Consider the following 129,432-nt stretch of genomic DNA (forward strand, 5'->3'; position numbering starts at 1 on the left):
GCAATGTCGCTCTCCTGTCAGTGAACCAGGTCTCTGCATTGTCCAGAGGGGTGTCCCTTAAGTCTGGGTGGCTGGAGTAGGTAGCTTCGGTGGTCTCTAGGCAACTATGGTGTACTGCTTCTCCTTGATTCCACTGAGAAAAGAAGCTGGGTTGACAATATTAGTCACCACTATCTCTACATCGTCTTGCTCTACCATGATGGCCTGGTATTTCAGAAACCTCTGTGGTGAGAGCCAGTGGCCACCCTTTACTTCCAGTGCTGCAGACACTGTGTGGGACACTAGCACAGTCATTTTTGTCCCAGGGTAAACTTGCATGCCTCTTGAATATTCAGCATGACTACTGCTACAGCTCTGAGGCAACCTGGCCATCCTTTGGCTGTTGCATCTAGTTGCTTAGAGAAGTAAGCAACTGCCCTTCAGTATGGGCCCAATTCCTGAGCCAATATTCCCTGGGCAATTCCTTGCGTGGAAAAATAGCAAGAATGGTTTACTTACATCTGGAAGTTTCAAAGCTGGAGCCGACACGAGGGCGCTCTCTCTAGCTGGCGAAAGGCCCATGTGGCATCTTTTGTCCACTGGAGATCTCAGTTTCCATTGGCAATAAGAGCATAGAGGGGTCTGGCGAACAGTCCATAATTATAAACCCACAGCTGGCACTACCCTGCCATGCCTAAGAAGGTTCAGAGTTCCTTCCTTGTCTGGGGTTTCGGGGTTTGGCATATGGCTTCCCTGCCTTAAAGTCTGCTGCTCCACACTCACTTCTTACCCCAGGTAAATTACCTTCTGTTTCGCTACTCGTGCCTTTTTCTTTGAGACTCTGTGTCCTTGGAGTCCTAGGAAATTCCAAAGGCTTCGCCTGCTTCCCTCGTCCAAGTGGCTACTAGAAGATCGTCCACGTACTGCAACAGCCTCCTTTCCTCTTGGGGAGCTTCCCAGGACTCTGGGTCTTTGCAAGCTGTTCTCCAATTGGAGTGGGGAATCTTGAAGCCTTCAGGCACATGGACTAGGTGAGCTTGTGTTTGAATGCAAAAATTTTCTGTCTGGCTTCGTGGATAGGGAGGCAAAAGAAGGCATCTCTTAGGCCTAAAACAGTGAACCAGGTTAGCTCAGGTATTAAACAAGTTAGTAAAGTATATGGATTTGCTACCACAGGGTATAAATTCTGTGTTATCATATTGACAGCCCTTAATCCCGTACTATCAGTTATTGGGCTGATTCCTTCCTTATCTTGCTTTTGAGGGTACTACTCAGCTCTCACTAGTTGTGTTCTTTCCTTAAGCTTGATGCTCATGGGGGAGCATCTTTCACTCTCCCTGGTACAGCAGAGGCCCATACCCTTGAAAACACTTGTTTACTTATTCTAATATCTCCTTACTAATGTCTTTCTTAATTTCAGTATCTGTTAATGTTAAGCCTAACATCTTTATATCATTTGCCTCCAGAGTAACCTTTCTCATTTGAGAATGTTTAGCAAATTGAGCGAATCGTACAAAAGCTTTTAGGTACACATAGTACAGATGTTACTTTAAAGGTTTGCACAAGTATCCCTTCTCAGACTGGCCAGTTGTTCATTCCCCACACTACAACATTAACATTCTCCAAAGGTACTAAAGCGTTATTAAAACTGAGTATATGACCCTTGTGTTGACAAAAATTCTTCCCTTTTGGGGAGGTCATCTTTACCCTTCCTCCCTTACCTTGGGAGGAGACTTTAGCAAATCATATGTACTCATTTTGCGAACTGTGATTGCTTTGCATTTCAGCATAATAATCTTTGCGTGATTTCTTATGTTGCTATCTTATGCTGCATGCTGAACAACATGTTTGATTTGCTTTCTCTTTGCCTTGTTTTCCTTTTCAAGGGCCAAGACCAGAGGGCGGTCTGATCTCACAGTCTCTTTGCCATTCTGGGTGATTTCTTAAAACAAAAAGACATTTCAGCATACAAAACCTCTTTCCCATTTATCTTCCTATTTTAAAACAGTACTAACAGCAATGAAGTATTATAAATCTTTTTATTTTCTGAGCTGCTCTTACTGGCAACCTCCTCCCAGTGAGCCCCTCCCAAAAGGGGCTAATTTAGGAACCTGTTTGGTTTGCTCTGGTCAGCTCTCATTATTTATTTCTCCTTGCCCTATCTCGCTTCCACTGAAACCTTTTTACAGACCTTCACAGTAGTTTCTCAATTTTCCTCCTACACACACACAGCTCCAGGTTGCAGGTATCAGATGTGATTCTTACACACAAGCTCTAAGACCTTAGGTTCTGAATCCGCTTGACCAGAAACCTCTAATTTAAATGTGCCCTGACACTTATTAGAACAGCAAAACAGCAATATCAGTGTTTCTCATAAACACCTCACTGCACTAATACCTGCACTTCCAGCTTTTGCCCACAGGCCATTCCCGTGTTCTCTGGGGAGACAGGGCAGCCAGAGCTGTCCCTGTACCCAGGGGACAGCAGGACAGCCACTGTCCCCTCACACAGCATGCTAGGCTCTTGATGCACCAAAGGCTCCCCGAAATTGCCCACAAAGGCAGGCTATTGTTTGTTACAGAGAACTTTAAATCCCTACAGCAGATTGTTTCCAGTCCAGACTTACTGCAGTACCAGCTGAAGTCTCATAAGTCTCATAAGTCTCATTAACTAGTTCATCTCATTCATCTCTTCTATATAAACTCTGTTTTACAAAATATCAGTCTTTTCTAGTTCTCTTCTTGCACAATCTAATTAAGCACTGTGTCTACTTACACTTGTTTTACTGCTTTGCAAAAAGCCAAAACTCTGATATGCTCACAGACACATGCACCCCCCCTTCCTTTATCTCAAATTCACTAGAGCCAAGGCTTGAATTGCTGTAAGGGGGAGAATTCTCAGAATTCCTTTAACTTGCTTTATTGTAGTTAAGCATAAATCACCGTACTATAGTTCTCCTGTGTAAAATGCTGCTCTTGTTGCAACAAAATCTTAAAATCTCTACAAACACTACTATACAGTCTGAGAATCAAATTACCACAATGCAGCGGAAGAAAATCACCACACAAAATCACTGGGAAAGGGCATATTTCTCAAAGTGCTCGCTTTTCTCAACACAACACAGCATACCATAATTCGGCATTTACTCACATCAATTTTTCCTGGACACAATCAGAATAACAGCACACAGTCTAGAGATCAAGTCTAAACATCCAAGGCAAAGGAACTCTCTGAGCCCATACTCACGGTTAAAATGTACCAAATCTACAGAAATCACTACATTTAAACACAATAAATACCATCACTGTCGTTCCTCCACTCGCTTCTCCACGGGGCACTTCTCTCCCTGCCCCCAGAGCCTGCTGCAGCCAGTGTCTCAGGCCTCACTCGGCTGCTTCAAACACGGGTAGTACTCACCTCCCCCCCGCACTGTAGGGCCCTGTAGATCTACTCTCTTTTATATGCCATACACTTAAACACTTGCACGATTAAAAACACAGTGCACTGGCCACACAATGCATTGACCATACAGCGACACAGTGTCTGGACATCACACACACACACAAACAAAACACACACGGGCTCAGCACTTCTGCTCTATCAGAACGATGAACCCATCTCTAATACAGCTGCTCTATCAGCTGAACCCAGACGTCTCTGGGTGGTTTACTCCCTTGCTCTCCTTTCCTTCCCCCAGGGGCCCCTCAGTACATACCCCCTCAGTATCTTCCTCCGCAGGCCAGCAGGTCCTTGTCTGTCCTCGCAGGTGGCAAGTTGAGACGAGCAGAGTCCCACCAGGAAAAAAAATCCCAGGGCGCGCCTTGGAGGTCCGTTTATCCTCCCTGCCCCTGTGGGTACAGAGAACTACTTGCCTGGCTTGCCATAAGGTTTTGCGGAGAAAAGAAGAAACCTCACAACTTTATAAAAGTTGGAAAGCCTGGCATGCTTTTATTACGACGCGCCGGACGCAAGTCCCCCAACAAGGCATGCGTGCCTCCGAAGACCTCGGGTCTTCTTTTATCCCCCTTCCAAATGCATATGCACACAGTTTCACAATAAGTTCATACATATTCATTTCACGTGACATTTAGCACAAGTCCTTCTTTATCAAAGGAATTTCTGAGTCGGGGGCAAATCGACCTTGTGGTCTTTTCTGTTTTTCTTTCTCTGTCTCCTTGCTGTCTCAGCATGCAAGTTTTTCCTTCAGCTTTGGCCTCACAGACTTTTCACCTTTCGTAGACACTTCACCTAATTCAGAATGGATCTTTACTCTGTCTCACCCCTCATCCTGAGGGATGCTCAGGGGGTCTCTAACCCTCTGGCCTCAGGAAATGCCTGTGCAGAGCTGGGGACCAGGGGCTCTGTGTCCCTCTCACCGCTGAGAGTGCTTGGGGCTGGGGGAGCCCTCCGACCTTCTCACACCTGGGGAGGCCAGGGGGGTCTCTGTCCCTCTCAGCCCTCCTGTGACTGCACCCAAACATCATTGGGGTCAGAGGGACAGAGACACCCCAAAGCCCCAGAAGGGCGGAAGCTGGGATTTGGTTTGGGGCTGAGGATTTAGGAAGGGGCTGCAACTGGGGCTTGGGTTGGAGTTGGAGCTGAGATTTGGATTAGAGCTGGGATTGGGGTTTAGGCTAAAAGTAGGATTGGCTTTAAGGCTGGGATTGGGACTGGGTCTGGGGCTAGACAAGTCTGAGACTGGGATGAGATAAAATACAGAACTGTGAGGATGTCTAAATGTGGAATGAGATTGAGACCAGGATCTGGGTCAAGTTTGGGACTGAGCTCACCCAGAGTGAGACAGGGGGGATGTCTCTATAAGATAGTCTGGGGAAAAACCTTGTTTGGGAAAAACAAGGTGTAAATGCCTTCAGTCTAGGATTCCTCTTGCCCAAGTCAATCTCTAGAAGTCACCCGATGTCCCAAAATCAAGAGTGAATAAAAAAAGGCTACCAGGAGTTTCCCATGTCCAGTTTCATCCCTCTCGGGTTCTGGTGGTCCCCCATCTCAGGGCTGCTGGGGATCCCCCCTCCCCAGGGTCCTGCTTTTGGATTTTGGGAGTTTTTGGAGTCCCAGGGTCCCCCTCTCCAGCCTCCCCTCAATCCAGCCACTTGGGGTTCCCCCTTCTTTCCACCACCCTGTCCTGGTTTAGGGCAAATTTGGTTGAAAATCTCCAAAAGGAGTTTCCTCTACAATGCAGATTCAGCAGCCCAACCCTCGGCCAGTTTGGGAAAATTCTCGGAGAATAGTTTAAAAATCCCTTTATTTAACAGGCAAAGCATTCACCAGCAAAAAAATTGAACAATATTAAGCAATACTACCTCCTGCTACTCCAAAAGAGATGAGAAACTCATAAAGTCTCTGTGGTCTGTAGCTCGGCTCACTCAGCCTCTTATCAGTCTCTTATCAGTCTCTTATCAGTCTCTTATCAGCCCATCCAGCACTGGAAATGCCACAGCCCAGGCCCAGCCAGGTGGGCCAAAGGTGCATGCTGTCAGTGCTCTCTGGGTGTTCAGTCAAGAGCAGATTTAAACAGCTCCAAAGAAAAAGAAAACCCACAGTCCAGGGAACTTCTCTGCCTCAGAGACCTAAAAACTAACTAAAAGCAAAGGAGAGCTCTGTCCTGCTGTCTCTCCATTCAGCAGATGGAATGTAGAGGAGTGAGTGCAGTTTCTGAAAACAAACTGCAGCTTCTTCCTCCTCCCCTTCGCTCTCAGAACCAGCCTTAAAGGTGCAGAACTCATTTTTGGGCTAAACAGACCGATGGAGTACGAGCACCATGAAGGCACCCCAGGACACGCCCCTGTCAGGGTCAGGGGGTCCTGTCCCCGCCTCATCTCCAGGCTATTGGGGGTCCCCCAGCTCCAGTATTGCCCCTTCCCCTCTCCCCACCCCAGGCGTCCCCCGTTCCACAGCCCCGGCTCTCACGGGGATCCCCAAATCAATGTCCCGCCCCGTCGGTACCGGGCCATCCCTACATGGACCCCCGGGACCTTCCCGAGGGGTGATCACAGGTCCTCTGCCCCTGAAAAAGCTCCTCTTAGGGAGCCCGGAGATATCCGGGACTCAAGAGATCTGCCAGCTCTGAACACTCTCAAAAAAAAAAATCCTCCCGGAGACCCCTGGCCAGAGTTATTAGGGAATTTAGCAACTTGGGCTGGGCATCTTATAGGACTTTCAGCAGCCTTGTGTTCCTCACCACAGTGTGAATGAACCTTGTCAGTCTCTCTGGTAACATTTGCTCCCTTTCCTCCAGTGATTTTAACAAACTGTTCTGGAAGGACAACAAAACATTTACTTTACACTGGCCACCCACAATGGTCATTTTCTTCATCAGTTCTCCCATGAGTCGCTCAAAGGAAGCTGTGTCCAGGTTTCCCAGAGTTCTTTCAGAAAGAACCACAACCTCCTCAGTGGAGGGAACCATGCTGTTGTCAAAGGCACTTGGGGTCAAAGAACAGTGCCTGAACTCACTGTGCCAAAATATTGTTGCAATATGGTTAAGAAAATGGTAGAGAGATGCCGCTGCCGCAATTAAGATGCTAACGAGACCAAATCCAAAGTAGATTTTATTAAACAGTAAATGTGAGGTAGAGAGAGAGATCAAAAAAAGAGAAAAGGGAGGGAGAGAGAGGGAGTGACAGGGACAGAGACCTCCCCTGGAGCAGGGCAAGTGTGACTTTCTCCCCTGTGTGTGTGTTGCCATCCCATGGTAGGGGTTTTACACCTGAGCCAGTTTGGGTAAGAGGGGTAGTGTTCACCCCCTGAGCAGGGATTACCCCACTGTTCCAGGGTACAATGTAAGATGTAACCAAATGCATGTTTTCAATCACCATCTTCATCAACTGCTATAAACAGGCGAGACAGTGTTCTTTATCTCTTCCATGACTCACCCCTGATAACGCCCTCCAGGGGAGATATCTTCTGTGAATGGGCCATTGATGTCACTGCAGGACTGATAAAATTCCATCATCCCATTGTGAGATGCTCCCCCCAGGGGGAGGATCCAAGCATTCCTATCTGGATATAAGCTGAGCCTTGCAACGCCAGGAGCAGCTTGCCTACTGGATTCCCAGAGGACAAGAGCTCCATTACCACCACTGGACCTTCAAAGGAAGACCCTTCTACAGGATCACTGCTTTGACAAAATCACGTTCATCACTCCAACAGGACTGCACCCACCATTTAATGGGACTGCTACCACCACCTTGACCAACAGGGTGTCAGGTTAAAACCTGACTCTGTCAGTTTAAGGCAGTGTTTCTGTATCATTGCCTTGGTCCTAATTTTCTCATTAAATAGTAATTCTGACTTAGACTTTCCTTCATGTTTGCCGTTAAACCAGTACAAAACTCAATGAGCTCATCCCTTGTTTTCCTCCCAAAACAAAATTTCCCATTCCCAAACCTTCACCTGATGGAGGAGAAAGCTGCGAGGAAGAGGAAGATGCCCTGGGACACCCAGGCAAGTGAGGAGGAAGTCAGTGCTCCTTTCCCCCTCTCTCCTGCTCCAGCTTCCAGCCCAGCACAGCCCCCAGCTGCAGGACAACCCTGGTGCCAATGCCATCCTGCCAGTGATGCACTGGGGGGATCTCCTTCCCCTTCCCTCTGGCATGGAGGCAAATCCCATCCTCTCTTTCTCCTTCCTTCCCCAGGTAAGGAGCTGAGGATGGAGACCAGGGAGGAAAAATCTCCACATCAGAACCTTGTGAAAGAGGCCGTTTTGAGCGACTCTAGTGCAGAGGAATCCAACATGGAGGAAATGCCACAGAGATCCCACAGGAGGAGGGGCTCCAAACCCCGCCCAGGATTCTCTGAGGAAGAAAGAACCACCCAGAGCTAGGAAGGGGGACAGAGCTTTAGGCAGAGCTCAGAGATGGTGGTTCATGAGCAGCTCCGTGATGGGGAGAAGCCCCACAAGTGCTTGCAGTGTGGGAAGAGCTTCAAACAGAGCAAGCACCTGGTCAGCCACCACATGATCCACACCGGGGAATGGGCCTATGAGTGTGGGGAATGTGGGAAGGGCTTCAGCTACAGATCCACCCTTGTGACCCACCAAGGCATCCACACTGGGGAGAGGCCCTATGAGTGTCCCCAGTGTCAGAAGAGGTTTCACACCAGCTCCAGGCTCCTCCAGCACCCACAGATTCACTCGGAGGAGAGGCCCTTCTGCTGTCCTGACTGTGGGAAGGGCTTCAACCACAGCTCCCACCTCATCAGGCACCAGCGCATCCACACTGGGGAGAGGCCCTACCAGTGCGCCACATGTGGGAAGAGGTTTCACACCAGCTCCTATCTCCTCCTGCATGAGCGGATTCACACAGATGAGAGGCCATTTTGCTGTCCCGACTGTGGGAAGAGCTTCAAGCACAACTTCACCCTCATCAGGCACCGGCAAATCCACACTGGGGAGAGGCCCTTCGAGTGTCCCCAGTGTGGGAAGAGCTTCATCCAGAGCTCTCACTTGACAAGACACCAACAGAGCCACCAGTAAGGGAGGCCCTGCAAATGCCCCAGCTGCAGAAACAGCTTCATGCACTGCTCTATCTTCATTACCCATGGGAGAATCCACATTGAGAAGAGCCCTTGTGATCCATTTTCCCTGTGATCCATGCTGGGAAGACACCTGCCCGTTGTCCTGCCCCTGCCCTTGACATGATGTGGGATTGAAGAACATGAGGGTCTGGCCATAGCCCTGTCATTACATTCACTCCAACCTCAGGTTATTGCCAGGGGCAGGAAGGGGACTCTATGTCTCTTTCCCTGAGGAGAGGAGCACCCTTTCCAGGCAGGGGGAAATTGTGGCCAGGGAGACCCTGTAAGTTGTGTTTTAGATTTCCCTGTAAACAGTTTTATTTATCCCTTCTCTTATCAATATTTTTTCTGTTCTGTATGTTTCTTATCTCATTGGTGTTCCCAATAATTTGTTCTTATCCCAGCCCGGGATCTTTGCCTTTTGTGCTTTCCATTGGAGGCAGGAGGGCAGCGAGGGCAGCGCAGTTTTAGCAGGAACAGGAAATTGGGGAATCCGTTCCTGAACCCCGGCCCATGGAAACCGAGCATCCCAGCCGGTCCCAGCCCTGGTGGCCATGGCAACAGCCTTGGGAGCAGGTCCCTGGCTGGGGCTGTGGGAACCTCTTCCCTCTGGTGCCCAGGGACAGGAGTGGAGGGAACGGCTGCAGCTGAGTCGGGGCAGGCTCCGGTTGGATGTCAGGAAAAGGTTTTTGCCCAGAGGCTGCTGGGGCCCTGCCCAGGCTCCCCAGGGAAGGGTCCCAGCTCCAGGGCTCTCTGAGTTTCAGCAGTGTTTGGACAGCGCTGCCAGGCCCAGGCTGGCATTGTTGGGGTGTCCTGTGCAGGGCCAGCAGTTGGACTGGAGGATCCTGATGGGTCCCTCCCAGCTCAGCCAATTCTGTGGTTCTGGGATCCCATGAGCCTGGGGATGGGGCTGCCAATGGTTGCCATGGCAACGGGCTCTGGCTGCAGGCCTGAGCTGGTGTCCATGGCAACCACCCCTGGCATGGGGTCTCCATGGAGCTGCTGAGGGACTGACCATAGCAACAGTGGCCTGGTGATGGTTGCCATGGAAACTGACCATAGCAACAGGGGGCTGGTGATGGTTGCCATGGAAATTGACCATAGCAACAGGGGGCCCCTGATGGTTGCCTGCTAAGGATTAGACTTGTCACAGGCTCTCAGAGGGGTTCCATGGGGAGTTTCCAAGAGTCTCCAGGCTGTTCCAGAGCTGGAATGTCACAGGCAGAGAGAGGGGCTCCATGGAGACCTCCCAGGGCTTTCTGGGATGGTGAAGAGCCCTGTGGTCAGAGGCAGTCACAGTCATTCCATGGTGACATCCCAGGGGACCTTGGGCTGCAAAGGCACCGATCTGGCACAGGCACTCACAGGGGCTCCACGGTGACATCCCAGGAGTCCCCAGGCTGCCAAAGAGCCAGGATGTCCCAGACACTCACAGGGGTTTCTGTTACGGGCAGAGTGGGGCCTTCAGGCAAAGTTCATTAGAGAAGCTCCTGTTGGGTAACAAGGCGCAGAAAGGATCCCCAATAGCCCCCACAGATCCCCAAATGTCACTGTTGAGTCAGAGATGACACAGACTCAGATCAGAAGGCTAAAGGCCAAAAACCACCTGTTTATTCAATCCTCTTATTTTATACCTTGGTTTGCTACAGGTGGACCTCACTGGTCCTTTAATCAACACATTTCACATGATTGGCCAGTTAAGACAACACCCTTCAGTAAACACTTTCATGAAAAGAACCAACTTTTTACAAACATTGTCGGGGCACCAGTTATTGATGTTTATTTTATGTTGAGCCTTTTTGGGGACTCCCTGGATGGGGTAAACCCTCCTGTAGCAATTCTGTGCCAGATAAAAGGAGATGCACAGGACTTTTTTGGTCTTCAGCTTCTTGTTTATTGTCATCTTATCTAAAGTTTTGCATTGCTGTCCACACCAGGCTCAGCACGCTGGAAAGACACCTCAAAATGGCCCTAAAATGCACAGTTTCAAGGTCTTTTAATGTTGTCTCATTCCATTAACTCTTAAAATGTACATTATTTCTACTTATCTGCCAATAACTCATCCCTTGACTATCCACATAAACTCTGCACTGTGCTTTCCTTGACCAATCACCCTGTGCCACCAACACTGCAGAACATGGAGTAGATGAAAAAGAAGACAGGGACTACATCCCAATTCCTCCATCTTGCTTCCTATCTACAATATACTAAAAATCCCAAAACCTAATTTTCTCACCCAAGTGACATACTACACTACTCTCCATTATCTATTTCACACTTTGGTAAATTCTAATTTATATAGAAGTCTATATCAAAGTCCTGGAAGTCCTCTCCATGGAAAAGGTTAAAGACAGTGTTTCTCTGGGGGTCAGGACCCCTCAGAGCAGACAGAGAAATATTCCCTGTGCCCTGAATTGCCACACGTTTAACCTAAAATCCTTTAACCCTTAATATGTGAAGTTATACAAAAATGTTCCAGGTAAGCAGGATTAGAACAGAAGAAATAGAGAACAACTGAAAGACAGCAGATCCATAGAAAGACACACACATAGGCACCAACTGCTGGGATTCCAAGGTTGCTAAGAGGAACCCCAGGAGAAGGCAGGATCCAGACCATAAGCTGGCCTTGTGCTCCAGCTTTTAACCCCCTGGGCCTTCATGGGTCTGCCCCTGGGGTGGGACTGCCAGTTGTTTGTCCAATCAGAGCCAGGATAGGCACCAGCTGCTAGTGTGTGATTGATTGACAGATCAGCCAATCAGAGCTCGGTTAACACTGCCCCTGCTATGTGACTGACAGCTCTGCCAGGCCAGGGCTGGGGGCAGGGCTCTGTTCCACCACAAACCAAGGCCTGACCCGGCCCTGGCCCCACACGGGCATTCCGAGCATCCCAAGGTGTCTCGGGACATTGATCTCATCCAGCCTCTGACAGTGACCACGGTGACATTATGGAACCAAGGGTCCACGGTGACATGGTGGACCTCCGTGTACTGAGGAGTCCATTGTGGCTGAGAGGCAAGATGCCTTCACAGACTATTCAATGGGTGAATGTAGGGATGTTAGCATCTTTGAAATGGGTCTTAATGTCTCTACTAACTTCAAGAAACATTTTAATTACAGAGGCCAGACAGCTTGGTATAGGAACGTGCTTCTTGTTGACGGAGTGACAAAACTATTCTTTGTTTTCTTAAAAAGGAAAAAAAGCTCAGAAGTTTCTCTCCTCAATTATGTGAAAAGACAATTCATAGGAAGCCTCCTGAAACAGAAAAGGGACTGCACAAGCCTGAACTTCTGAACTCTGGGTTAAAATCACTGGTTCAAGAGGGGAATATGGGGTAGGGGGTTCAAAAAGTCTGTATCGTCTGAGTACCTAAGCCAATGGGGAAAGGAAGGGGGCAACATGTGGCTAGGAGCTTTTAAAAAGGAGGCTGATCCCTCTTGAAACTTCGAGGAGAAAACTCCATGGGCATGTGCCCTGGTGGATTCTCTCCCTTTATTCTATTAAAGTTGAAGGACTCCTCTGTCTCCTTTATGGACACTGGCTTTTCACAGTGTGATTTTCCGTACATGACACCATGGAACATCACAGAACCAGGGAGCCATTGTGACACATCAAGGCCCAGAAAAACAGAAAAAGATTGCTGACAGTACAGAATTCATGGAACCAAGGGGCCATTGGAACAATGCACATCCAAGGACACCATGGTGACACTATGGAACCTCATGGAATCAGAGAGACAATTGTGACACTCTGGTACCTCACAGAATCAGGGGGACCATTACGAAATTCAGGACCCCCGTGGAACCAAGGGTCAAGGATGAAGCTGTGGGGCCCGTAGAACCAAGGAGCCATTGGGACACAGTGGGGCCGCAGGGAGCCAAGGAGCCATGGTGACATAGCAAGGCCTCAGGGAAGCATGGGGCTATTGTGACACTACAGAAGAAAGGAGAACAATGTGACACTCCAGGGCCTCATGGAACCAAGGAGACCATTGGGACACTGTGGGGCCCTATGCAACCAAGGGCACAGGGAACAGGTGTGGCTGGTTTGGCCTCCCGGGGGCTGCTGGACAGGTCTGGCTGACCTTGGCATGTCAAGGCTGCTTCTCCTCTGCCCCTGAAGCACTGGGACTCTGGGCTTTCCTTCCTATGGGAGAGAATTGTCCTTCGCCTCCAGGAGCTCATGGCCAAAACTGGGATTCCTCTCCCAAATTTTCTTATATGCAAAGATTGTTCCCAGATGAAATCTGCCAGGAGAGACAGATCTGGATGCCTTGGCCACCCAGGGGCCACCTCTCATCTGCCTTTGAAACACTGGGATCATGTGCTTTTCTTTCTTATGGGAAAAAACCATCCATCTCGACCAGGTGCCCATGGCCAAAATTGAGAATCTGCCTCCAGAATTCCCAACATCCAAGGATAGCTCCCAGACAAAAGCTGCCAGGACTGATGAGTCTGGCTGGCCTTGGCTTTCTGAGGGCTGGCACTCATCTGCCTCTGAAACACTGGGGCTTTGTGCTTTCCTTCCTAATGGAAAGGACTTGTCTTCCTGTCCAGGCACCCACAGCCAAATATGAGATTGCACCTCCAAAATGCCAAATGTCCAAGCATAGCCCCTAAACAAAAGGTGCCAGGACAGACAGGTGTGGCTGTGTTGGCCTAAGGGTGGCCACCTCTCATCTTCTTCAAAAACACTTACACTTGGCATTTTTCTTTTCTATTGGTAAAAACCATCCATCCTGACCCGGTGCCCATGGCCAAACCTGGAATTCTACCTCCAAAACTCTGTACATCCAAGGATTGCTCCCAAATGAAAGCCAGACAGGTCTAGCTGCCCTTGCTGCTTGGGAGCTGTCCCTCACCTGCATCAAAACACTGTGTTTGATGCTTTCCTTCCTCTGGAAAAGAACCATCCTTCTTCTCAAGGAGTCCAAGGTCAAAACTGAGATTTCTCCTCTGAAATTCCATATATCCAAGGATTCCTCTATGACAAAAGCTGCCATGACAATCAGGTCTGGCTGGCTTGGGAGCCAGGACAGGAGCCACCTGTCTCCTCTTCTGGCTTTGAAACACTTGGGCTCCATGCTTTCCTTCCTTTGAAAAAGAACTGTCATTCTTATCTAAAAAGAAATGGCCAAAATTGGGATTCCACCTCCCAAATTCCCTATATCCAAGGGTTGCTTTCATACAAAAGCAACTAGAACAGAAAGGTCTGGCTGACTTAGGCCTCTGATGGCCACCTTTTGTTTGCCCCTCAAATATCAGTGTTCCCTGCTTTCGTTCTTATGTAAAAGAACCGTCCTTCTCCTCCAGGTGTCCATGTCTGAAATTGGGATTCCACCTCCAAAATTCTGTATATCCAAGGGTCGCTCCCAGGTAAATCTGCCAGTACCATCAAGTCTGGCTGGCCTTGGCCTCTGGTGGATGCCCCTGCAACACTGGGGCTGGGTTCTTTCCTTCCCATGGAGATCCCTGGGACACTGTGGGGACCGCATGGAACCAAGGGGATCCTTGTGGCACCACTGGAGCCCATGGAACCAAGTGGATCATTGTGGCGCCACTGGGGCCCATGGATCCAAGGGGATCATTGTGGCACCACTGGAGCCCATGGAACCAAGGGGATCATTGTGGCACCACTGGGGCCCATGGATCCAAGGCGATCATTGTGGCACCACTGGCGCCCATGGAACCAAGGGGCCATGGTGACACAGCGGGGTTTCATGGAACCCAGAGACCATTATGACTCTGTGGGGCCTGATGGAACCATGGAGACCATTGTGACCCTTCAGGGCCTCGTGTCACCAAGGGGGCATTATGACACCTCAGGTCCTTATGGAAGCAAGGGACCACTGGGACACTGTGGGGCCCCATGGAACCGAGGGAACAGGGAGCAGGTCTGGCTGCAAGCACTGAGCCCGGCCGGGGTCACGGAACCATCTGCAGGCCCCGGGTGAGATATGAACTCTTTCAGTGCTTCCATCCTCCCTCGAGTCAGAGAAAAGGACAAAGTGCAGGCACATAGAGGAGCAACATGAAGACGCCGAGGGCAGAGAAGAGGAAGTTGAGTCCCAGATGGGAGGGATGAGGAGATGTCCTGATCTTGGGGCTGAAATCCTCTTGTAACGCTATGGAGAAGGATGTAACTGATACATCAGACTCTCCTTTTCCCTGTATCGCATTGAAAAGTACGAGGAAATGACTTGTTCAGCAAAGGCCTGCATGCTAAAGTAGCAAATGTCAAAGTAGCTGTGATCCCATGAGAAGTTTGAACATGGAAAAAGGGAAGCGTGATGAGATCCTGTGCCTTCACAGGGAGAAGAAAAAGATGTCCTCAGAGATGAGGATGATTTCAGAAATAGATGAGGAGAACCTTTGCTCTTACACAGCTCATCTTTTAACTAATACCCCATAAGTTGACATGGCCCATAAACACAACTGTAAGAGAGCTTTGAAAAACTGGGAGGGATGTCCCAATTGCAGATTTTTCTGGGCAGTTGCTATTCATGGAAATTGAGAGCGACAAGAGAAGTGTCTCTTCTGCACAAGTCTCTGTAGCATGAAAGAGAGACTCCTCTCCTTAAGCGAACTCAAGAAAGACTATTCTAGTTGGGGTAAACTGACTGAAAATTCTAGGTTTGTCTCTTTATATTGTCAGTAAGAAAGAAAAGGTTGTAGGGAGAGGAGAAGTTTTCTGAAAGTTTTGTTCTTATTACTCTTTCTTTTAGTTGCTATTCATGAACTTTTCCTTATACCCTCTTAAAGTTTTGAGCCTGCTTTGCCGTTCTCCTAATCTTATCACGCAGGAGGAAATGAGTAAGTATATTCTAGTGAGTGCACTGGTAATTAGCCAACACAACCCACAACAATAAATGCTGCATGCTCCAAGAAATCTCAAATTGGTGAACCAAAACCACTACAGAAATATTTCTGAGGAACTGCACTAGAGCAGAGGGAAATCAACGCAGAGCCATGGTTTGTCAGGACTTGCTTGATCCTAATAACCCCTATGGTGCATTTGGAGCTGAGCCGTGGAATCTCAGGGCCTGAGAGGAGATTGCACAAACCTTTCCAGGAGTCAAAGTCAGAAGAAAACCCCAAAGTGTCTCAAATCATGGATGCGTCCGACTGAGGTCCATCTGCTACACAGGCTCCTCATGGACTCCTTGGAGGAGAGAAGTGGAGGCCAGAATGGCACAAAAACTTCTCAGAGATTCAGTGTGGAAAGGAAAATCCAGAGTACCTTAAAAATCTTGAGTAACTCAAAGTATTAATGAGCCCCACTATATGTCAATACAAAGCTCTCAAGGGACTTGTTAAAGCAGATAATTGGGGCAATGATTGCACAAACCTCTTTTAGAGTCTGTATCAAAAGGGAAACACCAAGTACCTTAAAATAACTGAAGTACCCTGAAGTATTAATGAGCCCCACTGAGTGTTGTTACTGACAAAGCCTCTCCAGGGAATAATTACTGCAGATAATTGGAGGCCATGATTGCACAAACCTCTCACAGACTCCAAGCCAAACCCAAAGTTCTTTAAAAAACCTGCAGTCCCTGGGAGCATTAAGGAGCCCCCAGGGCCATTCCTGAGCACGGCTCCCCAGGGACTCCTTCCAGCAGATCCTTGAGGCCACTGGGATGTGGGCTGGGGGGGGATGCTGAGGGCAGGACAAGGGGCTGACAGTGCCCAGCCTGGCTGGGGCTGTGCCAGGAGGCCCCAGGGCCTCAGGAAAGGTGTCTCCTCACAGCCCTTATTGGCACAGACCCTACTGTGCCCCAGGGCACCAAGACTTGCCTTCTCTTTGTCCCCACCTGTCAGCACTGCCTCCAGTTCTCTGCTCTGCCTGGGGCCTGGGGACACTTTCTCAGTTGTGTTCCTCAGTGGGACCCATTAAAAGACCATGAAAGTTTGGAGTTGGATTCTGCCTTGGAGTTCTGGAGAGGTTTCTTCAGCTCCCTCTCTGGGACTGATGTTCAGGGCTTGAGCACAAAGCCCCAGAGGCTCATTAAAATCCTTGTGCTGTGTCTGTGCTGCTGAGCTGTGCTGGGCTCCTGGCACAGAGGCAGCTCCTGATAACCAAGAAGAGCTTCAAAAGCACATTTCTCTTGATGAGAAGCTCTTCTGCCAGCCCAGCAGGGCTGGGGCACTGCCTGCAGCCACCCCGGGCACAGCACAGAAGCACAGAGGGCTTCAATCAGTCAGGGCTGGGAAGGTGCTGAGAAGTTTCTGGGGCTGCAGGACAATGCAGCTGCAGCTCCTGGAGCCATCTCCTGATGCTGGAACATCCCAATGCCTACAGACCCTGTGAGTACAATTCTGAGTATTTTTGTTTCAGGGGAGGTGAAATGCTCATCAAACTCTGATATGCTGAGGGGTTCTAATCAGTCATAGAATAATTCCAAGTCAAGGATTTTAACAAAAATGAGAAAATTTCCTAAGACTTTGAAATCAGTTTCCTGCTTTTGGAGAATGGCAGGAAGGGGGGATAAATATTAAAGGTAGGTTATGAATTATTAATTATGAATTTTGACAAGTGTCTGAGGCATCTGAAACTCTTACTTTTGGTGATTGTAGGGTCACAGGAGATCCCTAATGTGCTTTCAGCCTTTCTGTCCATGGACCGCACCAGCATCACCTTTGCTGGAGCCATCAGGCTCAGTCTGAGCTCTCCTTTCTCCAAGCTGCAAACAGAACCTGCCCCCAGGCAGTGCCCTGCAAACAACCAGGGTTCTGTCAGGCCAAGGAGAGGGCACAGAGATTTGGGGTCTGTCAGTGTTGGCAGGGAGAGATCAGGCACAGGAAAACACCTGCAGAAGGAAAATCTCCAGGAAGCAGAGAAGAGATTGGGCAATGAGAGGAAACAAAACCCAGCAATACTGTGGCAGGGAGAGTTTAGAGATGTCCACAGGACCCCCTCCAGTGCAGCCCCTCCCTCTGAACAAGCCCCCTCCCTCCTGTGCCCCCAGCCAAGCCTCTGCCCTCAGGGCCGGGGCTCCAAAGCGTGCAGTCCCTCCTGTGCAGGCAGAGCTGCACCAGAGCTGTGGGGCAGCTCTGCAGCCCCGGGCCCAGTTCCCTCTGCAGAGCACAGGGCTGGGAGCAGCTGCCTGGCACTGGGGGCTCTGGCAGGGGGCACAGCTGGCTCAGGGTGACGCTGTCCCCAGTGCCCGGCTCTGGGCAATGCTGTCAGTGCAGCCAGGAAAGGGCTGCATCTCCCTTCACCCAATGCCAACATAAGGACACTTGGAAGTCTCCCTGAGATTTCAATCCAAGCGGGGAGCTTCCACCCAGGGAGCAAACCTGTCCTAGAGCCTCTCTGTGTTATCTGAAAGCCCCAGGGTGAGGCACAGAAGTTCTAGGTTGAGAAAATGCTGTTGGGTTGGTCAAATGAGCCCTATGTGCCCTTGGGTGCAAATGTGGGGCTGAGACTATAAGAAAGCGATGGACATTTGGTGGACTGTGGGGGATCCATATGCTCTCAGCATTATCAGGATGGTTTTTAAAGGAAACATCAGAGCATTATCATCCTCTGTCTGAGAATGCTGAAAGCCCACAAAACCTGGGAGACAGACCACCTCCCCTCACTCTCCACTCATCACTTTGCCTCAGACATCTCACTCTGTTCTCCATGATGGCAGCAGAAATGCCGAGAGTTTCTGACATCCAAAAATAATCAGCAGAAGAAAGGGAAGAGGAGTATAAAAACTCTAGAATATTTAAACAGACTTTCCCATTCCTGGGGGTGCAGATGCTGACAGGGCCATCTGTGTTAACAGGGTTTCAAAGTGGAACATGAGGACAGGTCCCTGTCCCCCTCCCACATCTGCATAGCAATGTTGAATTATAAAAACACTGTATGTAGTTGCCCTGAACGTTAAGTCTCACTCAGGCACCAACAGCCAAGGCTCCCCCACTTGGAGCTGAAGGAAAATCTGCTAGAAAATCAAAAGGGTGTTAGAGGGTTACAGGAGAAGGATCTGTAGAAAAAGGCTTTGACTTTGCTGGAAGAAGTTCCTCCTAACATGTCACTGACCTTTCTCCATGAACAGCTACCCAGGTACAGCCTCAGCAAATGTCCAACAGCAGCTCCATCAGCCACTTCCTCCTGCTGGCTTTGGCAAACACGCGGCAGCTGCAGCTCCTGCACTTCTGCCTCTTGCTGGACATCTCCCTGGCTGCCCTCCTGGGCAACGGCCTCATCATCTGTGCTGTAGCCTGCAGCCACCACCTGCACACGCCCATGTTCTTCTTCCTGCTCAACCTGGCCCTCACTGACCTGGGCTCCATCTTCACCACTGTCCCCAAAGCCATGCACAATTCCCTCTGGGACACCAGGATCATCTCTCATGCAGGATGTGCAGCACAGCTATTTTTCTTTGTGTTCTTCATTGGATCAGAGCTTTGCCTCCTGACCATCATGTGCTATGACCGCTATGTGTCCATCTGCAAACCCCTGCACTACGTGACCCTCCTGGGCAGCAGAGCTTGTGTCCACATGGCAGCAGCTGCCTGGGCCAGTGGCTTTCTCACTGCTCCCATGCACACAGCCAATACATTTTCCCTGCCCCTGTGCCATGGCAATGCCCTGGGCCAGTTCTTCTGTGAAATCCCACAGATCATCAAGCTCTCCTGCTCCAAATCCCACCTCAGGGAACTTAGGCTTCTTGCAGTTAGTGTCTGTTTAGCACTTGGTTGTTTTGTGTTCATGGTTTTCTCCTATGTGCAGATCTTCAGGGCCGTGCTGAGTATCCCCTCTGAGCAGGGACGGCACAAAGCCTTTTCTACCTGCCTCCCTCATCTGGCCATGGTATCCCTGTTCCTCAGCACTGGCACATTTTCTGACCTGAAGCCCCCCTCCATGTCCTCCCCATCCCTGGATCTGGCCCTGTCAGTTCTGTACTCGGTGGTGCCTCCAGCCCTGAACCCCCTCATCTACAGCCTGAGGAACCAGGAGCTCAAGGCTGCAGTGTGGAGACTGATGACTGGATGATTTCAGGAACATTAAAATATTGCCCGATCCTGACAATTACGTGGAAGAAAAGTAATCTTTGATCTATTTTGTTTCATTGTAGTGTCTTTTTCTGTGTTTTACTTACTATATCTTGTCAATAGAAAATGTTCATTGTTTATGCCCATTCTCATTTTGTTTCTCTCCAACTTCCTGTGGCCAGAGACTGTGTCAATGAGGGGCTGCGCACTTGGTGTCTTTAAAGGAACTAAAGGATCTCCCAGCAAAGTTTTCTGCAGAGATGCCCTTGTGTTGCCTTCTCTGGAGCTGCAGCAGCAATGTCTGTGTGCAGAGCTGGGGGCAGATCAGGGCTGGCCCAGCAGCTGTGCCCAGCAGCTGCAGCACTTGGTGTTGCCAGTGCTGCTGCCATGGCCCTGCCCCGCTGCCCTGGTGGCCCTGGTGTTGCTGTAGGGCCTGAGTGCTCTCAGGGCCGGGCACAGCCCTGGGGGTGGCAGTGCCGGGCTGCAGCAGGGACAGGCCATGGGCACTGCTGGGGCAGTGCTGATGCCTCAGGCCAGGCCCTGGGGGCTCCAGGCTCCTTGCCCAGGCTGTCTCAAGAACACACCCAGGCTGATGCTCAGCACAGAAAACCCCTGTGAGCAGCCCCAGGCTGGCTGTGGGCAGGCAGGGGGCAAACAGCATGGCTGGGGCTCTGCAAGGGCCCTGGGGCAGATGGGAAGGAGCAGCAGAGCAGGGGCTGATCCATCCTCAGTGTGCTGGACAGCCCAGGGCAGCGTCCCAGAGCGTCCTCATGGAGCTGCCAACAACATTCCCCCTCTGCAGCCCTGGCCTCTCCCCCAGCTCACACAAGTGCCCCATCCTTGCAGGCACAGACACAGCAGCACTGGCTCAGCAGCCCCTGTTTGCATTGCACAGATGTCCTTGTTTAGGGCAAATTTGTTAAAGAATCTGCAAAGGAGGGCCCCTCCAGAAAGCAAAACCCACATGGCCCCTCCCCCCAACCAGTTCGGGAAAAAATTCCTCGGAGAGAGGTGGAAAGAACCTGTTTATTTCAGGCACAACACCCCCCAGCACACAAAATGAACAATACCCGATGACACTGATCTGAGAAAGATGACAAAATCAGAAAGTCTCTCTCGGGGATGGTTGCTCTGTTCTCAGTCCCTCCGGCACTGGGGAAGCTGCTGCAGCCGAACGGTGTTCCCGGGTCCCAGTCCGGAGCAGGTTCAAGATGGTCACAGAAACAGGAGAGGAGAAACAGTCCAGGAAGGGATGTGGACTGTTTAGCTACAACTAGCTAATACGCAGAGGCCAAAGCAGAGTAGAAGTGAGAGCAGAAAAGAGAGCAAGCAAAGCAGCAAGCTGAAAGCAAGAAGGGAAAAACAGCCCCTTGTACTGCTCGTCTCTGTGTCCCTGATAAGAGAAACCCAAACAAAACTTTGACCTTTCAGAGTCGGTCTTAAAGGCACAGAACAGGTGAATGGGGATACAAGCATCATAACATCACCCCAGGACATTCCACCCCTTATCCCCATATCATCAACATACTACAACACATCATACATTATTCATACAAAATTTCCATCTGTTTCCCCAAAATTACAAGCAATACCCACCATGCCTTCATCACATCCTCACACTGGACCACTGAATCCAGGCCCTATATTACAGAGCTGCAGAGCCCCTTTTCACTTTAGTCACCTAAAGCTCCATCTATCACTTGCTCAGACCTTCGACACTTACACATTTCCTTCTCCATCTTCCACTTGCCCAGACCTTCAACTCTTACACATTTCCTTCTATCTCATGTCTGTATGGTTTAATGTACAGACAATGGCAGTAACATCCAATGAACAGTGATATTGCATATCATTCTTACCCCACAATCAGATCTCCCTGAACAACAACATCGTGTTGTTCTATCTCTTTGCATTATCCACCACGTGCAACCTGGTGCCTGAGCAAAGACAACCCCATGAATGGGTTTGTCTGTACTCCAGGCAGAATTGATCCACACAGTCTTCCCTAACAAACCTCTGATATGTACCACTGGGACTTTGTCTCCTTCTACTACATTCAGGGACTCAGACTGGGCAGGACCTGCTCGGTTGGTGGAATCTCGGGTGTTGACTAACCAGATGCTAAATGCTACTCCCAATTTTTGAAAGATCCCCCACCCAAAGCTTTCAACTGGGTTTTTAGTAGTCCATTGTACCTCTCCACTTTTCCTGCAGCTGGAGCATGGTAGGGGATATGGTACACCCACTCAATGCCATGTTCCCTAGCCCAGGTGTTGATAAGGTGGTTCTTGAAATGAGTCCCATTGTCTGACTTGATCCTCTCAGGGGTGCCATGTCTCCACAGAACTTGCTTTTCCAGGCCCAGGATGGTGTTCCGGGCTGTAGCATGAGACACAGGGTAGGTTTCCAACCATCCAGTGGTGGCCTCCACCATGGTCAACACGTAGTGCTTGCCCTGGCGTGTCTGGGGCATTGTGATGTAGTCAATCTGCCAGGCCTTGTACTTGGACCACCACCCACCGTACCACAGGGGCTTCACTCCCTTGGCCTGCTTGATGGCAGCACACGTCTCACAGTCATGGATAACCTGAGAAATACTGTCCATGGTTAGATCCACCCCTCGGTCTCGTGCCCACTTATAGGTGGCATCCCTGCCCTGATGGCTTAGGCATCATGGGCCCATTGAGCTAGGAATAACTCTCCCTTATGTTCCCAATCTAGGTCTATTTTGGACACCCCTATCTTTGCAGCCCGACCTACTTGCTCATTGTTTTGGTGCTCCTCATCAGCTCTACTCTTGGGTACATGGGCATCTACATGGCGGACCTTCACAGGCAGTTTCCCTACCCTGGTAGCGATGTCTTTCCACTCTTCAGCAGCCCAAATTGGTTTTCCTCTATGCTGCCAATTAGCCTCTTTCCACCTCTCCAGCCATCCCCACAGAGCATTGGCTACCATCCATGAATCAGTATAAAGGTAGAGCTTTGGCCACTTCTCTCTCTCAGCAATGTCCAGGGCCAGTTGAACAGCTTTGAGTTCAGCAAGTTGGCTTGATCCATCTTCTCCTTCAGTGGCCTTGCCACCTGTCGTGTGGGGCTCCATACGGCTGCTTTCCACTTTCGGTTCATTCCCACAATGCGGCACGAACCATCAGTAAAGAGAGCGTATCGTGGATCTTCTGCTGGCACTTGGTTGTATGGTGGAGCTTCTTCAGACCGTGTCACTTCTTGTTCCCCTTCATCAGAGAGACCAAAGTTTTCACCTTCCGGTCAGTTTGTAATTATTTCCAGAATCCCAGGGCGATTCAGTTTTCCAATACGGGCACGCTGTGTGATAACAGCAATCCATTTTCTCCATGTAGCACTGGTGGCATGGTGCGTATAGGGAACCTTGCCTATGAACATCTACCCCAATACTGGTAGTCGGGGTGCCAGGAGGAGTTGTACTTCAGTGCCTATTACCTCCGAGGCAGCCTGGACTCCTTCATAGGCAGCCAAGATTTCCTTCTCTGTTGGAGTGTAGTTGGCTTCAGACTCTCTGTAGCTACAACTCCAAAATCCTAGTGGTCGGCCTCGAGTCTCCCCAGGCACTTTCTGCCAAAGGCTCCAGGACAAGCCATGGTTCCCGGCTGCAGAGCAGAGCACATTCTTCACCTCTGGTCCTGTCCTGATTGGGCCAAGGGCTACTGCATGAGCAATCTCCTGTTTGATCTGTGCAAAGGCTTGTTGCTACTCAGGGCCCCAGTGGAAAGTGTTCTTCTTAAGGGTGACCAGGTAGAGAGGGCTCACGATCTGACTGTATTCGGGAATATGCATCCTCCAAAAACCTATGGTGCCTAGGAAAGCTTGTGTCTCCTTCTTATTGGTGGGTGGAGACATTGCTGTGATCTTGTTGATGACATCGGTGGGAATCTGACGCCGTCTGTCTTGCCACTTCACTCCCAGAAACTGGATCTCTTGAGCAGGTCCCTTGACTTTGTTCTTCTTGATGGCGAAGCCAGCATTTAGGAGAATCTGGATGATTTTCTCCCCTTTCTCGAACACCTCTGCTGCTGTCTTCCCCCACACAATGATGTCATCAATATATTGCAGGTGTTCTGGAGCCTCACAATTTTCCAGTGCAGCCTGGATCAGTCCATGGCAGATGGTGGGGATGTGCTTCCACCCCTGGGGCAATCGGTTCCAGGTGTACTGCACGCCCCTCCAGGTGAAAGCAAACTGAGGCTTGCATTCTGCTGCCAGAGGAATGGAGAAAAATGCATTGGCAATGTCTATAGTGGTGTACCACCATGCTGCCTCGGACTCCAGCTCGTACTGGAGTTCCAGCATGTCCGGCACAGCAGCGCTCAGGGGTGAGGTCACTTCATTCAATGCACAATAGTCCACTGTCAATCTCCATTCTCCTTCAGGTTTACGCACAGGCCAAATAGGACTGGTGAAGGGTGAGTGGGTCTTGCTGACCACCCCTTGGCTCTCCAGCTCTCGGATCATTTTTTGGATGGGGATCCCAGCAGCTCGATTCGTTCGGTACTGTCGGCGGTGCACTGTTGAGGTGGCAATTGGCACTCATTGTTCTTCCACCTTCAGGAGACCTACTGCAGATGGGATTTCTGACAGTCCAAGCAAGATGTTCAACTGCTTGACACCCTCTGTCTCTACAGCACCTATTCCAAATGCCCATCTGAGTCCTTTTGGGTCTTTGAAGTACCCACTTTGAAGGTAGTCTATGCCCAAAATACATGAGGCCTCTGGGCCAGTCACAATAGAGTGTTTCTTCCACTCATTTCCAGTCAGGCTCACCTCAGCTTCCACCAAAGTAAAATCCTGTGATCCCCCTGTCACACCAGCAATAGAAACAGACTCTGTCCCCACATGTCTCGATGGGATTAATGTGCATTGAGCACCAGTGTCAACCAAAGATTTGTGTTCTTGTGGTTCAGATCTGCCAGGCCAATAAATCCACACAGTCCAAAACCCACGGTTTTCCCCAGCCTCTACCTGGCTAGAGGCAGGGCCCCTCTAAGCCTGGTTATCCTTCTTTCCCTGGGCATATGCCTTGGAGGTTCCTTCAAGGGGATCAAAAATATTGTCATTATCATCATATGTGAGAGTTCGGTTACTGGCCACTGGAGCTGCTTCCCTTTTGGAACTTCCACTCTGAGTCTTCAGTTCACGCACCCGTTGTGCCAGAGCAGCGGTAGGTTTCTATGCCATCTCCCCATGTCTTCTCCACAATCACGCAGGTAGAACCACAGCTCAGCTCGTGGGATGTACCTTCTCTCGCCATCTGGGGAACGTCTGTGTTGGGTACCAGAACCTCTGATCTGTACTGCCGAGATTTGGAGAAAGCTCTCTTTAATCTCCTCCCTCAGTTTCTTGTGACCGTCCTCTATCTTGTCCTCTAATTTTTGCAGACATGTTTCCACCACTGCGATTCTGGCATGTGTTGGGCCATTCACAGTGTCTGCATATGCTCGGAGCTTCTTTGCCATATCCAGCACAGTCTCCTCGCCATCATCCTGCTTCATTATTGCAAAAGCAGAAGCGTATTCTCGTGGCCCAAGTCGTACAAGTTTTCTCCACATCACAGATGTGCATGGTACCAAGTCTGGATTTACAGTGTTTCCATCATCTGAGAAGACAATCTCAGCTACTGCCATTTCCCTCAAGCGTTGAATCCCTTGTTCTATGGTTTTCCACTGGGTTTGCTGCATATAGAGATTGTCTGCACACAGGTATCTTTGTGCTACACTTCTTAGGACACGTTCCCAGAGGCTGTGAGGGTTAGCCCCGCTCATCATTCCTTGGTCTATGGCAGGATCCTGTGACAGGGATCCCAACTGCCTGGCTTCAGTGCCATCCAGAATTGTAGCCTCGCCTGCAGCATCCCAGAGACGGACCAGCCAACTAATTATGGATTCATCAGGTCGTCAGGTGTAATCCTTCCTTTGGCCACGAAGGTCCTTCAGGGAATAAGACTCAATATTTGCATCTGATCTTGCACCTGCCACTTTGACTCCTGATTTTATGCCAGGAAGCATTGAGGTTCCTTCTCCTGTATCACCATCATCATCATCATCCACTGCTCGATCAGTTTTTTCCATGCGTTTCCCACTTCTAGTACTGGTAGCAACAGCCATGGGTTTAGATGCTGGCTTAGGCTCACTATCTGGTCTGGCTGCTGGCTTCGAGCCTGGGCTGTCAGCTACAGCTTGAGTGACTGGGACACGATTTATCTCCCTGCCCCCCTGCCTCTGTCGGCTGCCCGACAGTATCTAACAAAGTGCAATAAGCATAGGCCAGGGCCCAGCTTATTGCAATGAGCCTTTTCTCCTTAGAATCCTCATGGCACTTCTCTTTTAGGTATTTCCCCACCTCTGCTGCGTTCTGAATTTGTTCCCGTGGAAAATCCCAGTCTACAGGATCAGAAAATTCTTTCAGGGTTTGGCCTATATTTTCCCATTCTCCACACCACTCAGAATTTTTCACGCCTGCATCTGCTTCTGGGTCAGGGGTCTCACCAGCTCCTCTGGATATCTCAGCCTTCATTCTAGAGAAGCTGAAGACCATATAGAGGAAGCTTACAGATTAAATACCAGAAAGATGGTCTCTTTAACATTCAGGGGAAACTGAACATTCGCAAAAAGTGACATAACAGATCCAAAGGAGAAGAAGGGAAGTAAAGGCTGGAAAGCCTTATTCTCAGCTCTTCTTCCAACAGACTGAGTCTAATTACTACTAAATTTCTAAAACGTACTACTGGAATGGGGATGCAGGGTAGGATGAAGAAACCATAAACCATACATATCGTAAACAGACTCCAGTATCTTTGTAAAAGCCCTATAAATCATTATCACCAAGGCCAGCACAACAGCTATTCTAATCTGTACACCTCTACTCTAAAAATTACATGCTTTGGACAATAATCTTAGTGACTAGAAAGGTATTGAAACCTCAAAAAGGTCTAGAGCCCAGAGCCACACTAAGGCTTTCACAACCAGAGACATCAGGGGTCCAAGCAGCATGGCTACTAACTGCTTTAACAACAACAAACACACAATTAATAGGGCTTTTTTCCACCTTTTCCAGCCGCGCATTGGGTGCCAATTCATGTATTTGTCCAGGTTCAGAGCAACTTTGGGGAAGAATCCCCCAAAGGAGCTACAGTGGGAAAAGCAGATCCAATCAGCCCCTCCCCCCAACTGGTCCGGGAGGGAAAAAATACCTCCTTGGAGAAAGGTGAAAAAAACCTGTTTATTAAACTATAAATCCAAAACAATATCAAAACAATGAGACCCCTTTCCACTCTAAAAGAGATGACAAACTGAGAAAACCCCGGGTTGAAGCTCAGCTCACTCAGTCTCTGATCACTCCCTCCGGTGCTGGAATTGTCGCAGGCCAGGCCCAGCCCAGTGGGCCACTGGTGCAGCTGCCGGTGCTCTCCTGGGTTTTCAGTCCAGAGCAGTTTCAAGAGGTTCAAAGAAAAAGGAAAAAAAAACAGTCCAGGGAACTTCTTTGCCTCAGCTAGCTAAAAACTAACTAAAAAGCAAAAGAAGACCTTTCTGCCCCGCTGTCTGTCCGCAGACAACACAGTCAGGAGCAGAAATGTGGAGGAGTGAGTGCAGTGTCTGAAAACAAACTGCGCGCTTCTTCTCTCCCCACCCTTCACTCTCTGGAACACTCTTAAAGGTACAAAACTTATTATTATTCAACATAAACAGAATGAGACGATTGGGGATAAAAGCATCACATAGTCAACCCAGGACAGACACAAAGATACAATTGTATGGACTTTGAGATCATTTCTCCATTCCAAATGGCTTTCCCTTCAGTCACAAGAGGCTTCCATCTCTTCCAAAAATTGCCTGCTGAAACTCTTCTGCTCCCTTCCAAATCAGTTCACTACTCCAGCATAAACCCTGAAGCATGGACAGATGACTCTTCAACTAATTATAGTTGAAAAGAAGGGTATTTATTGCACCGCTGGACACATGTGAACTAGTTTCCAAAGACACGTGCAAGGAGTTCTCTATATTTCTACAGAAAAGGTTTTACATTAGGTTTCTAAGGACCCATAATACATAATTATTACCTCCTGCTTCACATTTTTATCAGCTGAATATCCTATACAGCTGCGCAATTGTATCCCTTAACTGGGTTGATGGGATTTTGAAATGAGGGAGTGGTTGTATGGGAGGAAGAAAGCAGTCTTCCTCATGGTGAACTCTTCTCTCATGGCCAGTTGGCAAGACCTTTTGACCTGCTCATTGTCCAAGGCTCTCCTAACTGTTCAATTATTCTTAAGGCAAGGTATTTCTATGGTCTCTGCTTCTTCACAATTGCTTCCTCTATCCCTGTCACTCCTAGCTTTATGTTCCTAATATATTTGGTACTCTTTAACTAAAGGAACGTGATTTCTGCTAGCTGTATTACTAACTTAACTTCTTAACCCATTTTAAAATCTTAACTAAAATATGCAGTCTTCTACTATCCCAATTCTATTCCCAGCTGGCCCCTCGACTCATCCTCACTTTTCAATTATCCTAATTACATTTTCAGCTATCCCCTTGACTCACCTCAGGCACATCCCCGACTGCCTCTCTCCCAGCAGCTCAGAGCTGCATTGCACAGCGCTTGCTGTGGCACCACAGAGCACAAAGCAGGCTGGCCTGGTGGGCCTGAATATTTCTGCCAAACACGCTGCATCTCACACCTTTGCTCTGGCTCAGTGCAGAACTGCAGGATTGCAGGCGCTTCCTCCCAGAGCTGCGTGAGGTGCTGGCTCCTGCAGATGGGCCCTGCCAAGCTGTCCCTGCCTCACACTGGCCTCGCTTCCCTGGCACAAGTGCTGGGCCTGAAGGAGCTGCCCTGTGCTCCAGCCTGCCGAGCAGCCCGGCTCCCTGCCCCGGTGCCCAGAGTGCTGCACACACTGCTGGCCTTTGCCAGGAGTTGCAGGGCAGCCGGCAGAAGAGGAGGAATCCTCAGCCAGCCCAGCGGCCCACGGCTGCCCTTGGCCTTTCTCTGCTCCTGGGCACACTCCAGACGGACATGTCCTCCAGGCCGGGCTGTGCCCAGCACGGCTGCACTTCCCCTCGGCAGCAGCCAGCTGCCACCTGGGCTCTGAGAGCGGAGGATTCGCCCGCTGCCAGCAAGAGGCACCCAGGGCCCGGCTGCTGCCTCTTGCAGCTCCAAGGGCCTCCTTCCAGCCTGCCTCTGCCGGGGCTCAGGCTGCTCCGGCCTCTGCCAGGGCTCTGCTGGGGCTCCAGCCTGGGCAAGGCCGGGCCCGCTCTCACCTCACAGGCACTGACAGCTCTGCACCACAGGAGACCTTCCCGAGCACCCTCTCTGATCTTTCTGCTTTCTCACTTGAGCAAGGCTTTCCTCCAGCCAAAGAGATGATTGCATTTAGGGATCCAAATCCAAGTGGCAGGAGCCCAAATGCTCTCCAGTCACAGCTGAAGGCCTGCATCTGCACAGGGTGTTTGGGCTGCCTCATTCTTCTTTTGGTTTTGCCTTCAAATGCCATTGCCCTTTCTGCCTCAAATAGAAGTACCAAAGCTGGCCAAAAACAGACCAGTGGGCCATATTCCAAAGGCAGTGTGGTCTGGAGAGGATGAATGAAGAACATCCTTCCCCACTTTCACACCATGCCAAAGACACTGTGTCACTTTCCACCTTTAAGAAACAACAGACAATTCAGAAGGAATTTTTGAGCTTATTCACAGAGTGAGAAGGAAGGGAATGTTCAAGGTGAGGTGTGGTTTCAGAAACTTTATTCATTTCCAATCCTACTCTGCAGTCCTATTAGACAATCCTACTCTAACCCTAACCCTAAACCTATCCCGAATCCTAATCCTAATCCTAATCCTAATCCTAATCCTAATCCTAATCCTAATCCTAATCCTAATCCTAATCCTAGTCCTAACCTACAATCCTACTCTAAACTGATTGAGGAATAAATGGTCCTGATGTGATTGTCACGTTCTTGTCTCCCTCCTCTTCTTCACTGAAACAATCAGTGGCACCAGGCTGGACGCAGGCTCAGCAAATGTTACAAATGGATGCTGCCCAAAGGGAAAAAAAACAAATCAACAAAAAACAATGGACCATGACTTTCCAAGCTCAGTGCTTCACAGGATTCCTCTGGCTCCTAGAAGGATACAGGAAGAGGAAAAATGGGACCATCTACACCTCCAACTTTATGTGCAGGAATTTGCCATCACAGGCAAACCTGGTCCAGAATCCCACTCATCCATTTATCCAGGTGTCTTCATCTTGCTGAGATTTTTGCCTTGCCAGTGCTCTAGAAATAGTGCTTTCTTTGTCCTTGGAGTTTCTACTTTTCAGGAAACTCCAAAGCCTCACACTGGTCCCTCTCTTTGAAAGACAGGCACTGTGCTGATTTCCACAGGGAGACAGAGCAGTGTCTACCATTCCATGCCCTGCCCCTCATGTGCTGGATGGCACCTTCCTTCCTAGCAGGGCCAGCCCAGTGGCACTGGGCCCTGCAGTTCCCTCTCTGCCACACAACCTGGCAGTAACCCTGGCACAGTTCCCGTCTGCTTGAGCGTGCCAGGCAGCAGATGGGGCTGGGACAAGTCCCTCCCAGCTGTCCCTGTTTGCATGGCAGAAACCTCTGAGGGTGGGCTGGGGGGTACAAACCAGGGCCCCTCAGAGGCTCACAGTGAGCCCCCCACAGCCCCTCCTGCCCACAGCCAAATCTCTGACCCCTAGGCTGGGACTGGCTTCCTTGGGCTCCTCCACCACCATTTCATGTCTCTGAACCCTGCATTGCTCTACTTCAATTCTTTTGCCTTTAGATAAGACTGAACACCCCACCAAATTACAAAAGAGGGTGACAGAAACAGCCAGAGGACCTCTCTGACTCAGGAAATGCAGAGGGAGCTGGAGTTATTCAGTTTTGTGAAGAACTGGCCCCAGGGAGACTTTAGTGCCACTTTCCAAGACTTGAGTGGCTTTGAAGAAAGTGGGCGACATCTTTTTTAACAGGGCCAGATACAATAGGATGGGGGTGAATATTTTTAAACACAAATAGGATCTAATCAGACCTTGTTTACTCCGAGCATGGTGTGACCCTGGCACAGCTTGCCCCAAGAGCTTGTAGGAGCCCCATCCCTGCAACCATTCCAGCTCTGGTGGCAAAGGGCTCTGAGCAACCTGATCTCTTTAAAGATGCCCCTGCTCATTGCAGGACACTTGCACCAGAGGACCTTTACAGGACCCTGCCAGCCCAGCCCAGTCTAGGATTCCTCACCATTTTCATTTGAAAAGCAGCAAGAGTGGAGGTGAGGAGGAAGGGGGCTCATCTGATGCCTTGGGCTTGAGTGGAGGAGGAGCCCATCCCTCAGAGCCTGTTTCACCTGCAGCCCCTTCACATTTTACCTGCAGGAGCTCCTTGGCAGACCAGCGCCGCGCCTCGTCTCTCTGCAGGCAGCAGCTCAGGAAGTCACGCAGGCAGGATGAAAATAGGTTGGGCTGCTTCAGCTTTTGTCTTCCTCCTGTGGCTATCAGGAGTTGGGGCTGGGGAAAAAGGAGACACCAGGCTCCACCTGCTTCTTTCCCATCTGTCACTGCTTTCCCAGATCCCATTGATTAAGCTCCACTCTGCAGTGGCAGTTTCTGCCCTGGCAGAGACCCAGAGATGACTTTTCTTTACCAACCAAAACCCCAAACCCTGATGCAACCACAGACTCTCCAACATCCCACAGATCTTGCCTTGGCAGCTGATTTCATATACTGACCTAGTTAGTGGGAACTACATCAGCACAATCACATTTCCTTCCCTGAGGATTCATACCAACTTGAGAGGCTTTTTGGAAGAAGGACTTTGCTATACTAACTCTACTCTATCCAAGGGTTAGTATATGAAAAGTATTTCTGCAGTGCTTCTTTGTCCCTTAAGCACAGCTGCCATAAAACAAAATGAATCAAGTTTTTTGCTTTGTTCTTGAAAACAATGGGAATTGGAAGGAAAGAAAGGAAATGCACCAGGTATTCCTCAGGTAAGGAAACAAACATTGGGAATCTCATCTTCAACATAGACACATTAAGATGCATGCACAAATGTACTGGCATGAAAACACCTGCTTGGACATACAGGAGCCACCTGCAGCTCTGTCTCTCAGCAGTCTGAAAATTTCTGCTTTCCTTACATGGAAAAGAAAAACCTTTCATGGTCAAATCAGAAGGAGAGGTTCCATTCCTACGGTCACCCTCTGCTCAATTGGCTACTCAAGTCAATGCATGAATGGTAGGCCCATCCCAGAAAGTGCCAGGAAACAAATGGGAGGTTTTGGCAGGCTCTCCACATCACCAGGCTCTGGCTTGGTGATGTGCAGAATGTGGCTTGGGCTGGGAGAGAAACATGGTCACTGAGTGTTTCAGCAGCACTGCACAAGAAGCAGAAGAGACTCTATGGCCTTTACACCCTCATGCCCAGGTTTCAGGCATGTTTCCCAGTGAGAAGAAACTGCACAGGGAGTTAAGTTCCTCCCTAAAAACCAGTGCCTTAGCAACTTTCTTGTGTTTGGGCTTCTTTTCTTCATTTCTGGAAATGTAACACCAGTTCTGAGAGGCTTGCCTTGTGGTTTGAGGGGCATCTTCGCAGCCAGATAAGTGGGAACAACTTGAAACCCAAAGTAAATGTTGCCTGAGAAGAGCTGGGAAGTGTTTGCCTGTGGTGAGGCTTGAGCTGTCTGGCAATCCCCTTCCATGATGTGCAGAAACATCCAGCTGCTCCCCAGAACTCCGTCCCTCTGGGCACGCAGGCCTCTGGAAACCCCTGATGATTCCAGCCTTTCTCCTGCTCAAGAGCATCTAACCTAAGCTGAGCTCCAGTGTCTTCAGCAAGGCCAAGGATGCTCACTTCCATGCAGCTGACAGTGTCCATGGAGCTCAGCAGGGCTTTCTGATACTCCTCAGGCCAAGGAATTACAGTGTAGATTGGCAAGACATCACCTGCTCCTTATCCAGTGTGGTTCATGTGGAACCAAGCTCTAACATGCTGACAAGTCAGAGGGAGAGAGCTCATTCTGCTTTTGCAAGATGGTATTTAGAAACATAAGACACCGACTTGGAACTATTCAAACCTCAACTTGCAGACTCCATCTCAAACAGACAAAAATAACAATGGCAAGAGGCCTTGGAGTCTCCATAAAAATGCCCACCACTGTCATGATAACTCTGTGCTCTTGGCACTGAAATAGATGGTGACCAAAGAGACTTTGCTATTATCCTCTTTAAGCCAAAGGAGAATTTCAAAGCCAGAAATGGCAATGCACTCCCCTTGTGTACAAATAATTGATGCGGCTTTCTGTCCTTTTCCCACATCACCAGAGGTGACAAAGAGGGTTTTATCCTGACTCTCAGCTGAGCTCAGCCACTGGCCATGGTGGGGAGCTGGAGCCCTCCCTGTCATTATAACACTGCAGGCCAGGGATGGCCCTGCTCCTGTGGTAAAGAAACACAGCACCGGTGTCAACTGCCCACGGTGGATCCCTGCCCAGGCACCTGCCTGCAAGCTCATCAACTTGTTAAAGTACCCAGAAACAGCCAAGGATTTGGCAAACAATTCTAACTGCAGTCGGAGATAAACACATCCTACACTTATCCAGGCCACCCACACACATGACTGAACAATGTACAGATGACTTGAAAGCCTGAAAGTTTCAACGACCACAGGATTTGGAAAAGATGCTACAGAATGGAAGAGAAGAGCTGCGTTTAAAAAATGAAAAAGCAAGCAGAACTGCTTGGGCATTGCTTTGGTAGTAAGTTTTTTTCTCTTTTCCTTTTTTGTTTACTTTTCTTTTTCCTTTTTTCCTATGTTTTCTATGAAATTTAAACTGGAAAGGTCTAACCTCTATTTCTCTAGATATTTATCACATGTCTACCCTGTCCACTGAAAAATTCTTGTCCTTCAGAAACAGAGTTCCAACATTGTTCAAAAAACAAGTGGGAAATGTCAGGCATGGCTGGAGGCCAAAATGACAGGTTTCTGAACTGGTTAGGTTTCTGAACTGCCACTTCCCTTTCTGATACAACCAAAGCTACAGCAGATGCTGATGTGTTGCAGGGGCATTTTTAGAAGGGGACCTTGGTGGAAGTGGTGCCAGCAGATGGCAATGGGATTTTGTCCAATGGCACACAGAACACGGGACAGGTGAGAAAGACAGTGGGATCAGTGAGTATTTGCACCTTACCAAGACAGGAGTTGCATTCCAGGAAGGAACTTCTCGTTCCACCATTTCGATGCCCACGATTCCCAAAGACCATATGTCCACTTTGGGGCCACATGGTTGACCTGTCACCACTTCAGGCGCCAGCCAGCCAGCAGCGCCGGCCATGGAGCTCCGTCTGCCCTGCTCAGGGCTGAGCTGAGCAAGGAGGCCAAAGTCAGCTGTGGAGAAAACAACAAACCATGAAAGCCAGCTCCAATTAGGAAACCAAGCAAAAGAATTCCCCACTCTCAGGCTAAGAATGTGCTGTTGGATCTCCTGGAGGACTGTCCATGCTCGATTTCCTTGGGGCTTTAGCCAAGGGAGTATGGAATTGGCCACTTCCAAAAAATCCCAGGTTTCTTAACGCTTCTCACAGCAGTGGACTTCATTCCCCTGAAGCTTTAGATTGTAGATCCCTCTGTCTAGAAGGGACACACACAGAGCAAGGCCACTCTTGACTGCTTGTGGTTCCTTATACCTCTGTGCACGTTGCAACTGTGCCCTCAGCTCGCAGCAGGGGTCCCTGCACTGCCACCAGCACCATTTTTGGGGAGCTGGCAGTCACTCCAAGCAGCCCCACACCCACATCCCTGGAACGCTGCACCTGACCAAGAATATACTGACCCAGCTTGACAGAACCGTCAGTTCTGAGAAGGATGTTGCTGCTCTTCACATCTTGGTGGATGACGTGGTTTGAATGAAGAAAATCCAGTCCTTGCAGGCACTGAGAGAGAAAACAGAAAGAGGAGGGCAAAAATGAGTGATGCGATTTCATCACAAAAGAAAGGAAGCAAAGAATCTAAAAGATTCCCTCTCCAGGGGAATGGGAAGTAATGGCAGAACAGTAATGGCCACTGAGAGGAAGAGCTTGCTGCTCCAACACTTGCAGAGCAGGACCTTTTTGAGGAAAGGCACGTCAGCTTTTGAAAGAGCAACAGCACCTGCTGTTGTAGGCTGTCCCCTGCAAACCAGCCAGGGTGACTCCTGCTGCAGTGGACGTGCTTTTTCCTTGCAGAGGACAAAGGAGGGGTTTGGAAAGGAAAAGTCCCTCCCTTTGGTGTTTAGTGGATCACTTTTGGGTGGGAGGCTGCATGGAATAGATTTTCTTGCTGGCCTCAGCACAGGCGTGTAAGTATCACACCAGTCACTTTGTGGAAGCAAAGAGCATTTTTGGCTGCACTTCTATCCTTTTCAGCTGAAGACTGTGAGAAATGAGTCTTTTTTCTTTGCTGGTCATTTCATATCCTGCCACCAGCACCTTTGCTTTTACTGGCAAGGAATGCAGTGAAGACAGACTCCAGGCAAACATTTAGAGAGGCAAGGTGGAGAAGAGCAAATACAAATACAAATACAAATACAAGAGACAGAGTGAGAATACTACAGCAGGAGATAAGAGTACTGGCACTGAGTACAGGGAGTGAAGGGGCAATGGCAGGCCTTTCCCTGTAGATGCTTTTACTTGCCCATAGAATAGCAGCAACACAGAAACAAAGCTTGGCACAGGAAATCACTCCAGCTCTGAGCCCCCGTTTCCCAGACAATCCTGCCCAAGCCCCTGGAAACACAGCTGGGATTGCTGACCTCCCGACTGATGGCTGCCATCTCATCTTCCGACAGGTAGGTCTGGCTGATGACATTGCTCAGAGTGCCTCCATCCATGTACTCCATAACCAGGGACAGTTCCTCACCCACAAGGTAGCTGAAAGAAGGAAACAAGGGCATGGAGATGAATGTACACGGCTAGGTTGCTGTTTGGAAAATAAGGGTTGATTCTTCTTTTCAGGTCTCTTTGAGACAAAGACAAAAAAAAGGAATAGACATTTCCTCTTGGCTGTGCATTGTTTGCCATCTGTGCAGTCTCAAGGAGAAAGGCACAGCTGCAAAAAAGGAGATGTCTTAGATGGGCAGTAAGCAAAATGTGCAGTTTAGAAACAGCCCAGATAAAAAACCTGTCACGCATGGTTTTTCTGGAAAAAAGCACCTAGTCTTCCTGGCATGCATAGCAATGAAAACCAGTGGCAACAATCCAAGGGAAATCCTTGTTAGTTTACCTGGACAGAAGAAGACACTTGAAAAAAATCAAGCTCCAAAACAAAGTGGTGGCTGTGAATATAGAGATCATTGATTTAGTAAGACACAACTCATCCGGGTTTTTGAACAATTTTCAAATACCATGTGCCAGCGAAGACTCATGCAGACAAAATGCAATCTCTTCTCATCCACTGGAGATGAAAAGAGCAATAATAATTAGCCAAAAATTACAGCTCTATTTTCTGCCAGTGACCAAAGGGGGATTTTACCTTGCATGTTTGCAATATGTAAACAAACATTCATGGGACAAAAGCACAACTCACCTGTCTAAACAGTTGACCAGGTTGGGATTTCTATTCACCTTCATGACCATGAGTTCGTTGACTTTTAATTCCTTCTTCCTCAGTCCTTGAAGCTGTATTTTCTTGATGGCCACCTAAAATGACATTGAAAATCAGTAACTTGAGAAGTTGGTGGCACGAAACCACAAGGCACATGGAGCGAGTGATTTTGCAATGACACAGCTGAGCTGTGCCAAACTGCCTTGTGATCAGGCACTGCAGTAATTAGGAACTGACATTCCAACAGCCCATTTCTCTGCTCCCTTGGAAGCCAGTTACAGGACATGTGGGGGCACTGACATTTTGCCTTGACCACTTGGTAACAGCGGTGTCTCAGTTATCATCCACAAACCTCTGACCACACTCTCTGCTGCTTGGTTTGGGATTCAGAAGAAGTAATCCATGCCTTAATACTCTGTGGATCCATCCTGGGCTATGGGCAGGGCTTAGGGCTTTCAGGGACGCCTTGCAGATCTCTCCCTATGTGCAGTTCCCAAGTGCAGCACTGCAGGTGGCTAAGGATCTGCCAGTAACTTTCAGATGGATTTGCTGGCAGCCAGAAATGAGAATCCAGGACTCTGAAGCTGTAGCCCCAAAGAGCAGTGAGGTGCTCGAAGGCACCACCTATGTTTTAGCAATGGAGTGCGAGTGAGCGCGTCCTTCTCTGAAAGGAACCGCTGCCCTCCGTGCCTTCCTTCCGGCAGCTGAGGAGGACAAAGTCCCAAATGTGTTTTGTGGGCTGGCACCAGTCTGTGCTTCTTGTGCCTTTTCAGCACAGCTCTGCCCAAAGCTCCAGCCACAACTTGCACCAGAGGGGAAAGCCCTCGAGTGCAGCAGAGTCTGCAGGGGCTGTTGATATTTACCTCTCCTCCTGTGGCACTGTCGAGTGCTCTGTAAACGTCTCCAAAACTCCTAGAAACAAAACAGAAGCAGAGAAAGGAGAAGCCATTTAGATCTTGCAGTGAAAGCCAGCCCACACAGGAGATCTCTGCTGTAAATGCCTGCAGGACACTGGAAGCATGAAGATGTCTTTGACAATGCCTTCTGAGCACACCTAGAAATTCTGATCAGCACTGACAATCTAAGCCCAGTGCCTGAACACATTTGCAGTTTGTCTGACTTCACACTTGATACCTATTCCACCAGCAAAACACCTGATGCATAGTTTTGTACCATTAACATTGCTTGGACTCACCCACTGCCAATATTTTCCAGTTCAATGTATTTTAGAATGGGATTTTCCATCTTCACCATTCTCCCTGAGGGAAACAAAATGCAAGATGTTCACTTTAAAGCAGAGATCCCAGCTTCCAGGAGATACAAAAGGCAGCCCCACTGTCTGGGGCTCTGAGCCCTCCCTTGGTGGACAGCTGGCTAACAACAACAGGAACAGCAACTGGAACACCAAGAAAAGAACAGCAGGCCCACAGCACAAGTGGCTGTCACAGAGACTGATTTCCAGCATCCTTTGAAGGGAGAGACCTCTTGACAGCAGACACACAGGGAAGCACAGGGAGATACATTCAGAGGAGACTGAGACCAGAAGAGAATACCTACCTAGGCAAGTAAGTTTGTCATCTAGAATCATTAAGGAGAGCTGGAACTAAGAGTGCCTTTGTTTTCTTGGGAATAAAAACTGTGAGATTTAGAAAAGGTTTCCTACTTGCTAAGATTAAATGCACCTGGACATGTAGAATCAATTCCTCTGAACAGATGCCAAGTCCAGAACAGGAGGAATATTGCCAAGTGTTCCCATCTTTCCACCTTGCAGCAGTTTGCCAGAAGAATGACTCTGCGTTTGTAAACCAGAGCAGCTCATGCTAGAACCAATCCCCACGGGGCTTTCAGCATCAGGACCCTCACCCTTTATGAGCAGGCTGAGCTCAAAGACGCCCTTGCCCATGCCCCGCGTGAAGAACCGCGCCGCTTCTCTTCACCCTGACAGCGCGGATCAGTCGCTCCCATTGCACTCGCCCTCTCAGCACCGCACACGTCCCCATCTTCCCAACCCGGCACGGCGGGCACGGGCACAGAGGACAGCAGTGCTCCTCAGGCGTCCCTGTGACACAGAGAGCTGCCCAGAGGAGATGCTGACCCTCTTGTGAGTCCAGGCCGTGCGAGGCAGAAGCCGGCCCAGAGCAGGGGCTGCGGCCTCAGGCAGCTCCGCGCTGCAGCAGCCGGGCAGCAGCGGGACCCTCCCAGCTAAGGAAGGCTCCAGCCTCTGCATTCCACAGCCCTCAGGGGCAGGGCAGCGACCACAACAAGGCTGGCAAAGCCCCAACATAAGCACTGACAGGCACTGATGGGAAGAAGCCAGAGTGAGCCTGAGCCCTGGACAAGCTGTTGCCCCCATTCAGGACACAACAGGATGGGCTTTGAGATCAGCTACGCCGAGGCGCAGATCAGTGCCCTTTTTGTCCCAACAGGTGATGGCAGACACAGAATCCACTGGGCTCTCTTCTCAACCCTACCAGATCTTATCTGAGAGCACAGCACTGGCAGCCGTTAAGGGCAAGAAGCAGATTCATTGGGTTGTGCTGCAGAATCACAAAGGGCTTGATGTGTTCTCCTAGAGACTGATCTCAGCAGGGCTTCTGCCAGTGGCTGGGACTCAAGCAGTCACAGCCTTCTGCTGATCCAGGAACAATCCCTGCTTCTGCCTTCGGGAGAGAGAAGGGAAGCCCAGGCAAACTCCAGCCAGTCTAAGCTGCCCTCAGAGGCAGCAGGAACACCCAGAGCTCTCTCTTGCTGCCTCGGAGCACTGCCAGCACTTCTGTGACACTAAACTGATCAGAACCCTTTGGTACAGCTGTGCTGACACGTGCACACAACTCACTGTCCCTCAGATAAGAAAGATACCAGACGCACTCTGCTGCTCCAGGGAGTCACCCGCCATCTCCTGTTGCTGAGCAGCAGCTGGGTCAGCACGGGAGGTGAACCAATGGCTCAGGCTCCATTTCTTCAACTGGGGAGCAAAGGCTCCTTGGGACGACACTGCGGCTTCTGCAGCAGCTTCAGTGTCAAAGTCGGTGTAGATCTGAGACAAGAAATGAGTTGATGTCAGGAAGGTGTGGCAGAGATTGCCCTGAAATGCAAGAGAGATTGCCATTTGAAATGCAAGCCCTTAGGAAGCTGCTGTCAGCCACATGCAGAGCTCTTCAACTGGATTGCTTTGGATGTCCACTTGTGAAACCAAATGGTCAAAACCAAAGGCTGGTTTTACTCGAGTTCATAGCCGGTTTCGTGTTCTGAAGGATGACTGCAGCAATGACTGCTCCACTTCTCCCAAAGACTCCTTTCCCCCTCCTAGGTCTGCAGATACGTTTGCAGCTCCACATTCTAATGTTATACCTCCTGCCATGAAATTCTCTTTTTCTGCACCTTCCTCGGGACATGCTTATCCTGCAGCATCTCTGGATGGGTCAGTTCCTGGGCCTCATGCCAGCCTCGGGGCTCTTGGTTGCCCATCATTTTCTGGAACTCTCTGCAGGCTGCCAGGTAGGATGGCGACACTTCCACCTCAAGTCAAACAGAACAAAACAGTCAGAGACTACAGCTTGTCCCTGTCAGCCAGGAGTCATCAACTGGGAAGAAAGTAAAGAAAAGGACAGGAGCAGATCCGCAAGGGATACAGACAGCTTGTAGCTCGTATTCCAAATCTATGTGAGTGACCATGTTCACCTGCAAAAACACCTCAAGAAGCAAGGTCACCTGGAAGAAGCCAGCAGGAGTTCATTTGGATGACTGCTGGCTAAATGGCCAGAGGAGTAATGCCACTGTCTAGAGCATCAGCTGAGATCCAGCAGAGCAGGAAGTGTCCCTGAGAGCAGCTCTGACAGAGGCCTCATCAGGATGGCACTCAGAGGCATCACCCACCCGCTGCTGCTGCTCTGCACTGGAAAGGCAGGGCAGGCAGAAACCACCCCTTGGGTGACTGCAGTGCCTAGTGCTATTTCACTCGCTTTTCAAGAGCCTTTTGCTCCTGAAGGAGGTGATTCATTTTCTCTTTGATGATTTTAATTTTTTCATCTAGCCTCTTCTTCCTTGTCTTTATCCTAGCCTCAGTTTCTTGCAGCTGTGCCTCCATCTGTTCGTCAATTTTCTGTAAACAACAACGGAAAGGACTCTCTTTCATGAGTGGAGTGGCTGCCATTCCTTCATTCACCTGTTTTTGTTGATTGCCCCTCTGCATAGGGAGATTCTTCTCCTCTTGAATGTCTTCATTCCTCCTCTTCACTGCCATGATGGCACTCTGAGCTCCAGGCAGCTCTGTTTGTGGCTCTGCCTTGATGTTCTGTACACACAAAAGCAGAGCAAGTGACTGAGAGCTGCCATCAGGCTCAGCTTTTCCCTCTTTTAGCCTCAAAATCACATTTATTCAGCCCCTTCTTTCTGCTTCCCTACCCAGCTCTGTTTCCACTGTAACCTTCCTGTCCTGGTGCTGATCTCTGCAGATTGCAAAGCTCTGTGCTTCCAGTGCCTGTGGGACTCCTGGCCTCCTCAGTCCCAGGAGCTCTGGTTTATGCCCCTCTTCCTGCCCTTCCCTCTGTCCCCTGGCCAGTCAGGCTCACCTGGCCATTCTCCTGTGGCTCTTCCACCTGCTGCCTGAGCTGCTCTTCCTGCTCTTGGGCTGGGAACAGCTCTCCCTGAGTCTGGCATGGCAGCTCAGATGAGGCAGTGTGCTCCTGCTCTTTCTCTAGAAGCACCTGCACAGAAAGCAAGAGAAGATGGGTTTCAACTTCCCATACGCCCTTTGTGGGCCAAGACTCAAAGGCTGCTGGGCTCACACATTCCCAAAGCACTGTGCTGCTGCTCTCCTGGGTTGTTCTCTGCCCGAGGGGAGGCACAGATTCCAAAGTGACCCTGGCCCTACAATCAGGGGCCATCTGGGACTGAAGCTCCAGCAGCCTCTCAGACAGCTGACAGGGAAGGGGTGGCATTTCTCAAGGGTCTGGTGAGGGCCTCCCTCTGCTTCTGCCATGTCCTGTTTGTCTCTCAGTAGTGACTGACACCCCGCCCTGTCCCACAGCTCCATCCTGGCTCTGCAGGGGCTTCCTGGGTGAGCTCACTCCTTGTGAGAGACACTTCTGGAGTTCACCTTCTCTTCAGGCCTGCACCAGCATTCCTCCCTCCTGACATCCACACTCTCGTTAGAAAACCGGGTCATTCAGGAGATAAGGATGCACGCAAAGATCTCTGATGGAAGTCAGAGAACCCCTATGGCCACCTCAGTATATGGAGGAGGACCAAGGTGTTTCTTCTCCCTCTTTTGTCAACTGAGAATTCTGACCAGCACTAACAGAGTTTCTCATAAGGCCCCATTAACGAATGCACTTACACAGCCCTGGGGATGCCAGCGAAGGAAACCATGTGTCATGTAATGCAAACCATGTGTCATGTATGAGCAAAGTCACCAGACCCCAGATACAGCATGGGATAGTTCTACTCCCTCAGGACATGCAAAAATTTAAAGGATAAAAAGAAGGCTTCAGGGCACAAGAGGCTGGAGGAGGAAAACATGAGGGGAAAAAACAACCATCTCTGGAGGGGAAAACATCTCTGCCTGCTCAGGATCAGTCAATGGAACTTGTCTCTGCTCCTCTCCTGAAGGGATGCCTTTAGGTGAGCTTTGCATCTTCCACTGGTTTGGAGCTGAGCCAGGAAGATGCAATAGAAAGATAGATAGACAGATCTCACTTTTTAAATCTCTCTTTACTGTGCTGTGGCATTTATATTCTTTGAATACAGAGAGATATAGTTCCTCTCTCTCTCCTAGGTTTTTTTAAGGGAAGGTAGTGAGAAACTTAGAGAAGAAGAGAAAACAATTATCTCTACTGGCTGTTCTTTTTGTTTACTACATGTAGAATGTGTTATAGTGATTGTTTACTGAAAGTGATTTGTTAATTGGATTTTAGTGGTAGTTGTTTAGCTTGATTAGCTAATTAGATAAAATCTGTGTTGTGACTGTCTGGAGACAGTCACGAATTTTTCTTTTGTAGCTTTTTAGTATAGTATCTCAATAGTGTAGTTTTAATATAGTACTAGTGTAATATAACATAGCTTAAGAAAGCATTTGTTTAACCTTCTAAATCATAGAGTCAAAGCACATTATTCACCACGTGGGGGTCACCATGAATCAATACTGTCCTTTCTGTCGGTACACACATCAGCACTCGGTAGCAGTGCCCCGATCAGCAGCCATCCTGAACTTGCTCTCCTGTTGCTTCAGTAACCCACACTCTTGGGGAATCTGGAGCATGTGGGTCCTTATGGAATGCAATCAGACCCAGAGCATTGCACTGGGAACTGCACTCTTTGTGCATCTGTGCTTGGGCAAGTTCTTCTCTTGGACTCGACCACACTGATGGTGCTAAAGTATCTGGAATCAAAAATGCAGCCCAGCCCCTCCCAGCTCCTCTAATCTCTGAGCACCAGCTGGAATGCAAGGGCATTGATTTCCTGCTCAATTCCCAAACACAACACACACTGATTCCCTGGGCTGCCAAAAGACACGGGAGTTATTAACCTGAAAGTGATGTGTTTCTGCCAGTGCTGGAAAAGGGCAGGAAAGATTGAGTAAAAGCTCCCTTGCTCCTTGGAGAAGGAGAAATTGCACAAGGCTTCTCCTTCTAGCAAACGAACAAATAAACAAAATATGCAAGTGTTACCTACTCCAGTGTCTAAAGCACTTGGATGCAGTGAAGGGATGTTTGGCAGGGAAACAGCCCTTGTGCTGAGCATTGGCTCTATGGATCCAAGGCAGGGATCAATGGCAGGCTGCCTGAAGGTCCCTCATGAGCCCCCATTGTCCAGGCTAAAGCTCCCTCAGCACCTCCTCCCTGGCCTTGTGCTGCACCCCTTGCCCAGCTCCCCTGTCCCTCTGTGCCCACGCTGCAGCCCCTCCATGACTTTCTGCTTCCCAGGGCCCACGGCTGCACACAGCACTCCAGCTGTGGCTGCAGCGCTGCCCAGCACAGGGCCACGCTCCCTGCCCTGCTCCTGCTGCCCCACTGCTGCTGGCACAGCCACCGTGCCCTTGGCCTTCTGGGCCCCCTGGCCCCACGCTGCCTCATCTTCAGCTGCTCACGGCTGCCAGCCCTGCGTCCTTTGGGCCCACGCAGCTCCCCAGCCACAAAGGTGCCCATTGCACTTCAGATACAGCAGGCACCATTGCAAGATGGCCTTCCTGTTCTACAACGATATCTTCGAAGTAGATATCATAAAGTTTGATAGGAATAGAATTCTAAGGGACTCTGACTAAATTAAAATGGTCTAATTCAACTGTACAGGAAATAGCTCCTACGTAAATATTCCACCCTATCTGTCGTCAGCAACCAAGGTTCTCTCTTCAAAACTAGGTTTGTAGTTCTTCAAAGCTCTGATATAGAAATTTAAAATATCCATTTCGCACTTTGTTATTTTTCTTCAGGCATGAAAATGGATTTTCTTTTGGCCTTCCTAGCTGGCCCTCTACACTCTACTGCTACTGGCCCAGCTCACATCATGTTCTACAATTCTTAAACACCAGGAACTTGAAATGTTCCTTTTTCACTCACCTCAGGATCTTCAGCACTGCTGAATACACGCTTCAGGTGACCTGTAGTGGGAAGGGAAAATGAACCAGATGCTGTCAGAAAACTGCCTGGGCTGCTGAATCCCACAGAACAAGTCAACCCAAACAGAGATGATTTCCCGTTTCACAACATCCCTCCAGCAGACACATTTCATTCACACAGCCAGCAAGGGATCAGGACAATATTCTTGCTTGTGCCTACACTTCAGCCTCTTTTGCCACTAAATGAATACAAATATGACCAAGAAAATGCAAATTGTTCTTTAACACTCAGTGCTCCTGTTCTACCAAAGACATAAAACAGCTTCTGAAATCCTCTCCTTGAGGTTCTTTTCTTTTTTTTAATCAGTTGCATGCACCGGTTCTCATTAACTTGCTTGAAACAGTTGCTCAGAAAAGCTTCCCTAAAATCCCCCTGAGCTGTGGCAGACACTCACTGCTTTGGAGTTTGCATTTCCTTGCAAAGGGAATCACTATTTTAGTACTTTGAAAAAGGTCAAGTTAGACAGTAAAATCCTTTCATGATAAAATTTAAAAAGAAATAAGCTTTCTCTGAATTCTGGGAACAACTGCAGAGTTTTTAGAAGGCCTTCCAAGAAGCTCTGCCAGTCTACAATCTCAAAGGTGTCTTGCTTGTCCCAGCAAACTGAGGAAATGACAGACTCTGCTGCCACAGACTCTCCCGTGGAGGGAACGGAAGCCCTGCAGGTTCCCCTGCAAATGCTGCCCCTGTGGCTACAGACACCCCCTTTTTAGCTGAATGTCATGACAGGAGCTTTACCACACCAGTGGCATCCTAATGCTCTTTCTCTTTCAAAATCAGAAACTCAGCCACCAGCAGGAAGACATACAAAAGCCAGGTTAGGATACACCCTAACCTAAGTAGAATGGAAAACTCTACTTACGTGCAAAGTGTGTAACGTAATACGCGGAAAAACAAACACCATAAGCAGCAAAAGCTGCTGTGGCCAGATGGTGGATCATATTCCCAGAGCTGTGCCAGTCTTCTCCAACACTAGAAAAACAAATGGCCTCTCAGAGTGCAACTACCCACTGACCAATGCTCCAATCAGGAGGGTTCTCCTAATGTGAGCAAGGCTGCTCTGACACTCAGGCCTTCTGTGCACAAGGCAACCTTCTGATGTCACCACAACGATGTGGCAACCATGCCGTGACATCACAAAGCAAAGTATGACAAAGAAAAGCATCACAAAGCATGTTAGTCTGTGAATTTATGCAAAGCAATAATCAACCTTCCCTACAGCAAACACAAAAGAGCCTGGGAAGTTCTTCTCTGTCACAAAGCAGCACAAATTCCCCTCATGTGTAAAACCCTGTTGTTGAGGGGATCCAAGAGGAACTCCAAGGGTGCCCCAAGCACCTACAGCCTGTACCCCAGCTGAGCACTCAGATGGGACACAAGCAAAGGAAACCAGAACAAGACAATGGCCCACAGCATTGCACATGTGAGAAATGACTCTCACTTTTAAAATTTTAAAGGTTTAGTAAACCTTAACAAAGGACTGAATAAGGAAAAATTGCAGCATTGGGAGTCTCTGTGACTAGCAGCCACGTTCTCATCTACAAAAAGGGGTCTCTGCCTTTTATACCCTTAGCCACTCCAAAATTTTTGTCAGTCAACTCTTTCTCTGCTGTCCATTGGTGGAGATTACTTTCTTGCATCCTGACTGGAGGTCAGGTGTTGTTACACCCTGCCTGCTGGTCACAAGCCAGCCCTCCCCAAATGCCCTGACTACCAAGGCTATTACAAGGGGGACGGGAAAGAGGACTATGGGAGGATATATTACAATACCATCACTACACATTTGAACATCCACATAACATCTACTTCTTAATTGTCAGAGCCAACCATTGCATTACTCGTCCAGAACACACAGAACCAGGAGAGAGGCCACTGTTGGCATCACAGCTGAAATGTTTCCTAACAAATCTCCCCACATATTTGCACCTTTATTGGACATGCCCAGGGCTCCGGTGCAGGTACATCTCTGCCTTTCTTCCCCTTTGGCAGCAGTCAAACCGGCACCATCTGCCTGCCAGCAGCAGCTGCTCCCAGCTGGGAACGCCGCTGGCGGTGCTGATTTCCAGAGGCTTCTGTGTGCCAGGGGAAGCCAAGGAGGGAGCGGGTTGAACGGTGCTGGCGCTGCTGCTGCTCTGTGCCAGAGAGCCCCGGCTGGGCAGGGCACGGTGCCCACTGCACTGCGGGCTCCTTCTCCTGCCACAGCCGGGCACACCTGGCAACAAGGCATGGCAACCTGTGGGCAAGCCAAGGGGTTTCTGGGGCTGCACTGCTCTGCACACACCCAGCACACCTGCAGCACAGAATTTTAACCCTCAAACAGGTAAACCAAAGGGAAACAGCTGGAAAATATTTCATTTCAACCATTCTTTATGCTTCAATAGAAATGACCAAAATGAACGTCACCGAGCAGGGCCCAATCCACACTGCCAGCTCAGTGTGAGAAAAGAGGCATTACTTTATTTCAGTGCTGGGTGCATTAGGAATCACTTCCCTGAAACATGCACATCCACATGTTAGTATCCATGGAACTAAGACATTACTTTCATTACTTTTATTCATTACTTTGCTCAAACTCACAGGCTAAACATTCTCACAAAGTGTTTGACATGTTTAAATCACTTCCCCAAAATTACTGACATTTAGAGTAGGGGTCTCTTGAGGGTCTCTGGTGGTCATGGGGTGAACATCCCGTTCCTCAAATTCTCCTCCCACGGTTAGGAGCCTTCTTCTCCTTGAATGCATTGCAGCTACGTCCTCATTAGGCCCACTGTCTTTATTCTCAAGGCTAAGACATCCACTTGCACACATTAACCACTGGCGTGAGGGAAGGTATGACTAAGCACTGCCTGTTAAAGATTAACAAATTCACAATTTGTTGCAGGTCAACACTTCCCCAACATCTCTCGTTCCTTCTCTGGGAATCAAACACAAGCATTTTGTGATCCCTGAGCCCAAGGCCGCCTCCAGCCCTCCTGTCACCCAGCAGCCCTTCTCTCCTCACAAACAGCAGGCCCAGCAGTGCCTTCCCTCACTGGCTCAGTCACCAGCTGTGTCAGGAGTTCTCTGTCACACACTCCAGGACCATCCTGGACTGTTTGCTCTCCGCTGCACTCTGTTGCCAGCAGACATCCCTACCCTGTTCCATGCCCCGTGCAGAACCCTGCACCTGCTGTCCATGGGCACCTGGAAGGGGAGGCACTCACGGCAGAGATGCACCAGCTGCCCTGGGCAGGAACCAAAACCCTCTGGTGGCACAGCTGCTGGCCCGGGTCTGGCACAGCCCTGCACGCCCCACTCCTCACGGGCTCTGGGCTGGAAATGCAATTGCACTTTCTGCCCCATGGAGAAACACCAGGGCTGCACAAACAATTGCCAGCAGGCCACATCTCAAAGGCACTGCAGCATGGAGCTGAGAAGGAAGAAGGTCCTTCCCCAATTCCTAACCATACCAAAACCACCATAATGGGGACTTTTAATCTTCTGAATGTAGAGTTGATTCACAGGGTGACAAGGGAATCTTCCAATGCAGTTGAAGCTTGGTAGAGTTTATATTCTGAGTCCTACTCAGACTGTTGACTTGAAAATTTATTTTAAAATATTTTTTAAAAGGCTGTGCAGTCATATGGTTTTGTTCTAATACCAAAATGCCTAGATGAAATGTACTGGCATTTTAATTGCATCCAAACTGATTAGTCTGTAAAAGCTTTCCTGCAGAATAGCCACTAAACAAGAAATGAAAATCTGTGGACTGTTGACTTTGCAAATTTCTACTAAACTTATCAGACAATGAGGCATTTTTAGGTAGATCATTAAGCAAATTATTTCCTATGGATAACTTCATTTGGATAAACCTGTTGATTTCAAATTAAATTCAGCAGCGTCGAGTGAAAAATCCTTTGTTTGTTTGGAAGAGGATTTTATATTGTTTTATCGACATTTCAGAAGGGAGCCTGCCTTTGTGCAGGCACAGGGAGAGTGAGTGTTGAACCAAATTGACTTCCAACACAATGGGCCAACCCCCAAAAGAGTCCAATTTTTTCTGTTGATTCCTTTACAAACACTTGTTGCCTACCAGTTTGCATTATTCCCATTTATGGTCAAGACTAAGGAATTTGGGATTTTAGATTGCTGCTCAGTCTGGTAGCACCCATAACCTGCCTTGGGCTATTGAAAACAAAGAGCTGGCATCACTGAATCTCTTGTCGGTTTCCATTTGTAAGTTAGGAAATGTTTCCCTAAGCCTTGGTAGCAGTGATCCTGGTTCTAACTTGTGTTTTAAACAGGGAATTTCCTGCTTTATATTCTAAAGATTGATGAGGTTTCTCTATGTCATTGTAGGGGATGGAAAACCAGAAGGCTGAAGGCCCATCTGTCAAGGAGCCGGTGAAGGAGAGGAACGATGGCTCAGAGGAGCCCCGGGCCACATTGTCTGCTGGCAAACGGTACTGAGCACTTTTGTCAGATGTGACAAAGCACATGACAAGCTTTACATGCCTCTTCCTCAGGAAAAACTTTCTGGCAGAGATGACCAATGCCACAGATTGTTTCCTTTCCCTACTCTAGGATATGCTCTGGGATAAAAAGTGCCTACTTGTGCATTGTGCTGAACACAACTTCTCTGGAGGGGCTTCCACAAAAATGGAGAGACAAAAAGACACCCATTGGCTGCAGCTCAGACGATCCAGTGCAGTGGCAAGGGCAGTGTTGTGGAGGCTGGGAGAGGGCCAAGTTTCTGCTACCTGACTTGGGACAAGTAAATTCAAACAGTGTTGTAATCATATTGTTGTATATCATATTTGCAGAGTCTCATACCTTCTGGGTGGTTTTCTCACAGCAGTGTTGTGGTGGCTTCCCAGCCAGGGCTCCTCTGCAGCCCTCCCTGAATGCCTCACCCCCTTTTATCCCAGCTACCTCCACAGGCCAAAGCTGCTGCCCAATCAAGGGCATCACAGCTGCAGCCCATTTACAATAACTAGAATCAGGGCAGGGTCACTTATACAATACAGAGATCTTTTACTGCCATACATATATTTACTCAGGCCCCTATAAAACAGGGCTTTTTTTTCATCTGAATGGAGTAATTTTCAGATGGGTGTTTTGATGAGAAATCTCAGTCTGGAAGCAAGATGCCGTTCCACAAAGATGCAGTTCTCATCTGTGAGGTTTGGCCTGGCTGAATCATGGTTCTTTCCCTCAAACAGTACCAAGTTTGAGTAGTAAGGAGCAAGGCAATTCCTGAACAACTTCAGTCAACAGGTGTCTGAATGTGGACTTTGTGCCTTGATATTCCTGTCCTTCATGTAATTTGCTTGATGGACAGCATGTTTGCTTTATTTCCCCCTGTGCTGCAATCAGCATTTAAGACAGGAATTTGCTCCTTGCTGTCTCTTCATGGCAGTTGCAGAGCTGCTTGTACCTGTTCTCCTCTGATAGCAGAGGGGATTTATTTAGCTCTGTCCTGCTCAGCAGTGGCAGGAAAGTGACCACATGCCTCAGTAGCATAGCTGGCATCTTCCTGTGCTCATGGAAGAGACAGGTTGATCAGGAGAATTGTTCCCAGTGGGGTTGTGAAGCTGTGCATCTGGTCTCCAGGGAAGCCAATGAAGTGTGAGCGTATTTCTGGGATGTCCGGCTTTTGTTTTTATCTCTGTTACTGATTTTCTGAATCCTTCAAATATGGCCCTGTTTATCTGTTCAGATGCATCTGAGCTACTTTTCCAGATCGTCATGCCTGGTTGTAGAGACACTTCTCCAGAGTGATGATTTCCCTTATTCTAAGACACACATGTCCCATATGAGGAGGCATTTAAACTTGGCAGTAGTGTCTCTCTTTCTCCGTAAAGCAATGCGACCTGTGTGCCCATCAGCCATCTGAAGATAGATCAGATGCATCTCATCCTTGGCTTTCCTGAGGGAGCAGTGGTGAGAATGTCACTTGCAGATTGTCTCCTGTAATGATTGTCATGAGGTCCATGTTGTTCTTCAGACCCTCATGACTTTCCAGCTTGAAATCACATAATTAGGAAAGCTGCTCAAGTTGTTTTGCTCATAATTAAGTGAAGGTATTGACTGTGGCTGTAGCTCTTTCCATAGAGAGCAGCAGGCACAACTTTCCCAGGCTTTTTCCTGGGGAAGGCTGTGAGAAGATCAGAGAAAAGAATGAGAAACAATTCTTATCTTCACTTGCTGCACCCGTTGTTGTGAACACGTGGAATGTGTTATGGAGATTTGTTTACCAAAGGGTGATTTCTTAATTGGCCACTAGTGATGGTGTTTTGGACTCAATTGACCAATCTGGTCTGTCTGTATCAGACTGTCTGTAAGGGCGATGAGTTTCTGTATAGTATAGTATAGTATAGTATAGTATAGTATAGTATAGTATAGTATAGTATAGTATCATAAAGTGATTGATCAGCCTTCTGGAATCATGGAGTCAATGCTAATTATTTCCACTATGGGGATGCCATGCTACGATAACTTTCACCACCAGGTCCTCATTTGGTTTTATTTTCCAGGGTGAAATCTCCCTCTGATGGAGACCTCCTACCCTGTGCACAAGCCCAGGTCACGTCACCTCCAGCTGTGGAAGAAACAGAGCTGCTCCAGAAGCTTTACCATCTCCTGGAAGCCAAGGGGTTTCAGACAAGGATGGAAGGAGTGGAACTCCTCCTAGACCTGTGTAAAACCAGCCCCCAGCTCATCTCCACTAACAGTGCCCAAGTATGTAGGGTATCTTCACTGCTCCTTTCCTAAGCCTGTAGCATCAAAGTTAATTCAGGATGTCTTGGCACTCCATCCTGGCTGTTTGGGACACGGTAGTCCCTCTTACCCAGACAAATATAATTCAGGTCCAGGCTTCAGGACAAGGCATTTCAGTCCAGCTGTATTTATCTGGCAGGTGCCTATTGCTGCTGTTCATCAGATGATGGCAGAATTTTCTGCTGGTGTAATTGCTGCTCTCTCCTACTCCCAGTTGGGTGAAGTGAAGGGAATCCAGCCCCTGAAAGCATGGCAATTGTTCTTTAGACCAAAAATGGGTTTGCATAGGGAAGAGAAGTATCAGGCTGGGTTGGTTTAAACCCAGTTGTTTTTTTTAAGAATACTTCTATATACTCCATCTTGTCTTACACAGGCACAGCTCTGGCTACTCATTTCCATCCTTGTTCCTATTCCTCTTGGTAAAGACAGTGCTCACCCTTCTTGGGGGTCTTTTTTACTCTTTGGAAAAGGAGGAAAACAGCTAAGGACTCACCTCTGCCTTCTCCTCCCAGTAGCTGCTTTTTCCCTTTTTCCAGGAAAAGGTGCCTGATAATGAGGCTGTCAAGGGACTGACCCTGCTCTAATGAGAGCTGTACAATACAGTACAGTACAGTTCAGAGGTCCACCTGTTACTTAGAGAAATGGTCTGGATCCTGGAAGAGTTGATCAGAGCCCTGCACTTCTCCAGACACTGGCTCTGAGACAAACAAAAGAAAACTTAGATCTCCTCCAGCCATAATTTTGGCAAAATCATAATTGCTCTCAGTCCTTGAGGCAATTGTATAGAAAACCAGGCATTGTAAACATGTGCTTGCATTCAAAGCAAAGGTACTCTGTCGTAGGAAGGAGATCAGGACACCAGATGGTTCATCACAGGTCCAGTTTGTTGAAGAAAGCATCAAACACTTATACAGCAAATAATAAGCTTATGAATATTCTGTAAGCCAAGCAATCTATTGGTTAAACTATACCATGAACTCTTCCTCATTCCTTAGGGGTTACATCTCTCTTTTCTCATGTCTCTTGCACTATTTGTTATCCTACTACAGCTAGTCTCAAGGACACACTATCTTTGCAGGTGTAGGACTTGGAATTAGCCACGGTTTTGTACTTTTCCAGTCTTTAGTCACCTAAATTTCCTAACAGTACTTTTTAGCATTAATTACTTTAATTAGCATTAATAGTACTTTAGCATTAATAAATGGAATTGATCTAATGATTTATAGATGGAGAGAAATACCATAGGAACTATTCTGTCCCCAGCCAAACCTCTTCAAAAGAAGAAAATCCTTCAACCAGCAAGAGGTCGCACCACCATTCCAGTGAGTGGCTCACAGGAAAAGAGTGAAATTGTGCAAGCGAGTGCTGACCTGACAGAAAGGATCACTTTCATCTTTGACATTGCTGACTGCTACATCCACTCTTCAAACAAGGACATTTGAATCCAGCTTTCACGATGCTTGTTCTCTTCACAGATTTTTGAATATTTTGTCCTGAGAATATCTGACAGCCACAAGAAAGTGAAGCAGAGGGCACTGGATGTGCTGGCTGAAATCACAGGAGCCCTGAAAGATGCCTTGAACCCGGTGATCATTGGTTTGGTGGAGGGAATAACAAAGAACCTGAACTCAAAGGATCCCAGGGTTTGTGGGGCAGCTGTGAAAGCACTGGGAGAATCCATTGCTCATTTGGGTAAGGCTGAGCCCTGTCAGGGGCTCTCCTCAGCTTTGTCTCTGTCTCTCCTGCACAAGAGAGCGCTGAGTGCCTTGACAGCTGCTCTTGTCTGTGGAACACTCCAGCTGACACCCACCAGAGGCTGTGCAGGTGCAGTCCTTATGCACCATCCCCAACAGGCTGGAATGGGATCAGCATTTCCCAACAGTCCCAGGAGCCCTTGGCTCTGTGCTGCTTGTCTGAAGAGCAAGTCCTGGACTGCAGCTCTGCTAAAGTTCAGAGGCAAAGGGGGTTTGGAGTTTGCTTGGGCCCCGTCTGACTTCCCAAATGAACAGCTTTGCTGTTGGCATGAAGGGACACTGACCCATCAGAGCTCCTGCAGAGCAGCCACCTGGGAGGCTCTACATTAGAGGCATTAGCTGCCTATTTTCCACTTTTCTTCTTTGTCTTCTGTTTGCAAAGGGGAACTTGTGATTCACCAAGTTCATTTCTTTAGAACAAACAGGTATAAACCCAGCTGTCAATGATGCCTTGTTCCACCTGTTGTTTTGCATGGGGCAAGATGGCCACAGCAATTAACTACATAGGCAAGGGCTGCTCTAAATTCCTTTGCCACACACATTTATGTCAGCTCTGAAAATTCCATACTGGGGGAATATGCCTGAAAAAGGCGTGTTGAAGAGGCAGGTCTTCAAGAGGAGTTTCCACTTTCTCCTCCTCAGCTGCTCTGTGATCTCAGGAACTGCCTGACTCAGTGCCTTTCTATGTCCCAAGTATGGGGCTCTTCCTTTTTGCTCTGGGATGCAAAACCTTTCCACTGCTTCCATGTGACTGAACTCTCAAGGTCCCTGATGTGAAATGTTTTAACACAGCTCCTGCTACAGCAGACAAGTTTGGATTTACAAATGTGAAAGGAGAGCTTTTCTTTTGGAATTTAAAACCCTGCCACGTATGCTGGAAGGAAAGAAGAATAGGATTCAAACATCTGCAGAAATGTGCTTGATTTTATAAAATGGGGTTGGCCCTGCCCTTTCTCCTATGACGTAAGAAAAGTGAGCAGAAACATGTGTTTCCCTTGTAGATAAAGTGTCCCTGCTGAAAGAGTTCAGCTACCAATGGAATCACCTGAGTGGCCAAGCCCTGCTGGATGTCACCGAGCGTATCACAGGTTTGGCCTCCCCTTCTGAGCCCAGAGCTCTTCCCAGGGAGCATTTACAGGGAATGCCTGTGAGCAGACAGCAGAGCAGCTCCTCCAAACCAGGAGGTGCTGAGCGTGTCACTGCTGCCCCATGGCCAAGGCAGGTGGGTTTGGCAGGTTTTCCCTGGCTGCTGCAGAGCTGGGCAGCACCTGAGATGGGGACAGCGCTCGGCCTGGGGCTGAGCTCTCACTGGGGCATCTCAGAACCACCTCCAGCAAAGGGAGGGCTAAAAATGCCCCAGCTGGCTCCTCTCTGGGGAGCTCAGGGACATCTGTGATCTTTGAGGGGAAATGGTGGCAAATGCTGTTTCAGGGCATCAGTTTGTTTTGTCCTCACAGAATTCTTGTTTTCCTCTTGGAAAGTTTTGAGGCTGAACTGTGCAGGGCCTGGGGGTCACAGCTTAGGCCAGAACTCAACAGAGGTACCAGAGGCACGGGTTTAGTGCAAGGCAGCCTCTGGGGCACAGGGACAGAAGCAGAGTGCTGAGGCTCCCTGCCTGTGCTGTCACAGTGGCCTTGGACTGAGCCTTTCAGGGTGTGCAAACAGTGTCTGCCTGGGTCAGCGCTGCCCAAAATGCTACAACTGCAGCTGATATTTGATTCCTCAGAGGAGCTTGCTGTGTCAGCAAGAGCCACGGAATGGAAAAAGGATAATCTCAATATATAGCAGAGAAGATGATTGATAGCCTTGCTTTAACTGGGGCTAAATCCACTGCTAATTATGCCAACATCTTGAAATGCAAGGTTTAATACACTTTGTGTCTTCATTAGGAATCTCAAAAGGGCATGTTCAGCGATTGGGAATGTCTAAGACCCTTTAAAGAGCATTTGAAAAATACAGATCTCCAGATAGGGCATTTAGTTTCGCATTTCTTTTGATCTTTTTTTCAAAAAAAGGAATTAACCATAAATTAGGACTACTTTAGAAAAAGCAGATGTTCTCTCTGAGATTTAGCAGGAACAGACAGCTGTTCCTCACATTCAGTAGTCACTGATGTCTTTAATTGCATTTAAATTCAAATGAATTCCCATTTTAAAATGGGTACCATAACCCTTTCTTGCTTAGCAGAATTGGTTTTGGGTACTTGCAGGAGCTCTTTCAATGTTGATGTCTGCTGGTGGATTAACAACATGGAGAAAATGAAGTCTCTTCCACCACAGAATATTAAATTGCTGCTGAATAACATTTTTGTCCGATCAGAAAATAAGAATGGTCTCCAGAGCATTTCAGGTTTTCATCTCTTAGCCAAATCTGCCTGTTGCAAGGAGCCTGTTGCTAGTAAACATTTGTCCGTGTTTGATACAGTTCAGTTCAGAAAATGGGCAGAGATATTTCAGAGACAATATGAGAAAACACTTGTGTTTTGGTTACATTTCAGTCCCTTGTGTAGCATTTTTCTTTCTCCATGCCCCTATTTCAGTGGACATATAAGAAAAAGTACCATTACCATTGGGAGGGGAAGTGGCATTAAAATGTGGAGATGCCCAAATGCCAAGGCAATGGGGTCTGGGTAATTCTCTAGAGATGCCCTGAGGTTTGAAACAGCTCTTTGTTGGAAGCCCCTAAAGCATTCTGCCAAAGACCCCAGCTGGTCACTGATGTTTCTCATCCAGCTGTCAGGCAGCAGCCATCTCTGGTGGGCTGGAGTTTTGAGGTGTGTTCTAATCCTGCCCTTTGCTGTGTGCCACTGAGCAAAGGGAAGAGCCAGATGAGGCATCTGGCACTTGACATCAAAGTTACAAAAATGGAATCATCCCTTTTATTAGAAATCTCTCCATTTCCTCTCTATGGTACATTTCCAAATCTTCAGTGTGGGTTTAGACAACTTCTTAATGGAAATCAAAGGCAACTGGACATTTCATTCATTGTTCATGCAGAGATTGTGAAATAATTTAGTAAAGGTATGAAGTCTGCCACAGGGCCAAGGCTCTGTTTGGAGCAATTAGTGCTGAGGGGTTGGTGGTTCTGTTTCCAGGATGATCAGCTGCTTTTCCCGTTTCTGGACCAAGGGGCTCTGGGTGCTGTTTTGCTGCTCTTGGCCAGAGAGGCTGGCAAGAAGCAGAAGCAGAGGCAGATCCTTGTTGCAGGAAGGCTGGTGGGTAAGGAGCTGTGTCTCTGTCCCGGCAGTGCTTGTGCAGGGGGTTCATGCCAGGAGCCCTGAAGTCGCCCAGCGCGACGCCCTGCCCGTGCTCTGGTCCTGCCTGGGGAACAAGGCGCTGCCTGTGCGGAGCGCCAACGTCCGCACCGTGGCCACCAAGCTGGCCTCTGCCCTCTGCAAGGTGATGGGCACCCAGCTGAAGAAATGTGCTGCCAGCAAGCCTCCACATGTGCGGGAAAACCTCTCCAAAACGTTGGGCTGGTGAAGGCGAGATGTTCTCCAGAAAGCTGACTTTGCCCACTGGTAAAACAAAACTGGCGCAGTCTGGCCAGATCCCAGCAAAATGTCACTTTTTAATGTAAATGTGAGGAATCAGTCCCATCAGAAATTCCCAGCTGGGAAGCCCTTCCCTGGAGTTCCCTGGCTCTCCTGTGGGAGCAGTGGGGCAGTCGGGTAAAAGAAGCTGCACCCCTGAATGGCTTCAAATGCATCCAAAAATTGCAAATGGAAAAGGAAAAGACCTTGTGGGTTTAGGCAGACAAAGATGAATTTGTTAAGAGTACATTGGAAACAGCACCTTCAGAAGGAACAATTATTGTTGGAATGCTCCCACATGGAGCAACAGACGAAGGTTCTAATCTTGAGCTCAGATGCATTTCTGCAAGTGAAATATTAATACAATAAATAACTATATATATAGGATAATAAGACCTTAATATATATATTTATCTTTTATATATGTCCATATCAATCTATATCTATATTTCTCTATCACTGTCTACATATAAAATTATCATATTGTGAAGTAGTGCTGACAATGCTAATTTGGTAGCTTTCGCTGCTGAGGGATGTAACACTAAATACCCTACAGAACAGGATTGGCCAGGACCTTAATGTCAGTGGCCAACTTTGTGAGATTTTATACAATGATAAAGGAGGAAGGGAGGAAATTGGCTATTTTTACAGGGTTTGCTGATTCTGTGATGCAGAATGCTTTGTCTGTTCCTGTGAAAAATACAGTGATTAAGCCTGCAGGGTTTTTCATGTACCAGACTATGCACAAGCTGCAGGACTGGTTGAACGGGTTGTTTAAAGAGCAGTGTAAAAAATGAGGAGATGGAACCTTTGCCCATGCAGAACCCATCTCCCAGATGTGCTCCATGCCCTTCACAATGGCCCACTGGGGAAATGGAAACCCCCTGGCTGTGCACGGCTGCCCCCAGTTTGCAAATCCAACCATGGGCAGTGAGACTTGGGCTGCCTGGGAAATTGTTCTGGCTGTGATGGCCCCTGGCAGGGCCAGCCTAGAGGCTGCAAGGCTGGGCCTTCATACATTTGAATTAATGTGGAGAAATTCAAAGCAAATGAGAGCTGTCAATACCGAAACAGGAATTCAGATTCCTCCAGGACACTTTGCTTTGGTAACTTCTCCCTTGGAGCTTGGCCTTGCAAAGTGTTCCTGTCATGGCAGGAGGAACTGATGCAGAATATCAAGGAGAAATTACAGTTATTCTGTTAAGCTGTAGTGACCAGGATTGGATTATTCAACCCCATGACAGGGTAGCACAATTATTGATCTTGCAATATTAAGAACGATTTTGAAAAAAGGAGATCCACCTCCAGTCACCACCGTTTGTGGAGATAAAGGGTTTGGATGCAGCAGCCCTGATAATGGAGCCAGATTGTGGGTCCAGAGGCCAAAAGGCCCTTCTGAGGCAGCTGAAGGAGCAGCTCCTAGGAAAGACCACTCTGAGTCCTGAACCCTGGGCAGGAACAATGGGAATGTGTCCCTGCAGCCAGGGATTCTGTGTGAGAACAAGTAGATCTGACAGGAGATTGTTTTACACATCCTGCCAGACCAAATCTCCCTGTTTGCCCCAAGGGCCCCTGTGGAACATGCTCTGATCCACGGGGCTCCATGTGAAGGCTGCTGTGACACTGAGGGACTTTCACAGGAATTCCATCCAGGAGCCTGGGTGCCCCTCAGGGACTGGGACCCGGCCCCTTCCAGCCAGAGGGGAAAGGGCCCCCCAAGCCTTGTTAGCCACAGACAGCATGGTAAAGCTGAACAGCAAAGGGCCTGGGGCATTATTCTGGAATTAAAAAGGTGCCAGCTCCGTGGACAACAGAATTCTTGTTCCTAACTCCAATGGGATTGAGAAAAAAGAATGAAGAACGGTGTCACTAAAGTACTGCTGATGTCTGTAAGGTGTACCTTGATAGTCAGCCAGAATCTTTGTCTGCCACAAACACCTCCAGTGTTTCACCAAGGGGTTAGTCATCAAAATGTAATGATGGCTTATGATGGATTGCTGACTTATTCTTTTGTAAATCTTTGCTAATGATCATGTGCTTTTCTGAGCTTATCCTTTTGTAATTCTTTTCAGCTGTGCATGATATAAATGACACAATTCCTTCAGTTGGTGTCTGTGTCTTTGGTAGTGACCCTGCCCACTGGGGACATAGGGCCCCCTGTTGCCTAAGTGTTGCCCGGGAAGGCAAAAGCCCTCCCTCCAAAATTTCCCCCTTCCTCCCTGTTCCCCCCTTCACACCCTGAGCATGATGTGCTCTGGTCTGGGGTATGCCCAGGCTCAGTTGGGGTCCCCTGTCCTGGCTGTGTCCCTGCCCAGCTCCCCCGCAGCCCCAGCCCCTCCCCAGCGTGGCTGACGAGGGGCAGGACAGGCCTTGGCTGTGCTGCAGCTCAGCAAGAACAAAACCATCTCTGCGTGCCCAGCCCTGTGCCCAGCACCCGGCCCAGCAGTGTCTCAATGCCAGGGGCTGTGCCCTCAGTCCCTGCCAGGGGTTTCCATGGCAACTGCCAGGCCAGGTGACCCAGGTGTCCCCCCAGTGCCGGTTGCCATGGAAACAGTGCCCAGCCCTGCCCCTTTCTGTCTGGCTGACCTGGCCTTTGGCCCTGGCAGTGCCGGTGGCTGCTGGTTCCTGGTGCCAGAGCGGCCAGCGCAGCACAGGGCAGGTGGCCATGGCACAGCCCCCAGCAAGGGAACCCCTCTGGCTCTGGGCACTGACACCAGCCCTGAGCAAGGGGCCAGGGCAGCTTTCCATGGCCACCAACCACCACAATGGGGCCGGGCATTGGTTGCCATGGCACCAAACTAAGGACCGGGTCCCCGTGGCCGTTGCCATGGCACCTGGTGGCACCAATTCCAGGTACAATTGTCACTGGAATTGTACCTGGAACAGCCCTGGCACCGCTTTGTCCCAGGGTTGCCATGGCAGCCGAGGACAGCAACAGCTCTGCAAGCAAGTGGCCATGGAACCTGGCTTCAGAAATGGCTTCTTGGGCTGGTTTCCAAGGAAGCCTGAACTGATGGGGGTTGCCATGGCACCCAAACCCAGCAGTGGGGTCATTGCAGTTTCCATGGCAACAGTCCCTTGCAATGGCACCACTGCATGTTGGGATGATGATCCACCCTCACAGCTGGCCCAGGGCAGGTCTGGAGTGCTCCTGGTGGCAGCTTGGGCTTGGCACACACTTGAGGAGGATGTCTGTTTGCAGTGGGGAAACTCAGGAGTTTTAGATTGCTTCAAAAACAAATGAAGGAAAATCCCTCTTTGGCTGTGTGCAGCCACTTCTCCAAGCAAAGCAGGTTCCAGGTGAGTGAGGACAGACACGATGGGCTTGAGGAATGTGGAGCGAGGTTGTCCACACTGGCTCAGAGCTCAAGGCACAGCTTTTGTGAGCAGGCCAGACCTCCTTAGAAGAATCCCTGCATCAATATCAGTCACTGAATGCTGCAATTATCTCTTGTGTAATAAGAACAGCAATAAAAGACACCCTTTAAAATAGGACTACATATTTCCTGGAACTTCTTTGAACTATTTCTCCATAACTGTCAAAGGAAAACCTCCTAATCAACTACACTGGAGCAGAGGGAAATCAAGGCAGAGCCAGGGTTTGTCAGGACTTGCTTGATCCTCATGAGTCTCACTGTGCATTTGGAGCTGAGCCCTTGAACATCAGGGCCTGGGAGGAGATTGCACAAACCTTGCCAGGAGTCAAAGGCAGAGGAAACACCCAAAGTTTGTCCAGGCATTCATGGCTCCCACTGAGGTCCCTCTCCAACACAGGCTCCTCATGGACTTGTTGGAGGAGAGAATTGGTGGCCAGGATGACACAAAAACCTCTCAGACACTCAGTGTGGGAAGGAAAATCCAAAGTACCTTCAACACATTGAGTGTCTCAAAGCATTAATTCAGACCCCTGGGATGTGGGCTAGGGGGGGATGCTGAGTGCAGGACAAGGGGCTGTCAGTGCCCAGCCTGGCTGGGACTGTGCCAGGAGGCCCCAGGGCCTCAGGACAAGGTGTCTCCTCACAGCCCTTGGTGGCACAGACCCTGCTGTGCCCCAGGACACCAAGACTTGGCTTCTCTTTGTCCCCATCTGTTGTCACTGCCTCCAGTTCTCTGCTCTGCCTGGGGCCTGGGGGCACTTTCTCAGTCGTGTCCCTGACAGGGATCTCTTCAAAGTACAAGAAACTTCAGTGTTTCAATGGAACTGAGTTCTTGAGAGTTCTTGAGGGTTCTGTGACACCACAGAGCTGGTGGTGACATCACAGAGCTGGCTGTGATATCACAGACCAGGGTGTGAGGCCATAGAGCAGAGTGTGCCATCATAGAAGGTGGCTCTGAGACATCACCTGGTGGCTGTGTAACATCATAGAGGAGGCTGTGACATCACAGAAGAGATTGTGACATCACAGGGTGACTTTGTGACATCAGTCTTCTGTGATGTCACAGCATTGCTGTATGAAATTACAGGGTGACATAGAGTTGGCCCTGTGACATCACAGGGTCAGTGTGACATCACAGGGGTTGTGTGGCATCACAGAGATGGCTGTGTGATATCAAAGGGGCAGTATGACATCACAGGGGCATTGTGACATCAAAGGGCAGTGTGACATCCCAGGGGCAGTGTGACATCACAGAGGCAGCTGTGTGACATCACAGGGGCTGTGTGACATCACAGGGGGCTGTGTGAGGTCACTGGGGAGGTCACTCTGCCCCAGCCCCCCTCACAGCTCCTCCCAGAGCAGTCCAACCCTGCTCATGCACAGCGGGGTCCCCTGTCCCTCCGGGTCCCCCCGCCCCCAGTCCCGCAGCCTCCCCCAGAGGATGTTCCACGAGATCGACCCCAGAGCCTGAGACGGGGACGGGGGGCCGGGGCCCTGGGGGTGGCACAGGGGGACAGGGACCCCCCGGCAGCCGTCCCCATGTCCCCCAGGGCCAGAGCCTGGGCCAGGGCTCCTTCACCCTGGTACCAACGAGGCCTTAAGATCGCTGAAGAAATCCCCAGCAAGGGATCAGCCAAAACCAGATTTAATGTTAAGGGACAGCAGCATAAAGTTCCTTGGCAAGAGTCACTCTGCTCCTGACTGGACACTTCAGGCACACCAAGGAAACAAAGCAACAAAAAAACCAAACAGAATCCAGGCAATCAAACCAGAAATCATCAGAGAACTGTCCCTATGTGTGTGTGTGTGTGTGTGAGACACAAGGACAGCAAGGGCAAGGATAAAAGGAACACGGCCTGAAAGCTTAACAGAGCTCAAACTTAAGAGGACTTTACTTATACATTAACCTTAATATTTTCAACCTCACAATTTAGCAAAAGAGCAGAGCGTAACAGCATGTAACCTAACTTAAACCTAGGACTTCACAATTTAACAGAGGAATAACACTTAACAATATTGAACTTAACATAAAACTTATATTAAAGGTAACGCCTTAGCAAAAGAAAAACTCTCAGCAGCATTTAATTTAAGTTAGGCCTTGTGATTTAACCTTCCCTACAGGCCTGACTGACTCAGCTATCCAAGGCACTCCAACCCCTCAGAGAGCAGCATTTCTGCCACATTTCCCCAGCACAGGCATTCCTGTGTGCATACAGACACCAAGAGTCAGCGCAAGGCACCTGTGAGCAATTCCCCTGAGGGCAGGAAATGCTCAGTGCTGATTCTTTGGCATCTCCCCAGCAGACAAAGGGTTGAGCCTGGAGGAGTGGGGGGATCGGCCTAGGTTCCGTCGTTGTTCAGGATCCCCGAGTGCAGCAAACGGGAGAGTTCCCGGCTGGGAGAGGCCCCACTCAGAGGGAGTCGCTGGCCCAGGAGAGCTCCAAGGGCTCCTTTTAGAGCACTGTGTGCAGGGCCGCAAGAGAGGGGCTTCAGTCCCAGCAATGGTTCATCCGTGCTGCACTTGGCACTAACAGCTTTCTTTGGCAGGGTGAGAACAGGGATTTTGTGCCACTGAGGGAACAAAAACAGTTCCCAGGGCTGCTGCTAAAGGAACCAGGAGCTGGTTGGGCAGCAGCAGTGCCTGGAGCAGACAGTGTTTGTGATGAGCTGCAGAGGAGCTGAGCCCAGGGGCTGTTGGCCAAGGCCGAGGCCCAAGGAGCATTTCTCAGCTGGCAGGGCAGCCTGAGAAGGGGAGGGGGGAAAGCACCAGCACAGGGCCATGGAACCAAGGGACCATTGTGACACTGTGGGGCCCTGTGAGACCAAGGGACCATTGTGACACTGTGGGGCCCTGTGAGACCAAGGGACCATTGTGACACTGTGAGGTCTCATGGAGTCATGGAGACCACTGTGACATTGCTGGGCCTCATGGAACCAAGGGGACTGTACTGACGCTGTGTGGCTCCATGGAATGTAGAGATCATTGTGACACTGAGAGGCCCCATCAAACCAAGGGTCCATTGTGGCACCACTGGGCCTCATGGAACCATGGAGACCATTATGACACTTTGTGGTGTCATGGAACCAGGTGGCCATTGTGACACTGTGGGACTCCATGGAACCAAAGGTTGATTGTGACATTGCAAGGCCTCGTTTAACCATGAAAAGACAATTAAGACACTTTACAGCCTCATGGAACCAAAGGGCTATTGTGACACTGAGGGGCCCATGGAATCACAGAGACCATTGTGACACTATGAAGCCCCATGGAACAAGCAAAGCATTGTGAGACTGTGAAGCCTCATGGAACCAGTGAGACCATTGTGACCCTGGGAGGACCATTGTGATATTGTGGGGCCTTGTGAAACCAATAGGCCTTTGTGAAACTGCAGGGCTGCATGGAACCAAAGATCCATTGTGACACTGCAGGGTCTCATGTCATCAGTGGTCCATTGTGACACTGGGCAACCAAAGGAGACCATTGTGACACTTCAGGGCTGCATGGAACCAAAGCTCCAGGGCGACACAGAGTGGCCTCCTGTCATCAATGGTCCATTGTGACACTGTGGAGCCAAAGGAGACCATTGTGACACTGCAAACCCCCAGGGTCCAAAGGTTCATTGTGACATTGCAGGGCTCATGGAACAGAGGAGTAATGTGACACTGTGGGGCCTGGGGAACCATGGAGACCATTGTGACACTGCAAGGCCCAATGGAATTGTTGGGACCATTGTGACGCTGCAGGGCCTTCTGTTATCTAGGGGCCATTGTGGCATTGTTGGACCCCATGGAAACATGTAACCATTGTGGCACTGTGGGGTGTCATGGATCTAAGGCACCATTGTGACACTATGGGGCACTAGAAAACTAATGGAACATGGAACAGATTTGGCTGTTTTGGCCCCCCAGGGGCCATGTGACTGATCCAGCTGACCTTGGCATGTTGAGAGTCTCTTCTCATCTGCTGCTGAAACACTGGGGCTCTGTACTTTCCTTCCTATGGAAAAGAACTGTCCTGCTCCAGACACCCATGGCCAGAATTGGGATTTCACCTCCAAAGTTCCTTATATCCAGGGATTGTTCCCATGGGAATATTGCCAGGACAAATCTGGCTGGCAGTAGTTTCACAATGGTCACCACTCATCTGTCCCCAAAACATTGCGGGAGGCTCCATGCTCTCCTTCCCATGGGAGAGAACTGTCCTGCTTCTCCAGGTGCCCATGGCCGAGATTGGGCTTCCAGCTCCAAAATTCCCTATGTCCAAAGAATGCTTCCAGACAAAATCTGCCCTTACTGACAAGTCTGGCTGGTCTTGGTCTAGTGAGGCTCTCACCTGGCCTCTAAACACTGGGGCTCTGTGCTATAGAATAGAGCTGTCCTTCTCATCCATGTGCCCATGGCCAGAATTGGGATTTCACCTCCAACATTGTCCATTTTGACAGACTGGAGGAGATTGTTGGCTGGAAACACTTCGTCTGAGGGGGAGGAAGGGGCAGGTCCAGCCCTGCCCTGCCCTTTAAGCCCAGCACTGCCATGCCCTGGAACCCCAATCCCCCCAGAGCCTCTATCCCAGCCCAGCAGTGGCTGCCAGTCCCTGGCACAGCTCAGGCAATGCTCCACAGCCACCTCTGCAGCCCCCAGCCCAGCTCCTGAGGGACCAAATGAGCCCAAGTCCCACCTGGGGGAAGGGCCCAGGAAGACCAAGGGGTATTTAAGGCTGACCACAAGGCAAGCACACATCTTGACCCAACCTCCTCTTGGAATTTCCATCTGAACAGTGCTAGAATGCAGGAGTTTGTGGCTGTGTGAATGCTCCTCTGTATCTTTTTTGTCTTTCTCTCTGTGTCTACTTCTTCTGTTTCTGTGCTCCGGCAATATTGATTAACATTACATTGAACAGGCTTGAAGTTTGTGAAGTTGAATGGGCCAAGTCAATGCTTTGAGAAGTGTTTTTTGTTGATTGAATGTCTGTGGCAGTTTGACATAAGAAGAATTTTAAAAAGTATTTCAAAACTTTTTGTGTAACTGACAATCTGTTAAACAAGTGAGATACTGACCTTGCCTCTGGGAAAGACAAATGTTAAAGATGAAAAAACCCTAGGAATCTCCTCTTTCTTTTCCATTCAGCAAAGAAGCAGCAGGCCCTGGCCACAGCCCCTATCTCAGCCAAACCAAACCAAACCAAACCAAACCAAACCAAACCAAACCAAACCAAACCAAACCAAACCAAACCAAACCAAACTAAACCAAACCAAACCAAACCAAACCAAACCCAACCAAACCAAACCAAACCAAACCAAACCAAACCAAGAAACTCTGACATGGGCTGAGCCCCTTCCCCCCTCTCCAGGCTGCCCCCCGCCCATCAGCTCCATTCTAACCAAACCAAACCCCAACAACTCCCAAACAGGAAAACAAAAGAGGCTACAAAACCCCAACCAGAACAAAGCTAGCCACACCTATTAAAATCTTACCTTCAAGTACCTTCTTCCCAACACAATTAAACTAAAAAGTCCTAAAACCTACAACGCATACAAAGTAACCCTACAACTAAAATTAAACACAAAAAACCGAAAAACAAACCATAAAACCAATGCTAACACAGCACAACCACAACTTCCACCACAAGTTACTGGCAGGTCAGGTGTTAACCCTTTCAATATTTCAATCCTGCCTGAAGTAAAAGAAAAAGAAAATACAAGCGCATTAAAAAAAAACCATAAAACCAACAAAGTTCGTAAAGGAGAAATTAAATTGCAAGCACAAAAGAAGAAAAAACACCTTCATCTTAAAACTAAAATCCTCTTATAAACTATAAAGAAAAAACTCTGTCTCATAATAATATAAAACATATACAAAACCCCTCAAATTAATATCCTTCAAAACCCTCCATACTAAAATAAAGAAATGATAAAATAACTGGAATTCATAAAAATTTTAAACAGAAAGAAAAAGTAATCCAGTATCCCCACAAGAAGATGTCTTCCAAAAGATAAAAATAATTTTAGAATAAGTAACAAAATTTTTTACCTTTAAAGGATTACTCTTTGAAACAACACCTCATAAGTCGACATGGCCCATCAACAAGCTGTTAACAATCTTGTAGCAATAAAAACCACTTCACAATAACAAAGTTCCCCAGAAGACTGTTATCCATAACAAAATTAAGAATCACAAAAAATATCTTTTCCTCTTGTAAAAAAACTTCACAACTAAACAAGAAAAACTTCTCTCCCGAAGTAAACTAAAAAAAGGCTATTCTAGAAATAGTCAATGAACTAGAAGTTTTAAGTTAATTTTAAGTTAATTTTAAGTTGAATTTTACTTTCTTTACATTGTCAATAAAAAGAAAAAATGTAAAGAAAAAAGGTATTCTAAAGAGTTTACCTTAATTCTTACTACTTATTTATGTTTTTAATTAAATTTTAATAAAATTTTTTATATCCTTTAAAAATTTTAAGCCTACTATACCTTTCTCATTATCCTATCTCACAACAAAAAAAAGTATAAATAATTAACTGACACTAAAACCCACCACACTCACCAATACATTAATTAAGAAATATCAAGAATAGAGAAAACTTAAATTAACAAAACAAAACCACTAAAATGTCATAATAAAACATTTGCAGAAGTTTCTCTGATTTCCCAAAATTGCCAATAATGACTGTTTTGTTCTTCTGAGCTCCTGAGAATCTCTTGTTGGTATTTCTTCAGGGAGTCAAACTCAGAGTACACAAACAATTGCAATTCCTTTCAAATGTCTCCTTGAGAGAGTTGTTTGGGGGATGGGAGTCAGGGCTTGTCTGTCCTGCTTGGCCCAGCCCAGGCAGGGCTTTCCCAGCCACATTCCACACTCCATTTCCCAGCTGGAGCCGCTGGTGCCTCTGAGCTGTGCTGCCCCAGCCCCAGGGACGCTCTCCTTGTCTGCCCATTCCCCCACGGTCTCTGGGCAGAGATGGCCTCAGTGGGGGCTGCTGACATCCTCAGCACCTTGGAGGCTGCTGCTGAATTTTCCTGCTGCAGAGGCTTGTTCAGCCTTCAGCTCTTCAGTGCAGGAATTCAGTGTCCCAGGGCTCATTAACATTCAGAACACCTTAACAAGCCAAGCCTCTGGGAATAATTTGATTTCAGTTTCCAAATCATTTGTAGTTAAGTAGATCTCAGAAGTGTATTTAAAGTGAACACATGATATTTAAAAGGACAGCAAGAAAAGATTTCTTAGGTCCTGTTTAGTTTATTTTTTCCTCCAACTGACACTGAATCAAAGTACCTCCTCATGCAGTTGGAATAGATATGAAAATCAAGACCCTCCATGGCTGACAATCATTCAGACTCTGTCCCTACACCCACCCCACCATTTCCCCCATCCAAGCCCTGGCACTCAGAGCAGCCTTGTGCAAATCTGAGCTCCCTCCAGCTCAGGCTGCACCTGCAGCTTTCAGCTCCTTGGCTCCAACTCCCACCTGCTTTCCTCGGAGAAGGAGCTGCCTGAGACACAGAGGGATGTTCATTTCTTGACAGCCAACAAAGCCAAGGCAAGGCACAGCTCCATCAAATGCAAAAGTCATTCTTCTCCCTGGCTCTGCCCTTCCCCTGATCCCCACAGCCTGTCCTGTTTCCTTCATCCCTCATTTGCCAGGGACTCTCTGGGACAAGGGAGCTCTGCTCTGGGGATGGAGGGAGGTCCAGGTGCCACCACTGGAGTGGGAATCACAACTCATCAGGTTTGTGTCCTTTGGGCGTCAGGAACTGGTGAGACTCAGAGGCACAGAAACTTTCTCTTCATGGCCAACAGACCACAGAGGAACAGGATACAATTTAATAACAATCGCACTCTTCCCTGAGCCATGTGCTATGTCCCTGCAGCACCCGATGAATCCACCATCCACAAGTGATTTCCATACTAAAATTACTTTCAGACAAACATGGTTCTATGATAGATATAAACACAATTAAATTCTTGCATCAGGATGCTCAACCTGGAGTGGGGGAAAAACAGCTCCAACAATTCCTGATTTGGAAAGCTTCCAGTGGTGGATGGAGAAGGGAGGTCAGGCTGCTTTTCCTGTTGAGGAAATGCTGAAACCAGCCTGACTCATTTCATCTCCTCCTGTCCTGGCTGATCTCTCCTCTTTCCCCTTCCACCCATTGGATTTTGTCTCCCCCCATCCCCCCCCCCCCCCCCCGGTGAAGAGCCTGGCTCTGTGTTCTCCATCCCCCCCTCACTGGCACTGCCAGGCTGGGATGAGGAGCCCCTCAGCCTTCCCTGCTCCAGGCTGGACCAGCGCAGCTCCCTCAGCCTCTGCTCACAGCCCAAGGGCTGCAGCCCCACCTTGGAGGCCCTTCCCAGACCCTGCTCCAGCTGCCAGACATCTTTCCTGCCCTGGGGAACCCAACCCAGGCCACAGTGACCTGGATAATCCCTGTCCTTGATATCCTGGTCACACAGCCCTGGCCCCTTGTCCCCATGTCAGGCTCTGGGGTGGATCCTGTGGAACATCCTTTGGTGGAGGCTGTGGCTCCAGGTGGGCTGGGGGGATCCTGGGGGACAGGGACCCTGCTGGGCATGAACAGCATTGGACTTGTTGGGAGAAATTGTGAGGGGGAGCTTGGGCAGAATGACCAACCCAGTGACCTGACCCAGCCTGTTGGGATGTCACAGCCTGCTCTGTGATAGCATAGCCCATTCTCTAATGTCACACAGCTCGTCTCTGATGTCACAGCCAACTCTGTGATGTAATATTCTGCTCTGTGATGCCAGATCTCTGGCCTGTGATATCACAGCCCACTCTATGACATCACAGAGGCAGTCTATCATGTCATAATTCTCGATAATCTCACATGACCCACTCTGTGATGTCATAGCCCACTCTGTCACCTCATGGTACCAGATGATAAATTGTCTCCACCAGGTGAGCTGACACCTGGAGCTTGTTCTCCACAACCCCAGGCCTGTGGAAACCACACAGTGCCCATTGTGTGAGAAGGGGAACTGGAAGTTCAGCAGCCTCAGTGTCCTGCCAGCTCAGCCAGGCCCATGGGAACATTGGAGTCCACGACCACCAGGGACCACCAGAGAGACCCCAGGACAGAAGAACACATGGGTTAAGGGGAGGGGAAATATGTTAATGATTTTGGGGAAATGATTATCATATTTATGTTTAGTCTGTGAAAATCAATGAATATGTGTGCAATATACAGAATATAAACAGAAACTTTCCTGCACTCAGCCTTCAGGGCTTTGGGAGGAGCTCTCCCCCGTGCATCCAGCTGAATAAAGAATGCTGCTTCTTAATGCTGCATTGCGGTTAAGGAGTTTTCTGTTTTTACTAAATTTTTGGTAACATTCCCACTGCCAAGGAAAACTCTATGTCCTACTGTTCACAAACAGAGAAGGGCTGGTGGCAGACGTGGGGCTCAGAGGCTGCCTGGAACAGAGTGACCATGAAACAATCAAGTTTTCAATATTCTGCGAAAGAAGGAAGGGCAGCAACAAAACTTCTACACTGGAATTAGGAAGGGCAGACTTTGGCCTATTTAGGATGCTGATTTGGGGAGTACCAAATCAGGTACTGATTTTTTTGAAGGGAAACAGCCCTTAAAAACAAAGGGGTCCAGGAAGGATGGAGACATTTCAAGAAAGTAATCTTAAGGGGGAAGGAGCAGCCTGTCCCAGTGTGGCAAAAGATGAGCTAGAGAGGAAAATGTCTAGCCTGGCTGCCCATGGAGCTTTTGTGGGAACTCAGGGGAAAAAAGATGGAGCATCACCTTTAGACAGAAGGTCAAGACACTTAGGAAGTGTTTAAGGATGTTATTAGGTCATGCTGAAAGAAAAGTTGAGATGTGAAAGCTGTATTAGAGATTACCCAGGACACTTCCGTGAAAAATAATAGAAAATATTTCTATAAATAAATTAATAGCAAACAATGGGATAAGGAGAACCTCTACTCTTTATTGGACACACTGGAGAATATAGAAACTAACGATAAGGAAAAGGCTGAACTACTTAACACCTTATTTGCCTCACCTTTCAATATTAGGACAGGTTGTCCACAGGACAAGTGTTCTTCTGAGCTGGCAGATGGGCACAGGGAGCAGAACAGCCCCTGGAATCTAGGAGAGAGCAGTTGGTGAACTGCTGAGCCACTCAGATGCTCACAGGTGTATGGGATTGGATGGAATCCATCCCAGGGGGATGAGGGAGCTGTGGATGAGCTCCCCAAGCTGCTCTCCATCATTTACCATCAGTGCTGGCTCAGCAGGGAGCTCCCAGAGGACTGGATGTGCCAGTGTGAGCCCATCCCCAAGAAGGGCTGGAAGGAGGAGCTGGGGAACTCCAGGCCTGTCAGCCTGACCTTGGTGCCCAGCAAGGTTATGGAACAGATCACCCTGAGTGCCATCACAGGGCACCCACAGGATGGCCCAGGGATCAGAGCCAGGCAGCGTGGATTTAGGGGTGGCAGGTCCTGCCTGACCAACCTGGTCTCCTTTTATGATGAGGTTACCCATCTGTGGATGCAGGAAAGGCTGTGGATGTTGTGTGCCTGGAATTCAGCAAAGCCTTTGACACTCTCTGACAGCATTCCCTGGAAAAGCTGCAGGCCACGGCTTGGGCAGGTTCCCCCCTCGCTGGGAGATTTAGGAGCTGGCTGGAGGCTGGGCCCAGAGAGTGGTGGGGATGGTGCTGCACCCAGCTGGTGTCCAGGCAGTGGTGGTGTCCCCCAGGGATCTGTGTTGGGCCCAGTCCTGTTTAGTATCTTCACTGGTGATCTGGGTGAGGGGATCGAGTCCACCATTCACAACTTGCAGATGGCACCAAGCTGGGTGTGAGTGGGGATCTGCTGGAGGGCAGGACAAGAAGACACAGCCTTAAGCAGCACCAGGGGAGGTTTAGGCTGGAAAATAGGAAGGAGTTCTTCACAGAAAGGGTAAGTGAGAATTGGAATGGCTGGCCAGGTGGAGGTGGCAGAGTCCCTGTCCCTCTTCAGCGGCACTTAGCGCCATGGTCTGTGTGACAAGGCAGTATTAGGGCATTGGTTGGACTTGATGATCCCAAAGGTCTTTTCCAGCCTATTTGATTCTGTCATTCTGTTATAATTGGGACACTCTGGGGCCATTGTGACACTGCAAGGCCTCATGGAACTAAGAGGACCATGGTAACACCATGCAGCCCCATAGAACCAGGGATCCACTGTTGTGCTCTGAGGCAAAATGGAACCAGGCAGTGCACCGTGACACTCTGGGTCCTTGTGGAACCACAGAGGCCATTGTGATACTGCAGGGCCTTGTGTAACCAAGGGGTTTCACCATTTTGACACTAGAACACCAAGGAGACCATTGGGAGACTCCAGGGCCCAGTGGAGCCAAGGGGCCATTCTGACACTGCAGGGCCTCATGGAACTAAGGGGACATTGTGACAGTGCAGGATCCTGTGTCACCAAGGGGCCACTGTGACACGAGGGGGCCTCAGGGGATCTGGAAGAACGTTGTGACACTGTGTGGCCTCGTGGAAACAAGGAGTCCATTGTGACACTGAGGGGACTTGTGGAACTACAGAGACCATGGTGACAGTGTGGGACCTCATGTACCCATGGGGCCATTGTGATACTCTGGGGCCTCATGGAACCAAGGGGCCACTGTGAAACTGCAGCACCAACAAGAACATGTGAAGTCCCATGGTACCAAGGAGTCCATTGTCACATTTTCTGGCCCCATGGAACCAAGGAGACCATTGTTGCTCTGCATGGTCTCATGGACCCAAGGAGAACAGTGTGACAGTGCAGGGCGTGGTGTAACCAAGAGGCCGTTGTGACACTGAGGGGGCCCCTGGAACCTAGGATATCTTTGCAGATGACACCAAGCTGGATGTGAGTGTTGATCTGGGAGCATAGAAGGGCTTTGCAGAGAGACCTGGACAGGCTGGATTGAGGGGCTGAATCCAGCAATTTCAGGTTTAAAAAATCCAAGTACCAGGCCCTGCAATTTGGCCCCAGTGCTATAGGCTGGGGATGGAGTGGCTGAACAGCAGCCAGGCAGAAAGGGACCTGCAGGGACTGATGAACAGCAGGCTGGACATGAGCCATCAGTGTGACCAGGTGGCCAAGAAGGCAAATGGCTCCTGGCCTGGCTCAGGAATGGTGTGGCCAGCAGGAGCAGGGCTGCTTGGCCAGCACTGATCTGCCCCCAGCTCTGCACACAGACATTGCTGCTGCAGCTCCAGAGAAGGCAACAAAAGGACATCTCTGCAGAAAATTTTGCTGGGACATCCTTTACTTCCTTTAAATACACCAAGAGTGCAGTCCCCCATTGACACAGTCTGTGGCCACGGGGAACATTGAGAGAAACAAAATAAGAAATGGCACAAGCAATGATGTTTCTTTGTGGACAGAATGGAAAAACTAAAACAAAGGAAAGAAATCTCCAAAGTGAAACCAACAAGAAGTATAAAAACTAGTTTTATTACAAGTGATTTGCAGAAATTGACCAGCAGTTTAATGTTCCTGAAAGCATCCAGTCATCAGTCTCCTCACAGCAGCCTTGAGCTCCTGGTTCCTCAAGCTGTAGATGAAGGGGTTCAGGGCTGGAGGCACCACTGAGTACAGAACTGACACAGCCAGATCCAGGGATGGGGTGGAGAGGGAGGGAGGCCTCAGGTGAGCAAACATGACAGTGCTGATGAACAGGGAGACCACAGCCAGGTGAGGGAGGCAGGTGGAAAAGGCTTTGTGCCGTCCCTGCTCAGAGGGGATCCTCAGCACAGCCCTGAAGATCTGCACATAGGAGAAAACAATGAACATAAAATAACCAAATAGCAAGCAGGCACTAACTGCAATTAGCCCCAGTTCCCTGAGTGAGGAATTTGAGCAGGAGAGCTTGAGGATCTGGGGGATTTCACAGAAGAACTGGCCCAGGACATTGCCATGGCACAGGGGCAGGGAAAATGTATTGGCTGTGTGCAGCAGCGAATAGAGAAAGGCACTGGCCCAGGCAGCTGCTGCCATGTGGGCACAAGCTCTGGTGCCCAGGAGGGTCCCGTAGTGCAGGGGTTTGCAGATAGACACGTAGCGGTCGTAGCACATGATAATCAGAAGAGAAAGCTCTGTTCCAAGGAAGAAGTAAATCAGAAATAGCTGTGCTGCACATCCTTTGTAGGAGATGTTCCTGGTGTCCCAGAGGGAATTGTGCATGGCTTTGGGGACAGTGGTGCAGATGGAGCCCAGGTCGCTAAGGGCCAGGTTGAGCAGGAAGAAGAACATGGGCGTGTGCAGCTGGTGGCTGCAGGCTACAGCGCTGATGATGAGGCCGTTGACCAGGAGGGCAGCCAGGGAGATGCCCAGCAAGAGGCAGAAGTGCAGGAGCTGCAGCTGCCACGTGTCTGCCAATGCCAGCAGGAGGAAGTGGCTGATGGAGCTGCTGTTGGACATTTGAGCTGTCTTGGCATGGGGATCTGTAAGAAAAGTAATCATGGAATAGTTGGGTTTGGAGAGGACTTTAAATATCCCAGCACAGCTTGGGGGCACTTTCCCCCCACTGCCTGCCCAGGGCTCTGCTGCCTGGAGCTGTCCCTGCCAGCAGCTGCTTCCCTGTGCCCAGGGCTGGGCCCTGCCAGTGCTGCCAGAGCCCAGCCCAGCCCTGGGGGCTCAGCTCTGCCGTGAAGACCCCTCCCAGCTCTGGCACTGCCCAGGGGCAGCTCTGGCTCTGCAGGCTCTGATAGGAATGTCAGAGCAACCCTGAGGAGGCTGGAAAAGAGACACTGATGCTGCCTCAGAGGGGCCCTGTGCAGATATCTGTCACTGCCTGCTATATTCAGATCTGAGAAAAAATGTTTTTATTATTCCATTCTGAACTGAGAGATGAAAATCTATAGGCTCCATCCAGGCAACCCACAGCAGTATATTAAAAAAAGCAGGATTTTCCCTTTTATGCAGCCCCTGCCTTGCTGTGCTCCCTGTATAATCTACTTGCAAATGTGCTGCAGTTAAATGCCATGCTGGGAGCAGTCCTGAACAATGCAGCATCGTCCCCACACAAGAAGAACACTTCCAAGCCTTACCAGCTGTCTCCTCCCACCCAGATCTTGCCCCCCAGCACTGCCAGGGCTGGCTGAGAGCGTTCCCTGGCAGGCAGCAGAGTCCCTGCCCCAGCACAGTGCCCTGGGCTTCAGGACCCTGCTCTACAGGACAGCCCTGGGCACCCCTGGCTGCTCTGCACAAGAGATAATCAGAGAATGTACTCACAGAGTCTGTAGGCAGTGGGATGTTCCAGCTTTAGGAGATGGCTCCAGGAGCTGCAGCTGCATTGTCCTGCAGCCAGAGGTTCCTGTGCCAAAGGCTGGCAGTGATTCTGCCCCAGGCACTTCTCAGCACCTTCCCAGCCCAGACTGATTGAAGCTCTCTGTGCCTCTGAGCTGTGCCTGGGGTGGCTGCAGGCAGTGCCCCAGCCCTGCTGGGCTGGCAGAAGAGCTGTTCATCAAGAGAAATGTGCTTTTGAAGCTCTTTTTGGTTACCAGGAGCTGCCTCTGTGCCAGGAGCCCAGCCCAGCTCAGCAGCACAGACACAGCACCAGGACTTTAATGAGCCTCTGGGGCTTTGTGCTCAGGCCCTGAACATCAGTCCCTGAGAGGGAGCTGAAGAAACCTGTCCAGAACTCCAAGTCAGAATCCAATTCCAAGGTTTCTTGGATTTTAATGGGTCCCACTGAGGAACACGACAGAGAAAGTGTCCCCAGGTCCCAGGCTGAACAGAGAACTGCAGGCAGTGATGACATGTGGGGAAAAAGAGAAGCCAAGTCTTGGTGCCCTGGGGCACAGCAAGGGCCACCAAGGGCTGTGCCACCAAGGGCTGGGAGGAGACACCTTGTCCTGAGGCACTGGGGCCTCCTGGAACAGCCCCAGCCAGGCTGGGCACTGTCAGCCCTTTGTCCTGCCCTCAGCATCCCCCCCTAGCCCACATCCCAGTGGCCTCAAGGATCTGCTGGAAGGAGTCCCTGAGGAGCCTTGCTCAGGAATGGCCCTGGAGGCTCCTGAATGGTCCCCGGGACTGCAGGTTTTTCATAGGACTTTGGGTTTGGCTTTTGCCTTGGAGTCTCTGAGAGGTTTGTGCAATCATGGCCTCCAATTATCTGTTGTAATTAGTCCCTGGAGAGGCTTTGTCAGTAACAACACTCAGTGGGGCTCATTAATGCTTCAAGGTACTTCAGTTATTTTGTGGTACTTGCTGTTGCCCTTTGGATACAGACTCTGTGAGAGGTTTGTGCAATCATGGCCCCAATTATCTATTTTAATGAGTCCCTTGAGAGCTTTGTACTGACATTCAGTGGGGCTCATTAATGCTTTGAGGTACTCAAGGTTTTAAGGTACTTTGGATTTTTCTTTCTCCACTCTCCATCTCTGAGAGGTTTTTGTGCCATCCTGGCCTCCAATTCTCTCCTGCAAGGAGTCCATGAGGAGCCTGTGTTGGAGAGGGACCTCAGTGGGACCCATTCATGCTTTGAGACACTTTGGGTCTTTCCTCTGACTTTGACTCCTGGAAAGGTTTGTGTAATCTCCTCTCAGGCCCTGAGGTTCAAGGGCTCAGCTTCAAATGCACTCAGAGCTCATTAGGATCAGGCAAATCCTGGCAAACCATGGCTCTGCCTTGATTTCCCTCTGGTCTGGAGCAGTTCATCAGGAAGATTTCCTTTTACAGTTACAGAGAAATATTTCAATGAGCTTCTAAGAAATATGTAATCCTATTTTAAAGACTGTATTTTATTACTTTTCTCTTTTGAGAAGAGGTGATTGCAGCATTCTGTTCCTGATATTGCTGTAGTGCTGCTCCTAAGGGGGTCTGGCCATGTCAGAAGAGTTATACATTGGAACTGGAGTCCATTGTGGACAGCCATGCCTCAGATTCCCCAACCCCATGTGAGACATGATTTTCACTTTCAATATTTTCAATGGTTTATTAAGTCCTTATCAAAATACAACAGAAGGGTCTTGATTTTCATATCTTTTCAAATACAACAGAAGACTGAATTAAGAAAAGAATACAGTGCCGGAAGCAAAGAATTCAGTCACCATGTGCTCATCTACAAAATGGATGCTCTGTCTTTTATATCTCTAGCCCCTCCAAAAGTCTTGTCAATCGACTCCTTTTTCTCTGTCTAGTGGCGGAGATCACTGTCTTACACCTTGATTGGAGGTCAGATGCTGCCATAGTAACAAGCTGACCCTCCCAAATTCCCCAACTACTGAGGCCATCCTGTGATAACAATGCAAGGGGGAGGGGAAGGATAATTATACATCTACAAAACTTCTCTTAACATATATTTAGTATTCACCCCTTAATTTTGAGAGTCAACCATACAATCACTCATCTATAAAACTCCCCCCTTTTCTTTTTCTCTAAGTCATTTTGCTTGAACAATTAAGTAAAAAATTTTCTCTCTCTCTTGAATGAGTCACACCACCATCTGTTGATGTGGGCAAGGACAGTGGGAACAGGTGAAAAAAAATCTCAGATTTTCCTCAGACACACTTATTTGGAATGGACAAAAGGACATCACAGAGGTCCAGTATGGCTTTGACTCCCATCTACCGTGCCTATGTGGCTGCTACCCATAGTCAGTGTATCTTAGGGGTGAGTACAGTGGCCAACTCGGTCCTGCCCAAGAGTCCCTGTTGAATGAAAAGACAATTGAGGAATTATAGAGGTCCAGTATGTCCTTTTGTCCCTACCTTACCATGCCTACGGGGTTGCTACCCGCAGCAGGGCTATGGAGCCTTCTTGGTAGCAAACAATGAGGCCAACCCAGCTTTGCCCTCCTTCCTTTGTCTTCTTTTCTTAAAGAAGCTGTCCTATTACCTTTTACAGTCCCTTGTGTACTTCTCCTCAAAAGATGCTGGTAATTCTCACCCATGAAAACAGGAAAACAGGTGTCTGGTGGAAGCTTGACTCCACTTTTTGGGCATCTTGGTGTTTTTCTGGTTGTCTTTCAGTCTCTGCTTGAGAGTCAATCTTGTTTCACCTGGCCTGGATGTTACAGTCCACTCTTTGGGCTCTTCTACTGGGCCTTTGACTCTGTTGCCATGAGTCCATCCCTGCTCTGTAGTTCACATGGCCGATTTGGTGGTGAGCAGTTCCTGAAAGGGATCTTCCCACTGAGGAGTTAGAGGCTGATCTCTCCATGACTTAATCATCACTCAATCTCCAGGATTAATATTACGGATTCTGAAATCCAGGGTAGTAGTTTGAGGAATTGCCCCTTTATGTCTTAGCCCTTCTAAGGTTTGTGCTATGGACATAACTTATTTCTTGGCATTGGTTTCCCCTTCCTCATACATGGCAACCTTCTGGGGTGAGGTCCAGAAGGGTAACCCAAACATCATTTCATAGGGTGACACCCCCAGATCTGTCTGGGGTTGGGTTCTAATTCTTAATAAGGCCAAAGAGAGACATTTTGTCCATGACATTTGGGTTTCAATCATTAGCTTAACTAGAGCTCTTTTAAAAGTTTCATTCATTCATCTGTCAACCTGACCGGAACTCTGTGGACGCCATGGAGTGTGTAATTCCAATTTTATTCCCAGGGTCTGAACAACTTTCTGCAATATCTTCGATGTCATATGAGTTCCCTGGTCTTAATCATTCCTGTTTGCCATTCCATATTGGGGACTGATTGATTCTAGAAGGGTTTCACTCAAAACATTGGCATTGGCTTTCACAGTGGGTACCACCTCTACCCAATGAGTCACCTGTTCTACTATCACTGGCAAATAGTAGTGTATAGGGGTGAGGCACTACTGGGCATCCATTCAGAGTTCTTTTGTTCACTTCTCTCAAATCTTGGACAAGCCTGTAAGTCCCATCTGACTTCTTTACTGGCAATATGGGTGTATGATGGGGGGACATACAAGGTTCTAAGGTCCTGTCCTCAAGTAGGTCCTGGATCACCGACTGTAGTCCTCATTTCCCTTCCAGGGAGAGTGGATATTGTCGTACCTGGACTGGATGGCTCTCATCAATTCATTTTATTACTATAGGTTTCATGTTCAATTTGCCTTGATTTTTCAGTTTTTTCCACATCATCTCATTAATTTTGCCCTCATCCTCTTCCCTTAATGGGAGAAGATTAATTACAATTTTTCCTTCCTCTGAGAATACTCCAATGCTTAACTGCTAATGCACCTGTAAATCCTGCCCTAATGGATTGCACCCTGCCTCTGGAACTAATAGAACATCCCTGATTCCTCCTTTATTTGCCCCTTCAAACTTTACTTCCTTTAAAACTGAGACCTTGAACTCCTCTCCTTTTGCACCTACTACTTGCCCCCTTTGGGATTCTAAAAACACAAGTTCTTTCAGCTTCCGTGTCTACTAAGAATTCAAATTCTTTCTCCTGGAATCTATTTTTAAAGTTATCAAGGGCTCCTGATGGTAGTCTGTCATGAGAAGGTAGAGCCCTTGACATCCCTAGTCTTCCACTTCTCCTTTTTGCCCAGTCTCATAGACCCTTTTCCTTCTGGGGGCAATTCCTTCTAATATGTCCATTCTCTTTACAGTAAAAGCAGTCTGGTCCTAAGTTCCCCTGTTTCCCAAACTCACCTTTTTGTGCCCAGTCCCAAGGAGCTGCATCTCCCCTCCTTCTATCTTCCCACACTAGAATCCCCCTCCCTTACCTGGATTGTTCTTCATGTGCTGGTTTCCTTCCCTAATGGCAGTTGCCATTACCTTGGCTTTTGCCTTGGTCTTACCTTCATCCCTCTTTACATACTCATTCTGTGCTTCCCTTAGAAGATCCTCTAACCTCCTTTCTTGCCAACCATCAAGCTTTTCTAACTTTCTCCATATATCTGGCCAGGCATGAGTGACAAAATTTATCTTTAGTAAGATCTGTCTGGCCACCGTGCCAGGGTCAACCCCTGAATATTGCCTCATATTCCTTCTCAGTCTCTCTAGCCACTCTGTCATGGTTTCTTTCTTCCTTTGTTGCTCATTGAAAGCTTTATGAGCATTTTAATTATGGGGAGCTGCCTCTTTGATACCTCTTATAATCAATGTTCTATATTCCTCCATGTCTCGCCTGTCCCCAGCGCTGTTGTGGTCCCAGGTGGGGCACATTATGGGCACTTTCAGATCCCCAGGAGGTCCTTGCACATGCCCCCTTTCCCATATCCATATCCCAGCTGCCCGGATCATGTGCCTTACTTCTGGTGTGAATGGTCATTATTGATTGCATCTCTTCCCATGTATAAATATTGGGCCCCAGAAACCCGTCTAACTGTTCCACTAACCCAGTGAGGTCCTCTAGTAATCCTTTCAATTATTTCTTGAACATTCTCACTTCAGAAGAACTGAGAGTCACAACTGCAAATCTAATTCCTCCCTGCATCCCACACAGGGGTACTTCCCTCAGGGCATATATTCCTGCTGCTTGGTTCCCATCCCCTGATCTGCTTTCCTCTCATTGTGCCATCCTGTTTCTGGTGTTTTGACTAAGCCCATCAGGGGGTAGGGGAGGTGCATCTGCAGCTATTGGAGGTGGAGGGGGTAAGTGTTCTAATGGGTCCATTCTTTATTTTCTGATACCTTATGTGAAAGTCTATCCGAAAATCTTTCATTTTTGCCTCACAATTGTCATGAAGAGAAAAGACCACTGAAAGGTTAAAAACTGTTGAGCCAGTTGGGAAAGAAAATCTTATCCTTATTCAGTGTGTTCACAGGTGTTGTTTGCAGAACATGCCATGCTGAACTCGAAAGGGGGATGCTTCCCTTTCTAAACAATAGATCTGGACTTTCTCCCTACCTCCTGACCTGGCTGGTCTGAGCTCTGGGGTGGTTTCCCCCTCAAAGAGAAGACCCCTCTTGCCTGCCTTCAACCACCGTGACAGACAAACAGAGATGCGAATCCCCTCATCAAGGAACCAAGACAAGACAAGAAACCCCCTTGGCACCCCCTTCCAGAGACTGGGACTGAACACCTCGCCAGCTCAGGGGGGAGATGTGCACGAAGGGGGGAATACTGCCCAGAATAAACGCACCTGCGAGCATTCAGCCATGAAAACAATGGAATAAACACCCCTCCTTCTGTTCCTATTCTTTTTCCCTCCTTGGAAACCTTATTTCGGCCACCCTTCCCCCAGTGAAAAACGGTATATTTTGGGGTGCAATCTGACCGTGCTTTGAGATCTCCCCGCAACGTGCACCAGTGAGCTTCGACAGCTGGACCCCCGAAGGATGACGACTCGTTTCAGTAGCTATACCCTACCTGTCCTCCTTTCCTCCCTCTTCCCTGGTCTTACCCTTCTCTTCCCCAGATTCCCTCACCAACGCATATCAGCTGTGGTTATTTCAATAAAATTGCATTTTGTCGATTTGTTACTGCAAACCCCCTGTGCCTTGCTGGTTATTTTTTTTGCACAAAAAATCATCCGTCACCCATTCACTCGGGCGGACCATGACACCTTTGAGGGTGAGGTCTCCCCCTCCCACAGCAGGAAGCGTAGTCACTCTCTTCCCGATTGAATGGTTTCTTAGCTCTTACATGGATGTTTAATGCCTGACACATCCACCCTTCATCTGACCTGTATCTCGGCCAGTATACATGATTGCTCCTAATTTCCCTTCTGGTCCATTCTACCATGCAATAGTGAATCACTTTGAGCTGATCCTTGTCTCTGGTATTTGGGTCATATTTCCATTGGGCTAGTTTCCTTCCCAGTGGGCCATCTGGGGGTATACCTATTGGTACCTCTTCAATTTCTACTCCTCCCCTTGGGGATTCTCTATTTGCACATAGTCCCATCCTGACTGGTGATCACAGGCCCTGCCCCGACAGAGCCCACCTTTCTAACCACAGGCCCTGCCCTGGACAGAGCCTGCCTCTCTCAGAAGGGAAAAGGAAAGCGGGGTGGGAAAAAAAGAAACAAGGAAAGGAGGAAAGAGAAGGAAAGGGAAGGGAGAGAAAAAAAGCAAAAATCTGTACTTCTATTTTGACAAGTAAAAACAAAAAAAACTTACGATCCAGGGGCTTCTGCATCAGCGGATTGGTGTCTGCCCTTCCTCTCCTCCTCGGTTCAATGCTCCGGTCTCACGGTAACACTCTGCTCCCTGTCCCGCCTGGCTCAGCTCGGTTATGGCCTGCCCCTGGCCCAATTCCCCTCAGCAGCTGCAGTCCCACCCCTGGCCTGACCTGGCTTAGCTTTGGTGGTTCCGCCTGCCTTGATTCGACTCAGCAGCTTCCATCCAACTTCTAACCCAACTTGGTTCAGCTTTCAGTGGTTTCTCCACCCCAATTCAACTCGGAGGCTCTGCCCGTCCCAGTTCAGCTCGGCAGCTGCGGTCCTGCCCCTGGCCTGACTCGGCTCATCCTCAGCGGCTCCACCTGCCCTGATTTGGCTCGGCTCAGCAGCCAGCCCAGCCTGACCTCCTCGGTTCGGCAGCTCCGCCCTGACACGACTTGGCTTGGTGGCCAGACTGCCCCGACCCCCTTGGCTTGGCAGCACACAAACTGCTGCACCAGCTCCTGGGTGATCCCCTGCAGCAAACCCCTTGGTGATCACCCTGCTTCCAGCCCGGCTTTGGCTGGCCCTGGAAATTACAGCACTGGCTGCACCCCAGAGGCTGCCCCCTCTCTGAGCACCGTGCGAGCCACAGTGTCATGTGGAGCTTATAGGTGGCCATTGAATCTTAGTGTGTATTGTATAGGTGGCCTTTGAATCCTAGTAAAATATATGTATTGCATAAGTGGCCTTGCCCCGATCCTAGTTGTTCTAAATGGGCGGCAGCTGTGGCTAATGAAGATAACTGGGATAAAAGGGTGGGTTGGCCGGTCAGGGAGAGCCTTAGAGGAGCCCTGATGAAGAAGCAGAAACAACACTGCTGTGAAGAGCTGCTTGTGAGGAAACCACCCATAAGGTACCGGACTCTAGAAATATGGTAACAACAGAGCTCACTGGCTCCCGTGGTGTGTGCCGGCTGGGAATCCCGCTGTGGGTCCCCATCCTGGCACAAACACAGTTTCCCCAATGGGTGAACCCCGTTCACAAGTCCCCACAAACCCTTCAGTCTTACGTGTCCTCTCGGCCATGGGGTCCTTGTCTATGGGATACCCGCTTTCCTGCCCCCCATGCGTGCCACTGTTCCTTTTTCCTTTCTACCGTCCAATATCCTGATGCTTCAAGGGACCAGGATGGATCCAGTATATTACTAATATGAAGCTCACTTTCATATACTGGAATTACAGAGTCACAATCTGGCCAGAAATATTTATGTGAATGGTACCCACCGCTCTTCCCCTCTTTTCATTATCCAGTCTCCTGGTGTCTTTGGGCTTACAGCCTGCAACCACTGGTGGAACTGGGAGAGTCCGACAGACTACGCCCAATCTGTAGCGGGAGGCGTCCCTTTTGAAAACTCCTAAGGCCGCCAGGTGTATTTCCTGGACAAGTCCCCATTTGTGAGAAATGATGCTCACTTCCAAAAATTTAAAAGGATTATTAAAACCTTCTCAAAAAATACAACAGAAGACTGAATACAGAAAATATAACGGCACTGGAAGCAAAGGATTTTTTCCCACTATGTGCTTGTCCACACAATGGATGTTTCACCTTTTAACCCTTTAGCCCCTCTCAAATCTTGTTAATCAACTCTTTCTTCACTGTCCAGTGGTGGAGGTCACTTCCTTACATCTTGATTGACAGTCAGGTGTTGCCATAGTAACAAGCTAACCCTCCCAAATACCCCAACTACCAGGTAACCTTGTGATAACAACACAAGGGGGTGTAAAACATAATTGTAAATCTATAAAACTTGTCTTAACATATCCATAATATCTGCCTTTTAATTGTGAGACTCAACCATCGCATTACTCATCTATCACACAATTATATTAAAACTGCTTCCTGTTCCACCCTGACTGTCCCTGCAGAGGAACGGGGCATTTTTCATGCACTTCCACAAGGTCAGGCTACTCATTTCATGGTGAGTCTGAGATGGAAATGGCCATAATAAGAAGGAGAAAAGCAAAAGGAAATGGATTGGAAAATCTTAGAAAAAATTACTCTTCTTACAGGCAAGGTTCACCAAGTCATTCCCTGCATTTCTCCTTTTCAGATCCTTTCAGTCTTCTACTCTGGGAGATGCAGCTTGTTCTGCTGCTTATCATGAACCTATTGTTTTCATGCTCTTGATTTATACCAGCACAAGAGATGTACAATCATCTAAACTGAAAACAGAAAGAAACTGCCTCTGACAATCAATTTTCATGTTCTAGATCACTTTCCAGGTGTCTGTGGAGATGTGTGAATAATTATCACACAACTCTCCATTTCCGGCTGCAGCTTCTGGAGATTCTTTCTCTGAATTCAGTCAGGGTTGCATTCCCCAACAAGTCTTGGTACCACATCCTGTTTTCCAAGGTTGGAACAGTCACAATGAAAACCTCACCAACAGCACAACTCCCCAGTCCACCAGGAAAAGAAAGGACAAGTTGTGAAGTTCTCTAAACCTTTGTCTTGCTTTGCTGCAAGAATCCTGCTGCACGGACAGTGCTGAAAGCCAAGAGAAGCTGCAGTTGGGGACACATCTTGTGACAGGAGCTTGACCTCATTTCCTAGGAAAGGTTCTTGAAAAGAGCAGACAGGACTGTGGAGAAGATTCCTGGAAAACTGAAACAGCTTTCCAGAAGTGCAATGAAAATGGAAAGAAACCATCTGAAATGTTTTCCTCTCTTTATTTCCATGTTCCCCTTTTCCATCTTGCACTACTTTCCCATCCACTTAATTCCAAATGGATCTCACCTCTAAGATCGATGACTTGGCGAGTTTTAGACACTCTAAAATACCATGACCTACACACAGTTTGCCTTCCCGTTTTTGTTGGAAAGCAATGCTGGAGTCATCAGTGCAGTGCTTGGGTCGGGCACGAATCCTGCAGGCAGGAATGTGCCCTGCCAGTGTGTGACCCTTAGCAGGGAAAATGCTCAGCAATCCTGCAGGCAGGGAATGTGCCCCGGCAGTGTGTGACCCTCAGCAGGGACAGTGCTCAGCAATCCTGCAGGCAGGGAATGTGCCCCAGCAGTGTGTGACCCTCAGCAGGGACAATGCTCAGCAGCGTTGCTGTGCTCGGTCTCCATGGAACCATGCCAGGAGCAGCTGCTGAGCTCAGAAGCCATCGCAGCCCCCGCCCTGCCCCAGAGCCCCCTGGCAGGGTGGGCTCCTGCCCTGGCTCTGTGTGCCAGGAGCCGGCAGCGCTGGGTGCAGGGAGCCCAGGGAGGGCACAGAAACGCTGGGTGAGAAATGCTGGGGCACAGCGAGATGGGCGAGTGCAGCCAGCCAGGGCAGAGGAGCAGCACGCCCAGGGGGCACAGCCTGCAGGACAGATGGCCAAGGGGAGAAAACAACAAACTGCTCAGGAGAGTGGAGAACAAACTTCTAGTTGCAAACTTCAGAGAATGAGGTACTTGGGAAATCTTAAACAGCATTGAATTACAGTAAATCACTTGACAAAGCACTGACTTCGCAAACTCTAACCTGTCCAACTTGAAGTTATCCAGATTTCGAGAAGAGGAAGTCAGGAGAAGAGAGAGAGGGACAGAGAGATCCACAGTCAGTCTTGGGTCTCAGCTGCTGTGAGCTCCAGGGCCATGGGACGTGTCAGTGTCACACCCGTGTCACAGCCTGACCTGCTCTGGTCCCTCTCCCAGGTGGGGTTTTCGGGGTGCCAGGGGCTTGGCAGCCACTTTGGGGCTGCACCAGAGGCTGCAGTGGCTGGGGTGGGGCAGTGACCACCCCACCTATGCAGAACTCTCCCTGCCCCAAACACACACTGGAGATGTCTGGGGCCGTTCATCATTTCTCTGCTCTCCAGCACTGAGGCAATGGACTCTGGCTACAGCTAAGAGCTTGGCCCAAGGCAACCACCCCTGGCAATGGGGCTCCATGGAGCTGCTCTCAGGAAAGCCCCTGAAAGCTGAGGAGTGCCCCAAAACTGCCTCAGAAACATGAGATACCTAAAAATCTCTTCAGGAATGTGGATTAATAAAAAACTCACTCAGTAATGGGCTCCCCCTCCCTTCATCATCCTCAAACTTTGGCTGTCTCATTGCAGACCCCAACCCACCTCCCCAATCCCAACCCTGACACATCCCACCACTCCTGAACATCAACACCCCCTTCCCAAGCCATATTTCCCCCATTTCCCACCTCCCAAACCCCGTCCCACCCATCCTGCCCCACCTAATGCCCATCTCAACCCTCCTGATTTGAAGCCCACTTTGCTCAATCCCCTTCCAACACCATTCCACACCAAAGAGTTGTGGAATCAAGGAATTTTGGGGTGGGATTGAGTAGTTTTCAGTGGCATTTAGGTGACAGATTGAACCCTCTTGTCTCTTTCAGTGCCAAGAAAGGGAAGCAAGTACACCAAATACCCCCAAAACCCCCAAATTCTCCCAATTATCTCCCTGAATCCCAGATTCCCCTGAAACACAAGTAAAAAGTGAGCCTTTAGATGCCTTTGATGAATTTATTGATTTTTACCCCAATTTTCTCTGTTTTAAAGGGATGAAGATGAATGCAAAGAAAATTAGGGCCAAAACAAAAGAATAACCAGCCCCGTGTCTTCCCAGCATGCATCACAGAGAATGTAGAGTGCAAGGTTTCTGACCAACGTGGGTCCTCCCATGGGGGATGAAGCTGGAGCAGTGCATGAAGCTCCTCCTGCAGTTGGGGCACTCACAGGGCTGCCCTTACCGGTGACTCCGTTGGTGTTGGGTAAAGAACGAGCGGTCTGAGAAGCTCTTCCCACACTGGGGACACTCGTAGGGGCTCTCCCCAGTGTGGATGTGCCGGTGCCTGATGAGGGTAAAGTTGTGCTTGAAGCCCTTCCCACACTCAGGGCAGCGGAAGGGCCTCTCCTCTGTGTGAATCCGCTGGTGCAGGAGGAGATTGGAGCTGGTCTGAAACTTCTTCCCACACTGGGGACACTCGTAGGGCCTCTCCCCAGTGTGGATGCGTTGGTGGGTGATGAGGGCGGAGCTGCAGCTGAAGCCCTTCCCACACTCCCCACACTTGTAGGGCCATTCCCCTGTGTGGATTATCTGGTGGCGGATCAGGTGGGAGCTCCGCCTGAAGCTCTTCCCACACTCCAAGCACTTGTAGGGCTTCTCCCCATCATGAAGTTGCTCATGAGCCACCAGCTCCAAGCTCTGGCTGAAGCTCTGTCCACCTTCCTGGCTCAATGCGGTTCTTTCCTTCTCAGAGCAGCCTGGGCTGGGTTTGCAGCCCCTCCTCTTGTGGGATCTCTGGAACTTTTCCTCCCCATTGTAATTCTGCACTCTGGCACCACTAAAAACAGCCTCTTCCTCGAGGTTCTGGTGCAGGGATTTGTCCTCCCTGGTCTCCATCCTCAGCTCCTTCTCTGGGGAAGGAAGGACAAGGAGAGGATGGGATTTGCCTCTGTGCCAGAGGAAAGGGGAAGGAGATCCCCCCAGTGCATCCCTGGCAGGACGGCGTTGGCAGCAGGGTTGTCCTGCAGCTGGGGGCCATGCTGGGCTGGGAGATGGAGCAGGAGAAAGGGGGAAAGGGGCACTGACTTCCTCCTCACCTGCCTGGGTATCCTGGGGCATCTTCCTCTTCCTCGCAGCCTTCTCCTCCATCAGGTGAAGGTTTGGGAATGGGAAATCCTGGTTTGGGGTAAAACAAGGTGTGAATCCTTGGATTGGGAATTCCTCCCAACCAAATCCATCTCCAGAAGTTATCTGGTGCCCATAAAAATTTCCAAAAATCAAGAGTGAATTAAAAAAAGCCACCAGGAGCATCCCATTTCCAGTCTCATCCCTCTGGGGTTCTGGTGGTCCCCTATCTCAGGGCTGCTGGGGATCCCATGGGTCCTGGGGATCCCTCTCTCCAGGGTCCTGCTTAGGGATGCTGGGGGATATCAGTGTCTCCCACTCCAGCCTCCCCCCAGTCCAGTCACTTGGGGGTCCTCTGTCTTCCCACCAACCTGTCCTGGATTAGGGCAAATTTGGGAGAAAACCTCCAAAGGGGTTTTCTCTAAAAAGCAAATTCAAGCAGCCACTCCCCCAACCAGATCAGGAAAAGACTTCCTCGGAGAAAAGGGGAAAAAACCTCTTTATTTAACAGGCAAAGCATTCATCAGCACAAAAAATGAACAACATTAAACAATAAAACCTCTTGCCGCTACAAAAGAGATGACAATCTCAGAAAGTCCTTCTGTGGGCTGTAGCTCTGCTCACTCAGTCTCTTATCAGTCTCATGTCAGTCCTTCCACTGCTGGAAATGCTGCGGCCCAGGCTCAGCCTGGTGGGCCACAGGTGGGAGCTGCCAGCGGTGTTCTGGGTGTTCAGTCCAGAGCAGGTTTAAACAGCTCCAAAGAAAAAGAAAAACCATACTCCAGGGAACTTCTCTGCCTCAGAGAGTTAAAACTAACGAAAAGCAAAGGAGAGCTCTGTCCTGCTGTCTGTCAGCAGACAACTGATACCTTAGGTTTTAAGTTTTTCTGTTCTGTTTTGGTGTGCAGCTTTTAGCTTTATATTAAGTGTTACTGGGATCTTTTCACAGAGTGTTGAAGACAAAACAATCATCTTCTAGCTGGAGACTCAAGGACAATCTCTTCAAACTTCAGGCCCAAAGCATAAACAACATGAAAAGAGGAGGGCGGGCAAGCAAGCAAGGAGGATTAAACTTCATAATTTGAAGCTATTAATTGGGCAGTTAACTCCTATATGCAAATAGACTAAAACTCATAAAAATGTGAGATCTCATGACCAAGCCCTCTTTTGCTCCCATCTTGGAGCCATCCAGGAAGAGCCACAGCTGTGCCTCCGGTACTGCCAGGGTGTGGCCTTTGAAAGCATTTCAGTAAAAATCCACTTTATTCCTATCAGCTCCATCTGGCCACTGTTCCAGCTCCTTAAGGCATCACAACAGTCCAGGAGCAGGAATGTGGAGGAGTGAGTGCAGTGTATGAAAACAAACTACTGCTTCTCCCTTCTCCCCTGCGCTCTCAGAATCAAACTTAAAGGTGCAGAACTCATTTCTGGGCTAAACAGACCGATGGGGGTACGAGCATCATGAAGTCACCCCAGGACACCCCTCTCAGGGTCAGGGGGTCCCGTCCCCGCCTCATCTCCGGGCTGCCGGGGGTCCCCCAGCTCCGGTATCGCCCCTTCCCCTCTCCCCGCCCCGGGGGTCCCCCGTTCCACAGCCCCGGCTCTCACGGGGATCCCCAAAACCAATGTCCTGCCCCGTCGGTACCGGGCCATCCCCACGTGGACCCCCGGGACCCTCCGAGGGGCGATCGCGGCTCCTCTGCCCCCGAAAAAGCTCCTCTTGGGGAGCCCGGAGATATCCGGGGCTCGAGTCTGGGATCTGCCGGCTCCGAACACTCTCCAAAAAATCCTCCCTGATACCAGTGGCTGGAGCCGGGGCGAGCTCGGCCTCCGCCCTCACCTGCGGCTCGGGGCTGGGGGCGATGCTCCCGGGGCAGGGGGTGCTGCAGGCTCGGCGTGCGGGCGCTGCGAGCGCCGCGATTCTCCCGCTCCCGCTCCTGCTCCTCCTCTCCCTCCCGCAGTTCCTCCGCTGCCAGCCCGGACCCCCCTTTCCCACCGCTCTGCCCCGCGGCCCCGCAGCACCGGCTGCTGGGTGGGGGAGCCCCCGATCGGCCCCAGGGCTGGGCAGGGGCTCGGGGACCCCCCCGGGGCGGATCCGTCCCCCGGCCCGAGCCCCAAATTCCGCTCCGGGGCCGCCGGGCTCTGCGGGCCCGCCTGGCAACCGGTGAGTCATCGGCGAGAAATGCTCTGGTTGGCTGGAAATTGGTTAGCGCCTCTTCTGATTGGCTGGAATTTTGAAAGGCGCTGCGCCCTGCGGGTGTCCCCGAGAGCTGCGGAGTCCGCGTTGGGGCTTTTTCCTCTTCCTTTCGCTCTGAGAACATTTCTGATTTCTTTCTCTCCCTCGCTCCTTTCCATTTCTTGTTCAGTACAATCCGAGTTCGAGCAGATCGACAGGTTGCGTTCTCACGGTGTCATTTGCACCTTCACTCAGGCGTGAGAACGTCGGAGAGCCCCCCAGCCCCGAGCACCCTCAGCGGTGAGAGGGACACAGAGCCCCTGGTCCCCAGCCCTGCACAGGCATTGCCTGAGGCCAGAGGGATGAAGACCCCCCGAGCATCCCCCAGAGGGAGGGGACAGAGACTGCCCCGAGCATCCCCTGGGCTGAGAGGGACAGAGACTGCCCCGAGCACCCCCTGGCACAGGGTATGAGAGAGAGGGAGACCCCCCAGGCATTCCCTGGGGTGAGAATGATGGAGACCCTCTGGGGAATGGCCTGGGGTGAAAAGGACAAACGCCTGGGGAATGGCCTGGGGTGACAGGGACAGGGACCCTCCCCAGCCCCTTCCAAGCATCCCCCAGGGTGAGAGGCACAGAGCGTCCCCTGGGCACCGGACAAAATAAACTTTGCAGAAATCAAACTTAACTCTGCATAAAATACTTCAATGAATATTTGCTTTTCCCACAAGTCACGTAATGAAAACGCAAACAAATCCCAAAATTTTATAAACTGACAATAGAAGCTGTTTTGTGGCAAATCTAAATTCTATTGGTCCTGCACAGCTCCAGCTCAGCTGCTGGCAGGTTCCAATAAAAGAAAAGTGGAAATTAGGCCCAATACAGAATATGAAAAGGAAGGGGAAGCTCTGTGTAGCTGTCGCAAAGGTGACAGGGACAAAGAGAAAAATTATTCTAACATTTGACAAAGTCGCTCAGCCTGTGAAAAAGCATGACAGGGACCGAGACCTCCCCTGGAGGGGGCAAAGTGTGACATTGTCCCCTGTGTGTGTGGCCTTCCCAGGGTGGGGGTTTTACACCTGAGCCAGTTTGGGTAAGGGGGGTGGTGTTCACCCACCCAAGCAGGGATTACCCCACTGTTTCAGGTTGCAATGCAAGATGTTACCAAATGCATGTTTTCAATCACCATCTTCATCAACTGCTATAAACAGGTGGGGTAGTGTTCTTTATGGCTTCCATGACTCATCCCTGATAATGCTCTCCAGGTGAGATATGTTCTGCTAATGGGCCATTGAGTGCCACTGCAGGACTGATAAAATTCCATCATACCATTGTGGGATGCTCCGCCCAGGGGGAGGATCCAAGCATTCCTACATGGATATAGGCTGAGGCTTTCAACATCAGGAGCAGCTCGCCTACTGGATTCCCAGAGGACAAGAGCTCTATAGCCACCATTGGACCTTCAGAGGAGGACCAGACCCTTCTACAGGATCACTCCTTCGACAGAATCACGTTGATCACTCCAACAGGACTGCAGCCACCATTTAATAAGACTGCTTCCACCACCCTGCCCAGCAGGGTGTCAGGTTATATCCTGACTCTGTCAGTTTAAGGCAGTGTTTCTGTATCATTGCCTTGATCCTTATTTTGTTATTGAATTGGAATTCGTGCCCGACCCAAGCGCTGCACTTGTGGCTCCAGCATTGCTTTCCAACAAAAACAGGGGAAGGCAAACCTCGTGCAGCTCATGGTATTTTAGAGTGTCTAAAACTCGCTAAGTCATCGATCTTAGAGGTGAGATCCATTTAGAACTCATGGCATGGAGAAGTAGTGCAAGATGGAAAAGAGGAAAACAGAAATAAACTGAGGAAAACATTTCAGATGATTTCTTTCTATTTTCATTTCACTTCTGGAAAGCTGTTTCAGTTTTCCAGGAATCTTCTCCATAGTCCTGTCTGCCCTTTTCAAAAACATTTCCTGGAGAATGAGGTCGAGCTCCTGTCACAAGATGTGCCACCAACTGCGGCTTCTCTTGGCTTTCCACACTGTGCCTGCAGCAGGACTATTGCAGCAAAGCAGGACAAAGGTTTGGAGAACTTGACAACTTGTCCTTTCTTTTCCTGGTGGACTGGGGAGTTGTGCTATGGGTAAGGTTTTCATTGTTCCTGTTCCAGGCTAAGAAAACAGGAGGTGGTACAAAGAATTGTTAGGGAATACAAGCCTGGCTGACTGCAGAGAAAGAATCTGCAGAGCCTGCAGCCACAAGTGGAGAGTGTTGTGATAATCATTCCAACTCGTCACTGGACATCTTGAAAATTATCTGGAATGTGAAAATGCTCTGACAGAGGGAGTTTGTTTCTGAATTCAGTGTGGATGATTCCACATCTGGTGCCTTGGTGCATAAATCAAGAGCACAATCAGTTCATGATAAGCACCAGAACAAGATGGACCTGTCAGAACAGCCAACTGAAACAATCTGAAAAGGAGAAATGCAGAGAATGACTTGGTGAATTTTGCCTGGAAGAAAGGGGGATTTTTTCTAATAATTATTAATACATTTTGGCTTTTGGTTTTCTTAGCAAGGCCATTTGCATCCCAGATTCGCCATGAAGTGAGAAGCCTGAGCTTGTGGAAGTGCCTGAAAGATGCCCTGTTCCTCTGCAGGGACATTCAGGCTTGAACAGGAGCCGGAGCCCTCTCTGGGGCAGCCTCCTCCGAGCTGGAAATTGTGCCATGCTGGGAGAGGAGGAGGAGGGGGAGAAGGCTGGCGCTGTGTGGCAGGAGCAGGAGGTTTAGGCTGCAGGACATTCCATCTGCGCCACTGCCCTGCAATGGGCGGCCGTGCCCAGGGCTCTGGGCCTGGCCCCATGTGCGCTGAGCTGCCTGGGCTGGGCTCAGGTTCCCGCTGGGACTGGGCAGAGCCTGGGCTCAAACTGGGGGCAGCAGCAGTGCAAAACACCTCTGGGCATCTCCGCTTCCTGCTGCTGGGAAGGAGAAATGAAGCGAGTTGAGAAGTTCTGATTTCTGTTTCTCCTGATGGATTTTTAAATTTAATTCCACATTATGGAGGCAAATTCTGTGACAGCCTCTGTCAGTTTATTCTATTTCAACAAAGCCAGCAACAGGGCTGTGTTTGAGTTCTGCAAATGTGGCCTGTGTGGCTTTAATTCCCCTCATCTTAGTGTTCAGGGGCTGGTGGGCATTCCAGTATCTGATGATCTTTATGCCTGTGACAAAAATACTGACTTCACTGTCATGAAAGCACCGTGGGTAGAACCAACTGAAAGAGGCACTTGCATTTTTATGGATAAAGTTCAAGTGGCAAGCAGAAGAGCGCCAAGAGCAGCCATGATCTGCAATTCCCAAGGCAAAGGCACCAGCAGCCTCCTCCTGTCACCTCAGGGTGAGTAAAAGAGTGTTGAAAACAGCGCTGGAATCCGATCCTTTCTTCCTCTGAGGGCTGGCTCACGGCAGCACAGGTGGGCCCTGAGCAGTCAGGGCTCTGTGTGGGTGCTGGCTGCTCTGCTCCAGAATTGAGCTGGGAAAAGCCCTCGGGAGCCGAGGCAGGAGCAGGCGGGAAGGGGCCGGTGCTGCTGCTGCTCCTGGCCGGGAGCCCCGGCTGGGCCGGGCCGGCGCCCCCTGCGCTGCGGCTGCTGCTGCTGCCAGAGCCGGGCGGGACTCGGGGACAGGGACCGGACATGGGGGAACAGCAAAGGCCTGGCGGCTGCAGGGATGGTGGTGCTGGGGCCGGGGCCAGCACAGAGCTTCAGCCCGCAGTTAACCCTGAGGGAAACGCCGGGGAAAGGCTCCATTTCAGCCTTTCTGCACTTGTGGCTGTGAAGGGACTGAAATGAAAGCAGAACAAGTAGGGCCCAACTTGTTCTCCTGCCTTGGGTGGAGCCCCAGGCCTGAGGCTGAGAGGGGCTGTGAGGGGCCATCAGTCATGAGGTGTCATGAAGGGCCTTGAGAGGCCATGAGGGGCAATGGGGAACTTGGAGATGCCTTAAGGCCCTGTGAGGGGCTGTGGGAGCCCAGGCCCCTCATGGAACCAAGGGTTCATCATGTCCCAACAGGGCCTTGTGTAACCAAATGGACCATGGTGACACTATGGAGCCTCATGGTATCACAGGTCCATTGTTACACAGCAGCCACAGCAGGAATGCAGAACCAAGGAGATCATTGTGACACTGCACAACTGTGCAAACCTGTGAGCCTACCAGGGAAAAGCCAGCAGAAATGCCCTGGAGAGACACACTGTAGGCTCTGGGCATTCCTCACAACTCAGGGCGAGGAAAGAGGCTTCCCCATGGTGCTCTGCAGCACTATGTTAATTTGTCCCAGTTCTGTACTCTCCCTTGGCCTTCTCTACCCCTTTAACTCTTATATGTTCATGTTCTGGTGAGTTCTCCCTTCCCTGTTTTCCCACTGGTGTGTAACCCTACCCATCCACACTGGCATTTACTATTGGTCCCTTCCATGTGTACCGCCCCTGAACCCTCAGAGCATTGGATCCCCGGTGCTCTACTCTGCACCCTCTTTCCCTGTATTTGTACCCTGGACTCTCCTTTGTTTTTGTCTTTGGCCCCTGGACACTTTCAGCATTTCTCTGTGTGTGTGTGTCTGTGTGTATGTGTGTCTGTGTGTGTGTCTGTCTGTGTCTATGTGCTGGTGCTCTCGTGGTTCCTACCCATTGGCACAAGAAACTCTGGGGGAAGGTTGTGTGCAGACCACCTCAGACTGTAACAAAAACTCCCTTTTTTCATTTACTTTGTGGTGGGAAAGAACCATTCTGTCTAATAATGATCAGAAAAAATCAGAGCTGTATTTATATAAATTTATCTGGTATTCAATCTTTAACCCTGGGGGGAAAATTGCATTAAAGTTCAATTCCACGTGTCTAATCTTTAACACCTTTGACAAAGTCTGGAGATGGGATTGGATGCAACTGCTCCCAGTCTCCTCTCTTAGAAGGAATTTTAGAAGTCTAGGGGCCCTGCAGGGGTTTGAGGATCCATGGTGCCTGCAGTATGTAATTTCTCCATCTCATGTCTCAGCAGGAGTTTCTCCAAAAAAGAAATAAAGGTTTTGCCTGAAGCTCCCACTGTGCCCATAACAGGAACCCCTGTGAGTTTCTGGGACACCCCAGCTCTTTGGCAGCCTGGAGACTCCTGGGATGTCACCGTGGAGCCCCCGTGAGCGCCTGTGACAGATCGATGCCTTTGCATCACAAGGTCCCCTGGGATGTCACCATGGAATGGCTGTGACTGCCTCTGACCACAAGGCTCTTTACCATCCCAAGAAAGCCCAGGGAGGTCTCCATGGAGCCCCTGTCTGTGCCTGTGACATTCCAGCTCTGGAATAGCCTGGAGACTCTTGGAAAGTCCCCACGGAACCCCTCTGAGTGCCTGTGACAAATGTGATCCTTAGCAGGCAACCATCACCAGGACCCTGTTGTTATGGTCAGTTTCCATGGCAACCATCCCCAGCCCCCTGTTGCTATGATCAGTTTCCATGGCAACCATCCTCAGCCCCCTGTTGCTATGATCAGTTTCCGTGGCAACCATCCCCAGCCCCCTGTTGCTATGGTCAGTCCCTTGGCAGCTCCATGGAGACCCCATGCCAGGGGTGGTTGCCATGGACACCAGCTCAGGCCTGCAGCCAGAGCCCGTTGCCATGGCAACCATTGGCAGCCCCATCCCCAGGCTCATGGGATCCCAGAACCACAGAATTGGCTGAGCTGGGAGGGACCCATCAGGATCCTCCAGTCCAACTGCTGGCCCTGCCCAGAACACCCCAACAATGCCAGCCTGGGCCTGGCAGCGCTGTCCAAACGCTGCTGGAGCTCAGAGAGCCCTGGAGCTGGGACCCTTCCCTGGGGAGCCTGGGCAGGGCCCCAGCAGCCTCTGGGCAAAAACCTTTTCCTGACATCCAACCGGAGCCTGCCCCGACTCAGCTGCAGCCGTTCCCTCCACTCCTGTCCCTGGGCACCAGAGGGAAGAGGTTCCCACAGCCCCAGCCAGGGACCCGCTCCCAAGGCTGTTGCCATGGCCACCAGGGCTGGCACCAGCTGGGATGCTCGGTTTCCAGGGGCCAGGGTTCAGGAATGGGATTCCCCAATTTCCTGCTCTTGCTAAAACTGCGCTGCCCTCACTGCCCTCCCACCTCCCATGGAAACCACAAAGGCAAAGATCCTGGTCTGGGATAAGAACAATTTTTTGGGAACAACAATGATATAAGGAATGAATGGAACAGAAACAATATTGATAACAGAGTGTATAAATAAAACTGTTTACAGGGAAAACTAAAACACAACTTACTGGGTCTGCCTTGCCACGTATTTCCTCCTGCCTGGAAAGCACACCCTTCTCCTCAGGGACAGAGAGAGAGAGAGAGAGAGTGTCCCTTTCCTGTCCCTGGCAATTCTCTGAGGTGGGAGTGAATGTAATGACATAGTCATGGCAGGACCCTCATGTTCTTCCATCCCACATCATGTCATTGGCAGAGGCAGGAAAAGGGACAGGTGTCTTCCTAGCATGGATCCGAAGGAAAAATGGATCACCAGGGCTCTTCCCAACATGGATCCTCCAACTATGGATGAAGTTGGGGCAGTGCACAAAAGTCCTCCTGCATTGGGGCATTGGCAGAGCTTCCCTTCCAGGTGCCTCCGTTGGTGTCTGGTTAAGACAGAGATCTGGGTGAAGCTTTTCCCACACTGGGGACACTCGTAGGGCCTCTCCCTCTCCCCAGTGTGGATGTGCCGGTGCCTGATGAGGTTGGAGTTGTGCTTGAAGCCCTTCCCGCACTCAGGGCAGCGCAAGGGCCTCTCATCCGTGTGAATCCGCTTGTGCCGGAGAAGACTGGAGCTGCTCTGAAACCTCTTCTGACACTGGGGACACTCGTAGGGCCCCTTCCCAGTGTGGATGCGTTGATGTATGACAAGGGCAGAGCTGGAGCTGAAGCCCTTCCCACATTCCCCACACTCATAAGGCCAATCCCCAGCGTGGATCCTCTGGCTGATCAGAGTGCTGCTCTGCCTGAAGCTCTTCCCACACTCCAAGTACTTGTGGAGCTTGTGCCCATCATGAAGCTGCCCCTGGACTACCAGCTCCAAGTTCTGGCTGAAGCTCTGTCCACCTTCCTGGCTCAGGGTGGGTCTTTCCTCCTCAGAGAACCCTGGGTTGGGTTTGGAGCACCTCCTCCTCATGGGGGATCTCCAGGGCTTTTCCTCCCCATTGGATTCTTTTCCCATGGAGCCACTCAAACCGGTCTCTTCCATGTAGTTCTGCTGTGGGGATTTGTCGTCCCTGATCTTGATCCTCAGCTCCTTCTCTGGTAGAGGAAGGACAAGCACAGGATGGGATTTCCCTCCGTGAAGAGGGATGGGGAAGGAGATCCCCACAGTGCATTCCCAGCAGGATGGCGTTGGCAGCGGGGTTGTCCTGCATAGAGGGGATTTTCTGGGCTGGGAGATGGAGCAGGAGAGAGGGGGAAAGGGGCACTGACTTCCTCCTCACCTGCCTGGGTGTCCTGGGGCATCCTCATCTTCCTTGAGGTGTCTTCCGCCATCTGGCCGAGTTTTAGGAATGGGATATTCCTAAAACAAGGGAGGAAAACAAGGGATGAGCACAATGAGCTTTGTACTGGTTTAAAGGCAAACCTGAGGAAGAGTCTAAGCCAGAATTCAAATTCAGTAACAAAATAAGGATCAAGGCAATAATACAGAAACACTGCCTTAAACGGACAGAGTCAGGATATAACCTGACACCCTGTTGTTCAGGGTGGTGGCAGCAGTCCCAGTAAATTGTTGTGCAGTCCTGTTGGAGAGATGAACACGATTCTGTCGAAGCAGTGATCCTGTAGAAGGGTCTGGTCTTCCTCTGGAGGCCCAGTGGTGGTTCTGGAGCTCTTGTCCTCTGGCAATCCAGTAGGCAAGCTGCTCCTGGTGTAGCAAAGCGTCAGCTTATATCCAGGTAGGAATGCTTGGATCCTCCCCCTGGGTGGAGCATCCCACAATGGGAGGATGGAATTTTATCAGTCCAGCAGTGACACTCAATGGCCCATTCACAGGAGATATCTCCCCTGGAGGGCGTTATCAGGGCTGAGTCATGGAAGAGATAAAGAACACTGCCCCACCTGTTTATAACAGTTGCTGAAAGTGGGGATTGAAAACATGCATTTGGTTACATCTTGCATGGCAACCTGAAACAGTGGGGTAATCCCTGCTCAGGGGGTGAACACCACCCCCCTTACCCAAACTGGCTCAGCTGTAAAACCCCCACCCCAAAAAGGCCACACACACAGGGGACAATGACACACTTGGCCCCCTCCAGGGGAGGTCTGTTTCACAGGCTGGGGGACTTTGCCAAATGTTAGAATAATTTTTCTCTTTGTCCCTGTCACCTTTGTGACAGCTACGCATAGCTTCCCCTTCCTTTTCATAATCCGTATTGGGCCTATTTTCCACTTTTCTTTTTTTAGAATGTGCCAGCAGCTGAGCTGGAGCTGTACAAGACCAAAGGAATTTGGATTTGCCACAAAATAGCTTCTATTATAAGCTTATAAAATTTTGGGATTTATTTGCCTTTCCATCACAAGTGACTTGTGGGAAAAATAAATTCAAGGCATTTTATCTACGGTCAATTTTGATTTCTGACAAGAAAAAACATTACTTTGTCTGGTGCCCAGGGGATGCTTGTGAAGCCTCTGTTCCTCTTGCCCTGGGAGATGCTTGGGGGGGTTTTTCCCTGTCCCTGTCACCCCAGGCCATTCCCCAGGGGGTCTCCATCATTCTCACCCCAGAGAATGCCTGGAGGGTCTCCCTCCCTCTCACCCCTGTGCCAGGGGGTACTCAGGGCAGTCTCTGTCCCTCTCAGCCCAGGGGATGCTCGGGGGTCTCTGTCCCCTCACCCTGGGGGATGCTCGGGGGGTCTCCATCCCTCTGGCCTCAGGCAATGCCTGTGCAGGGCTGGGGACCAGGGGCTCTGTGTCCCTCTCACCGCTGAGGGTGCTCGGGCCTGGGGGGGCTCTCCGACCTTCTCACACCTGGGGAGGCCGGGGGGGTCTCTGTCCCTCTCAGCCCTGCTGTGACCCCACCCAAACATCATCGGGCTCAGAGGGACAGAGACACCCCCAAACCCCCAGAAGGGCTGAACCTGGGATTTGGTTTGGGGCTGAGGATTTAGGAAGGGGCTGGAATTGGGGCTGGGATTGGAGTTGGGGTTGAGATTTGGATTAGTGCTGGGATTGGGGTTAAGGCTAGACATGGGATTGGCTTTAGGGCTGGGGTTGGGGTTGGGTCTTGGGATAGATGAGTCTGAAACTGGGATGAGAATAAATACAGAACTGTGAGTGTGTCTAAATGTGGAGTGAGACTGAGACCAGGATCAGGGTTTGGGATTGAGCTCACCCAGAGCCCAATGATGTTTGGGTGGGGTCACACCAGGGCTGAAAGGGACAGAGACCCCCCCGGCCTCCCCAGGTGTGAGAAGGTCGGAGAGCCCCCCCAGCCCCGAGCACCCTCAGCGGAGAGAGGGACACAGAGCCCCTGGTCCCCAGCCCTGCACAGGCATTGCCTGAGGCCAGAGGGATGGAGACCCCCCGAGCATCCCCCAGGGTGAGGGGACAGAGACCCCCGAGCATCCCCTGGGCTGAGAGGGACAGAGACTGCCCTGAGTACCCCCTGGCACAGGGGTGAGAGGGAGGGAGACCCTCCAGGCATTCTCTGGGGTGAGAATGATGGAGACCCCCTGGGGAATGGCCTGGGGTGACAGGGACAGGGACAACCCCCCCAAACCCCTGCCAAATATCCCCCATGGCGAGAGGCACAGGGACCCCTCGAGCATACCCTGGGCACTGGACAAAATAATTTGGCAGAAATCAAACTTGACTCTGCATAAATCACTTTGATGAATATTTGATTTTCCCACAAGTCAGATGTGATGAAAATGCAAACAAATCCCAAACATTAATAAACTGACAGTACAAACCATTTTGTGGCAATTCCAAGTTCCACTGGTTCCTGCACAGCTCCAGCTCAGCTGCTAGCACATTCTGATAAAAGTGTAAATTCAGCCCAATACAGATATCATTAAAAGGAAAGTAAACTCTGTAACTGTCACAAAGGTGAACAGGGATGAAGAGAAAAATGATTCTCACATTTCGCAAAGCACTCAAGCCTGGGAATTCAGGAGTTATTTGGGAATTTAGCTACTTGAGCTGAGCTTCTTGTAGGACTTTTAGCAGCCTTGTGTTCCTCACCATGGGGTGAATGAACCTTGTCAGTCTCGCTGGTATCATTTGCTCCCTTTCCTCCTGTGATTTTAAAAAAACATTTCAAGGAAGGATGTCACAGACATTTTTTCATAAAATCCTCTCTTTTAGGATTTGTCCTTTCTGTGAAGCTGGGGCCCCAGAAGAAAAATGCAAACAATAATTATCTGCTGATTTGGAATGTAACAGGAGCATCTGTGATTGGTCTTCTGTGAGTGTTTGGATTTGCTGACCACTCACGGGAGAGTTGGTCCTTGCTTTCTGCTGGACACAGAACTTTGTTATTCATTCTCTTCTTTCTATTCTTAGCTTAGCAAGCCTCTGCAACTTTTCTCTTTATTCCTTTTAGTATAGTTATAATGTATTATATATCATATATCAATAAATCCAGCCTTCTGATCATGAACCAAGATTCTCATCCACTTCTCTCACCCTGAAGACCTTCATCAGGTCGCTGTAATAGAAGGACAACAAAATATTTTCTTTACTCTCCAGGCCCACAAAGGCGATTTACCTCATTGGTTCTCCCATAAGTCACTCAGAGGAATCTGCAGCCCAGTTTCAAAGAGTTCCTCAAGAGAGAACCACAACCTCCTCAGAGGAGGGCACCATGCTGTTGTCAAAGGAACTTGGGGTCAGAGAACAGTGCCTAAACTCACTGTGCCAAAATAATTTCACAGTCTGGTGAGTCTGGTTAAGAAAAGTGTTAGAGAGATTCCTCTGCCCCAATTAAGGTGATAATGAGACCAAACCCAAAATGAATTTTATTGAAAAGTAAATGGGATAGAAAAGGGGGGACAGGAAGGGAATGACAGGAAAAAGAGCCCTCCCCTGGGGCAGGGCAAGTGTGACATTGCCCCCTGTATGCGTGGCATTCCCAGGGTGGGGGTTTTACAGCTGAGCCAGTTTGGGTAAGGGGGGTGGTGTTCACCCCCTGAGCAGGGATTGCCCCACTGCTTCAGGTTGCCATGCAAGATGTAACCAAATGCATGTTTTCAATCACCATCTTCATCAACTGTTATAAACAGGTGGGGCAATGTTCTTTATCTCTTCCATGACTCAGCCCTGATAACGCCCTCCAGGGGAGATATCTTCTGTGAATGGGCCATTGAGTGTCACTGCAGGACTGATAAAATTCCATCCTCCCATTGTGGGATGCTCCGCCCAGGGGGAGGATCCAAGCATTTCTACCTTGATATAAGCTGACGCTTTGCTACACCAGGAGCAGCTTGCCTACTGGATTGCCAGAGGACAAGAGCTCCAGAACCACCACTGGGCCTCCAGAGGAAGACCAGACCCTTCTGCAGGATCACTGCTTCAACAGAATCACCTTTATCTCTCCAACAGGACTGCACAACCATTTACTGGGACTGCTGCCACCACCCTGAACAACAGGGTGTCAGGTTATATCCTGACTCTGTCCGTTTAAGGCAGTGTTTCTGTATCATTGCCTTGATCTTCATTTTCTTTTAAATTGTAATTCTGGTTTAGACCCTCCCCAGGTTTGCCTTCAAACCAGTACAAAAGACAATGTGCGCACCCTTTGTTTTCTTCCCAGAACAGGATTTCCCATTCCCAAACCTTGATTGGATGGAGAAGGAGGCTGTGAGGAAGAGGAAGGACACCCAGATAGGTGAGGAGGAAGTCAGTTCCTATTTCCCCCTCTCTCCTGCTCCATCTCCCAGCCCAGCACAGCCCCTGGCTGCAGGACAACCCTGCTGCCAAAGCCATCCTGCCGGGGATGCACTGGGGGAATCTCCTTCCCCTTCCCTCTGGCATGGAGGCGAATCCCATCCTGTCCTTGTCCTTCCTTCCCCAGGGAAGGAACTGAGGATGGAGACCAGGGAGGAAAAATCTGCATGGCAGAACCTCGTGAAAGAGGCCGTTTTGAGTGATTTTAACGCACAGGAATTCAACAGGGAAGAAAAACCTCAGACATCCCCCATGAGGAGGGGCTCCAAACCCAGCCCAGGGTGCTCTGAAGAAGAAAGAGCCACCCTGAGCCAGGAAGGTGGGCAGAGCTACAGCCAGAGTTCAGAGCTGGTGGTCCATGAGCAGCTTCATGATGGGGAGAAGCCCCACAAGTGCTTGGAGTGTGGGAAGAGCTTTAGGTGGAGCTCCCACCTGATCAGGCACCAGAGGATCCACACCAGGGAACGGCCCTACGAGTGTGGGGAGTGTGGGAAGGGCTTCAGCTACAGATCTGTCCTTGTGACCCACCAACGCATCCACACTGGGGAGAAGCCCTACGAGTGTCCCCAGTGTCAGAAGAGGTTTCCGAGCAACTCCGGTCTCCTCCAGCACCAGCGGATTCACACAGATGAGAGGCCCTTCCTCTGCCCTGAGTGCGGGAAGGGCTTCAAGCACAACTCGGACCTCATCAAGCACCGGCGCATCCACACTGGGGAGAGGCCCTACCAATGCGCCACATGTGGGAAGAGGTTTCAGACCAGCTCCAGTCTCCTCCAGCATCAGCGGATTCACACAGATGAGAGGCCCTTCCACTGCCCTGAGTGCGGAAAGGGCTTCAAGCACAACTTCACCCTCATCATCCACCGACGCATCCACACAGGGGAGAGGCCCTACGAGTGTCCCCAGTGTGGGAAGAGCTTCACCACCAGCTCTAACTTGACCAGTCACCAACGGAGCCACCAGTAAGCGATCCCTGCAAATGCCACAAATGCAGGAACAGCTTCATCCACCACTCCAGCTTCATCCCCCATGGGAGAACCCACATTGGGAAGAACCCTGGTGATCCATGTTCCCCATGATCCATGCTGGGAAGACACCAGTCCCTTTCCCTGCCCCTACCAGTGTCATGATGTGGCATTGAAAAACATGAGGGTCTTGCCATGGCTGTGTTATTACATTCACTCCCACCTCAGAGAATTTCCAGGTGCAGAACAGGGACACTCTCTCTCTCTCTCCCTGAGAAGAAGGGTGTCCTTTCCAAACAGGGGAAATTGTGGCCAGGAAGACCCAGTGAGTTGTGTTTTAGTTTTCCCAGGAAACTGTTTCATTTATCCCTTCTGTTATCAAGATTGTTTCAGTTCTGTTTGTCCCTTAACTTGTTCCTGTTCCTAATAAATTGTTCTTATCCCAGCCCGGGATCTTTGCCTTTTGTGCTTTCCATGGGAGTCAGGAGGGCAGTGAGGGCAGCGTGGTTTTAGCGGGGGCAGGAAATTGGGGAATCCCATTCCTGAACCCCGGCGCCTGGAAACCGAGCATCCCAGCTGGTGCCAGCCCTGGTGGCCATGGCAACAGCCTTGGGAGCGGGTCCCTGGCTGGAGCTGTGGGAACCTCTTCCCTCTGGTGCCCAGGGACAGGAGTGGAGGGAACGGCTGCTGCTGAGTCGGGGCAGGCTCAGGTTGGATGTCAGGAAAAGGTTTTTGCCCAGAGGCTGCTGGGGCCCTGCCCAGGCTCCCCAGGGAAGGGTCCCAGCTCCAGGGCTCTCTGAGCTCCAGCAGCGTTTGGACAGCGCTGCCAGGCCCAGGCTGTCATTGTTGGGGTGTCCTGTGCAGGGCCAGCAGTTGGACTGGAGGATCCTGATGGGTCCCTCCCAGCTCAGCCAATTCTGTGGTTCTGGGATCCCATGAGCCTGGGGATGGGGCTGCCAGTGGTTGCCATGGCAACGGGCTATGGCTGCAGGCCTGAGCTGGTGTCCATGGCAACCACCCCGGCATGAGGTCTCCATGGAGCTGCCAAGGGACTGGCCATAGCAACAGGGGGCTGGGGATGGTTGCCATGGAAACTGACCATAGCAACAGGGAGCTGGTGATGGTTGCCATGGAAACTGACCATAGCAACAGGGGTCTGGTGATGGTTGCCACGGAAACATCCCATAGCAACAGGGGTCTGGTGATGGTTGCCATGGAAATTGACCATAGCAACAGGGGGCTGGGGATGGTATCCATGGAAACTGACCATAGCAACAGGGAGCTGGTGATGGTTGCCATGGAAACTGACCATAGCAACAGGGGTCTGGTGATGGTTGCCACGGAAACATCCCATAGCAACAGGGGTCTGGTGATGGTTGCCATGGAAACTGACCATAGCAACAGGGGGCTGGGGATCGTTTCCTGCTTAGGATCAGATTTGTCACAGGTCCTCAGAGGGGTTCCTTGGGGACCTTCCAAGAGTCTCCAGGCTATTCCAGAGCTGGAATGTCACAGGCACAGACAGGGGCTCCATGGAGACTTCCCAGGGCTTTCTGGGGATGGTAAAGAGCCCTGTGCTCAGAGGCAGTCACAGCCATTCCATGGTGACATCCCAGGGGACCTTGGGCTGCAAAGGCACCGATCTGTCACAGGCACTCATGGGGGCTCCACAGTGACATCCCAGGAGTCCCCAGGCTGCCAAAGGGCCAGGATGTCCCAGACACTCACAGGGGTTCCTGTCATGGGCAGATATATTTATATAAATATATTTTCTCTATTATGGTAATGATTAGACAAAATTTCCTTAATCAGAAATATTCCTGCCAGGATGCAAGAGACGTAAAATATATTATACAGAGCACTAGGAAATTATTTCAAAGCAACTGTATTAAGGAAAATCTGTAATTAAGCAGAGATTTATGTCACTCCCCCAGACCAATAACCATGGGCAATTCCCTTTGGCTCAGCCTGCAGCAGTGACCTTCAGGGTGTCCCCACCACTGGGAGGAATCCCCACACCCCTCAAGAAGGGAAATGTCAGGAGATGCTGCCATTATAATTTGGGATGGGGCTTTTCTCATCTGAAGTGCTGCCCTGTCAGTCAGATGTGCCCAGGCTGGGCCAGCTCAGCAGCTCTGCAGAAGCTCTCAGTGGTGTCACTTGGTTGTTCCTTTCTCTGGGGATTTTTCCAGCTCTTCCACAGCTTCAGCTCCCTCTGAGGATGTTGAACTTTGAGATGGAGGAGTCAGGCCGGTTTCAGCATTATTCACCCCCAAAGCAGTGTGACTGCCCTCCTTCATTGCTTACTGGGGGCTTTGCAAACAGGACCTTGCTGGAGTTGTTGGAGCCCATTGCAGGCAGAGCCTCCTGCTCCAGCAGGAACTGCCTTTCCTGTGCCATCAGCAGGGCAGGTCCCACTGCAGGAAAAGCCCCAGGCCAGCCCCAGCACAGGGAAGGGCTCGGGCACAAGGGCAGAGTGCCGTGCTGGGAGCTGTGCCAGGGAGAGCCTGAGGCACCAAAGGCACCTTGGCAGCAGCAGCTGCTTGCAGGCCATGGCCAGAAGCCTCCCTTGGCAGCCCAGCCTGGTGGCCACCAATGCAGAGCTGCTGCCTCAGGGCTCATTCCTGGCTGGGCTCTGAAAAGCCACTTCTGCCCCAGGAGCCTGACTGGGAAGCCATTGGCCCCAGCACCTTGGGGACAAGATATTAATGACAAAACTCTTCATGGCAGCAGAGCCAAGGCAGGGGCAGAGGAAAGGGCAGAGCCAGGCCCAGGGGACAGGGCTACCATGGTGATGGCTTTGAGGTCACTGCCCCAGCAGCAGCCTGGCTGCCCTCAGCAGACATTCTGGCCAGAAGCCTTGTGAGGGCACCCAGCACATCAGAGAACCCACAATGCAGGAATTCTGTCACTGGGGATGAGCAGGTTTCAATGGGAGAGGTTGCACAAAGCTCCTGCTCTTGGACAATTCCAGGGATGGGGAATCCACTTCTCTGGAAAAACAGCTGCAGTTTCCTGCCACTTTCTTAATTGTAAAATATTTCCTCCTTCTAACAAATGTTATTTTGTCCCCATTCAGTTTAAAGATACTGACCCATTTTCTGTCACGGTAGGATTTAGGAGAAAATAACTAAAAATGCTATTTTTCCCTTTTCACGGACCTTGGAGAGGACTCAAAAATCTCCCAGAATGAGGTTTGGAGGCCTCATCACAAAACCAGCAGGGAGAGTCTGCGGCCTCTGTGGTCAGTGGTGTAGAGACTGAGGATTGAAAGGGAATAGCCTGGGAGGGATGGTTGGGTAGTTTCAGAGAGGCTGGAGCTTTTCTTCATAGTAGGAATAAGACTGAAGAAGACCTAATAGCACCAAGTGCAGCTTGGGAGGTCCAGACTGAACACCAGCAGAAAGGAATTTCCCTGTCAGGGCAGGGCTGTGGTGCAGCATGTCCCCAGCAGGAGCCTGGAGCAGCCCCAGGCTTTGTGTGGGCAGGCAGAGGCAGGCAGGAGGCAGAGCTGTCAGCAAAGGAAGGGCCCAGCCAGGTGGGGCAGCCGGGGATATTGACAGCCTGCAGGGACAGAGGCGAAGGTTTGCTCAGCAGCAGAGACACCTTTCCCTTGCTTGTCCCCTGCTGTCATCACTGCCACCAGTGTTCTTCTCTACCTGGAACCTGGGGACATTTTCTCAGTCCTGTCTCTCAGATGGATCTATTTAAAGTATGAGAAACTTCAGTGTTTCACCCTCTTTTTGAGTCCCTGAGAAGGTTTTTGGAGCACACTTTGAGGGACTGAGTCTGATGCAAAGAGCACCAAAGCCCCAGAGGCTCAATAAAGTCCCTGTGCTGTGTCTGTGCTGCTGAGCTGGGCCGGGCTCCTGGCCCAGAGGCAGCTCCTGGCAAGGGCAGCGCTGCAGAGAGAGAGCTCTGGCCAGGAGCAGCTCCTGAGCACAGCCCAGCAGGGCTGGGGCACTGCCAGGGCCCCTCAGGGACACCAGCAGGGCACAGACAGAGCTCACAGGGGCTCAGCACTGGCAGGGGCTGTGGGATGGCCCAGAGGGGGCTGTGTCACAGCAGCACCTCTGTGGCTGTGTCATAGAGGCACAGAGCAGCTGGGATGTCAGCAAGGGGCTGAGTGACAGCACAGAGTGGGCTGTGTGAGGTCACAGATTGGGCTGTGACATCACAGAATTTGTTGTGTGAGGTCACTGAGCAGCTACAGCATCATAGAGGGGACTTTGTGACATCACAGAACAGGCTGTGAGATCATGGCATGGCTGCATGACATCATAGAGCTGGCATTGAGGTCAAAGTATGTGCTGTGACCTTACAGAGTGTCAGTATGACATCACAGAGAGGGTTTTGTGACATCACTGAGGGGGGTTGTTACATCACAGAGCTGGCTGTGACATAATAGAGTGTGAGGCCATAGAGCAGATCCTGCCATCATAGAAGGTGGCTCTGTGACATCAGGGAGTGGGCTGTGACAACACTGGGTGGCTGTGTAACATCACAGAGCAGGCTGTGACATCACAGTAGAGATTGTGAAATCATAGAGTGACTTTCTGACATCACAGAGACTTCTGTGACATCACAGAGCAGCTGTATCACATCATAGCGTGGAGTCTCAGAGTTGGCTCTGGGATATCACAGGGGCAGTGTGACATCACAGGGGCTGTGTGACATCACAGGGGCAGTGTGACATCACGGGGGCAGTGTGACATCACAGGGGCAGTGTGACATCACGGTGGTAGTGTGACATCACGGGGGTAGTGTGACATCACAGGGGCAGTGTGACATCACAGGGGCTGTGTGAGGTCCCTGGGGAGGTCACTCTGCCCCAGCCCCCCTCACAGTTCCCCCCAGAGCAGTCCAACCCTGTTCGTGCACAGCGGGGTCCCCTGTCCCCCCGGGTCCCCCCGCCCCCAGCCCCACAGCCTCCCCCAGAGGATGTTCCACGAGATCGACCCCAGAGCCTGACACTGGGACGGGGGGCCGGGGCCCTGGGGTGGAATAGAGGGACAGGGACCCCCCGGCAGCGTCCCCGTGTCCCCCAGGGCCAGAGCCTGGGCCAGGGCTCCTTCACCCTGTTACCAACGAGGCCTTGAGAGCGCTGAAAAAATCCCCAGCAAGGGAGCAGCAAAAACCAGACTGAATATTAAGGGACAGCAGCACAAAGTTCCTTGGCAAGAGTCACTCTGCTGGTGACTGGACACTTCAGGCACAACAATGAAACAAAGCAACAACAAAACCAAACAGAATCCAAACAATCAAACCAGAAATTTACTGAGAACTGGGGCTTTCATTCCTAAGGAAAAGAACTGTCCTTCTTATCTAGGTGCCCATGGTCAGAATTGGGATTTCACCTCCAGTATTCCCTTTTGTGACAGAGTGGAGGAGTTTCTTGGCTCAAGACATTTCCTGTGTGGGGAGTGTTGCAGTGTGTTGCAATTTCCTGTTTTAAACTTCCCAGCCCCTTCCCAGGTGTGGCAATATCTCTCTTCCCCTTCCCCCTCGCCCCCTGCGGGGCTGTCAATCAGTCTTAACATTCCAGCAAGGTGGGTGCTCAGGTTCAAAAGATGCCCCTGTGCCCAGAGGTCATTGGTCTGTCTGGGTGTCATCGTTGCCTGAGACCCTGCCCCTCCCCCCTGGTTGGTGGCTCACCTGTCCCTTCCCTCCCCCTTCCCCCGGAGCCTAAAAAGTCACTCAGGCCATGCGGTGAGGATTCTGTTGGAGATGTTACCTAAGATTCAGACGTCTGTGACCATGGAATAAACTCTTGATATTAACCCTCCGGCAGAATCTGTCTCCTTTTCCTCCTCACCTTAGCCTGAAGCCTTCTCACCTGAGGCAAACTGAGTTTCTACAAGCCAGGACTTGTTTCGGTGCTCAGCTGCACCATCCAGCCAGCCAAAAGTGTCTCTGAGGTGAAACACCACAGTTGCCGCCTTTGGCCCAGGAGCAGGGGTCAGAGGAGCCCAGGCACAATCTACCTGGTAATATTGGATCTTATTCCAATAGGGGAGGAAGGGGCAGGTCCAGCCCTCCCCTGCCCTGGAACCCCAGCCCTGCCCTGCCCTGGAACGCCAATCCCCCCAGAGCCTCTATCCCAGCCCAGCAGTGGCTGCCAGTCCCTGGCACAGCACAGGCAATGCTCCACAGCCACCTCTGCAACCCCCAGCCCAGCTCCTGAGGGACCAAATGAGCCCAAGGCCCACCTGGGGGAAGGGCCCAGGGAAACCAAGGGGTATTGAAGGCTGACCACAAGGCAAGCACACATCTTGACCCTACCTCCTCTTGGAATTTCCATCTGAACGCTACTGGAATCCAGGAGTTGGTACGTCTGTGTATGCTCCTCTGTATCCTTTTTGCCTCTCTCTCTTTCTGTCCTTTTCTTCTATTTTGGTCCTTTTGCAAATTTGAGAATTGTAAAATTCAAATAGCTCAGAGTTTGTGAAGTTGAAAGGGCCAAGTCATTGCTTTAAGAAGTGTTCTGTGTTGATTGAATGTCATATTAAATATTTTGCCAAAAATTCTCTGATTTTCTAAAGTTACCAGTAAAGACTGTTTTGTTCTTTTGAGCTCCTGAGGATCTCTTGTTGGTATTTCTCCAGGAAGTCCAATTCAGAATACAGAAACAATTGTAATTCCTTTTAAATATCTCCTTGACAGAGTTTTCTACTGGATGGAATTCAGGGCTTGTGTGTCCTGCTTGGCCCAACCCAGGCAGTGCTTTCCCAGCCCCATTCCACACTCCATTTCCCAGCTGGAGCCGCTGGTGCCTCTGAGTTGTGCTGCCCCAGCCCCAGGGACGCTCTCCTTGTCTGCCCATTCCCCCACGGTCTCTGGGCAGGGATGGCCTCAGTGGGGGCTGCTGACATCCTCAGCAATTTGAAGGCTGCTGCTGAATTTTCCTGCTCCAAAGGCTTGTTCAGCCTGCAGCTTTTCAGTGCAGGAATTCAGTGTCCCAGGGCTCATTAACATTCAGAACAGCTAAACAAGCTAAGCTTCTCGGAATAATTTGATTTCATTAATAATTTGTTCAAATCAAATGTGTGGTTAATTAGTCAGATTTCAGAAGCCAATTCAATGTGAATACCCTGAATTTAAAAAAACAGCAAGAAAATATTTTTTAGGTCCTGTAATTTTTTTTTTACTAGTAATTCATTGAAATGTGCAATCTCCAATTGACATTGAATCCAAGTACCTCCTCATGCAGTTTGACTGGGTATGAAAATCAGGACCTTTCATGGCTGACAATCAATCAGACTCTGTCCCTACCCCCACCCCACCATTTTCCCCATCCAAGGCTGGCACTCAGAGCAGCCTTGTGCAAATCTGAGCTCCCTCCAGCCCACACTGGACCTAGCCAACAGACCACAGCTGAACAGGATATAACTTAGTAAAAATTACTATATTAAAATAACAATCACACAATTACAAACTCTTCCCTGAACTATGTGCAATGTCCCAGCATGTCTGATGAGTCCACTGTTCACAACTGATTTGCATACTAAAATTAATTTTTGACTATTGTGGTTCTGTGATAGATATAAACACAATTAAGTTCTTGTATCAGGATTCTTGTCCTGGACTGAGGACAGAACAGCTCAAACAATTCCTGATTTGCAAATCTATCAGTGGTGGATGGAGAAGGGAGGTCAGGCTGCTCTTGGTGTTGAGGAAATGCTGAAACCAGCCTGACTCATTTCATCTCCTCATGCCCTGGCTGATCTCCCCTCTTTCCCCTTCCACCCATTGGCTTTTGTCTCCCCCCAGCCCCCTGTGAAGAGCCTGGCTCTGTGTTCTCCATCCCCTCCTCGCTGGCACTGCCAGGCTGGCATGAGGAGCCCCTCAGCCTTCCCTGCTCTGGGCTGGACCAGCCCAGCTCCCTCAGCCTCTGCTCACAGCCCAAGGGCTGCAGCCCCACCTTGGAGGCCCTTCCCAGACCCTGCTCCAGCTGCCAGACATCTTTCCTGCCCTGGGGAACCCAACCCAGGCCACAGTGACCTGGATAATCCCTGTCCTTGATATCCTGGTCACACAGCCCTGGCCCCTTGTCCCCTGTCAGGCTCTGGGGTGGATCGTGTGGAACATCCTTTGGTGGAGGCTGTGGCTCCAGGTGGGCCGGGGGGATCCTGGGGGACAGGGACCCTGCTGGGCATGAACAACATTGGAGTTGTTGGGAGAAACTGTGAGGGGGAACTGGGGCAGAATGACCAACCCAGTGACCTGACAGAGCCCTGCTGGGATGTCACACAGCCCCTCTGGGATGTCACACAGCCCCTCTGCGAGGTCACAGCCTCCTCTGTGATGTCACAGCCCATTCTCCAATGTCACACAGCTGGTCTATGATGTCACACCAGAGTCTGTGATGTCATTGTCTGCACTGTGATGTCAGACCTCTGCCCTGTGATGTCAGAGCTGGATCTCTGATGTCACAGAGGCAGACTATGATGCCATGGCTGCTCAATGACCTCACATAACCCACTCTGTGATGTCATAGCCCACTCTGTGACCACATGGTACCAGATGATAAATTGTCTTCACCAGGTGAGCTCACACCTGGAGCTTGTTCTCCACAACCCCAGGCCTGTGGAAACCACACAATGCCCATTGTGTGAGAAGGGGAACTGGAAGTTCAGCAGCCTCAGTGTCCTGCCAGCTCAGCCAGGCCCACTGGAACATTGGGATCCACGACCACCAGGGACCACCAGGGAGACCCCCAGTACAGGAGAATGCCTGGGTAAAGGGGAGGGGAAATATATTAATGATTTCAGGGAAATGATTATCATATGTATTTTTAGTCCAGGACAATCAATGAATATGTATGCAAAATACAGAATATAAACAGAAACTTTCCTGTACTCAGCATGCACAGCTTTGGGAGGAGCTCTCCCCCATGCATCCAGCTGAATAAAGAATGCTGCTTCTTAATGCTACATTGGGGTTAAGGAATTTTCTGTTTTACTAAATTTTTGGTAACACTCCCACTGCCAAGGAAAGCTCTGTCTGCTGCTGTTCACAAACAGAGAAGGGCTGGTGGCAGATGTGGGGCTCGGAGGCTGCCTGGGGCAAAGTGACCATGAAATAATGAAGTGTTCAATGTTCTGTGAAAGAGGGAGGGGCAGCAACAAAAATTCTGCACTGGAAATAGGAAGGGCAGACTTTAGCCTGTTTAGGCTGCAGATTTGGGGAATACCAAATCAGGTACTGATTGCTTTAAGGGAAACAGCCCTTAACAACAAAGGGATCCAGGAAGAATGGACACATTTCAAGAAAGTAATCATAAGGGGGAAGAAGCAGCCTGTCCCAGTGTGGCAGAAGATGAGCTAGTGAGGAAAATGACTGGCCTGGCTGCCCATGGAGCTTTTCTGGAGACTCGGGTGGAAAAAGGACCAGCAACTCAGGAAGTCTTTAGGGTGTTGCTGGGTCATACAGAAAGAAAAGCTGAGAGTTGAAAACTCTAATAAAACTTAACCTGGAGGGTTCAGCAAAAAGAATAAAAATGTTTTCATAAAAAAAATAACAGCAAAAAGGAGGAGTAGGAGAACCTCTACTCTTTATTGGTTGCAGTAAAGAATATAGTAACAAAAGATAAGGAAAAGGCTGAGCTACTTTTACCCCTAGTTTGTTTCAATTTTCAATATTAGGAAAGGATATCCTCAGGACATGTGTTCTCCTGAGCTGGTAGATGGGCACAGGGAGCAGAACAGCCCCTGGAATCCAGGAGGAAGCAGTGGGTGACCTGCTGAGCCACTCAGATGCTCACAGGTGAATGGGATCAGACAGGATCCATCCTAGGGCAATGAGGGAGCTGTAGATGAGCTCCCCAGGCTGCACTCCATCATTTACCATCAGTGCTGGCTCAGCAGGGAGTTCCCAGAGGACTGGAGGTGCCAGTGTGAGCCCATCCCCAAGAAGGGCTGGAAGGAGGATCTGGGGACCTCCAGGCCTGTCAGCCTGACCTGGGTGCCCAGCAAGGTTATAGAACAGATCATCCTGAGTGCCATCACAGGGCACCCCCAGCTGATGGGAACAAACTTTATGGCTGAGTGCAGAGGCCAAGACAAACCTGGGTGGTTTCCTGCCATCCCCCAGCCCTTGCTGGCCCCAGAGCTGATGGCATTTGTGCTCCCTCAGGTTCATGTCCCACACCAACAGCATGGGGGTGCTCCCCCTGCTCTGTGCAATGCAAACAGGGGCTGCTGAGCCAGTGCTGCTGTGTCTGTGCCTGCAAGGATGGGGGACCTGTGTGAGCTGGGGGACAGGCCAGGGCTGCAGAGGGGGGATGTTGTTGGCAGCTCCATGAGGACGCTCTGGGACACTGGCCTGGGCTGTGCAGCGCACTGGGGATGGATCAGCCCCTGCTCTGCTGCTCCTTCCCGTCTGCCCCAGGGCCCTTGCAGAGCACCAGCTGTTGCTGTCCTCAGCTGCCATGGCAACCCTGGGACAAAGCGGTGCCAGGGCTGTTCCAGGTACAATTGCAGTGACACTCATTGGTGCCACCAGGTGCCATGGCAACGGCCACAGGGACCCGTTCCTTGGTTTGGTGCCATGGCAACCAATGCCCGGCGCTGTTGTGATGGTTGGTGGCCATGGGAAGCTGCCCTGGGCCCTTGCTCAGGGCTGGTGTCAGTGCCCAGAGCCAGAGGGGATCCCTTGCTGGGGGCTGTGCCATGGCCACCTGCCCTGTGCCGCGCTGGCCGCTCGGGCACCAGGAACCAGCAGCCACCGGCACTGCCAGGGCCAAAGGCCAGGTCAGCCAGACAGAAAGGGGCGGGGCTGGGCACTGTTTCCATGGCAACCGGCACTGGGGGGACACCTGGGTCACCTGGCCTGGCAGTTGCCATGGAAACCCCTGGCAGGGACTGAGGGCACAGCCCCTGGCACTGAGACACTGCTGGGCCGGGTGCTGGGCACAGGGCTGAGCACGCAGAGATGGTTTTGTTCTTGCTGAGCTGCAGCACAGCCAAGGCCTGTCCTGCCCCTCGTCCAGCCACGCTGGGGAGGGGCTGGGGCTGCGGGGGAGCTGGGCAGGGGACACAGCCAGGACAGGGGACCCCAACTGAGCCCGGGCACACCCCAGACCAGAGCACATCATGCTCAGGGTGTGAAGGGGGAAATTTTGGAGGGAGGGCTTTTGCCTTGCCAGGTAACACTTAGGCAAGAGGGGGCCCTGTGTCCCCAGTGGGCAGGGTCACTACCAAAGACACAGACACCAACTGAAGGAATTGTGTCATTTCTATCATGCACAGTTGCAAAGAATTACAAAAGGATAAGCTCAGCAATCCATCATAACTCATCATTACATTTTGATGACCAATCCCTTGGTGAAACACTGGAGGTGTTTGTGACAGACAAAGATTCTGGCTGACTTTCAAGGTACACCTTACAGACATCAGGAGTACTTTAGTGACACCGTTCTTCATTCTTTTTTCTCAATCCCATTGGAGTTAGGAACAAGAATTCTGTTGTGCCTGGAGCTGGCACTTTTTTAATTCCAGAATAATGCCCCCAGGCCCTTTGCTGTTCAGCTTTCCCATGCTGTCTGTGGCTAACAAGGCTTGGGGGGCCCTTTCCCCTCTGGCTAGAAGGGGCCGGGTCCCAGTCCCTGAGGGACACCCAGGCTCCTGGATGGAATTCCTGTGCAAGTCCCTCAGTGTCACAGCAGCCTTCAAATGGAGCCCTGTGGATCAGAGCATTTTCCACAGGGGCCCGTGGGGCAAACAGGGAGATCTGGTCTGGCAGGATGTGTAAAACAGTATCCTGGCAGATCTACTTGTTCTCACACAGAATCCTTGTCTGCAGGGACACATTCCCATTGTTCCTGCCCAGGTTCCAGGACTCAGAGTTGTCTTTCCTAGGAGCTGCTCCTTCAGCTGCCTCAGAAGGGCCTTTTGGCCTCTGGACCCACAATCTGGCTCCATTATCAGGTCTGCTGCATCCAAACCCTTTATCTCCACAAACGGTGGTGACTGGAGGTGGATCTCCTTTTTTCAAAATAGTTCTTAATATTGCAAGATCAATAATTGTGCTACCCTGTCATGGGGTTGAATAATCCAATCCTGGTCACTATAGCTTAACAGAATTACTGTAATTTCTCCTTAATATTCTGCATCAATTCCTCCTGCCATGACAGGAACGCTTTGCAAGGCCAAGCTCCAAGGGAGCAGTTACCAAAGCAAAGTGTCCTGGAGGAATCTGAACTCCTGTTTCAGTACTGATAGCTCTCATTTGCTTTGAATTTCTCCTAATGAATTCCAATGCATGAAGGCCCAGCCCTGCAGCCTCTGGGCTGGCCCTGCCAGGGGCCCTCACAGCCAGAACAATTTCCCAGGCAGCCCAAGTCTCACTGCCCATGGTTGGATTTGCAAACTGGGGGCAGCCGTGCACAGCCAGGGGGTTTCCATTTCCCCAGTGGGCCATTGTGAAGGGCATGGAGCACATCTGGGAGATGGGTTCTCCATGGGCAAAGGTTCCCATCTCCTCATTTTTCCAACTGCTCTTTTAACTACCCCTTCACCCGTGCAACCAATCCTGCATCTTGTGCATAATCTGGTACATGAAAAACCCTGCAGGCTTAATCACTGTATTTTTCATAGGAACAGACAAAGCACTCTGCATCACAGTATCAGCAAACGCTGCAAAAATAGCCAATTTCCTCCCTTCCTCCTTTTCATTGTATACAATCTCACAAAGTTGGCAACTGACATTAAGGTCCTGGCCAATCCTGTTCTGTAGGGTATTTAGTGTTACATCCTTGAGCAGCCAAAGATACCAAATTAGTATTGTCAGCACTATTTCACATTATTCTTATTTTATATGTACATATTGTTATAGAAATATAGATATAGATATGTAGATATAGACACATATATATATAAATCCATAAATATAAACATGAAGGTCTTATTATCCTATAAATATGTATATACTTATTTATTATATTATTATTTCACTTGCACAGGTGCATATGAGCTAAGATTAAAACCTTCTTCTGTTGCTCCATGTGGGAGCATTCCAACAATAATTGTTCCTTCTGAAGGTGCTGTGTCCAATGGACTCTTAACAAATTCATCTTTGTCTGCCTAAACCCACAAGGTCTTTTCCTTTTCCATTTGCAATTTTTGGGTGCATTTGAAGCCATCCAGGGGTGCAGCTTCTTTTACCCGACTGCCCCACTGCCCACACAGGGCTCCAACCTCAGCCCATTCCAGAGCCAGGGAACTCCAGGGAAGGGCTTCCCAGCTGGGAATTTCTGATGGCACTGATTCCTCACACTGACACTGAACAAGTGACATCTTGTTGGGATCTGGCCAGACTGTGCCAGTTTTGTTTTACCAGTGGGCAAAGTCAGCACCAAAGACACTGACTCCAACTGAAGGAATCAGTGTCATTCACTGCAGCTCCAAGCAGCAAAGAATCACAAAAGGAGCAGCTCAGCAATGCACCCAACCATCCCCACCACAGATTGCCTGCAGTGATTAAGAAAGGTCCAGCAGCATTTACCCTCAGCCTTTACCATCCCCCAGACCCACACAGCAGCTGGGGAAGCTGTCACAGCCAAGGGCTGCAGAGCCACTCCTGGGCACTGGGAATTCCTGCAGGTGCCTCCAGCCCCAGGAGAGGCTCCAACCCCGCTGGGAGAGGGCCCAGCTCTGACAGTGCTGAATGAACAAACTGACAGCACTGCTAGTGTGGCAGCATCTGCTTTCGTCCTCCTCTTGGGTCCCTCCCAAAGCCTGGCCAGGGCTCAAGGAGGAACCAAGGGAGCTGACTTTGATCCTTCAGCCCCAAACAAGGCCAGATGTCAGATTTCATGGCCTTGTCTGGCTTCTAAATACACAAAGGTCAATACATGTCTCACTAATGAGTGGCTACATCTATTACAGGGCCTAATGACCATGCATATTTCATCAGGGAGCAGATACAAAGATAACCTTTGCTTGGAAGGTTCATCCAGAGGCCACCTTTGGCTCAGGGCCTGCTGTCCAGGCCTCACTCAGGGCTGGTGTCCAGGCCTTGGCACTTCAGGGACGTGGTTTAGTGCTGGACTTGGCACTGCTGGGTGAGCGGCTGCACTGGGTGAGCTCAGAGGGCTTTTCCAACAGAAAGGATTCTGTGATTCCATGATTATATCCACTGCATACAGCTGGGGCTATTTTAGCAGCATTCCTTTGCTCCAAAAGTTCCCTCTTGCCCAGCTCCTGTGGCCTGAGGCTTCAGCTCCTTCAGCTCCTGGTGCCGAGTTGCTCATGCTGAACGAGACGGCTCAGAGAGAAGAACACAGTCCATGCAATTCCTTCTGGGACACGGAGAGGGGAGGCTGTGCAAACAGGAGCATTGTTTGCTGTGGCCTCCTCTCTGCCCTTCACGCCTTTCAGCGCTTTGAACCAGCCAAGAGTTTTCTCCAAGAGTGCAATGGAGCAGCTGCTCCTGCTCCCGGGCCTGGCTCTCTCCAGTCTCTGCCCTTGCCTGGTTCTGTCCCTCATGCTGTGCCCTCTGTTGCCCCAGGGCTCGCTGGCTGCTGCCCAGGACTGTGGCACTGGCACAGATCCAGTGCTCCAGAGCCTCCTTTCTGTGCCCTTGCAGCTGCCTGGGCACAGCAGCCTTTTCCATCTGGAAGCTCCCCATGCACAGGGAGTGCCCAGCTCCGTTCCTTGCACAGCCTCCAGGAGCCCAGGGCTGCCATCTCCAGTCCCTGCTGGCACTGGGGGCTCCCAGGTGCCTCAGGCTGCTGTGACACCGCTGCACACAGGAGGGAACAGGGGCAGGGGCTGTGCTCAAAGTCAGCTCCATCTGCTGCTGCTGCTGCTGCTGCTGTGGGGTCATTTGTGCAGTCCTGGCCCAGAGTCAGGGATCAGATCCTGCCAGTCTCTTCCAGCCCTGGCTGCTCAGAGTTTGGGCCTTGGAGCCTCAGGTGGCCAAAGGCAGCTGCTGCTGGTCCCTCTGTGTGCCCGTGTTCAGCAGTGCTGCTCCATCAGTCTGTGCCCAGCAACGGGGAAAAGCCTCAGCGCTGCAGGGCCAGGAGCTGCCGGGCTCTGCCTGAGCAGCTCAGCCAGCAGGGAGGGAGCTGCTCCACACAGGAACCAGGAGCAAAGGACATTTCTTCTGTAGGACATGTTTTCTATTTAGAGGGAAAAAAAAGGAAAAAGGAAAAAAATAGGTAAATTGTAAAAGATAAGAATAAAATCCAAGTGTTAGTGAAAAAACATAACACAATGTTAGTGAAAAAACCAAAATATAAATGCAAAGATACATTGTTTGCATTAAGAGGTAAATGATCTTTTTCAAAAGAGAACTCAGTTCTTTACATTGTAAATGTGCTGATGGCATGGATCCATCTTACTGACCTCAGCAGCCTCTTAAAAGATTTTGGGCTTTGTTCCCAACACTGGTATTTGAAATTGTGCTCGAAGCAAGAGGAAATTGCTTTGTGCCCTTCCAGCTCCAAGCCGGACTGGGAATGGAAACTCTGTCAAAGCCCAAATCCTTTAGAAGATGACCTTCCTTCTCAGCCTGGGAATGAGCTGCACAATCCCTTTGAAACTGCCAAGAGTTTCTTAGAGTCACAAAGTCCCACTTACGGCTTTTTGCTCTGGCTTGGCACTGCAGAAGGGCAATTCTCCATCCACCAGCTCCAGACTGCACTGCCTCAGGAACACGGCCCACTTGCCAGCTTTGGCCCACTCGTGGCACTGCTAGAGGAGGAACAAACTGCAATTGCACAATTCCAGCCAGTCAAGAAGGAAGAATGGGACAGACAAAACACCCTGTGCAGATCCAGGCGTTCAGCTGGGACTGTGGAGAGTTTGGGTCCTTGCCAGTTGGATGTGTGTCCCCAGCTGCAATCTCTGGGCCTGCAGCACAGTCTCATTCACCTGCCAAAGCAGAAAGCTCAGGCGCTGTGCTCACAATGGGCTCGTCTGATGCAGAGCTGTGAGAGCAATGTGAGTGCAGAGCCAGCCCAGCTGGGCCCAGGGCTGAGCCCAGCAGAGCCCTGGCAGAGCCCAGAGCAGCCTCAGCACCCGCAGAGCCCGGCTGCAAGGAGAGAAAGCAGAAAGCGCCCGTCAGCTGAGGGCTCCTTGTGCCAAGGTCTGCGGTGCCCAGGCCATGCTGGCTGTGCCCAGAGCTGTGCCCAGAGCTGCCCATCCCTGCTGCCTTTGGCACAGAGCAGGAGGGCAGGACATGTGCCCAGCCTGCAGCCAGCCACGGCACATCCAGCCCTCAGCAGCTGCCCAGAGCAGGATGTTCCTGTGCTCGCTGCCATCTCCCAAAAGCTCTGATCCCACCCTGCCAAGCACACAGGGACCCACCTCACGCCAGCCACGGCTGCAAGAAAAGCTGCTCCCAAACCATGGCCTCAGCCTTCTCCAAGGGCATGGCCCATCCACGCCACAGCTGCTCCCCAGCACTTCCCCATCCACACTGGACCACCTGGAATGCTTCCTCTGGAAAAACAAACAACACATTATTGAAAAGAGATTAGATGCAAAAAGGGAAAACAAGGAAAAATGGAAAAACTCTTATCTCTGTCAGAGCCTTGAGGAAGGCCCAACTCCTACATGGTAGGGAAAAACCCAGCCATGGCTGAGGAAAGCCCACATTTTCTCTCTTCCCCCCTGCACTGCCCCCCAAAATCACAGTGATCCCAAAGCAAACAAGGGCTGCTTATGGCCTCTGACAGCCCATTGCTCAGGGCTTGCCAGCGCCCCAGCCCCTCAGGGGCTGCCCCAGCCCGGCCAAGCTGCCCGGCAGCAGCGCCGCAGCCCCACAGCAGCTCCAGAGCAGCCCCATCCAGAGGCACCTGGGAGCCCTCAGCAAGGCAGCCAGCACCACACGGGCAGGAGGATACAGAGGGTGGTTCCTTCCTGGCACAGGGCTTGTGGCCATCTCCAGGCACCGCTCTCACAGGGATCCCCGCAGCCCCGGCCCCTGCCCAGCCGCTCTGTGGGCAGCACAAAGGCTTCAGCAGAACCACCACAGGCCAAGGGCCTTCTGGCCATTTCCCTTTACCCACTGCACGCCTGGGCAGCTGACTGAGCGCAAGCACCCTTTTCCCCCTGCAGGGCCTCAGGACCCCTCAGCCTGCTGTGCTGCTGAGCACAAGCTCCCTTTTCACCCTTTCCTGCCTCTTGCCCTGCAGACCCTGGGCAGCAAAGAAAAGCTCCTGGCAGTCTGTGTATCATAACACATTCTAGAATTGAATTATTTACAATAATCTATAATATATACAAATATATATCATGACATATACTCTATATTATTTATTTACAAACTAGATAAAAAAGGGAAAAGAAGAAAAGAAAAATCTTCAAGAAAAGGAAAATTACCCCTGGCTCAGGTTGCCCCAGCAAAGACAGCCTCCCAGATCAGCTCTCCTCCTCAGTCATCTGGCAGTGCAGCAGCCGAGCCCCGACAGGCGAGGCCGACTCCGCCATGCCCTGTGCAGCTGATCATGCAGCCTCCAGATGGTGGAATATCGCCCACGCTGTATTGCCCGGAGGACATGCAGTGTTTCAAGTGCCAGCTGCGACACGGCACTGCTCGTGTCCTCTGTCAGGGGTTCCAGGGCTGCAAGAGGGAGGAACAGAGGCACGGTCAGAGCCGGATCTGCGGGGAGCCCAGGAGAGCCCCCTGCCAAGGCCATCCCAGCCGGGTCTTGCCATGGCCAGGAGGGAGCAGGGAGCAAGGGGATCAGCCCAAAGCTGCTGGCCACCAATGGCCCACGTGGCCCTGAAAGCTCCGTGTGCTCTGCCCACGGGAGCAGAGCCCTCCGCAGCTGGGGCAGGGCTTGCAGCTCCCCTCGGCAGCCCCCGCTGTCAGCCCGCTGCCCTCACTCACCAGTGCAGATCAGCTGCAGCTCCTGCTGCTGCCCTCTCAGGCGCCGCCCGGCCATGCCTGTGAACACAGAGCCTGTCACGGCCCCAGCGGCACAGCTCCCTGCCAGCGGCGCTGCCGGCGCTGTGGCCACACGGGCTGCTGGCCCGGCAGGGCTCAGCCCGGCCCTTGCTGCACGCTGCCGCCCCAGGGCACGGCTGCCAGAGGGCGGAAGCAGCGATGCCCAGGCCAGGTGGGGCTGCACGGCGCCCCAGGGCCCGGCTGGCGCTGCCGGGGCAGCAGGCGGGGCCGGGGCCGAGCTGCGGCGGGCCGGGGAGGAGAGGGGCAGCCCGGGCTCGGGACTCACCCATGAACCTGATGGCCGCCTCTCGCAGGGGCTCCTGTGGGCTCTCCAGGTAGCGCATGGCCTGGCGCAGGTGCTCGGCCGCTCGGCTCCTGTCCTCTGCCAGCTGCAGAGAGCGGCAGGAGGGAAGGGTTGGCGCGGGCTCAGCCCCTGGGCCCGGCGCTGCCTGTGCCCAGCCCCGGCCTCCCCTGCCCGCACAGCCCTGAGGCGCGGCCAGCAGCCGCTGGCCAAGGGCTCCCGAGGGGAGGGGGCAGCGGGCCGGCTGCTGCCCGGGGAGCCGCGGTGCCGCCCCGCAGCCCCGCCGGGCCGGGGCTCCATGGGCACCCGGCTCGGGCCCACAGGAGCCTGGAGAACAGCCCGCGCGGCCTCTGCGTGCAGTACCGGGACGCGGCACAGCTGCCAGCCCCGCACACTGAGCACCGCCCTCAGGGGCCTTCTCCAGGCTGAGGCTGGGGCTTGCAGGCCATCCTTACCAGGAGCTCAGTGAACATGGAGAGTTTCTCTTTCTTCACAGTTTTTTCAAGAGCTTTCCTTTTCAGGAACTTGACCGCACAAAGGAGCGTTTCCCGAGAAGTCTGGAGAACAGCAGAGATGCGGAGATGGCCCCAGAGCCCAGGGCACAGGAGCTGCAGCCTGGAGGAGGCTGCAGTCCAACAGGCGCAGGGCAGGAAGCAGCCGAGCCCCCTGCCAGGGGGACAGCAGCAGCCCACGAGTCCTCACCTGTGCCACAAGCAGATTCTCATTATGGCAGTGGAAGAGCAGTGGCAGCAGGCTCTCACACACTTGTGTCATCAGGAGCGTTTTTCCTTCTTCTTCTACAACAGACATCAAGTTTTGAAAGACAGTCATGGAGAGCTGCTGCACCTGGCTGTCACCCTGTAGAACAGGAAGGCAGCAAGAGCTCTGCAGCAGCTGATTCTGGACCACATTGGCACAGGCCTGCATCTGCACAGGGCACCAAGTGTGCGGGCAGCAGCCAGTGGCCGTGGCTGGGGGCACAGAGCCTTACGTTGTCCAAGAGTGGCAGGAACACCTTAGCCAGCTGCAGGGCCATGGGGCTGGGTATTGGGGCACCATTATCCAGGAACAGATAGTCCAGTAGCATGGTGGTCACCCTGACCTGCGGGAGCTCCACGAGCCCTTCAGTCAGGCCCCACATTCTTTCGGCCTGCGTGGAAGGCAAGTTTGTGAAAGGCCACCCTGCTGCCGCAGGGCCCAGAGGCCAAAGGCCTGTCCTGAAGCACTGGGGCAGCTGAAGCGGGAGGCAGGAGAGCTGGGGGCAGCTGCCCCAGCGGCCAAAGGCCAGGCAAGGCCAAGCGACTGCGTTACCCAGCCCCACGCTGCCTGCATGGCTTCAGCCACTGCCCCCTTCTCACCAGCGGGGAATGGTCCCTGCGCGGGAGGAGGACACTGAGCAGCTGGCTGCCAATGTCTGCACGCTCCCTCCGCAGCTGCCATGACAAGACATCCATGATGCTGTCCCTGCAGTCCCTCAAGTCCAGGCACTCGAGGACCTGCAAGGCACAGGGCAGTGACGGGGGAGCCGGCCGGCAGGAGCCCGGAGCCGCATGGGGCTGGGCCCAGGCAGCAGCGCAGGGCACGGGCACCGTCCCAGGCATCTGAGAGGGCAGAGAGCTGGGAGGCAGCTCAGCCAGGTCATGCTGGCCTTCAGGCTCACCTCCGCAAGGAATGCCAGGGCAGGGAAATCCCAGTATGGCATCTCTTCACTGAGCATGTCAAGGAGGCAGCATAAGATGCTTTTACACAAGGGCCTGGATGCATGGCACATCTCCCTGCAAGGCAGAAAATGGCATTAAGATCCTGAGCCAGGGGGCAGGGGGGGGAAGCCTCTCCCAGCACTGACTCACACGGTTCTTGTCTTTCCCCACCACCCACTGCCAGGGGACCTGGGCCCTTTGAGGTGTGGCCGCTCCTGGGCACCCCCTTTCCCAGCCTTTTCCAGTCTGCTTGGCTGTCGCTCGTCCCTTTGGCCCCAGCCACGGGGACTGTGTGGGACAGCCCAGGCACGGGGCACAAATGCCAGGAGCAATGGGGAGAAGGGGGGTCTCACCCGGCCAGCAGAGCCACGGCAGAGTGGTGGGTATCGACGCAGAGCAGCGTGTCCCAGCCACGCTTGCCTTCCATTGACACCACCACCTGCTCACACTGGAGAAGGCAGAGCAGGGACTGCAGGGTCTGCACTGCAAACCTGTGGGCAGAGAGCAAAGCCCAGGTCACACTGGCAGCACTGGCTCCTTTGCAGGCCACATGGCAGGGACAGGAGGAGTGGGATGGAGCACCTGTTGGGGCTGGTGGCAAGGCCGTGCTCTTCCTGGCATTTCTTCCAGAAGGTATCCACCTCCTCTGGCATCTCTTCTGTGCTGAAGAACACTTGGAAGAGCAGATGCACAAACAGGTGGGGGAAATACAGCGTCACTACACGTGGGACACGGGGCTCCTGGAGGATCTTCCACATCACCACGGTTGCCTGCAATGGACAAAGCCCCACGAGACAGCGCTCAGTGCCCAGGTGTCTGTGTGGCAGAGCCTGAGCAGGGCAGGGAGAGACCCCGAGAGACCTTGGCAGGGGGAGCACGGGGCCTGGTGGGCCTGAAGCTGCCACTGGGGCAGGTTTCAGGCCAGCGCCTGAGGCAGGGAGATGCAGTGGGGGAAGGAGGATGGAGAGCTGCTGGAGAGGCAGCCTTGGGGCCAGCAAAGGCCAGTGTCAGAAACTCACAGCAAGGCCAAAGACACCCGTTTCGTCCCCATCGGAGGTGCACGTGCTGCGCTCTGGCCAGCTCCCCAGCACATCCAGGAGTATCAGCTGCACTGGCTCTGCAGTCCTGGGCGAGCACAGGATGGTCTTCCACATGGTGATGGCAGCTCTGCAGGGTTAGAGCTCTGTCTCAGGGCGGGTCTCAGACACAGCACCGTGGCCTGGGCATCCCCAGGGGCCCGGGCTGACCACCGGCTCTGCCTCTGCCCACTGGCCCTTGCCAGCAGCAGCCAGGCAGCCCAGCCCTGTGGGGACAGAGCCCTGAGGGGCGGCAAGGGAGCATGGCAGCAGGCTTGGGGGCTGACGTGCCAGGGCTGGGAAAGGCAGCAGCCAGAGGGCCCTGGAACTCTCTGTTGGTCACACACCTGGGCCAGGCGGTACAGCGTGATGGGCTGGGGAGGCCTGAGCCCTGTGGGCAGGTGGGCCCCATACCTGTCACAGGACGGGGCCACACGCAGGAGCGTCACCACTGCGTCATCCGGGTGTGCTCTGGTGAGATTCAGCAGGGCCTTGTCCAGCCTCTGCTCGGCAGAATCATTGGCCACAAGCCACTGGTGGATGTACCTCACCATGGCAGGCACCTGGAGAAGGCAGGGGACACTTGGAAAGCTGCCAGAGGGAGGAATGTCCCCAGCTGCCCCAGAGAAGTGCTTCCCTTGCCTCCACACTGCCATGGCCTCAAGGCTTACAGTAAGCAGCAGGCGTTGCTTGGGAGGCCAAGCAATTGTTGGGAGGATGGAAGTCAGGCCACAGGCTGCTTACTTGCTTTGCACTGGAAGGACCCTCCTCCACAAGCATATCCAGCAGGGCAGCACTGGTGTTGGTTTTGAAGATGGGAGGGTATGCTCTGAGCTCAGTGCCCATGACGCTGGTCTCTTCCTCCCGAATCCTCTTCATGAATTTGCCAACAATCTGTAGCAGAAGGGCAAGAAGCCGGGGATGTTGCATGGAGTGCTGCACACACGGTGCTGGGCTGAGCAGGGACAACAAGCCCAGCCCAGGTGGGGGTGGCTGCAGGTACCTGCGCTGTGCTGCGGAAGAGGCCACGGGTGCGTTCCTGCTCCCGTGTGCGCTCCAGGGCTGCATCTGGCAAAGAGCGAGCGCAGTCAGAGCTGAGGGGCTGCAGGAGAGGCCAGAGAATACAGCCCAGCACTGTGCTACCCCGGCAGGGAGAGCCCCGGGATGCTCCAGGGCGATGGAGCACGGCCCCTGCAGGGTGTATGCCCGGCCCCTCTTCTGTCCTGTCCGTGGGCATTTGCCCAGGGGATGGGATCGGATGGGATGGGGTGGGATGGGATGGGATGGGATTGGATGGGGCCAAGTTGGCTGCAGGCTCCAGCCCTGCAGCCCAGCTCTGCCACTCACCCTCCTGCGGTGGAATGAACGGCACCACCTCTTCAATCTCCTGCGCTGGGGTAGCTCCAGGGCCTTCTTCCTCCTCCTCCACCCAGGCCAGCTTGGGCGCTCTCGGGGCTCTCTGCTCCATGGCTGTGCCTGGAGCGCGCCCCAGCAGCGAGCCCAGCCGGTGCCGCTCCTGCAGGGCCTCCTGCGCCTCACCTGCGGGCGGGACGCGGCTGTCAGCGCTCGGCCCGGGGCCAGCAACGGCCCCCGAGCGCCCCTCACCCGCCCCGGGCCGGCCATGCCCCGGCGTTCGCTCCCGGGAACGCGGCACGGGAGGCTCGGGGCCGGCGGCCGCGCTGCCGAGCGGCGGAGCTCGGGCCGGGGAAGCCGCAGCGGAGGCGGCGGGAGCGGCCGCGCCGCCTGTGTCCTCCGCGGGCCCCGGGAGGAGCCGGGGCCGGGACCGGGGCCGGGACTGGAGCCTGCCTCGGGGCCGGAGCCGGGCTCGGGCCAGGCGGAGCCGAAGGGCGGCGGTGCTGCCCCGGCCCCCGGCACCGATGCCCGCCCGGCAGCGCCACCGCCAGCACGGCCAGAGCCGGACGGAGGCGAGACCGCGGCGGGACGGCCGGGGCCGGGCACGGGGCAGCCCCGCCCGGGGCCGGGGGCGGGCCGGGGGCATGGCCCGGCCCGGTAGGGGAGAGGGAGGCGGGGAGAGGAGAGGGACGCCGGGCAAGGGACCCCGAGAGAAGGGTGCCCGACAGCGGGAAAGGGAGAGAGAGAGAAAGAAAGAGAGAAGAGAAAGAAAGAGAGTATTCAAAATATCTCTTTGCTCTTTGCTGCTGCCGCCGCTGCTGCCGCCGCTGCTGCCGCCGCTGCTGCTGCCGCCGCTGCCGCCGCTGCAACTGAGGCACCGGGGCCGTTCGTCCCCGTGTCCGTTCCCCGCTCGCCCCACGAGCCCCACGTTCGAGCCCCGCGCGCCCCGGGGACAGCCCCTCCGTCTGCCCAAACACGGGAACTTTGCAGTGCTGGGCCCAGATGCAGAGCCCTGACTCCTGCACTCCGGCACAGCGATCCCCTCGCTTGCTGCTGGGCATTGTCCTTGCTGAGGGGCAAACACTGTCGGGCCACCTTCCCTTGGGGTAGGATTCCTACCTGAGCCCAGCACTGCACTGACACCTCCAATGTTGCTTTCCTGTAAAACCGGGAAGGAAAACTGTGTGTGGCTCATGGTATTTTAGAGGGTCTAAAAATCACTAAGTCACCGATCTTAGAGGTGCAGTGCACCTGGAATTACTGGGATGGAGAAGTAGTGCAACATGGAAAAGGGGAGCATAGAAATAAATAGAGGAAAACATCTTGGATTGTTTCTTTCATTTTCATTTCACTTCTGGAAAGCTGTTTCAGTTTTCCAGGAATCTTCTCCTGTCTGCTCTTCCCAAGAATCTCTCATGGAGACCAAGGTCAAGCTTCTGTCACAAGATTTGCCACCGGGAAATTACGCCACTGGTGAAATTTTCATTGTGACTGTTTGTGCTGGCTTAGGGCAAATTTTGGGAGGAAATCTCCAAAAGGGGTCCGTCTAGAAAGCAAGTTCAAATGGCCCCTCCCCCTACTAGTTCAGGAAAAGACTTCCCTTGAGAAAAGTGGAAAAAAGCCCAGTTTATTTAACAAGTAGAGTATTCACAAGCATGAAAAATGAATTATATTAAATCAAACCTCTGACAGTGGTGAAGAGATGGCAAATTCAGAAAGTCCTTTCTGTGGGTTGTAGTTGGCTCACTCGGTCTCTTCTAAGTCCCTCTGGTGCTGTAATGCAGCGTCCCAGAGCTTGGTGGGCCACAGGTGTGAGCTGCTGCCAGTGTTTGTCTGGGCTTTCAGTCCAGAGCAGGTTTAAACAGTTCCAAGAAAAAGGAAAGCCACAGTCCGAGGAACTTCGCTTCCTAAGCTAGCTAAAACCAAATTGCTGGACCTGGGCTGTGAAGGCATCGGGAAATTTCCAAATCTGGGCACTGGCGGTCCCAGCAAACACATGAGCTGGATGATGCTGGTGCCAGAACCTGCAGATTTCCAAATTTTGACTTTCTGTGCCAGCAAATCACTGGACTTGGGCTGTGCCAGCACCAGGAAGTTTTCAGATTTAGGCGCTGGCACTGCCAGCCAACACCAGATCTGGGTGGTGTCATTGCCAATGACAGAAATTTGCCAGATTTGGGCTCTGCTGGCACTGAGAAATTTCCAAATCTGGGTTCTGGTGCAGGAAACACAAGATGTGGGGGCAGTTCCAGACCCAGTAGCAGGAAGCTGCCACAGGTTTTGGATTTCTGTGCCAGCAAATTGCTGCACTTGGGCTGTGTCAGAATAGGGATATTTCCATATCTGGGCACTGGCAGTGCCAGCAAACAGCCCATTTCAGGCTCCAGGCTCCAGGAAGGACTGGGTCTGGATGCCTTCCTCTTTTCTTTCCTTCTTTCCTTCCATCTTTCTTGGGATCCTGCTGCGAACAAACTCCAGATTGGGCGGTGCTGGCAAGGGGAAATTGCCAGGTTTTAGCTTTCTTTGCCTGCAAATTCTGGACATGGGTGGTGCCAGAAGAGGGAAATTGCCAGATGTGGGCACTGGCAGTGCCAGCGCACACCAGATCTGGGTGAGGAATTTGCCGGCACTGAGAAATTTCCTGATGCTAATTTTCTGTGCCAGCAAACTGCTGGAATTAGGCTGTGCAGGCATCTGAAACATTCCGGATCTGGGTACTGGCGGTGTCAGCAAATCCGAGATCGGGTTGCTGTAGGTACCAGGTCTTTGCTTGGTTTTGACTTTGTTTGCCAGCAAGTTGCTGCACTTGAGCTGTGCAAGAATAGGGAAATATCAAATTCTGGGAAATGGCAGTGCCAGCAAACACCACATTTCAGGAAGGATTGGATCTGGACCCGTTCCATCCCTGCCTCCCTCCCTCAACAAGGTGCCAGAGGGGCTGGAGAGCAGCCAGGCAGAAAGGGACCTGTAGAGACTGATGGACAGCAGGCTGGACATGAGCCAGCAGTGTGCCCAGGTGGGCAAGGAGGCCAATGGCTCCTGGCCTGGATCAGGAATGGTGTGGCCAGCAGGAGCAGGGCAGGGATTCTTCCCCTGCACTCAGCACTGCTTGGGCAGCACCTCGATTGCTGTTTGTAGTTCTGGTGCCCCCAATTTAGGAAGGACATGGAAGGGCTGGAGCGTGTCCAGAGAAGGGTAACAAGGCTGGAGAGGGGTCTGGAGCACAAGAGCTGTGGGGAGTGGCTGAGAGAGCTGGGGTTGTTTATCCTGGAGGAGAGGAGGCTCAGGGGAGACAAGGTGGTGTCAGGGCACAGGTTGGACTTGATGATCTCCACAGCCTGTTCCACCCTTGCTGATTCTGGGATTCTCTGAAACCACCCTTGCAGCAGTTGCAGGAGGAGCCCTGGGCCTCCTCTTCAGCAGCTCCAGCAGCCCAGGTCCCTCAGCTTCTCCTGCCAGCCCCAAAGCCCATCCTGTCAGTCCTGCAGAGCCTCTGCAGCTCCTCCTCACTGCCCAGAACAGGGAGCCCCAGAGGCAGACACAGCAGCCCAGATGTGTCCCCCTGGCCTGTGGTGCCGCTGGCAAGGGAGCAGCACCAGGCACTGCAGGAGCCTGCAGACAATTGATCTGAAGGCCAAAGCTCCTTAGCTCCTTCTGAAAGAGCAGGAACAGTTCCTCATTGCAATGTGGTGGAATGCTGGGCACCACAGCTCCAGGTGAGGACTGGACACAAGTTTGCTCCCACTGAGTGCTGGGATGGGTTCTGCAGGAGCTCTGGGCTCCTGTGCTTGCCAGGCACAAGGAGGAGAGAAGGAGCTAAGTGCACTGATGTGGGAAATGGATATCTAGAAAGCTTTTAGGGCCTAGTAGAATGCCCACAGAGTATGAATCTGTATATAAACCTTGAGACAAGAAATGCTAACTTAAAAATGCCATGGAATAGGACAGATATTGTTGAGAGAGAAATGGAGGTGGAAAAAAGTTCCAAAAGATGGCCTTGCAAATGAGATTTTGGAAAAACAGAGCTATGAAAGATGCATTGTAGTGGGACCCACGAGGGGCAGTTTTAATAATTGGCTTTAAGGCATTCACAATGTGGCATGGCAAAAGGCTGATAGACCAAAAAAACTAATTATAATGTATTATAATTAGGAAATAGTTGGCTTCTGATTGTGATGGCGTGAATTATAACATCTGTATTGTCTCACCCTTCTCATAAGACTGAAAATGGAATAAAAGTTTTTAAAACACCTCTCAGTGTCCCCATCTCTAGGTCAAGAAAAGAGTATTATCCAACACACTGAACCACCTTTGCCTTGAGCATAACCCAGCCTGGACCAAACACACTGAAAGGTTTCCCCTTTGGCCCATGTCTCGAAACATCAGGTCTGCTGTTTGACAGCTCAGGTTGGTTTGGTGTCAAGGAGTTTCCCTCAGAAATACGGGGTTTGTCCTCCTCTGTGCCTTCCCCTCAGCAGCCTTGGGGATGCTCCTGTGTGAAGCCATCTGTCTCACACAGTCTCAGACAACTTCAAACAGGATATTGTGCAATAAGTCGTCTCCTCTGAAGTGTTCCAACAACCCCTTTCCAGCAATAGGAAATTATTACTGATGATGAAAGTGGAAAACCCCCAACAGTTTATTAACAAACAGAATCCCCCCATGACACGCGTTACAAGAAGGCGCTGGGGTCTCTCTCGGAAGAACAGGAGCTGTCACGGAGCAGTTCCAGCAGCTGATGGAAGCTCGGGGGCTCGTCGGGCATCGGCTTTCTCCCGCGGCAGAGCTCCATGGGGCGGGCAGGGCAGTGAAGCAGCTGGGCTGGAGCCCCTCGCTGCCTTTCCTCCCCGGCGTGGCTCAGCTCACAGACTCTCGGGCTGGGAGCGGGGCCGCTCCGCTCCTGCCGGCACCGTGTCCCTGGGCTTGGACAAACAGTTTCCTGCCAGGAGAGCCCTGCACACTGCTCCACAGATCTTTCAAAAAGGCCCAAACCAACTCCAAACACTCTGTCAGCTGCAGCTTTGCACAAAGGGCTGCAGCAATCCAGGACAGCTGCAAGTGAGTGTCGGAAGGCTCTTGTCTTGTTCCTGACAGCAGAATTCTTGATGATCTTGTGCAATTTTCTCCAGATGTAACATGAGAGCTGAGGTTTTTTTTGTTAAAATACTTTATGATGAGTAACAAGCCTTGGGAGCATGAGGTGCAGGACTGACATGCGAAAGCATGAGCATATCCTCCAAAGGGACCAGTTTAATTGTCCATTTTATTACTCTTGTATTTACTCCACACTAATAAGGAAAACCAAGCTCTGCTTGGAGGCAAAACAGGCATGGGATACACTACAGTCCCTCACAGGCTCAGCAGGGCTGGCAGTGACACAGCAGGCAGTCTGCTTCATTGCAAACCACTACAGAGCTGCATCCCAATCTGGTTTAAGTGGCGTGGTATTATTAAGAGCTCCTTTTCTGCATGAGATACAAAAAGGAGATCCCAAATGATCTTCATGCAAGCATGCAGTAAAGAACTGCTCCTGCTATCCTAATGAAGCGTTTGCTTTGGCCATTACACTCTTCCCATTCATCTTTTGATGCAGACACCTCAGGTTTTCCCCTACACCCTTGCAAGGCTGGCAGTCACTGTTTCCCATTTCCTGTTCTTCCCCAGAGATGGTGCAGTGGCTGCTTTGAAACAAAGAGCCCTGAGATCTGAACAGCTTGAAGGAGCATGAAGTGCTAATTAAGTGCTCATATTGGTAACACCCAGGTCTGACCTTCCCAGAGCTCTGAAGCAGCAGCAGCAGGACCATGCATCATTCCTGTTGGTGGATGTTCATGTTTCTGATGTGCAAGAGCAATGACTTTGAGGAGGGACAAAAATGCCCCTCTCCAAACAGTGGGTGTGCAAGGAGATGTGAAGTTTCACAGCCTCTTCTAGGATATTTCAGAAAGATCTAAGAGAATATTGTGGCATGGGGTAGGAATTCCAGAGGAATCCCCACAGGGCACATTCACTCTGCTGCTGATGGCAACCCCATAAGCTCACAAACCAATTTTCCCTGCAATGTGCCACCCTGCCTGGGCTTTACTAGGCCGGGACTAGACCCAGAGCCAAGAAAACACATGCAGCCAGGTGACATTGTGTAACATCGGAAGCTGGCAACCATGAGGACTTTGCTGTCAAAAGGTTACAGTTTGCACTGGGCCCAGAATTGTTTTTCCCTAAGGCAAAGCAACTTGAAATGTGA

The 129,432-nt window shown here is 50.9% G+C and overlaps 1 protein-coding gene across 1 annotated transcript; it reads left to right on the forward strand.

The window, feature by feature from the left end:
• Positions 1–5,742: 5,742 nt before the first annotated feature.
• On the forward strand, positions 5,743–100,852 carry LOC134433372 (zinc finger protein 551-like; the record flags this gene model as incomplete). Its single annotated transcript, XM_063182227.1, has 3 exons — positions 5,743–5,784; positions 7,984–8,413; positions 100,218–100,852. Coding segments are annotated over exons 1-3 (1,107 nt in total), but the record flags the coding sequence as incomplete, so codon positions are not given.
• Between the last annotated feature and the right edge of the window lie 28,580 nt (positions 100,853–129,432).

This window comes from Melospiza melodia, unplaced genomic scaffold (genome assembly GCF_035770615.1).
Source record: "Melospiza melodia melodia isolate bMelMel2 unplaced genomic scaffold, bMelMel2.pri scaffold_18, whole genome shotgun sequence".
NCBI lineage: Eukaryota > Metazoa > Chordata > Aves > Passeriformes > Passerellidae > Melospiza > Melospiza melodia.